The sequence below is a fragment of the Panthera pardus genome, unplaced genomic scaffold (genome assembly GCF_024362965.1).
Source record: "Panthera pardus isolate Hobbes unplaced genomic scaffold, ASM2436296v1 HiC_scaffold_10, whole genome shotgun sequence".
NCBI lineage: Eukaryota > Metazoa > Chordata > Mammalia > Carnivora > Felidae > Panthera > Panthera pardus.
Window position 1 is genome coordinate 18,385,926 of NW_026526655.1, and position 136,175 is coordinate 18,522,100.

Consider the following 136,175-nt stretch of genomic DNA (forward strand, 5'->3'; position numbering starts at 1 on the left):
CCCAGCCATCGGGCTTGGGCTGTGATCTGAGAATCCCAGGGAGGCTGAAGCTGAGGTGGAGCAGAATTCAATGCCCAATGTGTTTGTATAGCATGATGCTGTTCTCATCCATTGTCACCATTTCATTCTCACGGTCTCCTTCATAGGATGCCCATCTAACAGATAAGAACACTGAGGCAAAGAGGTTTCATACCTGTCTCTGGACCCAGAGTCTCTTTCATTTGTTCAACAAATATGTATTGAGCATCCACTCTGAGATAGGTCTGGAGCTAGACACTGGGGGTGTGACAGTAAATGAAACAGACAGGTCCCTCCTCCCCCTCTCCCCAGCAACTTACAGTCCAGTGAAGAGGCAGAAATAAACAAGTAGGGGCACCTGGATGGCTCGGTCGGTTAAGCATCCAACTTTTGGTTTTGGCTCAGGTCATGATCTCACAGTTTCATGAGTTCAGACCCCAGATCAGGCTCTGTGCTGACAGCGCAGAGCCTGCTTGGGATTCTTCCTCTCCTTCTCTCTCTGCCCCTCCCCCACTCACGTGGTCTCTGTCTCTCTCAAAAATAAATAAAAAATAAACTTAAAAAATAAACAAGTAAACGAAGGAACAAGTCATTATAAATTGTGGTAAGTGTTGTGAGGAAAGTGAAGCGGTGAAACGCATCTCTGAAAGGGTGGTGTTTATACCGAAACAAAGAGACGACCATAAGGGCGGCAGAGGAGGAAACAGTCTGTGAGAAGAGCTCAGGGGTTCACAAACGGAGGGGAAGCTGGTGTGGCTGGAACACCGAGAGGAAGAGGAGAGAAGGAAATAGATTGGATAGGAAGATGGGACTAGGTCATGCACACCTTATAGGCGGTTCAGCAGTTCATCTAAAGCGTAGGAGAGCCATGGAAGAGGGGTAAGCAATGGAGAAACATCCTTCAATTTCTATTTTAGAAAGCTCCTCCGGGTGCTTATAAAAGAGATTATCGGGAGGCAAGAGTGGAACAACACATATTCAAACATATATTTATTGAGCACCTGCAAGTGACTGTGCCAGACCCTCTTCTAGGCTTCTGGAACACACCATAATCTATCAGTTACCCCAAGCAACCAGATGAGATGCAATCTCAGTAGCAGGTAGGAGATGATGGTGGTTTGGACAATGGTGGTGGCATGGAGCAATGACAGAAAGGCAGAATGGGAGAACAGTTGTGGCTAATGTTAATTGAGTACTTACTATGTGCCAGTCCGGTCATACTTCTAAATGCTTCACGGGATATTAAACTAATTAATCCTTCTAGGAAGACTGTGAGCTAGATACTATTATCACCTTCCTCTTAGAGATGAACTAGAGCCCAGAGAAGTTAAAGGGCTACTGCCCATACTTGGATTTGACCCTAGGCGATCTTACTCCAGCACACCACCTTACGAAGTACCCACGTAGGGGACCCTACTTCTCAAGAACTATGCCCAGGTGCTGGTTACAGATTTGCAATTACACAGGATTTCCAGCACCCCCTGCCCCCTCCCCACATCTTTAACACTTGGAGACAAGGAGATGGAGGTTGTGCTTCTGGGGAGGGGGGGGAGGATGGGAGGATGGGAGGATGGGAGGATGGGAGGATGGGAGTGTCCAGAAGAGATTCTAGAGGAAGGGTCAAGTATATTCAGCTATTCAACTGTGTTTTTTTTGTTTGTTTGTTTGTTTGTTTGTTTTTAGTGTTTTTTTAATAACTTTTTTTAAGTTCTTTATTTTTGAGAGAAATTGGTAGTGGGGGAGGGGCACAGAGAGAGGGAAAGAGAGAAAATCCCAAGCAGGCTCCACACTGTCAGTGCAGAGCCTGATATGGGGCTCAAATCCACAAGCCATGGGACCCTGACCTGAGCTGAACTCAGTGCCCAACCTACTGAGCCACCCAGGCACCCCAAGGGAAATCAGGTCTTCATTTTAGGAAGGATCCTTTGTAGGTGATGAATTAGTTTTCTCTTCCTGCTTTCTTTTTTTTTAAATACGAAATTTATTGTCACATTGGTTTCCATACAACACCCAGTGCTCATCCCAGCAGGTGCCCTCCTCAATGCCCATCACCCACTTTCCCCTCCCTCCCACCTCCCATCAACCCTCAGTTTATTCTCAGTTTTTAAGAGTCTCTTATGATTTGGCTCCCTTCCTCTCTTTTTTTTTCCCTTCCCCTCCCTCATGGTCTTCTGTTAAGTTTCTCAGGATCCACATAAGAGTGAAAACATGTGGTATCTGTCTTTCTCTGTATGACTTATTTCACTTAGCACAACACTCTCCAGTTCCATCCACATTGCTACAAAAGGCCAGATTTAATTCTTTCTCCTTGCCAAGTAGTATTCCATTGTGTATATAAACCACAATTTCTTTATCCATTCATCAGTGGATGGACATTTAGGCTCTTTCCATAATTTGGCTATTGTTGAAAGTGCTGCTATGAACATTGGGGTACAAGTGCCCCTATGCATCAGCACTCCTCTATCCCTTGGGTCAATTCCTAGCAGTGCTATTGCTGGATCACAGGGTAGATCTGTTTTTAATTTTTTGAGGAACCTCCACACTGTTTTCCAGAGTGGCTGCACCAGTGTGCATTCCCACCAACAGTACAAGAGGGTTCCCATTTTCTCCACATCCTTGCCAGCATCTATAGTCTCCTGATTTGTTCATTTTGGCCACTCTGACTGGCGTGAGGTGGTATCTGAGTGTGGTTTTGATTTGTATTTCCCTGATGAGGAGTGACGTTGAGCATCTTTTCATGTGCCTATTGGCCATCTGGATGTCTTCCTTAGAGAAGTGTCTATTCAGGCCTATCTCAAGAAACAAGAAAAATCCCAAATACAAAATCCAACAGCACACCTAAAGGAAACAGATGCAGAACAGCAAAGACACCCCAAACCCAGCAGAAGAAGAGAAATAATAAAGATCAGAGCAGAAATAAACAATATGGAATCTAAAAAAACTGTAGAGCAGATCAATGAAAGCAAGAGTTGGTTTTTTGAAAAAATAAACAAAATTGATAAACCTCTAGCCAGGCTTCTCAAAAAGAAAAGGGAGATGACCCAACTAGATAAAATCATGAATGAAAATAGAATTATTACAATTAATCCCTCAAAAATACAAGCAATTATCAGGGAATACTATGAAAAATTATATGCCAACAAACTGGACAACCTGGAAGAAATGGACAAATTCCTAAGCACCCACACACTTCCCAAACTCAAACAGGAAGAAATAGAAAACTTGAACAAACCCATAACCAGCGAAGAAATTGAATCAGTTATCAAAGATCTCCCAACAAATAAGAGTCCAGGACCAGATGGCTTCCCTGGGGAATTCTACCAGACATTTAAAGCAGAGATAATACCTATCTTTCTCAAGCTGTTCCAAAAAATAGAAAGGGAAGGAAAACTTCCAGACTCATTCTATGAAGCCAGCATTACTTTGATTCCTAAACCAGACAGAGACCCAGCAAAAAAAGAGAACCAGAGGCCAATATCCCTGATGAATATGGATGCAAAAATTCTCAATAAGATACTAGCAAATCAAATTCAACAGCATATAAAAAGAATTATTCACCATGATCAAGTGGGATTCATTCCTGCGCTGCAAGGCTGGTTCAACATTCGCAAATCAATCAATGTGATACATCACATTAATAAAAGAAAAAAAAAAAGAAAAGAACCATATGATCCTGTCAATTGATGCAGAAAAGGCATTTGACAAAATTCAGCATTATTTCTGAATAAAAACCCTTGAGAAAGTCGGGACAGAAGGAACATACTTAAACATCATAAAAGCCATTTATGAGAAACCCACAGCTGATATCATTCTCAATGGGGAAAAACTGAGAGCTTTCCCCCGGAGATCAGGAACACGACAGGGATGTCCACTCTCACCACTATTGTTTAACATAGTGTTGGAAGTTCTAGCATCAGCAATCAGACAACAAAAGGAAATCAAAGGCATCAAAATTTGCAAAGCTGATGTCAAGCTTTCACTTTTTGCAGATGACATGATATTATACATGGAAAACCCGACAGACTCCACCAAAAGTCTGCTAGAACTGATACATGAATTCAGCAAAGTCATGGGATACAAAATCAATGTACAGAAATCAGTTGCATTCTTATACACTAATAATGAAGCAACAGAAAGACAAATGAAGAAACTGATCCCATTCATAAATGCACCCAGAATCATAAAATACCTAGGAATAAACCTAACCAAAGACATAAAAGATCTGTATGCCGAAAACTATAGAAAGCTTATGAAGGAAATTGAAGAAGATATAAAGAAATGGAAAAACATTCCATGCTCATGGAATGGAAGAATAAATATTGTTAAAATGTCAATACTACCCAAAGCTATCTACACATTCAATGCAATCCCAATCAAAATTGCACCAGCATTCTTCTTGAAACTAGAACAAGCAATCTTAAAATTCATATGGAACCACAAAAGGCCCCAAATAGCCAAAGTAATTTTGAAGAAGACCAAAGCAGGAGGCATCACAATCCCAGACTTTAGCCTCCACTACAAAGCTGTAATCATCAAGACAGCATGGTTTTGGCACAAAAACAGATACATAGACAAATGGGATAGAATAGAAACCCCAGAATTAGACCCACAAAAGTATTGCCAACTAATCTTTGACAAAGCAGGAAAGAATATCCAATGGAAAAAAGACAGTCTCTTTAACAAATGGTGCTGGGAGAACTGGACAGCAACATGCAGAAGAATGAAATTAGACCACTTTCTTACACCATTCACAAAAATAAACTCAAAATGGATAAAGGACCTGAATGCGAGACAGGAAACTATCAAAACCCTAGAGGAGAAAGCAGGAAAAAACCTCTCTGACCTCAGCCGCAGCAATTTCTTACTTGACACATCTCCAAAGGCAAGGGAATTAAAAGCAAAATTGAATTATTGGGACCTCATAAAGATAAAAAGCTTCTGCACTGCAAAGGAAACAATCAACAAAACTAACAGGCAACCAACGGGAAAAGATATTTGCAAATGACATATCCGACAAGGGCTAGTATCCAAAATCTATAAAGAGCTCACCAAACTCCACACCCGAAAAACAAATAATCCAGTGAAGAAATGGGCAGAAAACATGAATATTCAACTGTTAATAGCAGAACTCTGTCGCCAAGACGGGGAAGAGCGGGGGTTGGGGGCCTCGTCACCAGCCGCTGCCATTGGCCGAGCTGCCGGAGAGGGGCGCTCGCAGTTGTCGCTGGGGTCTGGCCTTGGCCGCGGCGGTTGGAGCGGTGGAGCCGGCGCGCCAGAGCAACCATGCAGCAGCGGGCGCGGCGGGCGCGGGGGGCCCGGGGACCTGCGGGGATGCGTCTGATGCTTTGCTTCCTGCTGTTGAGCAGCTGCCCTGGGGGCTGGGACGCCATTAGTCCCCACGGTCAGGAGGAAAGCTGGGGGAAGGTCTGGGAAGTGGGGGCTGCGGGAGCGGTTGGTGCACGAAGCAGGGCGAACCGTGTCGGGTGGGTAAAGTCAGCAAGCACGGGCGGGGACGGGGGGGGGGGGGGGGCGGTTAAAAATCGGAAGGTGGCGGTAGGACGGAAGAGAAGTGGGCCCCAGGGGAGATTAGGGGTGCAGCAGGAGGAATGGAGGTGACAGATCCCGGCCACGAAGCCACGGGAGGAAAAGCACGCGGAGGGCTAGGGTGGAGGTACCCAGCGCTGAGGGGTAGACGGAAGGAGCCTAGCCGCAGGCATCCAGTCTTGACCTCGGGATGAGGCCTGACTGGAGCCAGGTGCCTGGGCTTACCCTCCTCCCTGGGGAGGTAGGTTGGGGCGGGGGGGGGGGGGGGGGGGGGGGATCTGCGGGAGGATGCCTAGCCTTCCCCACAGCCGTGTGCCTCCCTCTCCACTTGTCCTCCGCGTCCTTGAACTTGGAGACCAATGCAGAGGGCTTCCCGCGGGCCTGGGGCTCTGCAAAGTGCTGGAAGGGCGCGGAGGGGAGTCAGGCCCTGTGCAGATGCCTGAACCCTTTCATCTCCTGGACTTCCCCCCGCTCCTACCCCATCTACCTGGACTGAGGAGGGGTCTGTATGGTAGAAAAGTTATTCCTCACATTGTGTAGCTGGGTATACTGTGGCTTTCAGGATAAGAACCTGGGATCCCAAGGCTTAACAGTCTGAACCCAGCCCCCAGGCTTTATACTTCCAAGGATTCTGGAAGTCTTTCCAGCTCTCCACCCAGGAAGCAAACTTCTTCCCCCATCCCTACGCTGTCCGCCTGTCTGTCCATTCAAGTTTTGTAGCCCTCTGAGGCTCTGCTCACCTGTCCATCCACAGGCTGTCTCTTTGCCCGAAGACTCTGCTCTTACCTGGAAGTCTGTGCCAAGGGTGAGTGAGACCCAGAGGGTAAAGAGGAAAAGGTGTGATGGAGGGAGAGCTGATAACTGGGAGGGATCTGAGCTTGATGGTGGAGAGGGTACTGCTCTTCTGCAACCAGGCCCTCTTGAAGGCTTTTGGCCAAGCTCCCTGCTAATGCCATTCTGTACCCTTAGAGGGACAGCCCCAGGTGGGCATGCAGCCACCCAGGTCCCGGCAAGGAGTCGTCAAGCTGGTCTTCCGATATTGGCAAGATGTGCTTCAGTGGCTCATGCCTCAAGGTGAGACCAGAAGAGCCGGAAGAGAGAGGCTGGGCTGTGGGATCCCCACCTTGACATTAAAAGCTCCTTCCACAGATTTCTCTGCCTGAACTTTTCTCTTCATCCTCACCTCTGGAGCCTCACCTGCTCAGACCCTGAGCAAGATGGGTGGTGGTCTCCCAGCCTTCGTGGGGAAGCTGTTGTCACTTGTCTTCTCTTTATTTTTAAAAAATATTTGTTATTTTTGAGAGAGAGCGTGCGCAAGTGGGGAGGTGGGGGTGGGGAGAGACAGAGGATCCGAAGTGGGCTCTGTGCTGACAGATGTCGGTGCATCGGGTCCTGCCCCGCCAATGTTGGGCTCGAACTCACAAACCAAACCGTAAGATCATGACCTGAGCCAAAGTCAGACACTCAACTGACTGAGCCACCCAGGCACCCCTTACTTACCTTCTTTAGAGGAGCACAGTAGAGGCAATGAGAAGTCCCGGGAAGAGTTCAACATCCATCTCCTTGGGACTAGCCCTATGCCCCCCTGCCCTGTGCTATCCGAGTGCTCAAGCCCAGGAATCATGGGGTCCCCAGTCAGAACCTCTCCCTCCCGTACACATATTCCAGATTTTGAACTGGGGGAGTAGACAGCTCAGAGTGTATGGCAAATAGAAGCATGACAGATGGGGGTGCAGAATGGGAGGGGAAACGTTTCTGATCCTCCTTGAAAGCAGGGTTTCATGATTGCAGGGTTCAGAAGGGAGATCTGCTTGGAGTTCGAATCACTGCTATTAATGATCATAGCGTATGATGTGCAAGCAATGCCTTAGAGTTTTAGAAACACTGCGTATGTCCTCCACTTCCATTTGGTCCTCATAACAGCACGATTGTTAAATTCACATTTGGCTACTTATCGCTCACCAAGCACTGTGCTAAGAAACTTACATGGATTACCTCCTGTAATTCTCTCAACAATGGTTCATCATTTCATGGATGAGAAAACTGAAGCTCGGCCAATTTAATTAAGTTCCCAGTTAATTAAGTTAAGTTAAGGGTCATAGAACCAGTAAGAGCAGGGATTCCAGTGCCGAGGTGGGCAGAAGGCAAAGCCCTGTACCCCAGACCGTCTCTGGATCCCTCCAGTGCCCCGTGGCCCTTACGTACTTTATGGAAAGCAGAAATTCCAGTTGCTCTCTGGTTTCTGGGGTAGGCCAATCCAACTGTCCCAAATGTCAACTCACGCTCCTCCCTTTCTTTCTGCAGGACTGTTCTGGAAGGATGATGTCACTCAAGATGTAAAGACCCAGAAGATGGAGCACATGCCCAGGCTCCACGCCTCAGAGACCTACATGAGGGATGGGTAGACAGCCTTTCCCACCAAAACCACCATGCTGAGGTGTGTGAGGCCTGTGGTCTGTCCACACTGCACGTGTCTGGTAGACAGAGCAACTGGGAAGGGAAGGAGTGTCAGGGATGCCAGTAGGAGCTGTCAGAAGTCCAGTGAGTAGAATGAAGAGAGCGCCTGTCTGGTTTCAGCCAGAAGCAATCCCATGATACCTTGGTGATGTCCACAAAGGGAGGGAATTGGGACGCATGGCTACTATGTGTTATCCCTGGCTTGGTCTTCGCCTTCTAGAGACAGGTGCAAAGGGAAACTCTAATTGTTGTTCCCTAAGGTGAGAGTCCCTCGGGGATTTTGAAATTCTTCATTTGGATATCATCTCTTTTCCTCTGGGCCTTTTCGCCATTTTCTCTTCACCCTTGACTCCTGTTTTCCTTCCCCTCAGAGCCCAGTGACCAAGGTGAACAAGGAACAATGCTTGAACTCTAGAATGGTTTTGGAGGTCCTGAACCAAGCAAGAGATGACCAACCACAGCAAGGCCCCACTGCAGGTGAGGGCCTGCCCTTGTCCAGGAACGCTGAGCCCACCAAGGGCCTGTTTACAGAGGGTGACAGGGTGAAGGAGGGGATAGACATTGGTTGATAGGGAATGATTTCACTGAGACTGATGGAGAACCTTCTGGAAGAGAGGGCCTGGAGGATGGAAAAGAACAGAGCCAGCCCAATCTTCACCCTGCCACTGCCCAGCCGTGACCTTGGACACATTACCTAGGCTCTTCAAGTCCCTTCTTCCACATCTGTAAAATGGGAATGGTAATAAAGACGACCCTTCTGGTGTTGCTGTGTGGATCAAAGACAATATATGAAAAATGCCAGCGGTTGCTGGATTGAGGGGAAATTCTCCCTTTGCCCACTGGAGGGCGCCCCCACTTTCTCTCTCACAGACAGCTTTTCACCGATTTCAGCAACTAGGGATTGCAAGGGGCTGGGGGCCTGCAGTGGACTCTTGCTTTGTAAGATCAAGCACAGTCACAGAGCTTGAAGGGCCTGCACAAATCTACTTGAGAGGTTTCACAACTTAAAATATATATATGGGCTCCCCGGTTTTCTAAGAAAATCTTGCGTATGACATTACTCTAAATCCTCACCTTGCCCATCCATCCATAGCCGTATATCTGTATACATTTCTCCCTCTCTCTCTCTTTCGGTATACACACACACACACACACACACACACACACATTTATACATACACATATAAACATAGATATGAAGATCCTTAAATGGGAGAGGAGTACCCAGAACGCCTCACATTCAGCCTCCCCCTTGCTCTTCTCAGTGGTGTGGAGGAAGTCACCTGGGAAGGTTCTCAGGCATCCCCTTGGACCCTTGAGCTCTCTGGAGCCCAGGTAGAAAACTGCCCACCTCTTAGTTATCCATCCATCTTTACAGCTGAGAAACTGAGTGGGCAGGCATAGAGCAGGGCCAGACCAGGTCCCCCCACTAACCTTCCCCCACTGCAGCCCCACACTTCCTCTCCGGGGCCCCCATAGAGATTGGGCTGCTTGACACATGAGACTTCTCCACACTGAGGATAGCCTGAGGAGGTGACATTAGAACTTTGACCTAAAAGATATCCTGGAAGCAGCCGGGGGAAGATCTGGAGGAAGAATCCCCAAGGCAGAGAGAATTACAAATACAACTGCCCTCAGGTGAGATTGCAGGGCTCCTTAGGAGAACAAACAGAAAGGCTTATGGCAGCAGAATAGGCCCAGGACTACTCAGGTCTATAGACGGGTTTGGGTTTTGTTCAAAGTGTAGTGGGAAATCATCAGCAAGAGAAAGGCGATATGATTAACATTCTATAAAGACATAGTGACGCTGCTGGAAAATGGATTATAAAATGGACAAGAGTAGAACCAAGTAGAACTGTCTGGGGCTACTGAGTTGTCCAGGTGGGATCTGGTGGTACCTTAGACGAAGATCGGGGCAGCGTTGCTGGGAACCTCTTAGCTGGACTCCATCCAGAGGCAGCCTGCACCTCAGAAGTGCTCTAGCCTTTTACCCCTTTCAAAAAAAACTGGTCCCCATCTCTGTCACCATGGCAGCCAGGCCTCCTTAGCTTGGATTGGTTGCTGGACCACATCACTGGTCCTGTGACTGACCCTGTGATGGGGACTGGTTGCCATGGTTCTATCAAGTGTGCAAACAAGGAACTGCCATTCTCCTTCAGGCTCAGGGGACCAACCAGCCCTGTGTCTAATGGAAAATCCCTTGAAGGAGATAGAATTAGAGATAGGGACCAGGGAAAGGCCTGTAGTCTGACAGTGCCTGAGTCCCTTGTCTCAAGGCTTATTCACATTAAGACTGCTATGGAGACTTGCTCTGAATTTGGTGGGGAGGGATGGGGACGGAAGTCAGTATATTCATTAAAAATTCCTTGTTTCTTCCCATTTTAGGATGTCTTTGAGCTATTCCCTAGTCTGAGTCACAAGTCACAACCTTGCAGCTGATTAAGACCTGAGGGGGAAACTTCCATCCCCCACACCTTCCTGGTGCTCTCAAGAAGGGCAATTTCAGGGGGCACCTGGGCGGCTCAGTCGGTTAAGCCCCTGACTCTTGATTTCAGCTCAGGCCATGATCTCATGGTTCGTGGGTTTGAGCCCCATGTGGGGCTCTGTGCTGACAGTGTGGAGCCTGCTTGGGATTCTCTCTCTCCCTTTCTCTCTGCCCCTGCCCTGCTCATGCTGTCTCTCTCTCTCAAAATAAATAAACTTAAAAAAAAAAAAAAAAAAAAAAAAAGAAGGGGCACCTGGATGGCTCAGTTGGTTAAGCATCTGACTTCGGCTCAGGTCATAATCTCACGGTTTGTGAGTTCAAGCCCTGCATTGGGCTCTCTGCTGACAGCTCAGAGCCTGGAGCCTGCTTCAGATTCTGTGTCTCCCTTTCTCTCTGCCCCTCCCCTGCTCATGCTCAGTCTCTCTCTCTCTCTCTCTAAAAAATAAATAAAAACATTTAAAAATAAAATAAAATAAAAAATAAAAAAAAGAAGAAGAAGAAGAAGGGCATTTTCAGGCTGACCCAAATTTGGATCTGGATCATTAAAGCTGATTTTCAAGCAAACTCTTCCTACAGACTTGTCTGGAGGCAGGATGGGGAGGGTTTGGACCTGACAGGAGTCTCCGAGGTGAGAGAGCTAGGATCGGAACACAGGAAAAGTTGGGGTGTGGGGTTCAGAGAACACAGCCCTGGTTGCACCCAGTGCATGGGTTCTGATGCCTTCCTCCCCCTACGGATTACTTCTAAGGCAGATGGACTCAGAGCTGGAGGATCAGCCATCCCCACCCGCAGCCTTCAAATGTATCTTCTTGGTGTATCAAATGTATCTTCAAATGTATCTTCAAATGTATCTTCCATTCATGGAAGGAAAATCTTCCTTCCAGACCTTGGGTCTGCAAGGCCTGGGACCTTGGTCTGCCTTTGAGGTTCATGGCACCATCTGAGCATTGGGGTCCCCTACAGAGCAGTTACACCAGCCCCAAACCCAAGAACCCACACAGAATTCTGTGACTAAATGCTTTGCACATTTAACGCTCTGATACTCTGTGGTCACTTTGCCCTGGGGAGAGGGGGACCAGCCACCGTCGCTCAATCCAACCGAACTCCAGACATCTCATGCCTCAAGCTTTGTATTTCTCACAGCGCCTAGCTCATTTGATCCTCACAAATGGGAACACAGGGGAAGGTGCCAATCCTACTGTCTTAGTGTGTTCAGGCTGCTGTAACAAAATACTGTAAACTGTGTGGTTTATCAACAACAGAAATTCATTTCTCACAGTTTTAATTTTTTAAATGTTTAAATTTAATTTTTTTAATGTTTATAAATAATGTAATAAATGAATTTTCTTTCTTTCTTTCTTTCTTTCTTTCTTTCTTTCTTTCTTTCTTTCTTTCTTTCTTTCTTTTCCTTAAGCCCTTGAGGGTTAAGTTTTCAAAAATACCTCTGGAATGTTAGGTATTTCTTAGCCTCCATATTGTGTGCATCCTTTCCATCCTTATTTGGGGTTATTGAAACACTTTCCAGTATTCTATTTTAATGTAACAATTGTGTTTTTTATTATCTTTCTGTACTTTTTAAGTGATTGCTCTGGGGATCTGAGTATATACATTTAACTTGTCTCTCTCTCTCTCTCTCTCATCATAGCAGAGAGCCCGATGAAAGGCTCAAACTCATTAAGCATGAGATCATGACCTGAGCCAAAGTTGGATGCTCAACCGACTGAGCCATCCAGGTGCCCCTCTCACAGTTCTAGAGGCTGGGAAGCCAATGAGGTGCTGGCAGAATCGGTGTCTGGTGAAGACCTGCTTCCTGGTTCACAGACAATGTCTTTCACTGTGTACTCACATGGTGGAAGAGGGACAGATCTGTCTGGGATTTCTTTTATAAGGGTACTAATCCCATTCATGAGAGGTCCATCCTTAAGACCTAATCACTTCACAAAGGCCCCACTTCCAAATACTTTCTTATCACCTTGAGGGTTAGGATTTCAACATATTAATTTTGGGGGCACACAAACATTCAGACCATTGGATCTGCTTACTTACAGAACCCAGGGAAACTAAGACACCCTCCTCTGGCAATACAGGCTTACTCATGCTTCCAATGCATGTCCTATCCCCTGCATCTGTGCATCTAAGGATATAACTAAACATAATACTCAACATATTTATCTATGCCTAGGTTTTTTTTACTTTATTTATTTATTTTGAGGGTGAAAGAGAGAGAACATGATCAGGGGAGGGGCTGAGAGAGAGAAAGAGAGAGAATGCCAAGTAGGCTGCATGCTGTTAGCACAAAGCCCGATGCAGGGCTCGAACCCACAAACTCTGAGATCATGACCTGAGCTGAAGTCAGATGCTTAACCAACTGAGATAGCCAGGCACCCCTATACCTAGTTTTTATTAGCTAGATTGACCCCTACCACCTACCCTACTTTTCCTCATCATACATTCACTGTGTCTGGCCACCACAATTCATGGTTCCTGCCTCAAGGCAACTGAAGCTTAGGGAAGTAAGACATACATATAACATATTCATGCAATAGATATTTATTGAACACCTGTGTAGCACACCATGCAGATGCCCTGCGTCATATCCCCTGCCCCATCTCTGAGTTCATCTGTGAACTGCAGGTAGACAGTATCTATACAAGCTGACAGCTTCTCACCTCAAGCTGACACTCTACTTCTTGTCCTGTGGGTATTCTGGAATGCTAGAGAAACTTGCCTACCTGTGCTCAAGACAACTCTGAGATGTCTGGGAATTAACACTCCCAGAGGCAGTTAAGGATTGAGTTTAGTAGATATATATTCCTGCAGATCCATCCCTGGTGGGGTAAATCTGAGACAAGTTCTACACAGATCCTCAGGGGTCCCCAACAGGGTTCATTCCCAGTTGCCCATTGTGATGGTTAATTTTATGTGTCCATTTGACTGGCAAAGGGGTTCTTAGATAGATGGTAAAACATTATATCTGAGTGCGTCTATGAGGATGTCTCTGAAAGAGAACAGCATTTGAATTAGTAGATTGAGCAAAGAAGATGTCCTCATTAACACGGGTGGGCATCATCCAATCTATGGAGGACCCAAACAGAACAAAAAGGTGGAGGGAGGATGACTCTGCTCTCTGCTTGAGCTGGGACATATGTCTTCTCCTGCCCCTGGACATCAGGACTCAGATTGGAACTCATATCATCAGCTCACCTGGTTCTCAAGTCTTGGGACTCAAACTAAATTACACCACCAGCTTTCCTGGTTCTCTGCTTGCAGACAGCAAACCATGGGATTTCTCAGCCTCCATAATTGTGTGCATTCTTTCCTTCCTTATTTGGGGTTATTGAAACACTTTTCAATATTCTATTTTAATTTAGCAATTGTATTTTTCATTATCTTTCTATACTTTTCAAGTGGTTGCTCTAAGGATCTGAGTATACACATTTAACTTTTCACAGTCTGCTTATGATCTTACCATTTTGAGCCAAATGCAGAGATCTTACTAGCATATGTTCCTTCCCTCTCTGGCTTTTATGTTGCAGCTGTCGATTAGAATCAGTTACATCCACATACATTTGAAACTCTATCAGACACTGTTAATAACTTTTGCTTTGAACCATCAAACATATTGCAAGTAATTCAAAAGGAGAAGAATATATTTACCCAGATAGTTCCCATTTTGATTACTGTCTCCATTCTTGATGTTCTGGATTTCCTTCTGAAATCATTTCCTTTTTATCTGAAGAATTTCCTTTAGCAATTCTTTAGAGCAGGTCTGCTGGCTACAAATTAGTTTTTCTCCATCTTTGTTTCACCTTCGTTCCTGAAGTATATTTTGCTTGGTATAGAATACTGGGTTGACAGCTCTTTTCTTTCACTACTTTTAATTTTTTTTTTCAACGTTTTTTTTTATTTATTTATTTATTTTTGGGACAGAGAGAGACAGAGCATGAACGGGGGAGGGGCAGAGAGAGAGGGAGACACAGAATCGGAAACAGGCTCCAGGCTCCGAGCCATCAGCCCAGAGCCCGACGCGGGGCTCGAACTCACGGACCGCGAGATCGTGACCTGGCTGAAGTCAGACGCTTAACCAATTGCGCCACCCAGGCGCCCCTCTTTCACTACTTTTAAAATGTCATTCCATTTCCTTCTGTCCCCCATAGATCATAATGAAAAATCCACAATCATTTGGATTATTGTTCTCCTATAAGTGATGAGTTGTTTTTCTCTGGCTTTTTTCCAGATTTTGTCTTTGTTTTTAGTTTTTAGAAGTTTGATTATGATGTGTCAAGGCATGGATTTTTTCAAGCTTATCTTGTTTGTGTAAACAAACTCCAGTTCATCTGCCTGATGCAGGTAAAGGCCAATCACTGAGACATCAAGTTTGTAGCAAGGAAAGGGTTTATTCAAGAGGCAGCCAAATTAAGAGATGAAAGGGCATACTCAAATTTGCCTCCTCAGAGGGGAAGGACCAGGGATTTAAAAAAAATTTTTTTTTATGTTTTTAAATTTTATTTTTGACAGAGAGAGAGACAGAGTGTGAGTATGGGAGGGGCAGAGAGAGAGGAAGACACGAATCCGAAGCAGACCCCAGGATCTGAGCTGTCAGCACATAGCCTGATGTGGGGCTCAAACTCACAGACTGCAAGACCATGACCCGAGCTGAAGTCAGACGTTTGACCAACTGAGCCACTCAGGTGCCCCAAGGGTCAGGGATTTTTAAAGGCAAGTGGAAAGGGGTCTGGGTAAAGGAGAGAAAGGCTTCATGACTCAAAAATAAAGGAAGTTAGAGAATATTGTACAAAGTGAAATAAGTCAGTCAGAGAAAGATAAATACCATATGATTTAACTCATATATGGAACTTAAGAAACAAAACAGTTGAACATTGGGGGGGGGGGAAGACAGAGGCAAACCAGAAAACAGAGTTTTAACTATAGTGAATAAACTGTGGGTCACTGGAGGGGAGGTGGCAGGGGGGATGGTTTAAATAGACGATGGGGATTAAAGAGGACACTTGCAATGAGCACTGGGTGTTGTATGTAAGTGATGAGTCACTAAATCCTACACCTTAAACTAATATTCATTGTATGTTAACTAGCTGGGATTTAAATAAAAACTTGGAAAAGAAAAATAATAAAGGAAGTTACTAAGTACGAGACAATTAATTTCATTTTGCTCTCTCATTTCAAAGAGGTGGCCGCTAATCCTGACTGGCTCTGGCCAGCTTCTTGGTTAAACCTTGAGTCTTTGCAAAACTAAATCAACACTTGGTTATCATGGTGTCAGAATATCCTTGTATCATCTTATAGAACCATGGTGGTGGACAGCATTCTGAGAACAAGCAGATTTGGGCTAAAAAGTTGCAGCTGTGCTTATCTGCCCCATTAACCCCTTGGTTACTGGTTTCATTTGAAGTTCACTGAACTTATTGGATCTGTAGGTTTGTGGCTTATGACAAACTTGGGAAGTTTTCAGCCATTATTTCTTCAAATATTTTTAATTTACTACCCTTCTCCTTCTGGGACTCCAATGACATGAATGTTAGACTTTTAGTATTGTCCCACAGGTCGCTGAGGCTCTGTTTACTTTTTTCTCCAATGTTTTTGTCTCTGTTGTTCTGATTGGATCACTTCTATTGGTCCATCTTCAAGTTAACAGATACTTTCTTCTGTATTCCTATTCTGTTATTGAGCCCATCCAGCAAGTTTTTATTTTGGTTATTGGATATTTTTGGTTCTAAAATAGCACATTAGAGGAACAAACAGAACAGCTAGTGGTAAGAAATGCAGTTGGAGAAGTAGACCCAAAACTGACCATTTGGGGCTTTTCAGCTAGTAGTAAAGAGTCTAGATCTTATACAAAGGGCAAAAGACGGTCTCCTGGGTGGCTCAGTTGGTTAAGCGTTGAACTCTTGATTTCAGCTGAGGTCATAATCTCACAGTTTATGGGATTGAGTCTCAAGCTGGGTTCTGCGCTGAAGGCAGACTCGGCCTTCAGGGATTCTCTTTCTCCCTGTCCCTCTGCCTCCTCCCCTTCCTGCCACCACAAATAAATAAATAAACTTAAAAAAAAAAAACAACAAAGGACAGAAGAAAATCACTAGGGATTTTAAGGAAATGAATAGAATGATGTGATGTACAATTTTAAAAGACCACCCTACTACTGCTGGATAACGTATTGATAGAGGACAAGAGTGGAAAAGACAGGCCTGTTAAGAAGTATTGTTTTTGTCCAGGAGGACACTGGTAGCTTGGACTGGGCATTGCATAGAGCTGAGTATCTCTAGCTGGCCATGTACTCTACCCAGAGACAGCCTGAACTTCAGGCAGAATCCAGACCCTTATGGTCTCCAAGGAAACAGCTCCGGCCTCCTGTCACCATGGTAACCATGCTTCATCTGCCTGGATTGGTCGCTGTGGTGACATCAGCAGCCCTAAATGACTAATCCCCACAATGAGAACTGGTTGCCATGGTGCTAAAGTATGCATAAAAGAATCTGCCGCTCTTCTCCAAGTCAGGGTCTTTGAGTAACTCTAAAGCTATGGGGAAATGAGGGGAGGGAAGAGAAGATCAGATACTGGACCCAAGGGGAGGCCAGCTGTCAGGCAGTTGCTAAGTCACCATGCCTTAGGACTTGCCCAAATCAGGACTACTATTAGAGCTTATTATTTATTGGGAGGGGGGAGATGTTTTATGCTGTAGATGGGGGAGTCCTCCAGCATATATCCACACAAATTGCAAATCCCATGTTTCCTTCCACTTTAGAGCTTTTTAAACTTCTTCCTCCTCTGAGCAAAACTTTGTAGCTGATTAAGGTATCCCCATCCCTACACCCTGCATTGGCATCTAGAAGGGCAGGTCTAGGACAACCCGTTTTGGGATTTTTAAAGTGCGTTTTCATCAAAACTTTTCTGTGGGCTCCAACAAGAGCCTCTGAAGGAAAATATGGAGAGCCAGAATAGAGAAGATATTCGTGGTGGGGGTGGCGGCCTGGCTTTGGTTCCTTTCTCCTTCTAGTCATCATTCATAACATGACTGCAAGGTAGAGTAGAACCACAGCTGAACTGCAGTCATTCCTCACCCACCCACCACCCTTTCTGGTGGTTATTTTCCCCTTGGGAAAGGAACTTCCTCCTTTGAACTCCAGGTCCAATAGGCTGGAGAACCTGCTTTGTTTTCTGAGGTTACTACTCCCAGCATTAAGGCCCCCTCCAATTTCCCTGGTAGTTTGAAATCTTAGAAGGGAGAAAAGCTGAGTGACCTCTGTTCAACCCACCCAAAGACCAGTATGTTCTGTTTTCCTACAGCATTATATTTCTCAAAGCAGATTCATACTCATTTGCTCTTAGGCCTCAAATTATTTCTGTAAATAGTTTTCAAATATCATGTATAACCCAAGTCCATGATAACCACATAAACTTCCAGCTCCTGGTATGACAAAATAGTTTGTGTTAGTCTCTAACATTGAACATATGTACTCGAGACGAAATATAAAAATAAGCATTTGAAAGCATGGAGACCAACCAAAAGCAAGAAAAACTAGAGGGAATATAATCTTTGAAAAAAACAGAGTCCACAGGTGAGTCCCACATTTAACAGGCTTTCCTCCTAAGGACACTTCATGTTTCCCTACAGCACATAGGGAAATAGAGCATGGGCAGGAAAGTGGCAGTCTGACGGGCCTCTGAAACACAGGCTGGAACACAGAAATGACAGAGCAGCTGGAAACGAGGAAGAAATCTGGGAACTGAGTGAGCTACAGAGAGGTGAACCCCAAAATCCACATACAAATTTCCTTCAAATAGTTAACTACCTTTTAAATGGTACATGTTCAAGAAGAGATTTCAAGGAATCTAGTGGAAAAGTCAAATATCTGAGCAGGGATTTTGGAAGCTGCCACAGTGTGTTAAGGAGACCAAACGTGGGGTTCAGGACCCATGAAATTAGAAGGTCTTGGTAAACGCCCTGGGGTTTTCAGTAAAATCCCAAAAGGACCAAATTCTAGGTGTAAGCACAATGTCACAGCACTAAAGGATACAGCCTAGGATTAAGAACAGAACTAAAATGCTCCCGCCTTAACTAGGCTTCTCATAGTTCATGAGTTCAAGCCACACTTCAGGCTCTGTGCTGACAGTGCAGAGCCTGCTTGGGTTTCTCTCTCCCTTTCTCTCTGCCCCTCCCCTGCGCACTCTCTTTCTCTCTCTCTCAAAATAAATAAATAAACTTTAAAAAACAATACAATATAAAGATGAATAGCTAAAAAGTCAATAAAGTTGAATACTAAAAATTACTTGATTATTCCAAAAGAAAGGAGAGGAGAAACAATGGAAAATGGGTAAGACAAATAAAAAACAAATAACAAGGTAGCAGAACTAATCCCAAACATATCAATAATTACATTAAATGTAAGGAACTATTAAACAATCCAATCAAAAGGTGGAGATTGCCAGTCTGGATTTACAAACACAACAAAACAAAACAGAATCAAACTATATCTTGTTTATAAGACATATACTTTAAATATAATGACAGGGGAACCTCGGTGGCTCAGTCAGTTGGACGACAGACTTCGGCTCAGGTCATGATCTCATGGTTTGCGAGTTCAAGCCCGGCATCAGACTCTGTGCTGACAACACACAGCTGTCGCAGCTGTGACAGCTCTGTCTCCCTCTCTCTGCCCCTCCCCTGCTCACATTCTGTCTCTCTCTCTCTCTCTCTCTTCCTCAAAAATATGTGAACATTAAAAAAAATTAATAAAAAAATAAAGAAAATATAAATAAAGAAAAAAAAACTAAAAAGTCCCTAATTGCAACATCCTTCCAAATGATCCATGGGTCTAAGAAGTTACAAGAAAAATTAGAAAATATTAACCACTTGATAATTAAAACACAAAAAAGTCATGCTTAGAGGGAAATGTGTAGCTGTACATGCATTTACTGTGAAGAAGAAAACATGTGGGGCACCTGGGTGGCTCAGTCGGTTGAGCGTGCGACTTCCGCTCAGGTCATGATCTCCTGGTTCATGAGTTCGAGCCCCGCCGCTGGCCACTGTGCTGACAGCTGAGAGCCTGGAACCCCGCTTCAAATTCTGTGTCTCGCTCCCTCTCTCTGCCCTTCCCCTGCTCATGCTCTGTCTCTCTCTGTCTCAAAAATAAATAAAACATTTTTAAAAATTAAAAAAAAAGAAAACATGTAAATCAATGATAAACTATCAACTCAGGAAGTTCGAAAAATAAAGGAAATGAGACCCAAAGAAAATAAAGGGAAATAATATGTGATAACTTAAATGTCATGGACAAATTTCTTGAAAAATTTAAGTTTCCAAAACAGACATGAAAAGAAATAGGGTATCTTGAATAGTTGAAGAAATTAAATTGTAATAAAACTTTCTCACAAAGAAACTCTGAGCCCAAATGCTTGAAGAAGTAATATCAATCATGTACAAAGCCTTTCACAGAATAGCAAAAGAGGAAATGCTTTCTGACTGACTCGATGAACCAAATGTTGTGAAGAAAACAGGAGAAAAATCTCGGTAGGTTTGGGTTGTGAAACATTTTTAAGAAACAGAAAGCATTTGCCATAAAAAGATAAAATTGATAAATTGTACTTCCTCAAAATGAAAATATTTTGTTCTTCAAAAGACACAGTAAGAAAATTAAAATGAAATGTTCAGAGTTGGAGAAAATATTCACAAACCATTTATCTGATAAATGAGTTGTATCTAGAAGTACCAGAGAACTGTGAGTATTAGGGAATTATAAACACGTCTAGTTGTTATGTTCTTATCCAATTGCTGCTATAACAAATCACTTCAAACTTAGTGGCTTAAAACTACACAAATTTGTGAAACTCACTGTCTGGAAGTCAGAAGTCTAAAATCAAGATGTCAGCAGGGCTGTGTTCCTTCGGGAGTCTTAAAGGAAGAATCCATTTTCCTGCCTTTTTCAGCTTCTAGAGGCTGTTTGCATTCCTTGGCTTGTGGCTTCTTCCTGACATCTATCCAAACCTCTTCCAATGTCACATCTCCCACTACTGACTCTCCTCTCTTACAAAGACTCTTGTAATTATACAGGGCACACCTGGAAAATCCAAAGATAATCTCATCTGAGGTTAATCACCTTCTAAGGTTAATCACACTGCAAAGTCCCTTTTACCATATAACATTCACAGGCTCCAAGAGACTCTGACATGGACATATTTAGGGACCATTATTTAGCCTACCACAGATGTCTGGTATTGTGGTTATATAGGAAACTGGGGATGAGTTAGGATGGTTCTGGGGGCGGTAAAAAAACAAAAACAAAAACAAAAACAAAAAAAAACAAGGGGAGGAGTTGGCTACGCGTCCGCAGGGGACAGGGTCCGCCCGCGATTGGCCAAGCTGCCAAGGGAGGGTTGTGCAGATCCAACCCTCGCTGCAAGTGGGAAGCTACAGTCCAGTTTAGCCCCTCCTGCTGCTGTCTCTACTTTCTCTGCAACTTAGGAGGGGAGTGAACGCGCTGATCCCGGGAGAATGCAGCACCTACTGTGGTCTAGGGGTTCTGGGGGGCTTCCGCTACTCCTCTGCTTCGTGCTGCTGAACAGCCGCCCAGGGGGCTGCAGCGACATTAGTGGCCACGGTCAGGAGGAAACCTGGGGGAGGGGGTGGGGAAGGGCAGGCCAGAGAGCGATCCTGAGAGAAGTGGGTCGGGGGCCTCAAGGTTAGGAACTTAGGAGGAAAAGTATGAGTATGTGTCTGAGAACGTGAAAAGAGACAAATGTGGGAGCGTCTCGTAGAAAGAGACGCAGCCCTGGGGTGGGGCTCCGCATGTGGGATCTGGACCTAAGAGAAGCGAACTCAGGGAAGATTGTGAAGGAGAACGGGAAAATAAGTGGGCAGAGGGAAGTAAGCCCCGCCTATGCCGGTACAGGAGAAGACGCACCGAGGGACCAAGGAAGAGAGATGCCAGGAGCTGAGGGATAGGCAGGATCTCTGGACAATAGGAGCAGGGACCCACGGGTACGGGCGTCCTGACTCCAGAGGGAAAGCTGAGCCGAGAAACGAGCCAGGGATTCATCATAAGCCCTCAGAGCCTGGCGTCTGCGATCTAATTTCTGATAAGAAGGAGAAGGCTAAGCTGGGTAAAAGAGAATGGAGGGGAAAAGGCCCATCCTTCTTCCTCTCCCTCCACTCAGCGCCCTCGGGGGAGACCAGCGCTGACTCACGTCTGAGCAGCCAGAGACTGACTGCGCAGACTCGAGGATTCCAGTGCCAAGAGCGTGGGGAAGAGGGCGCAAACTCCTAGTCTGACGCCAACTTTCCTCGCCGGATTCTTGGATTTAGAGGCCAATGCGGAGGACTCGTGAAGAACTGTGGGAGGAGGCCTGGTGGCGGTTGACTGGAGGAGTGTGTGTGTGTGCTGGTGGAGGGGCGGGGGGCGGCGGGGGGGACGTTCTTGTAGGGATGCCTCGCCCTCTTTGCCGCTCAGACGCCTCTTCCTAGCCAGGTTTCGGCCACCCCCTCAGCACCACGGACAGCGCCAGGTGCTTTGTGCGTTCTGGCAGAGGGTGTCCAGGTCACCAGTTTTCCTATCAGTCCTGGGATCAATGCCTCAGACAATGATCTCCCCTTCCAGAAGAAGTTCTTATCTTTCTCAGTAGGCTGCTGGAGGTTCTACTCCTTCCTAAAGGCAGGGAATTGGTATGGGGATCCATTTGATTCCAGAGGACAATTCCTTTTTAATGCCTGTCCGTAATGACTCATGGTAATTCCATTACATAAAAAAAAATGGACTTTGCCAACTCTACCCCGTCTACCCGGAATAATGAAAGTGTTATAGCATTAGGGATTGTTCTCCCCCACACCCTGTCCTTCTCCTATGCAGTTAGACAAACTGGTTTTCTGGACAAGGATCCAGACACACAAATCCTGTACTTACCAATACTTCCTTCCTCTAAGGATTCCAGGCCTCCGTTCTAATCCCCTCCAGGATTTCAGGCCTTCTTTGAGATGCAGCTCACCTGCTTCCCATGCCCCACTTATCACCTGATTATCCATTCCAGGTGTGTAGCTTTCTGAGCGTCTTCTTAGTTCATCCTCCACAGGCTGCTTTGCTTGCAAGCTCTTACCTGGAAAATGGCATCAAGGGAGAATGAGGTGCAGGTGCTGAAGAACAGGGCAGGTGGTGATGGGGGGGGAGGGAAAAATGAAAAGAAGGAGGATTTGTAAGGAAGAAGGGTCTGGTGAGAGGAACAGAGACCAGGGAACCCAGGGGTGATAGTGAAAGACAGCTGCTTTTCTTCAACTGGGATTTAAAAAGCTTCTGGCCAAGCTCTCTTGCTGATTCCACCATTCTGCCCTTAGATGGTCACGGCCAAGTGGGAGTGGGGCAGCTCTGGCCCCTCCAAGGATTTGTCTCTATAGTCTTCCAGCACTTGCAAGTTGTACTCCAGCAGATTGTGCCCCTAAGTGAGTACAGGCTGGGAAGAGAGGCTGGAGCCTGATCAGAAAATTGGGGTGGGTGAGTGAGGGGCTGTTTGATCTGTGGATGGGCTTTCTTTGTCAGATTTCTCTACTTGAAACTTTCCTGTCATGCTCACCTCATGGAGAAGGGGGTATGACTGCAATGGGGGTGGATAGGTGGACTGTTTGACCTTGATCACCCTGGAAGAACCCAGCAGAGGCTTCTAGAAGAAGCCAGCATCCAACTCCTTCTGATGAGCTCCAACCCATAGTGCTATCTGAGTTTTTCCATAGCCAGGAATCCTTAAGTTCTCAGCCAGAACACACACACACCCTCAGCCTCTGAGTAGGAAGCAGAGCAAATGGATGACTAGTAGAGAGGAGGAATGAAATGGAGTGGAAAGTCCCTTGGAGACAGATGGCTGATGCTTCCTTAGAGCAGAATTTAATGAATGGGGGAGGGTCAGATAGGAAATCTACCTTGAATTCATATGATTGGTACTACTGCTGATGTCTAATATGCGTGTAATGCCTTAGAGCAGCTGTTCTCAAAGTGCATCCCAGGACCAGGAGCATCAGCACCACCAAAGAACTTGTTAGAAATGCTAATTCTTGAGCTTCACCCCAGATCTACTGAATCAAGAACTCTGGGGGTGGGAAACAGTAATTTGTGTTTTAACAAGGAAGTTCCGATGCACACTAAAGTTTGGGAATCGCTTCCTAAGAGTTTTCTAAGCACTCTTTACATCCCTAATCTCTTTTAATCCTCACAATAGCATCAAATGAACCAGCAAACAGAATATAATCCTAGTTGAAAATTTATTGCACACCAGGCACTATGCTAAGCAACTTTTTTTTTTCTAAATTTAATGTTTATTTATTTTTGAGAGAGAGAGACATAGCACAAGCAGGGGAGGGGCAGAGACAGAGGGAGACACAGAATCCAAAGCAGGCTTCAGGCTCCGAGCTGTCAGTGTCCCAGGTGTCAATTCACCACATCCTTTCACCCTGCAGGTTTGTTCTGGAAGGATGACATCACCCAGGGTGTGATGACCCAGAAGATGGGGCACATCAGCAGATTCTACCCCCAAGATCCATGTCTGAGGCATGGATAGGCAACCTTTCCCACCAAAACCACTGGGATAAGGTATGAAAGGCCTATGGTTGATCCACACATCTAACAGACAGACAGCAGGGAGAGAACAGATATTAAAACTGCAGGTAAGAGCTGCTGGCAGGACTATGAGAATGATCTGGATGTTTTGTCTAGGCTCCACAAAAAACAGCTCCATTAGCCATTAGTGATATCTGCAAAGGGAGAGATGGATGTTAGCAGGCCTACCTCCCATCTGTCATCCCTGTCTCTTCTAGGGGCAAGCAAAAGGAGAAACTTTGACTCCTATTCCCCAAGGTAAGACTTATGTGTCTTCTCAAGCATTTTAAATCCCTGACTTTGGATCCTGCCCTTTCCCTTCTGGAGCCCTGTCATCCTTTTCTGCCTTCTTCTTGATTTCTGGCTTCCCCCCTCCCAGAGCCCAATGGCCAAAGTGAACAGGGATCAATGTTTTACCTCTGAAGTGGATCTGAAGACCCTGAAACGAGAGGTGACCAACCCTGTCAAGGTAAGGGATTGACTTTTTCTCAGGAGTTTGGAATCACCAAGAACCTGTTGAAATGAGGGAGGCAGCTATGAAGGGAATGAATATTGAGGTGTGAACAGATAAGCTGAAGGTCTTTTCTTTCCCAATCGAAAGGTACCCCCACCCTCCTTCTCTCTCACAGAAACACCTGGGGGTATCAGTATGAGAGGTTGGGAGGGCAGATGTGGAAGCCTCTAAAGAAGAAATTATCTATAGGTTGTGCATAGGCATTGAGTCTAAAATAGGCATTGAGGGGCACCTGGGTGTCTCAGTCAGTTAAGGGCCTGAATTTGACTCAGGTCATGATCTCGTAGTTCATTAAATTCAAGCCCCATGTAGGGCTCACTGCTGTCACAACAGAGCCTGCTTCAGATCAATCCTCTGTCTCTCTGTGTCTCTCTGTGCCCCTCCCTCACTGTGCTCTCACTCTTTCTCTCTCTTTCTCATCTCTCAAAATAAACATTAAAAAACAAAATAAAATAAGCATTGAAAATTGCAAAGTTTATTGCCAAGTTTATCTGTCTATCTATCTATCTATCTATTTATAGTGAGTTCTATGCCCAATGCAGAGCTCAAATTCATGAACCTGAGATCAAGAGTCGCATGCTCTATTGACTAAGCCAGCCAGGCACCCCTAAAATTACCAAATTAAAAACAATTAAAAAGTCCTTTTTTTCTCTCCGTATACTCCTTTGCATACAGCAAGGGATAGCAAGGCTCCTTTGGATAAATGGGAGAGGTAGTCCAGAGGCCTTCACATTCAGCACTCCTTCCCCTCCTTGCTCTACCCTGTGGCCTGGGCAAGTCACCTGGGCAAGGCTCTGGGTTATCTCTTTGAGATGCTTAAACTCTTCAGAATCCAGATTAAAAACACCCATCTAGCACTCCCATCTATCTTTATAGATAAGACATTGGGGCCCAGGCTGGTCAAGGGATTTACTCACAGCTACATAGTAGGTTCATGGCAAAGCCAAGACTGGACCCAGGGCTCCTGATTCCCAGACATTTCACAGGGGCACATCCCTTGCCCTTCCTCTCAGGGACTGCAGTGAGAATTGGGCTGTTCCCAACGTCCAACTCCTCCACATTAACAAAAGTCTTCTTTTTTTTTTTTTTTTTTTTTTGGACTAAGACCTAAATTACAAGAAGGTGGCAGCCAGAGGAAGGTATAAAGGATGGTCATCCCAGGCAGAGAGCAGTGACAAATGTCCTGAAGCAAGTATACCATTCAGGTTAAAGGAACAGGTGGAAAAGTCAGTGGCAGAAGATTAGGTTGGAGAAGTAAGCCCAGGACTGGCCATATAGGGACTCATGGATTTTATTTTAAGTGTAGTGGCAAGTTAACTGGGAAGTTTTAAGGAAGCCCTAAACAATCATAATGTGATACATGATTTCAAAAGGCCACTCTTGTGATGTTGGGGTATAGGCTGTGAGAAGAGCAAGCATAGAAACTGAGAGCCTGCAAGAAGCCTGCACCACAGGGAGCTTCCAGCCCTGCATGCTCTCCTAGGAAACCAGTCCCCACTCCATCAGAGAGCAGCTGGTCTTCCTAAGTCTGGATTGGTTGTTAGGTCAAGGCATCCAGAGCTAGGTGACAGATCCACTTTCAAAGGATGGTTGCCATGGTGTTTCTGTAAATGCAAACAAGGTGCTGCCATTCTTCTCCAGCCCAGAGCCCCAGGGAAAAGCATGGGAGAGCTGGAGAACTCTTTGTGGGAGCCAGAAGGACAGACAATGGGTGGGCTGAGTCATTGTAGCTTACTCAAATCAGGCTGTTATTGAAGCATTTTGTGAGGGAAAGTAGGTGAGCAAGAGGCCACCTTCCCACATACTGATTCCAATCCTTTGTTTCTTCTTGTTTTAGGACTTCTTTGAGCCACCCCCCACTGTGGGCCACAACCTTGTTGCTGATTGAGACCTCATATGAAGCCTCTCTGCCCCAGTGCCCTCTGCCCTCCAGAGGGGCAGTTCTAGGATGACCCAAATCTGGATCATTAAAGTGGACTTTTGTGCAAACTCTTTCTGTGATTTGTCTTGAGGTAGGGGGGGTGGGGTCTGGACACGGCCAGAGCCTCTGAAGTGGAAGAGTAGGGGTGGACCAGAACAAGAGTGCAGTGAAAAAGAGCACAGCTCCTTGGTGCTGGTGGAATGCTGTCTTGTCTTCCCTCCAATGACCATTCCTGAAGTGGAGAAAGTGGAGGTGGGACCACAGCTGGAATGCAGCCTTCCCCACCCACGCCTGCCTGCACTGTGTGGTCTAGTTGCATACCCTTCCATGTCAGACAGGCCTGGACCCTGCTGTTTTATGAGGGTCTCCATCTCCAGCATTACCACTCCTGCCAGCCATCTCCCAATCACCCTGTTCCCAAGAATCAACAGAGAAGTGCTATAACCAAAGTGTGCACACGTTAAACATTTTGATGGCTCCTGCCAGTTTCCTCCTGACACCTGAAAATCTTAAAAGGGAGTGGGTAATCTGACCAACTAGGTTCAGCCCAACTGAACACCAGAATATCCTATTTGCAGAGCTTTATGCTTCTCAAATATTCTCACACTCACTGGATACTCACAAGTGTAAACAAGTGGGCAGGTATCAGTATTTGATTTCTCTAAGTATATGTGTGCATATACTAATAATCATATGGCAATAAACATAAGTTTATATACTTTATTGGATATGTTATACTTCAATAATAAAAAACAATAACTAGGAGCCTCTCAAAGTAAAAAATGTAAAAAGTGAATAGGAGAAAAGATGTTTCTGAAATGGATGATTTGCTCTCCCTGCTATCAATACTTAGTATGAAGAAGCTATAGTAATTAAGGAAGTGTGGTGTTGATGTGAGGATATACAGGTAGATCTATGAAACAAAGTGCCCAGAAATAGGTCCACAACAATGCGGATACTCTATAATAAAGGTGGCCCTGCAGACAGAAGGTAATATTTTCAATAAATAGTTCAGAAACAATGGAGTACCCTTGCAAGAAAAATTCACCTTTGTCACTTTAACTTAAAATGTACACACAAATAGAATCCAGGTGTATTATAGGTCAATGTGAACAATTAAATGATGAAACTTATTCTATACTTAAAGCCATTTGGTGGTTTTATTTCACTTCTCTGAACTTCTATTCTGCAAAACTTTGTAGATAAAGCATTTAGAGGATAGCACAAGAATAACTTCATGTCCTGATAGTTGGAAATGACTTCTTAAGGAGGAAACAAAAGTGCAATAAATAAAGGAAAAGATGGTACATTTGATATATTAAATTAAGAATATCTACAAACTTGGGGCACCTGGGCGGCTCAGTTAAGCGTCCAACTTCGGCTCAGGTCATGATCTCATGGTCTGTGAGTTTGAGCCTGCGTTGGGCTCTGTGCTGACAGCTCAGAGCCTGGAGCCAGCTTCAGATTCTGTGTCTCCCTCTCTCTCTGACCCTCCCCCATTCCTTCTCTCTCAAAAACAAACAAAAAGAATATCTATAAACTCTTTGAGCTCAAGAAAGACCGTTTTAGGATATACTATTATCTCTGTCATGTGAATGCCAACTTCTCCCAGCTGTCTTCTCTGATAAGAATGGAAAAGGATGAATTTCCTAAGTCAGTGTTGTCTGGTAGAAATATAATTTATAATTATATACGCAATTTAAATTTTTCAAAAAAAAAAACTAAAAATATAATTTTATAGTAGTCACACGTTTTAAAAAGTAAAGAAGAAACAAGGCAAGTCTGTTCTCTTTAAAAGTGTGGCTCGGAGAGATATTTTTTACTTGATGGCCCACAGAAAATCACACTGGTCTATAATTTGTTGTTGTTGTTTTGCCTTTTAAATAGGCCTTTATTATAAATTTAAAATCTAGAGAAGCTCTTTTTTTCCCCTACCCAATGAGTTCACAAATGCAGACATTGGAGCAAGTTCTTCATTTAAAGATATCGTTTATGAATTGGTAAAAGATGATACCCTTGGGCACTAGTGCAGCTTCTAATAGGCAGTGCAATCCACAGACAGTCACCGTGCCAAGGCCAATAAGGTTACCTCACCATCTAGAATTTATAGTTTAATTCCTACCCTTAACAGGGAAGGATAAAATTTATGTGGTCCAAAAGGGGAAAACTATACCCAAAAGATAGTCGTGGATGAGTCTCCACATTTTCCATTCAAGGTGATATTGACTTTTCCTGTCCCACTAGCCCTTGGGATGTTTCCCCATATGTAGTACTATTATTCTTTATCTCATTCTGCACCAAAGTGAATTAAAATCTTCTTTGATTATAGCATGATATTGGGAGGTAACCAGTGATATTTAAATATGTTGGCTTGTAAGTGATTGAACTTTCAGTGAGAATACTCCATGGGCACTCTTCAGTTTTGATTCCACAAGAAGAGACTAGGTAAAGAAACTCAAAAAAGTCCAACAGCCCTCCAGTTGTAGGACAGCCAGTTCCCAGATATATTTCATAATGCTGGGGTTTCTGGTAATGCAAATAAGAATTTTGTTTAATTCTGACCTGAAGCCAGTGCTCATTACAGGTTACAAACACATCCTCAAAACCACAAATCAACACAAAAAGCATGAGGAGCCCTCCGGACAATCCAACATGTCAGAGGAAACAGGAAATCACACTGGTCCATTATTTTGATGATATTGTGGCAACTGAATATGATGAGCAGAAGGTAGCATGAACCCTAGATGTCATAAGACACATGCATGGAAGAAGGACCTCAAGAAAGCTCAGAGTCCTGCCACATTAATGAAGTTTCTAGGGTCCAATTGTCTGTGGCATGTCGAGATGCCCTCTCTAAAGTGAGACACTTGCAATAAAAAAGAGACAATACTCTTTGTGGAAGAATGGGCCTCTTTGGCATTTGAGGCAACAGAAAACACATTTCAACTCTAACCCATGAGGCTTTCGTATGGCCTGAAACAAGGGAACATTCTGCAGGAATTCCGAGTGGCAATGCAAGTAGTCCTTTCACTTGATAATTATGACCAGTGGCCTCAGGAGCAACGGAAGTGTCTGTAGTAGACGGAGACATCACGTGAATCTTATGGCAAGCCCCAGTAAGATTATTATAATGTAGATCCCTAGGATTTTAAAGGAAAGCTGTGCCCTTTTAGGCCATCAGCTATTCTCCATTTGAAAAGCAGCTTAGTTTCTTACCAGGCCCTGGAATACTGAACACCAGGCCATGGGACAACCAGTAATTATGCATTGGGTATTATCTGATCCAGTAAACCATAAAATTGGAGGTTCATCACAGCGTTTTACTGTTAAATAGAAATGGTGTATACATGACTGGGCCCAAGAAGATATGGATTAAACAAGTTACATGAAAAGATAGCCCAGATTCCTTGCTTCACTTATTACAGCCTTCTGGGGAATTCTCTATGACTGCCTAATAGAGTGGGGGGAAAGCACAGAGACAATTTATACATGTTTGCACAAAATGCAGTCAACAGTTAGAAATGGAAGGATGCTACATTACAGCACAATTCAGAAGTGTCTGTGAATTACATTGGTGAAGAGCAATCCTTTCTGTGGGAAGTTTTGTTGGTAGATCTGGTGGTCCACTCAGAATTGAAGAGGAAAAAAATTGAAGTATTCGTCTATACTGATAACAGTATTCATGAATAACAGGTTGGTTGGCTGATCTGGGATTTGAATAGAACAAGATATGAAAATCTGTGACCAGAAAGTCTGAGAGGGTTCACTTGGGAGGAACAGTGTGAAGACAGTCGTGGTTTCCTGTGTAAATAATCATGAGAAGAAGTAGACTGTAGGAAAGATTGTCAGTAATGAGGTTATGAAATGACCAATTCTGTGGATAACATTCATCCTCTTTCCCCAGGCCCCCTGGTGCTTTCTTAATGGGTCCACATATCAATGGATGTGGGGCAGGAAATGCATGGGCTTACCAACATGAATTTCCCTCCTCCTGAATGGTACGGTTACAGCCCACCTGAATACCAATTTGCTTACAGCAAAGGATAATGTTGAGCTCCCAAAATGGCACACCTGGTGACAGATTTTTATTTTGAACCTCTTTCACCATGAAAAAAGGCAGTGAGGAACACCTGGGTGGCTTAGTTGGTTGAGCATTCAACTCTTGATTTCAGCTCAGGTCATGATCCCAGGATCATGAAGTATGCTTAAGATTCTCTCTCTCTCTCTCTCTCTCTCTCTCTCTCTCCCTCTCTCCCTCTCTCCCTCTGTCCCTCTCCCCCACTCATACTCTCTTTCTGTCAAGAAGAAAGAAAGAAAGAAAGAAAGAAAGAAAGAAAGAAAGAAAGAAGAAAAAACAGAAGGAAGGAGGAAGGAAGGAAGGAAGGAAGGAAGGAAGGAAGGAAGGAAGGAAGGAAAAAGAGGGGTGCCTGGGTGGCTCAGTCGGTTAAGTGTCCAACTCTTGATTTCAGCTCAGGTCATGATCTCGTGGTTCGTAGATTCAAGCCCCACATCAGGCTCTGAGCTGACAGAGAGGAGCCTGCTTAGGATGCTCTCTCTCCCTCTCTCTCTCTGCTCCTTCTCTTTCCCCTCCCCTGTTTGCACTCTCTCTCTCTCTCTCTCTCTCTCTCTCTCTCTCTCCCCCTCTCTCTCTCTTTCTTAAAAATAAACAAATAAACAGTTTTTAAAAAGAAAAAGGAAAAATGGCAGTGAATTATATTCTGGATATGGATTTGCCCTTTCTGTCCTCAATACTTCTGATAATGTTCACTCACCATTAGTGAACTTATGGAATGATTGTTTTATCCATCCCCAAGAGTTTTGGGACTAAGGAGTAAAGGTCAGAGTGGCCCCCTCACTATTATACCTCAAAATATCTGAAGGAACCTGTGCTTCCCATCTCCTGAATAATGAGTTTTCAGGTCCTAGTGCCCAAGAGAGGAATGTTTTCCCATAGTCATAGTCATAGTCATAGTCATAGTCATAGTCATAGTTGAACTGGAAGCTGAGACTACCACTCAGTCACTTTGGGTTCCTCATGCCACTGAACCAATAGACAGATATGGGTATCACTATATTAGCCACAGTGATTGACTCCAATCACTGTCTGGCTGTGAGTTGACAAAGGTCTACATTTCTTTACCTGTCCATACCTTTATAGGTAGTTCTTTTATTAAACTCTTCAGATTTACTTTGACTGAGTGTACCATAGTTTCTGGACAAGTTCAAAGCATTAGACTGTACACACGTGAAGAGAAAATTAATAAACTGGACTGTAGTTCAAAAGAAAATATCCAGAATGAAGTATAGACAAAAGAATGGAAGATACAAAAGATATGGTAGAACCATAAAAGATACTACATGACAGTCTAACATACATTGACTTGGAGTTCCAGAAGGAAGGGAACAAGGAAATGGGGTAGAATCAATTTTTAAGATGACAATGTCGGGGTGCCTGGGTGGCTCAGTTGGTTGAGTGTCCGACTTCAGCTCAGGTCATGATCTCACAGTCCATGAGTTCGAGCCCCACATCAGGCTCTGTGCTGACAGCTCGGAGCCTGGAGCCTGCTTCGGATTCTGTGTCTCCCCCTCTCTCTGCCCCTCCCCTGCTCATGCTCTGTCTGTCTCTGCCTCAAAAATAAATAAAAACATTTAAAAAATTTTTTAAGATGATAATGTCTGAGAATGCCTCAAAATTGATGAAAGACATCAAGCCATGTATTCAAGAAACTGAATCTCAGGGTGAATAAATGGAAAGAAATGTCTCTCAAATCACAACGTATTAAAACTGTTGACAATCAAAGATGGGTTACCTCTAAAAGAGTAACAATTATACTTCAGATGATTTCTCAAAAAGAGAGAGGGGGAGGGAGAGAGAGAAAAGGGGATCAAGTGAGCTGATACTTAAAGTTTGCTGCTAGGATATACTCTCTACCTTCACCCTATTTTCTGTCTCAGGAGGTTAACCTGTATGTACTATTTCAATGAGCTCCCTTTTCCCCTGGATTCTGGTTAGGACAATGGGAATACTAGGAGAGATCAGAGGGAGGGAATGAGGAGAGAGAATAAAAGTTCTTTTTCCCCAGCTTCCTGCCTGTGAGGTTGTTACAGGCTGTCCATTCCCCCTGGCACATACGTGCAACAGGAAACATGTACAATGGTATATACACAGTCACACTATTCATGATAACCCAAGACTGGGGATAATCCAAAATCTATGTATATTTACTTTTCTTTATACTTTCATGACCCAACCATGCATTCTTAGGTTAAAATTGTAAATGAAAGCAAAGAAACATGGTCAAAAAGAGAATGAATAATGGCTACCTTTGGAAGAGTAATGACTGGGAAACACAAGGTTTTTAGGGTGCTAGAAATGTTCTATTTCTTGACTTGGGTTACATGGGTGTTCATTTTGTGATAATTTGTTAAGTTGTTCATTTTGGCTTTATGTATTTTTCTGTTTGTTTTATTTCACAATTTACAAAATTTTTAAAAAGGAAATAAATGAGTGAAGTGATAAAGATGGCAGGAGGAATTGTGGAAGGTGAGGAGAATTCCCCGAGTATATTTTATTATATAGTTTTGATTGCTGAAAAATGTAAATATTTTACATATTCAAAAACTAAAATTATATATAAAGTAAAAAAAAAACCCTAAAATTGAAAACAAACTGAAACAAACCAAATTGTATATCAAATTGGTAAAAATGACTACACAAAGAACTATTTCAAGTGACTTTAGGAAGCAGTATTTTGATGGTATACCCCGAGGGGTTATAATCCAAGGACAAAATAAACTACCACACATCTTAGATGTCCTTATAGTTTTATTAGTTGAGTAATGTTTATATTATTATTTGTAAATTATTGTATGTATATTGTAAAGATTACACATATAAGTGATTATATTAATGCTATAAGAAACCAAAGTTTTCAGTGTGAGAATAAAGAGATACCAGTACAAAATCAAGAGTGCAATAAAAATCACAGTTAAATTTTAATTGGTTGGGGTGCCTGGGTGGCTCAGTCAGTTGTGCACCTGACTCTGGATTTTGGCTTAGGTCATGATCCCAGGGTCGTTAGATGAAGTCCTGCATCAGGCTCCTTGATTAGTGTGGAGCCTCCTTGAGATTCTCGCTCTCTTCTCTCTCTCTCTCTCTCTCTCTCAAATAAAAAACTTTTTAAATTGGAAATATCAGTATGTGTGACTGTGGGTTTGTGTGTGCATGTATCTTAATATTCTAGCTCTGTGCACTGAAAGGGCCTAAAAGCAATATCACTTCAGTTTCCATTATCACCCTTTTTTTCAATGTTTATTTATTTTTGAGAGAGAGAGAGACAGAGTGCAAGCAGGGGAGGGGCAGAGAGAGAGATAGAGACACAAAATCCAAGCAGGCTCCAAGCTCTGAGCTATCAGCACAAACCATTAGATCATGACCTGAGCTGAAGTTGGACTCTTAACGGACTGAGCCACCCAGGCACTCCTCCATTATCACCCTGGAAACCCAGATCGTGGGGGAGCCTGGGTGGCTCCCAGGCTCCAGCCACCCCGTGTGGCTCAGTCGGTTATGCGTCTAACTCTTGATTTCGGCTCCAGGTCATGATCTCTCGGTCGTGATATTGAGCCCGGAATCCATGCCCAGCATGGAGCTTGGTTGAGATTCTCTCTATCCTTCTCTCTCTTTGCCCCTCTCCTGCTCTCTAAATAAATAAATAAATAAATAAATAAATAAATAAATAAAAACATTAAAAAATACCCAGCCAGATTGTGGTCTCTAAAATCGGTCCTTATTAAAAGCTACCAAGTATCTTTGGAAGAATGGCTGCTTTCACGTCTAGGGCAGGGAATAAAAAACATGAACTTGGCACATCTTGGAATGATAGAAAGTAAGAGAACTTTCAGTTATTAGTGGGATGTTTCAAAAAGACACCAAACCAGTTTAAAGGAGCTTTCATTTACTTATTCTGGGGCAATTTGAATATAAAAAAAGAATGATTACTGCAATTGATTGATGCTCATTGACTATATGAAAACCCATACTTCCCATAGTAATGCTCAAACAAGAAAAGTCATTAGGATGTTTCTTAAAAATTTATTTGTCACTGTCGAAGGTAGCTACTATACCCAAAATTCATTATGCTCCAAATTGGTAAACCAAAAAAATAAGAATGTATGCTACATTTCCAGCTGGAATTGTATTTCCGGTTGGAATTGTATTTCAGGGTAGGGGCGCCCAGGTGGCCCAGTTGGTTAAGTCATAGACTCCTGGTTTTGGCTCAGATCATGATCTCATGGTTCCTGATCTCCAGCCCCTGCATTGGGCTCTATGCTGACAGCATAGACAGAGGGATTCTCTCTCCCTCTCTCTCTGCCCCTTTCCTGCTCCCACCCTCTCTCTCAAAATAAGTTAAAAATGTTTAAAAAATTAACCTGATCCAATCAAGACATTAGATATAACTTCTAGTTTACAGTAAATGCAGGGGATACACAGGATAGATACAGGGCAAATACAGGGAGATCTATCATGAGGAAACAATCAGACAAATACAGAAGGCGGGGAGTTGTAAATAAAAACTAACCGGGTCTATCCAACAAGACATAGTCAAAAATGGGGGAGGGGCGTGTCTGTGTTCATTTAAAGAGAATTAAGAGACAAACCAAATGCAATGGTGGTCTTTGACTCCTATTTTGAACAAAACAGATGGAAAAAGGCATTTTTTGGAAACAATTTGAATTTTTGAATATAAACTGAGCATTAAATGATATTAGAGAATTACTGTAAATTCTGTTAGATGTCATAAAGGCATTTGGATTATGTGGGAAATACCCTTATGTCCTGGAGATACATAATGAGATATTTATAAGGGAAATATGATGTCTATCATTGACTCTTAAATACTAAAAAGAAACACATCTGGCAAAACAGCAGTCACTGTTAAGTCTAGATGATGTGTATATTGAGTATTTACTATGCACCACTATCTTTTCTTGTATTTTGGAAAATTTTCCCTGAAAAGTAAGAGAATAAAGTGATCCAATCTGAACTTTAGAAAGCTCACTCCCTACCTTATTGGGCGAGAAGAGTGAAAACAAGAGACTAGTTAGTTGATTACAATAATATTAGTGATGAAAAAGCACCGTGACTTAGATAAAGTAGTGAGTAGGGAGGAAAGGAGTAGATAGGAGATATATTTTGCAGTTAGAGAAAGAAAGAAAGGAAGAAAGGAGAAAGAAAGGGGAGTCAGGGCTAATAACTAAAGAGAATATGCGTCATGCGTTTAGTATATGCCAGTGCAGTCCTTGTTCTAAGTGACCCACATGCGTTAACTCGTGTAATCCTCACAACCACCTTGCGAGGTAAGAATTATTGGCACCTCTTTTTTTACACGTCAGGAAACTTGGGCGCAGAGAGGTTAAGCAGCTTGCCCAAAGTTATACTCGCAGTAGGTGGCATTGCTAGAACCGGAATCCAGGCACACACATATAACCATCCCTGCTGTTAAGGATACCAGTACCATTAATTGAGACGCGTAACAGTACCTATTCTACTCACTTTTATGCTCATTTTAGGATTTATACTAACCGACTCACATGTATTTCCTGGTCCCCACCTAACTTAACCTTTTTCTCCAACCCTGGGACTGGGTGATAGAGGCGGTAGTCCTTGGGGAGAAGCAAAGGTCAAAAGGGGGTGGTGCCAAGTGGGAATTCTAGTGAAGCACCTACTATTTGGCAGAGGAGACGTGGGGCGGGTCGGCACCCCTCTAAGGCAGAGCTCTTACGCCACGCCTGACGCAAGTAAGCGTAAGAGCCGGGGGTGGAGATGTCGTCACCACCCGCCCAGGGTTGGCGGAGTTGCCGCGAGAGGGGCGTCTAGACCCCGCCTCGTAGGTGGGTGGGGAGTGGCAGGCCCCGCCTCGGCCCCTCTGGCTGGCTCCGGCCGGCGTTGCTGCGGTTGTGGCAGGGGAGCGAGTGCGCCGAGCCCCGAAGGATGCGGCGCCCGCGGCGGCCTGGGGGTCCCGGGGGATCCGGGGGTCTCCGGGTGCTCGTCTGCCTCCTGCTGCTGAGCAGCCGCCCGGGAGGCTGCAGCGCCATTAGTGCCCACGGTCAGGAGGAAATGGGGGGGGGGGGGGGAGGAGGGCGGGGGAAGTATGGTGCCGGGAGCAAAACTCGGTGGGGGGTGGGGAGAAGGTAGGAAGCTCAGGTAGAATGTGTGATGTCTGGAGTAGGGTAGGGGGAAGCACTGTGAGATGGGGAAGATGAGAGGGCGACTGAGAGGAAAGGGGCGTAGGCCTGGAGGTGGGGCTGGGAATACGGGGGCGGGACCTAAGAGAAACAGACTCCGGGAAAGATTGCGGGTTTGGGAGGAGGAATGGGGGTGCATATGGACAGAAGGATTTAGAGACGGGCTACAAGACCACGAGAGAAGCAAGTCGCGCCGAGGCGCCAAAGAAGTGGTGACTGGCGCTCAGGGATTGGGGGTAGGGGATAGGGGTGGGAAGAGGCAGCGCTGATGTCCGGGCGGTAGGAATCAGGGTCAAGAGCATCGGGATCCCAGCTCCCAGAAGAGGATCAGACCCAAGGAGGGACCAGGGTTTCTCTTTAAGCCCAGAGAGGCAGATTGCTGCGATCGAATCTCCAATAAGAGGAAGACAGCTAGGGGAGGCGGCAAAAGAGGGTGAAGGGAGAGGGGTCCTTTCCTGTCCCCCTCCCCACAGCCAGGCTGATGCTGACTCACATCTGAGCGGACAGAGACAGTCAGCGCTGACTCATGGGCCGGGGGAGGGTGGGGTGGTGGGGCGCGTGGGGGAAGGGGCGCAGCCTCACTGACGCCCTCCTTCCCCACCTGGTTTGGAGGCCAATACAGGGTACTTCCTGTGGCACTGTGGGTTGGTAGGGTGGCAAATGAAGTCTAGAACGGTGGAGGGGTCAGGTCTGTGGAGATTCCTGACCCTAGCTCCCCTCCCTCCCCCATAACTGCTTCCAGGCTAGCCCTCGGCAGCCTCAGGCTCAGATCTTCAGCACCGTGGACAGAGCCAGCGGCTCTGGGGCCGCTGACCTCAGGAACAGTGTGGGGAGCATTGCCCTAGAGACACCCCACCCTTACCCTTTTCCCACACGGAGGGAAGGTGTGCTAGGGTTTCCATCACTTCTGAGTCCCAACTTATCATAGTTAGGATGCTTGGGGAGATTTGGGGAGGAAAGTCCCTTCTCAGAATTTGGCCAAAAATGTCCTCGTAGTAATTCTATGAGAGTAGAAGTATATGATCCTCTACTACCCCCATGCACCTGGAAGTCTTCTCCCCATCACCCAGTTAAGCAAACTGAGGTTTTTAGGGAAACTATCCAGGCTCTCAGATCCTTAAAATCCAAAGTCAGATCCTGTGCTTCCTTCTGTTAAGAATTCTAGGCCTCTTCCCTACTCTCCTCCCAGCTTCAATCCTTTCTTTGAATGAAAGAATGGACCCCATCTCCTTCCCCCTTTCCCAGCCTGTTCATCCTCTGACCATTCTATGTGTGTGGATGTCTGAGCAGCTCACCTTTCCCCCCACAGGCTGTCTGTTTGACCGCAGACTCTGCTCTCACCTTGAAGTCTGTATTCAGGGTGAGTGAGGCTCAGGCATAGGATTTACAAGATGGGGAACACAACAAGAAAGAAGTGTGGGGGAGGTCGGGGGGGTGGGAAGTGGTACTAGTCCTGGGGAGAAGTGGGAAGGGCCTGAAGGAGCAGGGTTCTGAAGCCAAGAGAGGAGATGGAGAGGATAGTGCCCATTTGCAACCTGGACTTTAGAAAGCCTCTTGTCCAAGCCCCCTACTGACACCACTTTTGTGCTCTTAGATGGCTTGTTTGGACAATGCCAGGTGGGAGTGGGGCAAGCCCGGCCCCTTTTGCAAGTCACCTCCCCAGTTCTTCAGCGCTTACAAAGTGTGCTCCGACAGCTCATGTCCCAAGGTGAGGTCTAGCTGCATTGAAAGAGAGGCCTTGGAAACTTGGTTGTATAGGATGGGGAAGTGAGCGTGCACCTGACTCAAGGGTTTCTCTTTATGAAACATTCTTTTCACACCTACTTCTGGAGCCTCACCTTCCCAGACCTTGCTAGAGAAGGGGGCAAGACAGGAGTGGGAGGTGGAGCCATAGAGATGGGCTGTCCACACTCAGACTCTTTGGAAGAGTCTAGAGGAGGCTTCTAGAAGGAGCCACTGGAAGAGACCAGCATCCGTCTCCCTAGGGCCAGCGCACTTCCTGGAACTGAGTGCTCCAGAACCATGAATCCTGGAGTGCTTGGCCAGATCACTCCACTCATAAAATTCACTCGTTCAACAACTATTTATTGAGGATTTACTATATAAGCTTAGTTTTAGGTGCTTGGGATGTATCAGGGAATAAAACAGACAAAGATCTGTGTGTATTGGGGCTTACATTTTGGAATTTAGGGAGGGAATGCAATATATAAATTAGAAAACATATAGTATGTTTTAAGGTGATAAGTGACAAATATTACAAATATTACAAATATTACAAATATTTGTATTTACAAATATTACAGCATGATAAAGAGGTCAGAAATGGTCGAGTAGGAAGCTTCAGTATCAACCTGGGTAGTCAAGGTAGACTTTTTTGAGACTATGAAATTTGAACAAAGACATCAAGGCAGTGGAGGTGTTTTCCAGAAGGTTATCTGGAGGCAGTGTTTCAAGCTGATCAAACAGCTAGAACAAAAGCCTTTACTAAAGCAGGAGCATGAGTTTGAGGAACATCATGGAGAACACCTTTATGGTGTGGCTATAGAGGAGTGATAGGGAAAGTGGAAGGTGCAGTCAGATAGGTATTGGGGGAAGAGATGCAGATCATTGTAGGGCCTTATAAGAAAACTGTTGTCTTTAAGTAAAAGAGGAACCCATCACAAGGTTTTGAGCCTAGAGGTGCATAATCTCACGTCTACCTTAAAAGGGCCATGCCTGCTGTTGTTGAGAATAGACTGAAGGGAGTCTAGGGTAGAAGCAGGGAGATCATTAAAAGCTACCACAGTGACTCATGTAAGAGATGAATGTTGCATGGACCAGGTGGTTGCAGGGAGGAATTTAAGATGTTCTTTCAAGGGGCACCTGGGTGGCTCAGTCAGTTAATCATCTGACTCTTAATTTCGGCTCAGGTCATGATCCCAGGGTTGCGGGCTCAAGCCCCATGTCAGGCTCTGTGCTGAGTGCGGGGCCTGCTAAGGATTCTCTCTCTCACTCTCACTCTCTCTCTGTCTCTCTAAAATAAATAAAAAATGAAAAAAAAGACGTTCATTCAAGTACAGTGGGAAGTTGAGAGTATGAGGTTGGATTTTGAAATATGGAGTATTCCGGAGTGGAGATATAAATTGCAATTAAACCCATGATGTAGATGAGATAAGCAAAGGCTTTAGTGTATATGAAGAAGAGGCCTAGAGAATTATAATATTAAGAGGACCAGGACAAGGAGAGGAACCAACAAAGGAGACGGAGAAAGGGGAACCAATGAGGTAGGAGGAAAAACAAGAATGTCTCGTGTTCTAGAAGCCAAGTGGAAGTGTATTGCAGAGGAAGGAGCCATCAGTGGTATCAAATAATGATGATAGATGAAATGGGATGAGATCTGAGAACTGGCCACTGGCTTTAGATATGCAGAAGTCACTGGCGATTTTGATGAAAATAGTTTTGGTAGAATAGGTGGGAATAAAATCCTGAATAGAGTGGATTCAAAGGGAATGAGAGGAAAAGAATTGGATACAGCCAGCACAGATAACATTTTCAAGGAATCTTGCTGCAAAGAAAAGGAAAGAAATGGAGTGAGAGCTGGAGAGGAATGTGGGGTCATGCAGTAACTTTTTAAGTTGAAAGGAGCTCCATCATGTTTGTAGGCTAAAGAGAATAATTCAGTAGAGAGCAGAGAAAAATGATCATATAGGAAATAGGGGGAAATTGCAGAGAAGATGTTCTTGAGTAGATAGTAGGGGATGAAATCTAGTGCCTAACTTGGAGGGATTGGCCCTAAATAGGATGAGCTATCTAATGTTCATAGGCAAGAAGGCAAGTATCGATGCTAGTAGATCCTAGAATATGAGTTAAGAGCAGACTATTAATTCAGAAGCAAGGAAGAAGGAATGGGAGTAGAGAGTGGGAGATTATTCCTTTAGAATAGGTGACTGACCTTTCCTGAGAGCAGTTTCATGAAAGGCAAGAGTCAGACAGGAGATCTGCGTCAGCACAAGATAATTGATGGTGGTGGTGGAGGCGGGGGTGGTGGTGAAGGTTTAAAACGTGTGCAGTGCTTTGGAGTTTTCTGAGCACTTTCATTTCCCTGATTGCACTTGATCTTCACAACAGCCCCATGAAGTATGTCTTTTTCCCACCTTACAAATAAAGAAAAGCAAGGTTCAGGGTCAACAAAAATAAGAATAGGAGTGATAATGATGGCAATAATAAGAGAAGCTGTTTAAACTTCACAACGTGACAGGTACAGTTCATACCATTTTACATTAGGTTATTTTAATTATCACAGTCTTAGGAGGTATAAACCCCCATTTTACAGAAGAGAGAATTGAGGCTCAGACAGGTTCAGCAATTTGCCCCAAGTCACACAATGAGTAAGTGGCAAACTTAGTTTCACTGGAGGCAGTCTGACTCCCAAATCTGTACCGGAGACTGGGAAGAGGGCAGCTCAGATCAGCCACCAAGTCTCTGGAGCACCTCCACTGCCCCTCTGCTCTACCAAACTCAGTACACTGCTGGGTAGGGAGTGCGGGTTTGATTTTCACCGTTACTGGGCCCTCGGACTGTCCCGAGCCAACCTCACCCTATCCTGTCCCCTGGCAGGATTGTCCTGGCACGATGACCTCACCCAGTATGTGATCTCCCAGGAGATGGAGCGCATCCCCAGGCTTCGCCCCCCAGAGCCCCGTCCAAGGGACAGGTAGGCATCTTTTCTCAACAGCTCGAGCACAGAAAGGCTGGTGGGCCTGTGGTCTTCCTAATGGACAGAGGGAAGTGGCCACCAACGTCAGCAGCCTAAGGCACAAGTAAAAGAGGTTCAGGAGTGGTCATCTGGCGTGTTCACATGCTTAGTAGGAGCTGAGCTCATCCCCGGGGATCCAGCAAAACAGCAAAAAAATATTTTTGAAAACTTGGACATTTCATAATTTAAAAGAAGCATCAAAGGGTCGGCATGGGACAAATACGAGTTTTGTCGTACTGAAGTTGTTTAATGTTCCATTTCATTGCTATGTGGAATGATATGTGGAAAGATCATCATCTTTTTGTGGTTAGGGCCTATGAAAGCATTGTTCAGACCCTGCAAAGCAGAGGAAAGTAAATGAGGGTCGTGGGGCTCAAGTGATGATACCAGGAGAAAAAAGGCAGAGTGGGGTGGGAGGGTAGAGTCGAGGGGCACAGTACTGAGTGTTTGAAGGCCAGGTGTGGGCATATGAATATAGGGGAAACGAGGCAAACTGTAGCCCCAGTTTATCTAGAGAGGTACCTGGCTGGCTTCCCCTGTACCCGTTCTCTCCTTTTCCATCCCCTGCCTCACTCTTCCCTAACCTCTGCCGCTGTGTTTCGGGGACCCAGGCATGCTTACCCGGGAGGCAATGATCTATACCCAGGCTTGGCCCTCTGGTCCTTCCCCATGCTACTGTCTCTTTCCCTGAGACTACTTCATTTTTTTTTAAGAGGTCAGGTTTACTGTAGACTGCTGAGCCTGTCTGGTCCCACCATCTCTGTGTCCTGTATGCTCTGTACACTCTTGCCCCGTGCAACCAACACACACACATACACTTTGCTTTCTTCCCCAGATCTGGCTTGGTGCCCAGGAGACCTGGTTCTGCTGGGGAGCTGCTTTTACAGGGCATCCCTACTGGCTCCACCCCTGCTGCCCAGCACCGGCTTCCTCAACCTCCAGTGGGTGGCAGTGGTGGGGGGGTGGGCTCTCCACTGTCCTCTCTGCAGGCTGAACTGCTGCCCCCCCCTCTTGGAGCATCTGCTGCTACCCCCGCAGGCCCCCCACCCTGCCCTGAGCTATGAACCTGCCCTGCTGCAGCCCTACCTGTTTCATCAGGTGAGCTTTAAACACCGGCCCCACCCCAACACCTATCCCCGAGCCCTGACATCTGCTCTCACCTGGATCTCTGATTTCCCCACAGTTTGGCTCCCGCGATGGCTCTCGGGGCTCAGAGAGCTCACCCGGGATGGTCAGTGTCGGCCCCATACCCAAGGCCGAACCTTCTGCCCTCTTCAGCAGAACTGCCTCCAAGGGCATGTTTGGGGCTCACTCTGACCACTCCTACGGGGACCCTCCAGGGCCTTCACCTGGTCAGCTTTTCCAGGAATCAGGGCTTTTCTACCTGGCCCAGGAGCTGCCAGTGCCCAGCAGGGCCAGGGCACCGAGGCTGCCAGAGCAAGGGGGCAGCAGCCGGCCAAAGGATTCTTCAGAGGGCTATGAGGAAGAAGGGCTAGAAGGTCACAGGGAGAAGCTTCCTTCTCCAGCAGAGCAGCCAGGTAATGGAGTTCTCAGCATCCATTCCCCTCCTGTGGAGCTGCATTCGGGGTCTCCTTCCTAACTATCCATGCATTCATTAATCTGCCCTTAAAGTCATTCATACATTTAATTAATGTCCACTGACAACCTAATCTCTGCCAGGCACTAGGTGGGCAGTGGGGATACTGTAGGGGGTGGAGCTGACATAACTCCTTCAGCTGGAGAGTCACGATGTCCATAGTGGGCCTGAAGTCTGGTCTTGGCCCTAGGAAGGCCTTTCCCCCCAAAGTGTGGACAAGGGCTGGAAGGTGGAGGGCATCAGTTTCCTGGTGTTTGAAAAGAAGCTCTTAAATGTGCTAGTACCCTCCCCCACCCCCAACACATCCCACAAGTTCATGTCACCACCACCCTCTCGCCATAAGCTCTGCGTCTTGCTCCCAGCAGATGTGACTCTGCAGAGACTGGCATCTGTGCTGGCGGGCTATGGGGTGGAGCTGCGTCAGCTGACCCCTGAGCAGCTCTCCAGCCTCTCAACCCTGCTGCAGCTGCTGCCCAAGGGCTCAGGACGAAATCTGGGTGAGTGTCCAGGCAGAGAAACTAGCAACTACCAGCTCCATGATGGCGTCTTGCCCCCATCTCTCAAGACCACATGGAGCAGCCTAGAGGGGAAGGGTCAGGGTCAGGGTCAGGGAAGGGAGTTCTTTTGAGACACAAGCACAGGGTCATTGCCTGCCAAGAGCAGGAAGCAAGGGAGTGGGGTGGTAAGCTGAGTTAGAGCAGGAAAGAACTGCAGGGTGGGAGTAATGGAAGAAGCCAACAGGGGGTATGAGCAGGGATCACTAGGCACCAAGGAAGGTGGGTGGATGATAACAGCCTCTAAGGAAGGGAGAGGCCAATGCAAAGGTGAAGCCAATAATTGATGGGTAGGGGGAGGACTGAATAAAGAATAGTTTTGAGAGGTGCAGCCAATAACACAGGGAGAAGCTGAGAAAACAATTATAAGGTAGAAGCGAACAGGCTTGAGGCCACGCTTAGGATCAGACCAAAGACAGGGCTGGGTCACTGACTGAGGGAAAAGAGGCCACAGCAGGCTCGGGGCCCCTGGCCCTCTCTCCTGCCCATGTTGTGTGGACCTTGGCCTTGGCCTTGACCCTTTGCCCAAAGTCTTGTTTTTCCTGTCTCTACAGGAGGGGCTGTAAATGTCGGAGCTGACAACAAGAAAGTGAGTTTGTGGCACCTCCCTGGCCCACAGAGCCCCTGCCAGCAAACCCCCTTGTCAAAATCTAAACTTCAGCATCGGGACCCAAATCTGTGTCCTCCACACCTCTTCATTTGGGGCGGCGGGGAGCAGGGGGGGACCCAGGCCCAGGGACTGCAAGTCATTGCCTAAGATCTCACTTTCGGTTGATGGCAGAGCTGGGTCTAGAAACTGGAATTCTCGACTCGCTGCTTTTTTTCACTGTAGTCATTTCAGGCCCTGCTCTGAGGATCCCTAGGCGAAGGGGGAGTTGCAAGCATGCATGCTCCTAGCCCCCCTGTAGCCTGAAGAGCTCTCTCTTTTTCACATGTTGGACTTCTGCGATTTTGTGGCTACACAGAAGTCTAAAACCTATCACCAGCCTGTTCACCTCTCTCCTAACGCCACCTTCCCTCACTCCAGAGGCTCTCCCCACTCCAGCCCCATCTTGCAGACCATTACTGACCACGCTGCACTCATTCAATCCTTTATTCATCCATTCATCCACCTGAGTCACTTTTCTGGGTAACCTCTCTGTGCCCAGTGTTGCCCTGGGCCCTGGGGGGTAGAAAGAAACAAGTCCAGAGGTCCTCTTTAGGGACCTCAGAGTTGGGATGTGGACCCCCATTCCCCTATCCCCTCTACTGTCCAGAGATCATACCTCTATCCTCTCTCTTTTTTTTTAATGCTTATTTGTTTTTGAGGGAGAAAGAGAGGGGTGGGCAGAGAGAGAGGGGGGACAGAGGATCTTAAACGGGCTCTGTGCTGACAGCAGAGAGCCTGATGCAGGGCTTGAACTCACAAACTGTGAGATCATGACCTGAGCCAAAGTCAGACGCTTGACCGACTGAGCCACCCAGGTGCCCCTCTATCCTCTCTTCTAAACAGACAGTGGAAGAGCAGGTGCAGGGTGGACACACAGTGGAGCCTCCGCCCCCCACACCCTCCCTTCCTGGATACCCCACTGCCAGCCCCACTTCCAGTAAAGCCCAGCAGGTGCTGATCTCTGGATCCTCTGAGCCCCCCAAAGCTATTGGCCACCCTGCCACACCGGTCCTGCTGGAGAAGAAAAGTTCCCTGGGCCAGAGCCAGCCCACAGTGGTGAGGCCGCCCTCAGCTCAGCCATCAGCAGAGGAGTACGGCTACATTGTCACTGACCAGAAGTAAGGGCTTCAGCCTGGGGAAGATTTCTAGTCTACCCTCCCGGAGGGGGAGGGGGTGGGTTGGCCTGCCTGGATGGAAACAGAGAGCAGAAATCCAGATGTGAACTGGATGGGGGTTGGAGTGGGGAGTGAGCTGCTCTGCATCCTTGGAGGTGGTTTGTTTCAAGGAAGTAGCTAAAAGGATCCCCGCTTTCCTTTCTCTGCTCGCTCCCTGCCTCCAGGCCCCTGAGTCTGGCTGCAGGAGTGAAGCTGCTGGAGATCCTAGCTGAGCATGTTCACGTGTCCTCGGGCAGCTTCATCAACATCAGGTGGGGCTGGTATCTGGTATCTAGAAGGTAGCTTGAGGGGAGAGGTGGCTGGTGGGACTCAGGGAAGGAAGGGAAGACGAAGTCTTGGTGAGTGGCCAAGGCAGGCACCCCCGCCACACACACACACACACACACACACACACACACACACACACACTGGATGCTGGCCTCCTCCAGCATTTCTTGGGCCTCAAACATCCCTATAGGGCATCTCTGTTCAGCCTCAGCTTCCTTTTCTCATGGGGAGAGGGCCAGAGTTGGCCTCTCTGTTACAGTCTGGGGTCTGTGGTGGGTGAGGCAGTAATATAGCTCCTGTTTGGCAGTGTGGTGGGACCGGCCCTCACCTTCCGCATCCGACATAATGAACAGAACCTGTCTTTGGCTGATGTTACCCAGCAAGCTGGTAAATACTGCCTGGTCCCAGCCCCAGCCCTAGTAGGACATTCCTAGGCCTGTGGCTGATGCCCCCACCTTGAAATATTTCCAGCGCACACAGGCCCTGCCTGCCACCTAGCATAGCATGACAGGGGGTGGGGACCACATGTGGCTGGAGAGAGTCTGACCTACATCTTCCCTGCAGGGCTGGTGAAATCAGAACTGGAAGCACAGACAGGGCTCCAGATCTTGCAGACAGGAGTGGGACAGGTATGAGAACTGAAGAATCAGCTGACACCCCAGAGGGCTGACGTTGCCCGCAAGAGATGGGGGCAAACTTGGCAGGAGAACCAGAGCTGAAACTCCTGTACCTGGCTGGCCCGCTGGCTTTGCCAAAGCAGCCCTCCCCCTTGCAGTTTCCTTTCTGGCCAGCAGATGGCCCCAGTGGCGGCTCTTCCCGCGACCCCCAGCCCCTATTGCTGGACCAGCCTTCCATACTCCTGCTTGGAGTAACGACCTGAGATGTCCATAGCCTTCTGGAACAAAATCTCTATAAATTTTAAGGGAAGATCCTATGCATAAAGGACATTAAATTCAAATATAATTATAAAACATATAATTTATAGATTTTAATTATAGTTAATATTTTGAGAGAGAGTGTGAGCAGAGGAGGGGCAGAGAGAGAGGGAGAGAGAATCCCAAGCAGGCTCCACACTGTCAGCACTGAGCCCAACACTGGGCTCGATCTCACAATCCATGAGATCACGACCTGAGTTGAAATCAAGAGTCAGACGCTTAACCAACTGAGCCACCCAAGCACCCCTAAACTCAAAATAGATTTCTATTCTGCATCCAACACTGATGCCTCCCATTCTACTATTCGATTCCAAGCTGTGTCTCCAAACTTCTCTACATCCATTGTTTAAATGCAAAAACTCCTGGGGTGGGGGGTGGGGGTCATCCAGTAAGTTTCAGGCAGTGCAGTGTGGTTGAGCTGGTCTGATGGGGACTGAGAAGGAGGACCTGGGGTCTATTTGAAACCTTCTGCCTGTGCCACCATGCCCTGCCCTCTCAGCTTTGCCCCAGGGGACACCCTAGCAGGGAGTGTGGCAGGGGAGGACAGGGTTGAGAAACGGCTTCTACCTCTCCCCTGCCGCCACTTCCCTTGATTCTAGCCTTGTTCCCACAGAGGGAGGAGGCGGCCGCAGTCCTTCCCCGGCCGGCCCACAGCACCTCTCCCATGCGCTCCGTGCTACTCACTCTGGTGGCCCTGGCGGGTGTGGCCGGGCTGCTGGTGGCTCTGGCAGTGGCTTTGTGTGTGCGGCAGCATGCACGGCAGCGGGACAAGGAGCGCCTGGCAGCCCTGGGGCCCGAGGGAGCCCACGGTGACACTACCTTTGAGTACCAGGTGTGCAGCCCCAAAAGCTGGTTGATGACAGGGAAATGGAAGGGGCTTGGGAGTCTGGGTCGCACATGGGGTGAGGGTGGGGTGTTGGATGGGGAGTGAGCACACATCCTTGGGAATATCCAGGCAGGGGCTACAGAAGCCCAAGCTGGGTATTGTGGGGGCATTTCGAACGGATGGGAATTGGGAGAAGGTTCCTAAAGTTCTTCCCAATGCAACAATTCTGGGGTTCTGGGATTCCCCTCTAATATCTGAAGTTCTCACAGGCACCCCCCAAACAGAACACCCTTGTAAAGGATGAGGTCCAGGGCAGAAAAGCCTACCCCACAGGAGAAGGATTTCCTATAAAATCAATCAAGGATAAGCCTAGAATTGAACCCAGGACTCTGCTGAAAAGGGTTCAAGGGGCCTGGGACCCTGCCTGATTTTTCTTCTGCAGGACCTGTGCCGCCAGCACATGGCCACAAAGTCCCTGTTCAACCGGGCGGAGGGCCCGCCGGAACCTTCTCGCGTGAGCAGCGTATCCTCCCAGTTTAGTGATGCGGCCCAGGCCAGCCCCAGCTCCCACAGCAGCACGCCATCCTGGTGCGAGGAACCCGCCCAGGCCAACATGGACATCTCCACAGGGCACATGATTCTGGTCAGGACTGGGCCCGGGCCCAGAGCCGGTGAAGGGACAGGATGGTGGGAGAGGCAGGGCTGAGGGTGTGGGCCAGAGCCAGGCTGTGCTATCCCCGTAGGCGTACATGGAGGACCATCTGCGGAACCGGGACCGCTTGGCCAAGGAGTGGCAGGCCCTGTGTGCCTACCAGGCAGAGCCCAACACCTGTGCCACCGCCCAGGGGGAGGGAAACATCAAAAAGAACCGCCACCCTGACTTTCTGCCCTGTGAGTCCTGCTGGCCAGCCTGGCCCAGCCCTCTCTCTGCTGGGAACTCTGGAGGGCTTGGGGGAGGGGCTGGCCGCCTGGCTCAGGTCAAGTGGCAGAGGGACCGGCACCCCAATGACCGAAGGGCACCTGAGGTGAGACGTGGGGTCTGTGCAGATGATCACGCTCGCATCAAGCTGAAGGTGGAGAGCAGCCCTTCTCGGAGTGATTACATCAACGCCAGCCCCATTGTAAGTGGCCCCAGCTCCAGCCCCCTCCTCTGCCCCGTTTTTATCCTGCCTGCATGAACTCCATTACCTTCTGGTCACCATCCACCCCACCTGAGGCCCTGGAATTGTGAGGCCGGGTATCCTGGCATGGAAATGGGGGTTTCTCAAGCTCACCCACATCCTGGCCTGCTCCCTTGGACCAAGCCTCTCCCCAGGAGCATGTCCCATTCTGGCTCATGATGTATCTTCCCTGCCCCAGATTGAGCACGACCCTCGAATGCCAGCCTACATAGCCACACAGGGCCCGCTGTCCCATACCATCGCAGACTTCTGGCAGGTAAGTTCTTGGAAGGAGGGCTTCTCCAGGGACCAGTGGCCTTTGAGGGCAGCTGGGGCCAGCCGGGGCCCAGAGACGTTAGAGTGGAGTCTCTGTCCCTAGATGGTGTGGGAGAGTGGCTGCACTGTCATCGTCATGCTGACCCCACTGGTGGAGGATGCTGTCAAGCAGTGTGACCGCTACTGGCCAGATGAGGGGTCCTCCCTCTACCACGTATATGAGGTCAGCAAGGCCCCTATAGCCAGGGGACAGTGGGAATGGAGAGAGTGGGTGGAGAACCAGTCATACATGTATGAACGTATATGCATATAAACATCCATATGCACACACACACATTCACACATACATGTACATCTACACGTATGTGTCCAGTCTAGGGCCAGAAAGCATTTATAGGGACCGAAGGTGAAAGGTACAGAAACGAACCCATAAAGCCACCAAAACTGAGGTAAGCAACTAAGAGTCAAGAGTATATGAGACAGGGAAGATAAAACCAAAGACCAACATTAAGACCTACTTTAATTGAGCCTCACTTAGCTCTGAGTTTCCTGGAAGCCAAAGCCAAGAAAGAAATACCATCAGTCACATAGGTTGCCCATAGAAGGCAGACACAAACTTTTTCCTTAGGAGAGAGGTGAGGTAGGGGGGGAACTGGGTAGAGGCAAAGCCAGGCGAGGAAAGAGGAACAGGTTCCTGGCACATGGAAGGTGCCCCTCCTGTAAAACAAGAGTCACTAAGAGCACACTAGAAGCTTCTCATCACCAGGTGAGCCCTGAACCCAGAGAGTAGGTATTCCATCATCAGATGAGCACTCGGCAGTCTTTTCTAAACTTTTTAAAAATTGCTGTTGCTCATGGTTAAAGAGAAAGAATAAAACTATAGAAGTCCATCAAGCTTTGTGGTGTGTGTAGCACAGACACTTTGCTAGACTCTGTGAGGAAGAGGAAGGAGAAGCTCTGACCTCAAGAAGCCCGCAATAGTTGTGTCTAGGTGGAAAAACCACCGGTTGTCCTGAGGGGCAGATAAGAGACGCAGACGACTAGGGGGCTTGGGGACAGCTGGGACAGTTGGAGCAGGCAGTCGGGTAAGCTTCTTGGAGGATTTAGAATTTGAACCGGCCTGGGAAGCCGGGAGGATTTGGAGGGGCCCTGCCGTGCTCAGGCCTGGGTTCCCTCGCGGGCAGGTGAACCTGGTGTCGGAGCACATCTGGTGCGAGGACTTCCTGGTGCGCAGTTTCTACCTGAAGAACGTGCAGACCCAGGAGACGCGCACGCTCACGCAGTTCCACTTCCTCAGCTGGCCGGCAGAGGGCACTCCGGCGTCCACCCGGCCGCTGCTGGACTTCCGCAGGTGAGCGTCCTGAGCCTGCGCGGAGGCGCGGCCCCAAGAGAGGCTCGGAGGAGCCGGCGAGAGAGCCCTCCGCACGGCAGCAAGGGGTTGGGGGGGGGGGGGGGGGGCGGGGGAGGGGCGCTCTAGCCTGACCTGGAGCCTCCGCCTCTGACCTCCAGCCGCCGCCATCCAGACCCCCCAACCCGGACTGATGCTCTGTCTGTGCACATCCCTCCACCCCTGTGGTCCTGCTCCGTTTCTGCTCGCTCTCGTTCTGCTGGCTGTGTCCCCCTCGCCCCTTTCTCTCCCTACCTCCCCAGGTCTGGCTCCTTCTCCATTACCCCCCCGCCCCTCCCCCCAGATTCACCTTAGTCCAAGCTCCCTCCCTCTCGCCCTCTCTCCCTCTACTTGGTGCCCGCCTCCTTGCCTCTCCTGTGCTGCTCTTTCAGAGCTCCAGCACATTCCGTGTGTCCCCTCTCCTCTCCTCTCTCACTCCCTCCTGCCCATCTCCCCTTCTTTATCACTTGCTGTTTCTTTGCTTCTGTTTTTCTTTCTCCCCATCTCTCTTTCCTTCTTTTCCTTTCTCTGTCTCCTCACTCTGCCTCTCCCCTCATCTCTTGGTCTCTCTCCCTGGCTGAGTGTGTCCCACTTTTTTATCTCCACATCTCTCTCCCTGCACCTCTCCCCTGTTCTGTCCTCCGTTCCCTTTCTCCACCTCCCTGCCATCTCTCTCTCACCCTCCCTCTGTCTGTCTCCCCACTCTGTCCTTCTTCCCCCCTCCTCCTCTGTCTCTCTCCCTCTCACGGCTGCCAGTGTCATTTTTGTGATCTGCAGCTAGTATTCGCTCTCCAGTTGCATAGTCACAAAAGTGATCATTGGCAGGTGTGGCCGCTGCATGGACAGGACAATCCGATCAGGACTTGTGGGCCCAGGGGCCCCCTGAAGGCTGCTGGGAGAGCTGGGGGCTGGCGGAGGGGGGGGGGGGTTGACTCAGAGGAGACAAACACCATCAAAGGCCTTGCAGAGGATCTCCGGATTCCTGGGGACTCCGTGGAGCCGGTGGGGGCTGGGACAGGAAGCTAACTAGGGGACTTACCCAGTTCTGACAACAAAACCACCACCAGGCCAGTCCTCCAGCATCCAGTCAGTCTTCCACTCCCCAGACAGGTGGCTGAGGAAGGAGTCTGTTGCCCCTAGTGGGGCCTCGCCCACACTGCTGCCCTCCTCCCACCCCCCCCCCACCCCCCCCCCCACCCCCACCCCCGCCTTGTGGTCTGCAGGTGCTGAGCAGGGGTGGGAAGCTGAGGATAGTTTCTGAGCCTCAGGATAATGGTTTCTACCTGGGCTCCCTGATGCCTGAGGCACAGGTGTCTCAAAAGCAGTGCCAGGGGTAATAGAGCTATTTCCTGTTTTCCTCATTTAAAAACTCCTTATGTGCATGGACCGTTTTTTTAAGACTGCACAGGTAAGTTACAAGGTTACATTTCTTTGCTTCAGGCCAGAATTATGTAAACTCAGTTGGCATTAGACAGCCAGAACAAATTGCTGCTTAATCAGTATGGTTCAGTGAAGGTCCACCAGAGGAAAGGCAAAATATATTTTTTTGAAGTGCTAAAAGTGACCCTGAGCAAGTTCCTTGATCTCCCTGTTTCCTTACCTGTGAAATGAGGATGATGACCCATACTTAGGGAGTTGTTACACGAGTCAATGGGATAAAGTCTGTAAAAAAATCTACGTGCCTGGCATACAGCGAGGGCTCGATTAATTCTAGATGCAATTCATGGTCATTCTTATTAAATGATTGGGAACTACTTCGGCAACTTCTGTTCAACCCCAGCTCTCTAACACATGAGCCAATTTGCTAGAAAACCATATGGACTCCTGTAAAACCATTCGAAGTCACCTGGCCCTTACAAGCCTGGGGGAATCAGATGGGAAGGCCATTAAGTTCCAAGTTTCCCCTGAAACAATCTAATAACCCCTAAGGAGATCCTCCCTAGCCCTGGCCCGTTGGGGGTATCAGGCTTCTGCAGGTGACTCTCAAAGCAGAAAAGTCATAAGGGACAAGGGCAGGTTAGCCTGGACCACTGAGGAAGGGACAAACCCCCTGTTCCCTCCTGAGAGAGCAGCAATCAGGGTAGCAGAAAAGAGTCTGGGGTCCAAGTGGACCCCAAGTCTAAATACGACCCAACCACAAAACACCTGTGCTGAGATGAGGCTGATTCAGGGAGACAGACAGCAACATAATGTTCAGAGCTGAGAAGTGATCCTCCCCTGGCCAAAAGAGCTTTGTGCCTAGGTCTGCCTGACCTCACTGCTAGTAAGGACTCCAAGGAGCCTGAGTGGAGAGGGGAACAACCTGGACAGTGGTAAAGGAGGGGCAGAGCAGGAATGTGACAAGATTGCCACCCTTGAAGTCACCAGAAAGCCTGTTCTCCCTGGACTTCTGGCAGAGGTCACTATTAATATGTATTATCATTAACGGTACTGCACTTATCGAGCACCTACTGTATGTCAAACCTTACACTTAATTCTGTACACGAATTATCTCATGTAATCACGGTGAGAAATCTAAGAAGGTTACTATTATTATCGCCCTCGTTTCGCAGGTAAGAAACCTGAGGCTCAAAGAGGTTAAATTAGTTGTTGTTCCAGGGGCACAGCGTGGGCACCTAGCTCATGAAGTGACAGGGCAAGCCCAGTGCCACCCACACCATCTCTGGTTCTTTGCCTCCAGCCCTGACTCATTTCTCCAGCCCTCTTCCCTCCTCTGCCCTGGGCATGTGGGGAGAAAAGGAAGAAAGAGAGGCCCACAGGTGGGTGCTGGTACCCCTCACCCTCACACCCATTTCTTGTTGCAGGAAAGTGAACAAGTGCTACCGGGGCCGCTCCTGCCCCATCATTGTGCACTGCAGGTGCGTGAAGAGGGGCTGTGGGCAGAGGTGGGGAGGAAAGGGGACAGGACAGCCCAGGCCAGAGGGCTCTGAGGTGGGGGCACTCATGATTCCTGCCCTCTCTCTGTCCCCGGGTACATCTCCTATGCATGCTGCCTGCCTTGATGCTGGCAAACTAAAGCCCATGGGCCAAGTTCAACATACCATCTGTTTGTTTTTTTTTTTTTTTTTTTAGTTTTATGTATGTGTGTATGTATGTATTTGGAGGGGGAGGGGCAGAGAGAGAGAGAGAGAGAGAGAGAGAGAGAGAGAGAGAATCGCAAGCAGGCTCTGCGCTGTCAGCACAGATCCCGATGCGGGGCTTGATCTCATGAACCATGAGATCATGACCTGAGCCAAAACCAAGAGTTGGACACTTAACTGACTGAGCCACCCAGATGTCCCACTATCTGTGTGTGTGTATGTGTGTGTGTGTTTTAATGGCCCATGAGCTAACTATGGTGTTCACATTTTTAAATGGTTGAAGGAAAAAAAAAAAAAAAAAAGGAATGTATGACAGAGACTGTACTTGGCCCACAAAGGACAACGTGTACCCTCTGGCCATTGACACAAAAAGTTTGCTGAACGAAAGCCTGGCCAGAGGCTGGAAGGGGCGGTCCCTTCCCCTCCTGCTGCCTTCACCTTAAGACTGAGCCGGGAATCTCCTCTTAGGTTGGCCCACTACCCAAATGACACCCCATGGGTCACAGGCTCCCCACTCAAGTCCCAGTTCCCAGGGCCAAGGGGCTATGACTACTGCCTCCTTAGCTCACTTATGCCCTCCTCGAGCCAACCCTAATGGCTCCACCAGTGTCTTCGCCACCTTAAGCCTCCCGTCTCCTCTGCCCCTTCCCCTTTTCTGCCGGGTCCTGAGCTGAGCCTGTCATCCTCTCCTGTTTCAGCGACGGTGCAGGGAGGACTGGCACTTACATCCTCATTGACATGGTACTGAACCGCATGGCAAAAGGTGAGGACCTTTCCCATGGTACCTGCAGTCCAGCCCCTGATCAGACTTTCCAGAACCCAGGCTCACAGGAGCTCTAGGAGGGACAGGTTGTTACACCCCCAGGCTTTGCCCAATCCTCCAAGCCTCCCGACCCAGGATGCTCCAGGCATTCTGGGTCCTATCCTCCTCTGGACAACCTCCTCTCCGACCTCCAGGAGTAAAGGAGATTGACATCGCTGCCACCCTGGAGCATGTCCGTGACCAACGGCCCGGCCTCGTCCGCTCTAAGGTGACTGTTCCTCTTTGCCTTGACCGTAGCTGCCAGCCTTCCCCAGGAGGAATCCCCCTTCTCCCAAGTGACCTCCCCAACACCCCCTCCCAAAAGCGCCCCTGGTGCACAAGCAGAGGTCGGTGCTCCCCGTCACCATCCTCCCACTGCCCTTCCCCAGGACCAGTTTGAATTTGCTCTGACTGCTGTGGCGGAGGAGGTGAACGCCATCCTCAAGGCGCTGCCCCAGTGAGACCCCTGGGGCCCCTCAGGGAGCAACCAGCCTCTGCTCCCTCTTTGCCTATGTGAGCATCCATCTGTGTACCCACTCCTCACTCCCCAGCCCCACGACCTTGGTCCCTCTTGGGGATGGCCAGCCATCCAAGAGGAGTGTCAGGAAGGGGGAGTGGGAGGGGGCGGGCCCACCCAGCCTCTCACACGTCAGAGCCCAGATGTCCCATGGGGGGAGCTGGCAGACAGCCAGGAGCCGAGGAGAGTCATGGGCAGCAATTCCACCCAGAGTCTTCTCCTGCCTGAGTTCCCTGGCCCCATCTCCTGGAAGCTCCCACTATGTCTGTGTGGACAGAACCGGGCGAAGGGCCGCCACCCCCAGCCCTTCCTGCTTTCCCAGCCCCTGCTGCCTGCTCCCCTACCTCTGTGACGCCCCTGCTCTGGCCTCCGCCCTCCCTGCTTCCCTCAGGCCTCCTCCCCCGCCCTCCTGCCACGTGCCACTCAACTCTCTCCCTCTGGCACAAGAGAACATTTCTAGAAAAATCTACTTTTGTATCAACGTGAAATAAAGTTAGTGTGTCGTGTGTGCAGCTGCAACCTGGACTCCTACGCTTTTCCGGAGGCTCTGCTTCCAGACTCCGGCTCCGGCCTCAGTGGGGAGCTGGGCCCTGCTGCATTTCGCAGGAGATGCAGATAGTGATGGGTGAGCCAGGCTGCAGAGCCTGGTTCTCAAGCCCTGAATGGTGGCCAGGAAGGAAGCAGTTCTCTGTGCTGTGCTTCCCATGTGGCTGGCAGCCTCTCTCCAAGGCGCTCACATACGCCAGCTTGTTGAATCTTCAATCACTAGCCCTGAAGGAAACTCTCCCAAGGAAATGCAAATTATATATAGTGGAGTTTGCAGTCGAACCCGGGCATGCTTAACCTCTTTACTGCCTCTCTTAATTCTAGAACAGCTACTTTGTTCCCTTCAGCCTCAGGAAGATGTACGTCGTGCAGGACTGAGGTTAGGACTGGGCGAGGTGGTACGGGCAAAGTGCCAGCACAACTTAAGCAAAAGTAGCTGAACTCTGGATAGCAGCTTGTAGACCAGGCTTATGAGACATCACTACAGGCATTCACCTGGGGGCAGGGAGCACTTTCTCCCTTTCTCCACCCGCCCCCAACCCTTCTCTCTGTACGTTCCAGAGGACCCCTCACCTGCATGTCAGGAGGCATCCTTGGACGAAGGTGGTGGACATAGAAATGAGGCAAAAAGAGCCTTGGGCCTGGAGCTACTTGGGAATTAAGGCCTCTTAACCTTGCCAAAGCTGTCTCCCCTCACAGGAAAAACAGGGGCGTATATCTGCCCTGCACAGTGAGCAAAGGGACCAGCAGGCAGACCGAAGCGCCCCCTACACCTCACCTGTGCTCTGCTGAGGCTCAACTCCAGTCTCAAAGACTAGATAGAAATGGGCAAAACAGCTATTGGTCAAACTTCCAGCAGATTCGCTCTTTTGAGATAGGGGTTTTAAATTCCTCCTTCAGGGCAGGTGGCTTCCTTGCTTTGAGGAAAATACAGCATAAGCCCTTTGGCAACTGAACATGAAGCAATGCACTTTTCCTGAGATGAGAGAGGGTCGCTGGGGAGCCACACTGCTCTGCTTGACAAGGGAAAGCTGCTTGTGCCATGGCTGGAAGGGCATCACCGAAGTTGTCTGGGGAGGAGGGAGGCGGAGATCCCTGGCTTTGTCCTCCCTAGGCCCTGATGAGTTTGGGGGGCCTGGACTCTGGGTGAGGTGGACTTGGGCCACTCCATGTGGGAAAGGCAGGCCTTTGAGACTGGCCACCGGCCTTGAGGTAAGGGAACCCGGCAGGGCTCAGTCTATGGGCCTCAGGAGTGTGTTATTGCAAGTTATCACGACGTGTTTCGCTACTTTCTGCCATCCACATACTTGCAGCTATAGCTTAGTCTGGTCCTGGCTGTGCTGCAGCACATTGGGTGGCAGGTCCCTGCTAAGGGGAAGCAACAGCTGCCTGGGGAAAGCCACTTACAGGGCCACAAGTGCAAGGGCAGAAGAATGTGAGCATTTCTGGAGATTTGACAGTGTACGGGGGAAGGGCAGCCTGGTCAAAGAGGGACTTCTGCTGTCAGCTAGGAAGGCTTGTGACCTCTAGGTGTTCGGGCAATGGGGCGGGTTGGTGGGGGGAGGGGGGGCGGCATGTTACCCTCTGGTCCCTAGGGTCCCTTTGGGGCCACCCTGGAAAGGAAGAACACAGGAACACAGCACAGCACTGAGCTCTCAAAACAGCTTTATTGACTTCCAGTGTTTCTCCCTCTGTCTGAGCTCAGCCCAGCTGGCTTTGATAGGTCTCTGAGATACAATGTCACAGGGTTAGCACTCTGGCTCCACCGCTCCCCTCCCTGGCCCCTGGGCTCCCCAGGCAGGGAGGAGGAGAGGCAGCTCGTTTGTGTTGGGAGAAAAAGGATGGGCAGCAGGGTCAGAGGCCAAAGAAGCCATACAAGCAGCAACATGCCCAGAGCGCCACACACACCAATCCTGGCCATGCGTGTGCGTGCACACACACACACACACACACACTCACTCACACTCCTTCCCTTCCAAGCTCTCTGCCTGCCCACACCCATCTATCAGCCTTCTGGGGTCATGGCCCGCTTGTCGATCCTACCCGGGCTTGGGGCTTATTCCTTGGAACCCAGGACTGCCCACAGGGAAAGAGCCTCTTCCAGATGCCGCAGCGCTTTGATTTGTACGCTGTAAGCCCGGTGCCAGCAAGAGGTGTCAGGGGAACCGAAGCTTGGTCCATTACCCCTTCATCCACATTCCTGCCACCCCGGCCAGAGTCAAATCAGATGACAAGATCTCCCCATCTCACAGCAAGTGACAAGCCGACCTGGGCTAGAACTACATGTCCCAAGATGCACAGCTCCACAACCACGCACCGCTTCCCCCAGATGATCTGTCAGAAATGAGGCAGGGTGCATTGCATTCTGGGACTTGTAGTCCCCCAAAGACAGCACCAAACACCCAGGGAAGAGTTCACAGGCTAAGACTATGGATGCCTCCCCACCCGGCCCCCCACCCACCACCCAGGCCCAGCTCTACGCTCAGCATGGGCGAGAGAGAGGAATGGAGGGTCCCCTCCTAGTGCACAGGGGAGGGCGCTGTCCTGTTGGAACTGTGCAGCAGCTCTGGATCCGGGACATCCAGCTCAGAACACATCTGAAGAGAGAGCGGGGGCGGGGTGACAGGAGAGATGGTGAGCAGCAAGCCGTGGAGGATGGGGCCAAGCATGCAAACCTGGGCTAGCCCTGTGGCTCCTCCCTGAGCCCTGATGCATGGTGAAGCAGGACGGGGCACAGTCCCCTCCTAGGCCTCCCTCCTGGGGCACCCTGGCCTTATCCCACCTCTCCAGGGATAGCGGCCTCACCTCTGCCTAGTCCCGAGGCCCTGGGGCAGGCTGAGGCAGCAAGAGGAAGGGAGGAGGAGTGGGCTCCAGTTCCGATTCTGGACGAGAGGCTCCCGCCCCACCCAGCTAGCCTCCCCAGAAGACCTTATGGCCCTACCGGCCACAGCATCTTCCTGGTCACACTGAGGCTTTCTTGGGGAAGGAAGAAGGGAGTCCTAGCCAGATGGCATGAAAGCAAGCGATGCGGCCCGCGGGGAAGTGCAGAGAGAAGAGAGCGAGGGAGGAGCAGCAGCACCAGAAGGGAAGCAACAGAGACGTCAGAGCTCAACGCTGCACAGAAACCAGGGTGGGGTGTCTGCAGCTGGACAGGGAGCACAGGAAGACTCCCCGGTGTAGCTGCCGACTCCGGCTCAGAGAACCCCAGGCCAAGTCCTCCTTCCTTGAAGTCATCAGCAACACAGGTGGCAGAAGACCTGGGCACAAGAGGCCCGACCCACACCACTAATGCCCTTTAGAAACTCCCCATCTAGTAGGAATAAGTGCATCCTGGCTCCTGGGAGGCCCTCCCACTGCCCGGAGGCCCCCCCACCCTGGGCTGTGCCAGGGACCTATCAGCTGTAGGCTGAGCGGAGCAAATCCCGAGTCCACCCCGCAGTGCGGGTGGACGTGGGAGGGAGACCTGCGGGGGGAGCACGCAGTTGGAGAAGGGCTCCGGCAACCCAGGCCGTGCCCCTCTGCTCCCAACAGGGAGCAGGACCCCTGGTGGCCCCGAATCAGGACGGTCTGGGCCTGGTGATCAGAGGATGAGGCAGCGAGAGGCCTTCTCCTCCGGGGACGGGCTGGGTTTGGTCGCGTCCCCCCTGGCAGCCTCAGGAGCCCCCCCCATGCCGGGATCTTGGTCCTGAGCCTTGGGCCGCCCCTGCCGTCGACGCTGCGCCCCCCGCCCACCTGCCGGTTTCTTCCCAGCTGCCTCCATCTCTGACAGGCTGTAGGCCATGGCGAGCTGCAGATCTTCATCATCCTCAGAGAGGTCGCTGTCAGAGGGGCGGGAGACAGGGGTCTGCCGGACCTGTGTGCCCCCGGACCTGGAGGTGACAGACTGTTGCTGCTCACGCCGGCTCAGCTCCAAGCCCAGTGCCAGGTCGTCTGGGACACCTGCAGGAATCACAGCCGCTTGCGACCCAGGCCAGAGGAACCCTGCCAGGCTGCCTCAGGCAGCAGCAACTCTGACCACTTCCAGCCCCTCCTATGGAACCGGCCCGCATGCGTTTTGGCACTTAGCATGGTGATCATGCGCACCGGCAGGTACTCAGCTCCAACAGGTCCGAACAGTCTCCTTGCCCGGGGCCAGTTACTCAACCTCCCTAAACCTCCCTTTCCTCATCTATAAAATGGAAATGATGACACTGTCTGCATTGTCAAATCGTTCAGATGACTAAATAAGACAGCCCTTGAAGCATACTTAGCACACGGGGCTCGCAGAGCTATGGAAGCGGAGCTGTGGTGACCAACCCATTCCTGTGGGAAGAGTTCCACCCCAGGAATCCTGCGTTCTGAGTGTCACGCCTGGCTTTACCCCTTACTAGGTAGGACAAAGCCTGGGGCTTGGGGCTATTTGGGAGTCAGGGTCATTGAACCATGCTGAGGTTCAGTCTCCTTCCATGAAAAATAGGGTGAAAACAAAACAAAACAAAATAAAGAAAAGTAGGGCGAGTACCAATAGCCCTGCTTTCCCCCTGGCTGTTTCAACAGAGGTCATGTTATGTGCACAAGTCCTTTCAAAATTGTCAAACGTTGGGGCGCCTGGGTGGCTCAGTCGGTTAAGTGTCCAACTTCGGCTCGGGTCATGATCAAATGGTTCATGGGTTCAGGCTCCACACTGGGCTCTGCACGGACAGTGTGGAGCCTGTTTGGGATTCTCTCTCTCCCTCTCTTTCTGTCCCTGCCCCACTTGCTCTCTCTAAATAAATAAGTAAATAAACAAATACATAAATAACTTTAAAAACATGCTGGGATGCCTGGGTGGCTCGGTCGGTTAAGTGTCCAACTTCCACTCAGGTCGTGGTCTCACAGTTCGTGAGCTTGAGCCCCGCATCAGGCTCTCTGCTGTCAGTGCAGAGCCTGCTTCAGATCCTCTATCCGCTTGCCTCTCTCTCTCTGTCTCTCTCTGTCTCTCTCTCTGTCTCTCTCAAAAATAAATAAACATTTTTAAAAAATAGTCAAATGTTCTACAAACACCACGCGCCCACTAACGACGATGGTCATTAGCTGGCCCTCTGAGACTCCTCGGTTCCCTGCCCCAGCCCCTTTCCCAGGACCCCCCTCTCTGATTCTGCCAGTCTGGAATGTGGCCGCCATTCCTTCCCTGCCCCAAAGGAGTTTGGAGAGGAGCAGTTTGGGAAGGGGGATCTGGGGCCTGGGGCTGGGGCTGGGGCTGGGGCTTCCTGCCAGGGACTGGGTGGCGGAGCCGCTCCTCACCATTGATTGTGACTGACTTCAGCTGCCCGTCTTCTTCCACTTCCACCCGTTCCTGCCCGTTCTCCATGATTCTGTGAGAGACGGCCCAGTTCGGTCAGCAAGCGTGCACGAATCCCGCAGGTGCCTTCCACACCCTGGGATGCCACAGTGGACAGGACAGACTCTGCCCACAAGAAGCTGACATTCTAGTTGTATGCCGCCCCCCTCCACCCCTCACCCCCTCACCCCTATGCCCAGTATGGTCCCAAGGGAGCCCTCACCTGCGTGTCGTGATGCGGTGTCCTTGGACAAAGGTGGTAGACGTAGAAACAGAGCGAAAAGCACCAGCCCCAGGACTGAAGGAGAAAGATGAGGAGGAGAAATCTGGTATGGAGACAAAGGAGGAGGCGGAGAGGTTGTCAGAGGGAGGACGGAGCTGGCATGCCGCAGTCACCATGGGCCAGAAGCCTTTGTGGGGTCTCCCCGCAGAACTGACAGAAGGCAGGGCTCCAGACACGCAGGAGAGAGGCTTGAGCCTCTCTCTCACACATGAGCTGGGAGCTGGGATGAGGGGTTCCAGGGCCCAGAGCTTGCAAAACAGGGAAGGGAAAGCACTTACCGGAGTGCCCAGGGAAGGAGGAAGAGAAGGTGAAGAAGGGGCCCGAGTGTCGGGAACCCCGGCTCTGAAGCTCTGAGAAGGGGCCCAGGTCATCTGCAACGAGCAAGCAGATTACTAATCGGCAAAGAGACTTGTCCCCCAAATTGTGTGAACCCTGTCAGTCTAGAAATGTAACCTGATAAGCCTTTCTGATCGTTTTTCTTTTTTGATTGGACTTGTTTACAAATTAAATTTCTTTTTAATATCATATATGGAAAAGACCCCTGGCAAATTCTGTCCACAGTAAAAAATAAAGGAAGGAAGGAGGGACGGGAAAGCGGAAGGGGGGACAGCCAGTTCCTTCCGTATAGGCAGGTAAGCATGGTGTGAAGTCGGGCAGACCTGGCTATGAGTCCTGGCTGTCCCCTTTGCTGTGTGACTCCAAGCAAGTTATCTGAAAGTACCTTTGTTTTCTTAGCTGTAAGTGGAGAGAAAATGATCCAACTCACAGGGTTCATGTTAATCATTCAAAAAATGGTATCTGTTGTTTGTGATGTCATTATTATTGTCACATGGTGCTTTGAGTCTTGCTTTCACGGTTGCTATTGTGCAAGCCTAACAATGTATTATTGTTACTATCATTTAATAAGGCGAGTCTCTGTGGGTTCAGGCCTGTGTAAGGTTCTGTCCCAGCTGTCACTGGATCCACCCCCACAAAATCTTCTGTCTGCGGAATTCTGCTTCCCCTTCAGCCTCCTGCCTCAGGGCCTCCCGGCTGATGGACGACAGGCCTAGAGCAGGAGCCGGGCCGGTAAGAGGCCTCCCGAGCCCACTCACCAAAGAGCTCCGCAAAAGGGTCTCCGCTCCCGAAGAACTCCCGGAAGACCTCCTCGGGGCTGCGGAAGGTGAAGGTGAAGCCGGGCCCACCACCACCAGGTTCCGCTCGAGATGGGCCAGTTCCTGGAGGAGAGGCAAGATGGGGAGGGGGCTCAGGGCAAGCATCTCACCCTGAGCCAAGGGACCCCACTGAAGGCATGACCAGGGGCCTCAAGAGACCATCCACTGCAATAACCTGCCCTCCCTCTCTCTTCCATGAGCCGCGTTCATCCCTCCCCACCCCCACTCCACCTACCTGCCCCAGTCAGCCCTTCCCGGCCATAACGGTCGTAGATCTCCCGCTTATGCTCTGGAAAAAGAGACCAGATCATTTCTCCCTCCCTCTGGGATGATGGCCTCCCCTTCCAGACTGGGACCCTGTGAGGTCTGCCCAGTGACTGACGCTAAGGACGCAGCAGGGCACACAGGGGACGCGGGCTATAGGTTTTAGCAATGCCTGCTCTTCACACAGTGGCTCCTTCTCATCTGTAAAATGGACACAATAACAGCACCCACCTCACAGGGTCATTGCAAGGATTAAATAAGATAATCCACATAAACTGCTTAGCACAGTGCCTGATAACTCAGTAAGTGTTCAATAAATGCTAGCTAATAATTACTACTGTTGGTATTAATCAGGGCTTAGCCTAAATGTCACCTCCTCAGAGAGACCTTCTGTGACCACTGTAACAAAAAATGGTGCCCATTAATCCCTATCAACATCACCCTGCTACTTTCCTTCAGAATACTCTTGTCTGTGTACTTCCTTGGTTAATGTCGGTCTTCTGGACCAAAATGGAATAAACCCATCAGGACGAGAACAGTGTCTGCTCGTCCTCCATGGTCCCCCAGTACCCAGCAAGGACCCAGCACCATAAACACTCAATGAATATTTTTTGAATGAAGAAATAAATAAAAGACAGACCTGGATTCATATTCCAGCTCTGTGTGACCTGGCGTAAATTACTTCACCTCTCTCAGCCTCAGTTTCCTTGCCTGTAGAGTGGGGGTGATAGATCCTGCCTCACAGGATGGCTATGAGGACTCCTGGAGATCACACCCACCGGTGCTTGGCACAAAGGAGGTTCGGCACACGTAGGTTACCTGCCCTGCTCCCTTCCCTTTGTCAAGACCCATCCTGCAGCTATCAGACCCTGGGGAGCACACACTGAGCACAGGGCATCAGGGAAAGAATAAAAGGGTGCTTTGAACGTAGCAGGTGCTCACTTGAATTGAAGCAAAAAAGAAAAAAGTCCCCGAGTCCCCACAGGGAGGTGGCGGGGGGACACTTAGATGCCAGGTTGGAAAAGGCACAGAGGAGACAGGAGGTGGCAGCATGGCTTTGGGAAGCAGCAGGATGGGGCGTGAAATGGGGGTGCCCTGCCCCTGGCCCTTACTGTCTGACAGCACTTCATATGCCTCGGCCACCTCCTTGAACTTCCTCTCAGCAAATTCTTTATTATCCGGGTTCTTGTCTGGGTGCCACTGTAGAGCCTTCTTCCGATACCTGCAGGAAGTGGTTTCAGAGGGGTGGGTCAGAGGACAAAAGCAAGCACTTCCCACCATGGAACAGAACGGCCCATTTCGCCCATTAGTCCGCCACGGTCCTTTCCCCACTCAGATAGTGTCCACCCCGGCAGCCCGGGGCCGCCTCTGCTGCCACGTTTTAAGGAGTCCCTCTCTCTCTCCCTCCCCTCTGCAGCCAGTGCTAGGGGCTGTAGTAGCAGCAGATGATCATGTAAGCCTGAGAAAGCCCCAGTCCTAACCCCTCCCTGGAGCGCACTAGGGCTGCAGAAGTTAGAAATATGTGTTGCCATGGAGGGTAAGAGCCCCTCCTGGTCACAGGGCTTGGACCTGTGAATCCTGCAGGTATCCTGACAAAGCCGACCCCCAGGGGCCGGGACTGGGGTAGGAGGGAGGGGGGAGGCGGGATCCACTGGAGAGGGCCCGACAATGCAGCTCCCAGCAGAACTTCTTGCTAAGGGCTTTCCCCTACTCTTCCAGGGGTCTTCTTCCTCACTATAGAGGGAACCCTCCCCCAATCCTTTCTAAGGCCCTAGCTCTCTCGCGGCAAGGCTCCTGAAGGACCCCATGGCGGTGTTGGGGTTTGGGGGGGGCGGCGGTGAGAGACTTTCTGATGCGCAGCGGAGGCACTTACGCCTTCTTGATGTCATCAGCGGACGCACTTCGCGGCACGTCTAGGATATCGTAGTAGGATGCCATGGCAACTCGTCAGTAGTCAGATGGGCCTCTCCTCCTCGGGGCTGCAGGAGAGGAGGAGGAGTCAGGCAGAAAGAACCGAGGGCCCCTCCCTGGGGCTGGAGACCCCCCGAGGGAGCGGGAACAGCTCCCAGCCGGGAAGCGGAGCCCACTGGGTTCTGCTCGGGGCCGGTGACGAGGCTCCCTCGGGCTGCCTTATCGGCCCCCCGCAGGCCGGTGCCACGGGCTATCTCGGCGCCCAGGCCCCGGGAGCCCTATCGCAGCCCCCTGACTCCAGCAGCCCGGACCGGGGCCTCCCAGCCTGACCCGGGGCCCCCCGCCCGCACCTCCTCCGCCGGGAGTCCCTGGCCTCCTGCAGCGCCCCGCCCCTGCCCCCCGCCGGAACCGTCTGGCACCGGCCGCCGGGCTCGCGGCTGCTGCGTAGGACGCGCCCGGCCCAGCTGTGCGCGCAAGCATGCGTCAGCGGCTCGGAAACTACTAGAGACCCAGAGGAGGCCGGCTCGGCCTGTCACCCAGGGGGCGGGGAGGCGGGGGGCTGCTGCAGGGGCTGCCGGGAGATGGGGGCGGAGCCGGCTATTTTGGGCTTGCACCCGGTCGACGTCATCCCTGGACCGGACCCGGGAGACGGACGGCCGGCTGCATCCAGGCGTGACGCACTCTTCGGCAAACAAGCTACCCGGCCCGTGGTCCCTCTGTCGCTTTCCTATAAACAGGCTCGATGATCGAAGGCTACTCACCACCTCAAGGACTCACAGACTCCCCCTCTGGGCCTGAATCCTCCCCCTCCTCCCGCCCCAGGTCCTGAAAACAGGCTGCCCCACCTACTTCTCTGAGTAGGTCAGACCTGCCTGTCAGCATCTCGTGACATCCTTCATCACACTCGTCAGAGATACAAGTCAGCACTTACTTGTTTGATTTTTTGATTGACATTTCACCTCCCCCACTAGCATGTAAATTCCACGGGACAGAAATTGTGTCTTTTTTTGCACTAGAGTACGGGAGCAGTAGTGGGGTTCAAAAATATTCTTTGCATAGTTAAATAACGAACAGATTGGAATCTCTTGTTGACAGTTTTGACACATTTGGGGGAGTTGGGGTTAAAAGGTAAAAGGAAAACAAATTTTTTTTAAAAAAGGAAAAGGAAATTCTGCAGGCTCAAAATTTGTTTTTTGTTTTTTGGGGTTTTTTTGTTTTTTGTTTTTTTGGTTTTGTTTTTGGCTTTGTTTTGTTTTGTTTTGTTTTTTTCTCCTAGAGTGATCTCATGTAGACCTTGTCAATGATTCCTGGGTTGAGGACTCACTGGAGAGTTAGAGAACTTTCCAGAATTGGCTGCTACTTGATATCCAGGCCAATGCACAAGTGTTAACTGAACATCTTCTACATAGTAGATGCGGCCAGGCTGTAAAAAGAAGAATATGGCCCAATACCTGGCTTCACAGAGCTCCAACATGATGAGATAACCAGCCCAGCAATAAAGCCCACCAGGAAACCTCAAGGTCTTAAAAACAGACAGAGCTGGGTTTGCAACCTGGCACTTTTGTGTGGCTTGGCAAAACCTCTGAGGACTCAGATTTTCCTACCTGAGTACAGGTAACGCCTAGGGCTGTTTGTTAGTCAGATGAGGTGTGGTGCATAGTATCCCTAGGTCTTAGTACATATCCTCTCTGGCATCATGATTGGCCCAAGCAGTAAGGCTTATGTGAGTTCAGAAGAGTGTTTTCGGCTGGATGACCTAGAAATGCTTCACTGAAGAGAAAGGCTTGAGCCAGACATGAGAGAAGGTGGTGTGCATTTGTCTGCTTTCCCTGGCTGCCCACAGTCTGACCCTTCTGCCTGCATTTGGGAAAGTCCCATTGTTGTAGGCCTGGATGGGAGGCAGGCCACCACCTGTCACAAAGCCCTGACACTTGCTCTCCCAGACTTCTCGGCTCCAAGGGTACAAGCAAAAGACATAAGCCCTGCCAATTGAAAGCTCCAACTGGGACTTTGAATGTGGAGCAAGTCACAGAGAGGCAGGGGCAGTTGAGAATTCATTTCCGTAGTGATTGTGACAGCGGAGTCAGCAGCGGCCTCTAGTGTCTGGAGGAGGAAATGTCAGTCTCAGTGCCTGGGTGAGAGGGAGCCTCGCTGCAGCCCCTGTTCTGTAGGGAACAGGGGTCTTTTAGGCAGGCTGTCCTGTGCCATGACCTTGACTATGGTGCTAGCTGCTCAGCTTCCCTTGGTGCCTACCTGTTTGTGGAGTCTCATCTGGAAGCCCTAGTATTAACTTTGTGTGCTACCCAGCATCTCTCCATTTTATGTTTGTGGGAGGGAAGCAGGGAGGAGTCTTTTTTCTTGTTTTTAATTTGCCAGAGCTAATTTCTGCTGTTTACAAGGAGAGCCCTGACTGACCTTAGTTAGTATAGGTGGAAGGAATCACTCCAAAATCTTCCATCCAAATCTTTCTTCTTACTTCTCTTATCTCAGCAGACATTTGTCTAGCACCTACTGCATATGTGATATTATATTAAGAATTAGGAATACAAAGGGGTTTGAGCTGCCGTCCTTATACTCGAGATAAAAATCCAGTTGGGACATTGACAAATGGTAGCTGAGGGAAATTATGTTGAACACATCTAGCAAACAAAGGGTTAATTTCCTTTGTTCACAGAGAAAAGACAATGCAGTTTTTTAAATGGGCAAAAGGCACAGATAAGACAGATCACAGAAGAGAAAATATTGACTTTTAAACATATGAAAAGGTGCTCAATCTCATTCATAACAAGAGAATTATAAAGGAAAGCTGCAATAAAATACTTTGTTTCACTTATCAGATGATTGACAAAGGTCAAAAAGTTGTACATTGTATGGGCAAGGCTGTGGGCATAGGCATGCAAGTACAATGGTAGTGGGAGAGCAATATAGCACATATCAGAGTTAAAGGTGAATAGCTTTTGACCCAGCAATTCTGATTCTAAGAACTTATGGTTGTACATATGTGCAAAGAAGTATGTACAAGAGTTCCAGCATTTGTTTCCAAATCAAAGGACTGGAAACAACCTAAATGCTCATTCATAGCAGACTGGTTAAATAAGCAACGGTGGGGCACCTGGGTGGCTCAGCCGGTTAGGTGTCCGACTTTGGCTCAGGTTATGATCTCATGGTTCACGGGTTCAAGCCCCGCGTCGGGCTCTGTGCTGACAGCTCAGAGCCTGGAGCCTGCTTCGGATTCTGTGTCTCCCTCTCTCTCTGCCCCTCCCCCTGCTTTCACTCTGTCTCTCCCTCTGTCTCAAAAATAAATAAACATTAAAAATAATAATAATAAAAATAAACAGTGGTACACTATACAGTGAATACTATGTTGTTACCAAAAAGAGTGAGGCATATCTGTATGTACTGAAATGGACCATCTTCCAGGTTTTTTGTTAAATGAAAAAACAAGGGTAAAACAAAGCGTGTCTAAGTGTGCGTACATTAGTCCCCCTTGTCCACGGTTTCACTTTCTGTGGTTTCAGTTACCCACGGTCAACTGCAGTCTGGAAGCAGATGATCCTCCTGATACATCATCAGAAGTCAAAATTAGCCTAACACTACATTATAATGTCTACGCTATTCACCTCACTTTATCTCATCCTGTAGGCATTTTATCACCTCACATCATCACAAGGAGGCTACGTACAAGATATTTTGAAAGAGACCATATTCACATAACTTTCATTAGAGTATATTGTTATACGTGTTTTATTTTATTATTATTTTTGATCTCTTACTGTGCCTAATTTCTAAATTAAACTTTATCATAGGGATGCATCTAGAGCAAAAGACATAATATATATGGGGTCTGGTACTATCCATGGTTTCAGGCATCCGTTGGGGTCTTAAGCATGTCCCCCATGGATAAAGGGGGGCTACTATATACACATTAATAGGGGTGACTGGGTGGCTCAATCCGTTGAGTGTCCGACTTTGGCTAAGTCATGACCTCATGGTTCCTGGGCTCAAGCCTTGCATAGGACTCTGTGCTGACAGCTCGGAGCCTGGAGCCTGCTTCAGATTCTGTGTCTCCCTCTCCCTCTGCCCTCCCCCACTCACTCTGACTCTCTCTCTCAAAAATAAATAAACATGAAAAACTATATATATATATATATATATATATATATATATATATATATGTAGATGTCTCTGGAAGGAAACACTAACAAAAAAGTTAATAGCGGAGGCTGTCAAGAGGGAAACAAAAGAAGAGGACTTATTTCCACTTAGAGACTTATTCTTGCTGTTTGTTTGGTTTATTATTATTTTTTTAATGTTTATTCTTGAGGGAGAGAGAGAGAGAGACAGAGCACGAGCAGGGGAGGGGCCACCCAGGTGCCCCTATTGTTGCTGTTTGTAAATCTTTTTTGAACCTTTTCAATTTAGAAGCATGTTCACATAATAACCGTTCAAATATACACATATTTTTTTTTAATCTAGGAGAAGTAGGATATTGGCAAGAAGCTGGGTGCCACCATACAAGGCAGTCCATGCCAAGTGCCAGATGAGTGATAGAGACAGACAGTAGGTGCTGGGAGAATCTAGAGAAGGGGGAGCTTCCCAGGGCTGGCTGGTTCTGGGTGACCGTGACCTAAGCTGGAAGGAATGGCAACACAGAGACAAGCAGGGGGAGGTGGTGGCGTTCCAAAAGGAGGGGATGGTGAGAAAGCAGCTTTGGAGGCAGGCATATTCCTGACACACCAGAGATGAAGGAATAAATGCATTGGGTGGAATTCAAGTTGGGAATCTGTCTTTGTGTCTGCCTGCAGGAGGTAATTGCACCCTGCCTTTAGAAGCATCAGGGATGAAAGCATTCCCTGTACTGAGGGAGTCCCCAGGAGCCTGGGTGGCGCTCCCAGCTGCCCCATGGAGGTCTGGGTTGCCACCTCCCTGCACCCACGCCCAGTCCAACCTAGGCCTGCCAGTGCCTGCCAGCAGAGTTACTAGCTGGGAGGCCTTGCAGGGTTTGAGAGGAGACAGCCACACAGCTGCCCAGGGCGGGCAGGCTGCTACAGCAGACAAGAGGGGCGCCTGGCCCCTTCTCTGGATGCCCAGCAATCCTGGCTGGTGAACACCTCACATCCTTCTGGCCTCTCCCAAGCCCTCACCTCACACCCTACGAAATGTTGGAAGCAGGAGCCCTTTCCAGATGGCATTGACAGCCTCCAAACCTGGCTCCGAAGTTGCTTCTGCCCTTGTTCAGCCCCAGAAGCTGTGTCTCTGCCACCCCCCTCCATGCCCTCCACCACAGCGCCTGGGCAAGGGAGTATCAAGCGTCACCCCCTCCTTGCCTTTGAGGTGCCTGAGTCACTGTCTGGGCATTAGAGGCCTGGCAGGCCCAGAAGAGGTGGCTTCTGGGGAGGTGCCTGGAACTCCTGTGGAGAGGAGCAGGGAGGGCACCCGAGGAAGGAGAGGACAGCAGCATAAGCTTCTGTCCAGGCTGACCTGGATTTGAATCCCAACTCCTCCATTTACAGCTGAGTACCCTCGGGCAGGTCCCATAACCTCTCTGAGCCTTAGTCTCCACATCTGTAAGACAGGCATTCACTTAGCAAGTCAATTCAACACATATGTCACCTAATATGTCCACCCAGAAATATTCTGGGTGCTGAGAATAGAACAAGCCTTGTTCTCATGAAGCGTCCAGTCCAGTGTATATAACTGTATTTACCTCAGTATTAAACAAGGTGATATGGGTACGGGGCCTGGTACATGGTAGGTGCTCGATAAATGACAAATGTTTCTTGGGATTTGAAGGGCTCCCGAAATAACCCCTCTTCTCTTCCCAGGTTTGAAACCAGCTGAGAGAAGGAAAGACACGGGAGTCAGGTAGAGATTTGAAGTCAGCCCTTTGAGGGAAAAAAGTGGACTTAAAGAAAAAGAAAAAGAAAGTGGATTTGAGGGTATAGCTGAGCTACTCAGCCAAAATGGGCTTCTAAATGCTCCCACTGAATTAAATTACTCCCACCACGACTAACACACACACACACACACACACACACACACCTTTAGGCCTCTTTCTTCCCAGGACAGAGCTGCCCCTATATGCTTAAATCCTCAGAGAGGAATTGAGAATACATGCTCTCCCTGGGCAAATCATCGTAAAATGGAAGGAAAACACTGCTGCCCTGGGCATGCCCCTTGGCTTCTCTAAACTCCTCCCCACCCTGTTGCTTTCACTCCATCCTCCACTCACTACAGAGTAGTCATCGGGACAAGAGTGACAAGGACAGGTGAGGGGTGCCAGGAGTCACTCCATTTTAATCCACCACAGGCCCTGAATGCTGGACCTGGGGTGGGTATAGGCATGGTTTGCCTGTTTTCTCTGAAACGCACTTCCCCCACCTTCCCCGGCCCTCCTCTGTACCTCACAGGCTGCACCCCCTTGGACCCAGGCCCCCTTGCCAACTAGCTCCTGTCTAGTTTCAGACAGGGGGAGATTTCTAGCCAGAAATTGAGGGCGGGAGGAAGGAAAAGCCAGGGTATTTCTCCCCCTCTCTCTAAATCAGGGGGCACCCCAGGCAGTGATTGTGTCTCCTCCATGGCTCTGGTCCAGATGTCCCTCCCTCCTTGGTCCCTCCTGCCACCTCTGGGCAGCCCTGCCGTGGCTCTAGCTCCCACCTGGCATCCCAGCTCCAAGGCTCTGACACCATCATCTCATCCCTTGGCTCCTCCAGCCCTAGGATTGCTAGCAGTTTCCTGGGGCTACTGATCTTTCAGTTGCCTTCCCAGCATCCAATCCTGGGAAAGGGAGGCTGCAGGAAGGACAGAGCTGAGGCCAACGCTAAGCAGTGAATCTCTTGGGGGTGGGGGTGGGGATGGGGGGTGGGGATTGCCCTAGTTTCAATCCCTCCAATGGTTCAATCATTCCTCTAGCCCAGCAGAGGCTACAGAAAATCCATATATAAAGATTTTACAGCCAGCCATCTGGTTGGAAGTGCGGGCTTGCCCAGCACGAGGCATGGGATTGAAATAAAGGTCACTTGTCATTATCAAAAAGTGGTGAGTATTGACGGAGATTACAGGGAGGTCAGCCCCCCCGCCCCCCGCCAACACACACACACACACACACACACACACACACACACAATCATTTCCCCACTGTTGCTGCCACCATGCCACTGTTCGTCCCTAATGCCACCTTCTGGATCTTCTGGACCCAAACCTCCTGCCTGAAAGAGACAAACCTTCAATCTGCAGGGAGGCCTAGTGAGCCCCAGCTGTGTCAGACTCCTCCAAGTCACCACTTCGGACCCTCCTGGTCTCACCAGGCTCTGGTTGCAGCCCTGTGTGCCTGGGACCAACTTCAATTACCTCCTGACCAGGGTTTCCCTGGTGACGCTACAGACCAAGTGTGTGCAACCTCACAAGTGCAGGGGAGTTCATGCCTGATGGGGTGGAGGCTTGACCAATGGAGGAAGGGAGCAGGTGCATGAATTTCCCCATCCACACCCCCTCTCCTGCCCCCCCCACCCACCCAAGGAATGATTCTGAGATGCCATTTATTCGGCTGCATCTTCTCTAGGATGAATTCTGCCTCCTTCTCTGCTTTACTCTCCTTGGCCCCCAATCTGCTTCCTGGAATTGCCTCTTTAATAAAATCTGGAACCAGGTCTGCTTTCTGGGGAACCCAGGCAGAGATCCCAGCCTTCTTACCTCTCTCTTTTTTCCCCGAGAGAAAAAAGACCCTCGTGCGACAGTAAGCCCACGGTCCTTTAATTACGGCAGACACACAGGAATCCCCTAATATTCATGCCCCTCCTCTTCCCCTCCCTCCCCTTCCACACTATCATGCCCACCTCCTCGTAATCCTTCTCCAGGGCAGCCATATCCTCCCGGGCCTCAGAGAACTCCCCCTCCTCCATGCCCTCGCCCACGTACCAGTGCACAAAGGCCCTCTTGGCATACATCAGGTCGAACTTGTGGTCCAGGCGGGCCCAGGCCTCGGCGATGGCGGTCGTGTTGCTCAGCATGCACACGGCGCGCTGCACCTTGGCCAGGTCACCCCCGGGCACCACGGTGGGTGGCTGGTAGTTGATACCAACCTTGAAGCCCGTGGGGCACCAGTCCACGAACTGAATGCTGCGCTTGGTCTTGATGGCGGCGATGGCGGCGTTGACGTCCTTGGGCACCACGTCTCCGCGGTACAGCAGGCAGCAGGCCATGTACTTGCCGTGACGGGGATCGCACTTCACCATCTGGTTGGCAGGCTCGAAGCAGGCATTGGTGATCTCTGCCACGGACAGCTGCTCGTGGTAGGCCTTCTCTGCAGAGATGACCGGCGCATAGGTGGCCAGGGGGAAGTGGATGCGAGGGTAGGGCACCAGGTTGGTCTGGAACTCCGTCAGGTCCACGTTGAGGGCCCCGTCGAAGCGCAGGGAAGCCGTGATGGACGAGACGATCTGGCTGATGAGCCGGTTGAGGTTGGTGTAGGTGGGGCGCTCGATGTCCAGGTTGCGGCGGCAGATGTCATAGATGGCCTCGTTGTCCACCATGAAGGCACAGTCCGAGTGCTCCAGGGTGGTGTGGGTGGTCAGGATGGAGTTGTAGGGCTCCACCACGGCCGTGGACACCTGGGGGGCGGGGTAGATGGAGAACTCCAGCTTGGATTTCTTGCCGTAGTCAACCGAGAGCCGCTCCATCAGGAGTGAGGTGAAGCCCGAGCCGGTGCCCCCTCCGAAGCTGTGGAACACCAGGAAGCCCTGAAGTCCTGTGCACTGGTCAGACTGAAAGGACAAGGGGAAGAGAAATGTGGGCCAGGAAGCTGATGGAAAGGAAAGAGCCAAGTCATTGCCGTTTCAAATTCCCCCCCAAAATGCATTAAATCCTTGGAAGATTTTTCCAAATGCGCAAAATAGATCCTCATAGGGAGGGCCCCCTCTCTCTCTTGCTCTTCTTTCTTTCTACAACCTCCCAAGGTGCCCGCACACAGCTCTCTTGAATCTCATGACATAGTCACTTTTGTGATCGTAACTTGCCAACCCCGCCCAGCTTCATACCTGTTTACCCCTGACTTAATTTCACATGTTTCTGGAGGGCTTCCTTACTGAGATCAATAATCTAGGAACCCGATCCCCATCCTCTGTGGAGGCCAAAGTCATTCTCAGAGCCTTGGGCCAAGATTATTTGGATCCCTGTTTTTCACAGGGCCTTCTGCCCACATCCCTGCCATACAAGGTGATATTCTGGGAATGCCCGTGGACCTCCATAGCTTGGCCAGGCAGCCCGTGGACATGTTTGCCTTTGGTGGCCACTCTGCCCAGCCTGGACCAGTTGCCATAGGAGGTAAAGAGGACATCTGGCTTTAGTCTGGAGCCTACACCCTGTTTCCCCTGATCAGAGTGGAATGCCCCTCCTCACTGGTCCTGATCCTGCATCTTTAAAACTCATGGAGGAAGCTCTCTCAAGGGCTGAAGCTCCTCTTCCTGTCTGGTGTTCAGATCCCTTCACTACAGAAATCCAGCCCTAAGCCCTTCACTCACTGGCTTCCGAATTCGGTCCGGTACCAGGTCAATGAGCTCTTTTCCAGTGGTGTTAGTGACCTCGGGCATAGCTATTGGCAGCGTCTTCCTTGCAGGTGATGAGCTTCTCTGGATGGAAGAGCTGGCGGTATGTGCCCATCTGAACCTTGTCTGTAATGGGCAGAGTTTTAGACACCCCTCCTTCCCTTGCAGCCTGGCTCCCCAAAGTTCCCAGAAGGGGCCGGGTCACTAGGCCCCAAGGCCTACCCTAGAGGAGCCCCATTCAGGCTGCTGCTATTGCCCTTGACTTTTAGTATTCCTCAATAAAAAGGAAAGGGATGTGAGGGATGTGGAGCGACCTTGAGACTCTGGAGCTGAGTGGCAGCAGATCTGTAGTTTAATTGGCTGCTGCAGCTGGGAACTACAAATTCTAGTGCTCCAGTTTTGGAGGACTCGCTGTGGTACCCAGGACAAGGTGACATATGTGGCAGGGACTGATCATCACTCACCAATCACACTGGGCTCCAGATCCACGAACACTTCCCTGGGGCACGTGCTTTCCAGCCCCAGTTTCACTAAAGAAGGCGTTGAAGGAGTCAGCCCCTCCACCGATGGTCTTGTCACTGGGCGTCTGCCCATCTGGTTGGATCCCATGCTCCAGGCAGTAGAGCTCCCAGCAGGCATTGCCAATCTGCACGCCAGCCTGCCCCCACATGGACTGAAATGCACTCACGCTGAACGGGCAAAGGGCAGAGAACACTCTTAGCAGAGAGAAACCTGCCATGCCTGGATACAGTTCCCACCTGCAATCCTTTCTTGAGTGGTTCTCTGGCTGAGAACAAAGGTTCCTGGACTCTGCTCTCCTTGCCCCACCTCCCGTGTCTAAGCCTTTACTGATGGCTTTGAGGATCAACAGGCTCAGGGGGCTGGGGGCCAAAACCCACAAAGGAAGCAGATGTGGGCAGTTCCAAGATTATATAGTCTTTCTTGCTCAGTGACTAAGCATCGTGAGGAGTGTTGAGGGGGGTCAGATGAGTCTGGCAGAGCATGATAGTCAATCCACCCATGCTCAGAAAGAAATTAAGGACCCTTGGTGAGAGAAACAAGATCAGAGGTTTCAGGGATCAGAGGCCAGGGGGAGGTGTTGAAAGCAGGAAGAACTCTAGAATCGTGTTACAGCTAGAAAGGCCAGCAAGGAAGGGAAAAGTGGTCCTGAAACGGAAGGGGGTGTGCTGTCCTTTCCTCTCTTGGGTGTGCACAGTTCTGGAGTGGAGTGGGGCTGGGGAAAAGGTCTTTCCCACATGACTCTAGGCTGGTGGTCAAAGAACTCTTGGCCCCCAAAGCAGGACTGGGATAAAGTGCTTGGTCCCGGAAATCCAAAAGGTCACTGCCCTTCCTGGGGAGCCTCATGAGAATCAAGAGGGTTTGACCCTCTCACTCCATCAAACATTTGAGCCTCTAGTATGTTCCTGACGCTGGGCTGACACTGGAGACGCATGGCATCTAATACACTGGCCCTCAGTAGCCCACTGTCCAGGGAAGGGAGAGTTTCACACACTAACAGATATATAACAGTGTGGCAGGTGGGATACCAGAGTATGCCTTCATGCTCTGCTTGAGAAGTAATTACCACAGGCCTTAAAAACAAAATGAGGGGGTGCCTGGGTGGCTCAGTCGGTTAGGCGGCCGACTTTGGCTCAGGTCATGATCTTGCGGTCCGTGAGTTCGAGCCCCGCATCGGGCTCTGTGCTGACGGCTCGGAGCCTGGAGCCTGTTTCAGATTCTGTGTCTCCCTCTCTCTGACCCTCCCCCGTTCATGCTCTGTCTCTCTCTGTAAAAAAAAAAAAAAACAAACCAAAATGAGCACATCCATCAGATTCACCGAAGCTTTAAGGCCGAACCATGTGGAGGATGTGGAGAAATGGGAACCCTTAAACTGTTGGTAGAAGCCTAACGTGCCACATCTCTTTTGGAGAAAAATTTGGCAATATCTAGGAAAGCGGATGATGCTCTTGCTCTAGAGAAATTCTCACACAGGTTAACAAAAACAGGTACGAGAACAATCACGGCACCACAGCAACAGAGGCCAATTAAATGTCCTTCCACAGCAGAAAATGGATAAAGAATGATTCAGAAGTGAAAATGGATGAACTACCAGAAAGAATCTTATCAAAAAATTTCTTACCGGAAAAGAAAAGCAGGGTAAGGAAGAATCATACAAGCGGATACTATTGATAAAAACCTTTAATGCGTAAAACAATACCGTGCATCATTTACAGATAAATGTACACTTTGCTGTATATTCTCGTAGTGTGTGTGTATTACAAAAATAAAGAAAGCAAGGGAAATATTAACACTAAATTTGGAATAATGGTTCTCTCTCTTAGAAGAGGGAGGTGAATGCAGTTTGGAGAGAGATTCTATTTCTTAGGCCGGGTTACAGGTATTTATTATTTTTTCTGCCTTCCTGAGTATCTGGAATATTTCATAATTTTTAAGGAGGATGCTTTATCCATAAATTTAATACTTTTCTGACTTTTAAAAAATTCATTTTTGAGAGAGAGAGAGACAGCGTGAGCAGGGGAGGGGCAGAGAGAGAGGGAGACACGGAATCTGAAGCAGACTCCAGGCGCTGAGCTGTCAGCACAGAGCCTGACGCAGGGCTCGAATTCACAAACTATGAGATCATGACCTGAGCCGAAGTCGGACATTTAACCGACGGAGCCACCCAGGTGCCCGTTCTCTGACTTTTTAAATATGATTTAACTTTTGATGATTTTTAAGATGACTGGGATTAATCCAAACATCATCACTACTTCTCTACCTGCCTTGAGCAAGAATCTTCACCTCTCTGTGGGTGTCCCCCTATCTCATGAATTGGGACAGTAATAAGAGCCCCCTCCTAGAATTACTATGGGGATTAAATGAAAGAATGCATACAAGTTGCTGGCTCATTTCATGACACATACGGGGGGGGGGGCGGGCACCATACATGTTGGGTCCCCTACCAACTCCCACCCTCCAGTCCCTGCTGTCTAGTAAGAGAACGTAATGAATTAAGCTGGGATGTAGGGATTTAGGGACACAGGACTCACAGAAATCCGCACATCCAGGAGGGGGTGCTGACAGGGTTTACCAATTCCCTGGCAAGGCCAGGACCGGCTGCTGCAACTTTGAGCCTGCCCAGGCTCTGTCTACAAAGTCAGACACCATCTTGGCTCCCTTGACTGCTGGCCCACGCAAAGCAACTCTGACCTTTACTTGAGATGCTGGGAACGACGCCCCTTACTGTGGGGCAACAGGTTTGGGACAAAAAACTCAATCCCTGGAATCCCATAGACTTTGTGTCAAACCCCCTTCCCTCTATGAGCTCAGACAAGTTGCTTCTCTTCAGCTGCTCTAAGCCCTTTCCTTGAATGTAAAAATAGTACGACCTCTTACCCGGCAGCCTTTTCATTATGTCATTTAGTCCCCCTACGCTAAGCATTAATTATGTGCCAGGCACTGTGCTAAGCGCTCAACATACACTATCTCATTTAATTTGCACAACAACTGCTGTAGGTAGGTACTATCTTTATGCCATTTTGCACATAAGGAAACTGACTCTCGGGGAGGTTAAGCGACTAGCTCTAGGTCATGAGCAAAACCCCTAACATTCAGAGTGGGGACAGTTTCGTTCCAACCATGCTCTTAACTGTTCTTCTACCCTTCCTGCTGGGGACCCTGGCAAAAGATATCAAAGAAGCCCCATGTACAGCCAGCTCTCCGTAAGTGGGAGCACCCTCCCTTTCCCCCCTCCTCCTCACTCTCTCTACTGAAATGAGGGGTCAGGTCAGATGCATCAGATGAACAGGGCCATGAGGATGTGTCCCAAGAGCTGCGAGGTGGGATTAGAGGCCAACAGTGAATCTGCTGTGATGCTTCAGGTTTCTGGAAAAGTGCCTACACTTTCTGCTCCAGTCTTGCTTACCCCACACTCCCTACCCCTAAATTTGGAGCCCCGCAGCAGCCCAGCTCCTGAATAGAGGCTTAGAGACATGTCCTCCACCCTTCATGTGCTCTCACATACCGACACACCTGGGGGACCACACTCACATCTGGAAGTCTCTTTCCCTCTCTCCATCTCACCTGCCCCCACACTGTGGCCAGGCAAACCTGGCCTCACCAAGGGAACCTCACATCACCCACCTGGGTCCACTAGGACCCTCACTTGCATGCCCAGCCCCCTACCCCTGCTCACCATGCTGCCTGGCTGGGGGCTGGCTAGGGTTGTCTGTCTGTCTGCTGCTTGATGGGAAGCAGATGTGGGTCTGTGAGAGATCCACTGCCAGACCCACCGGCTTCTTTATGGTCTCTGGTCGGCTCTCAGGGGGTATGTTACAAACGGCCCCAGGAGGGCAGGTCCGTTGACTTGGTTACCAAGCGCTGGGCATGGGCTCAAACAGGGCAGCAAGGTGAGGGGGTGAGCAGAGGAGGGGTTCAGCTGGTCACCCCACACAGGTACCCAGGCCCCCGGGTACACAGTGTCTGCTGCTCAGTCACACAATCCCATTTCCTGGTGGCTCAGCTGGCTGGCACAGGTGGGAGAGGATTCGGAAATCAACCCCCCTGAGCTCTAGCAGCACTGCCACCCCTGGGGTGGGTGAAGGCAGGAAGTGGAATGTGGGTGGGGCTAAAAAGAGTGCACTGAACCAGAAATAATGAGTCCTAGGGCCAGAGATCAAGCCTCAGGGCCTTCTGGTGGAAACTTGGAATGTTTTAGGACAGAGGGAAGGAGAGCTCAGTCTTAGGGCCATCTCTAGCATTTAACATCTTCTTCCGCCTCAGTTTTCCCATCTGTAGAATGGGGAGAGGTAGTGTTGTAAGGATGAAACAAGACAAACTTTCTTAAGTGCTTAGTCTAGAAATGCTGTTGTTCTCCCCAGGGAAAGCAAAAGGAGGAAGGAGCAGGGGCTCAGGGCTACTTGTCAGGCTCTCTCCCTATTCCAGACAAGTTGCTGCAGGCCTTGCCTGGCCTCATTCCCCCCCCCCCCCCCCCCCCCCCGCCCTCCGCTGGAGTCTCCCTGTGGCCTCAGGCAGAACTTACGAAATACACATGCTAATCTCTCACCTTTGTATGCTGCTTTGTGGCTCTTAAGGTAGCTTCACCCCTTATCTCCTTTGAGTCCCTCCACAGCTCTATGAGGTAAGGGAGGTGGGGCCCCCATTCCCCTGATGAAGAAAAGGAAATGGAAGCCTCTTCCCTCTTGCCCAAGGTCACATGGGGGTTATTAGTGGTGGAATTAAAACTCATCTGTGACTCAGGCTCAGTGCTTCTTCCCTTTCCACAAGGCAGAGTTTTCACTGTCCCTCATCCCCCTCCTGTGTCTTTATTGCCTTCCTTTCCATCTTAAGTTCCACAGTCAGTCAGGAGCACTCCCTTACCTCCCCCAGCTTCAGCATCCTCGTTGGACTAAACCACAACCCTGGTTCTTCACCAACTCTGTGCCTGTACTGACCCAGCTAAACAGCGGCTGCAGAAAAACCCAGAACCAGACTTCAAACGTATGACCACTAACCTCAAATGGACTCTAATGCTGCCTGGAAACCACACTGTGTCTCTGCAGTCATTCTTTCAATTAGCAACCATGGCCAAGAATAGGAATGCCAGATTTCGCGAATTAAAGAATTTTATCTTGCAACTTTATCCACGAAGCAGTTGCCAGTGTGAAATTTCAGTCACTGTGGCAAACGGTGGGGGAGTTATTTTGAGGTGGGGGCTTTTTCAGAGTCCTTCTCACCACCGTATGCCAGGGAGTGACACAATATCAAGATAGCTAACTCTGGTTTTGGCTGTGGACTGCAGTCTTCTCTCTGCCACCTGGAATTAAGAGGCCAAGATCCCCAGAAAGAAGACGCAGCCAGCCAACACTGCAAATGTAAGCAAGCTCTGCCTACTCTGGGTTGATCCATGAAGCCATAGACCTCAGGAATTATTATCCAGAAGGAGGGATTTGGGGCCCAGAGGGCCCACTGGGCCCCAAATTCTCTTGTCGAACACTTCAGCTTCCCAACTGGCTTTCAAAGTCGGGCATCTCAAGAGTCAACATAAGTGTCACCAACTCTGGAAAGAAAACTGTCCTAAAGGTAGGCCGGGGAAAAGGGTCTTAGGTACAACAGACTGAAGAGACTGAGATTTTTAATTATACTAATGTATCTGAGTTATAAAATGAGAAGCAATCCCTATCTTAATTTCTTCAACAAGTATTTAGGTTTTTAACTTAAGCATGTGGGTAGAAGACTTGAAAACCTAGGACAGAAGCAGGTTTGGCAGGGAGCAGGGTGAGGGTAGGACATCGAGAGTTCTACTTTGAATGTGTTCCGTTGGAGATGTCTAACAGGCTTTCAAGTGGTAATGTAAAAAAAATAAAATAAAATAAAACAAATAAGCACCTGAGTCTGAAATTCAACATAAGTTACGTTGGAGATGTCTAACAGGCTTTCAAGTGGTAATGTAAAAAATAAATAAATAAATAAATAAATAAATAAATAAATAAATAAATAAAATAAATAAGCACCTGAGTCTGAAATTCAGAGTCTGAAATGAATGTATAAATTTGAGAATTATCAGCTCATGGGTGGTATTTCTTTCTATTCTATTCTTTCTCTATGGTTTGGGAATGTATATACTCTAGTTCTATTCCTTTTTGAATAGCCTTAAAATGTTACAGTAACTTTTTATTAAGGACACTCAAATACACCTGAAAGTTGAGATAATATAATAAAAGCCCATATTCTCATCATCTACCTTCAATAATTGCTCCTTCAGGAAGAAAAACAAATGAAGAAAAGAGAGAGCCTGGGACTGAGCTGTGGGAAACACCTGTTAGGGGTAAGCCATCAGAGGCCATCAAGAAGGACAGGCCAGGGAAAAATCAGGAGAGGGGCATGTCACTGAAGCCAAGAAGAAAGTGCTTCAAGGAGAAAGGAAGGATCGACGGTCTCGAACGCTGGTGAGAGGCTGAGAAAGATGTAGAAACATGACCTTTGGCTTTGGTCTTGGAAGTTACTAGGGATTTTGGCAAGAACATCCCAGTAAAGCACGTGAACCAGTGGACAGTGAAAAGGAGAGAAGACATGGAGATATCCCCTTTGGAAAGATTGTGCTGTGGGCAGCCAATAGATGCTCCAGTGTGAAGAAAATGGAAGGATGTGCACTAAGGCTCAGTTCCATCTTTTCCAGATGGAATTGGCGGAGATATTTTAAACTTTGAGGACCTTGCTGCACTGCTCCAAGATGGAGTTGAGACTCTGGGAAGGGGTTAGAAAAGATGGACCTAACAATGGGCAGGGGAAGAGGAAGAGAGATCCAAAGAGAGAGTGGTCTGCTGGACACCTTTGTAGGGTAGATGGACAAAGCGGTGATTCAACTGGAAAAATGAAGTGCCTGGTATCATCTGTTGGATTCTGTACATGTATGTGAATGTCTAAGTTTTCAATCTAGTAATACGGATTATTACCTGTACACCCACCCAGACATTATGGTCCTAATTCAGGAGATACATACACACTCACAGTCATGTGCACATGTGCATGAACGTCTACACACACACACACACACACACACACACACACACAGAGTCAGAAGCAGAATCTATATTCCACTAACATGCCTTGGACATTTCTCCCAGCAGCCTTGTCTTCTCCATTTTCCCTGCCAGAAGGCCTACTCAGGGGTTGTAAACTCCTTGCTACAAGAGCCAGGATAACATAAATATGTTACAGTTGAGCATATGATGGTAAACGGTGGACTGGGTGATTTGAAGCAGCTTGCTGTCCATCCTAAGAAGGTGGCCACCGCCCAGCTCCATTTGTTGCCCTACTTGTTTCCTACTGCTGTTGTAACAAATTGCTACAAACTTAGTGGCTTAACATAATACAAATGTATTATCTTACAGTTCTGGAGATCAGAAGTCCAAAATAGGTCTTATGGGGATTGCAATATTGTGATTTATAAAAATATATATTTGGTTATTCAGATGACCAAAATATATTCCTCATATATGTTTGGTCTTTGTCTAGGATTCCTGACTCACAGCTCCTAAAACCCTTGGAATTTCTTAAGTGTTCAGAGGGATAAAGGTGTCTTTTGTTATGGTAATGAGATGACTTTGGGGAAAGCACCTAAGGTTGGGGGCTGGTTGCCAGGGATCCAACCACTTGTTAAAGAGCTGGAACTTTCAGTCCCCTTTCCACCTCCCCAGAGGGGAGAGGGGCTGGAGATTGAGTGCAAACACTAATGGTCAATGATTCCATCAACCATGCTTATGTAATGAAGCCTCCATACAAATCCAAAGGGATGGGGTTTGGAGAGCTTCCAGGTTGGTGAACACATGGAAGTCCTGGGAGAGTGGCACGCCTGGAAAAGGCATGGAAACTCCTGGTCTTTTCCCCATACCTTGCCTTATGCATCTCCTTCATTTGGCCATTCCTGATTTATATCCTTTTATAACAGACAAATGATACAGTAAGTGAAATGTCTCTCTGAACTCTGTTAGCCATTCTAGAAAATTAATTGAACCCAAGAGGAGCTCATGGAAACCTCTAATTTATAGCCAGTGGGTCAGAAGCCCAGCTAACAACAAGGGTGCTGGAGGTGCAGTCGTGTAGGACCAAACCCTCTACATGTAGAATCTGATGCTATCTCTGGGTAGATGGTGCCAGAATGAGTTGAATTCTTAAGGCACCCTGCTGGTGTCTGAGAATTGTTTGGTGCTGTATGGGGAAGCCCTCCCCATCCCCACCCCCACTGGAATTAATACCAGAACCTATTTAGGTATAAAAAGGTGTTGGCAGAGTTGCCCTCCTTCTAGAGATTCTAGAGGAGAATCTGTTCCTTGCTTTTTCCTTGTTCTACAGGCTGCCATATTCCTTGACTCATGGCTTCCTTCCATCTTGAAAGCCAACAATCACATCACTTTGACCTCTGATCCTGACCTCTCCTTCCCTGACTCTGACCCCCCTCTTCCACTTATAAAGAGCTTTGTGACAGGGCGTCTGGGTGGCTCAGTTGCTTAAGTGTCTGACTTCAGCTCAGGTCATGATGTCACAGTCTGTGAGTTCAAGCCCTGCACGGGGCTCTGTGCTGACAGCTCAGTTCTGGAGCCTGCCTCTGATTCTATCTCTCCCTCTCTCTCTGCCCCTCCCCCACTCATTCTCTGCCTCTCTCTGTCTCTCAAAAATGAATAAACATTAAAAAAAATTTTTTTAAGACCTTTGTGATTATATTGGGCCCACCCAGAAAATCTAGAATAATCTCAAGATCTTTACCTGAATCACATTTGCAGTTCTTTGCTACATAAGGTAATATAGTCACAGGTTCCAGGTATTACAATGTGGACATCTTTGGGGGACTATTATTCTGCCTATCTCAGTTGCTATATAGGAATGCAGGCCTGATACAGCCAGATCTTCCAATTCTTTTCAAGATAAGCTAGACATCTGGATTTTTATATGACTGTGCAGAAAGAGTTAACACAGCAGGTTGAGACTGCTCCTTAGAAAGGTCTGCTTGTGGGGCATCTGAGTGGCTCAGTGGGTTAAGCCTCCTACTCTCAATTTTGGCTCAGGTCATCAGGTCATGATTTCACTGTTCATGAGTTCGAGCCCTGCGTCAGCAAGGAGCCTGCTTGGGATTCTTGCTTTCCCTCTCTCTCTCTGTACACTCCCTGCCCCAGGAAGTAAGTAAGTAAGTAATAAACAAATAAGTAACTTGTAAACTTGGCTTTGGCTGGTGTCTGGAAACTTGGCTCTTTAGAGTGCTCCCAGTCGATGATGGTCTGATCAGGATGGTTCGCTGAGCCTAGACAGTGTGTAAAGAACATGGCTGATACTGAACAACTGCTTTCCTTCTAGGAGTCTGGAATTTTGGTACGTGCAAAGCAGAGGCGTCTCTGTGACCAGCCCTCACCATAAACCTTGATTGCTGAGTCTCTAACAGGCTTCCTTGGGCAGAAACACTGCAGGAAAATGTTGCTCCGTTTTCATCTTGGAGAAAGAACATGCTGCGTGAGCCCTCCTGGGAGGGAGAGGGTATAGGTTCCTTCAGATTCCACTTGTGTCTTTTCCCCTCCTAATCCAGCTGTGTAGCCTTCCTACATCACTGTCATTGGTTGACCTTAGCTGGGAGTACAACTTGATGTCCTGAGTCCTGTGAGTCCTTCTAGTAAATCTCCTGACATGGGGATGGTCTTGGGGATGCTCCAACACAAAGACAATTCCTGATTTTTCTCATATTCTAAATGCTACGAGGATTAACACCGTGAGGACCAGACAAAACAATTCTGAGAGGGAACTTGGCCTCCAGACTGCCAGTTTGAAACTTCTGGCTTCTTAAGAATTCTACCCTAGTTTCACTCCCATCTCTGAAGTGAAGCAACTCCTCTGACACACATTTAACAAATGCTTACCCCCATGACATCCTAGGAACCAGGGACACAAAGATGAATAAAGAAGATACAATCCTTACCTGGAATGAGTTTACAACCTGGAAGACAGACATGTACACGAATAACTGCAGCATGATATGCTATGCGCACTAAAGTAAATGAATAAGATGCTCTAAGAATCCAGATAGCCGTTTCCACTGCACTTTGCTGTGTATGTACACATCCCTAAATTCATCTGGTCGGTCCTCACGATCTGAAGTTGTTATCCCTGCTTCACAAAGGAAGAACCTGAACGTGAAGGTCAAAGAAGTTTAGGGTGTTGCCTAAGAGAGCTCAGGTCTTTCACAATACTCACTCTGCTGGGGTGGGGGTGCACAAGAGAAAAGGAGGGTCAGGGAAGGTCTGAAGGAGACCATACGTTCTGTAATCACCAAGGGTCTCCGTAGAGACAATGAGCCGGTTTCTCAAAGCAGCCTCACTATATCCCCTTGCCACTTTTCACTTTTATGAATGAGCCTTGGTGGCAAGTCTATCGGGAAAAGAGACCTGGTCATACTTCACTGTGTTCCCTTCCATGCTTTTCCTAAGTAAGGTGCCAATTAGCTATTTTGTAGGTAGGAAGTTGCCATTGCTAGTTTTTTATCCTACTGTGCTGTCCCGTCAGACAGCTCTGGCCCTAAGGAAACACTGTGGTAGGTGAGGCAGGTCAATCTCTTCCAAACGACTAGCCTGAGAGGCAGGTTCCTTCTGGACATTCCAATGGGCACAGGGGACATTTCCTGATGATTTCCCCAGTGAAGGGAGACAGCTAGAGAATGTATGGCATGTAAGGGAAAGCAGAAGTAGATCGAAAAGCCCATTCCCACAAGAAATGGAGATGGAATGGGGGAAGAAGGAATAGCTTCCGTGGAGGCCTCTGCCTGAGCGTTAAAGGCGTTAAGACGCAGGTCACAGATCCTGGCCATGGCCTAGGAACAGGAGAAGATGGGAAAGTCGAAATCAGGCACCATATCAAAATCTCCATTTTCTTTTTTCCTCTTCAGAGTCAACAAACATTTTGATTCCTCACAATAACGCCGTCAGCGCGGAATCAGCGTCTCCTTTTCGCCAATGAATACGCCAAGGACTCGGTGAGGTGAGGTCACCTGCCCAAGGTCACACAGGGCAGTCAGGACAGGAATCCACGTCCTGAAGGCTTCAGTCCAGAGCTCCGGCGGTTCTGGCCGCAGGGAAGCGGGCAGGTGGCGGTGGAGAGGGCTCACTAATAGTGACGGCGCTGATGACGGGGCCACAGACCGGAGGCCAGCCGGCCAGCCGCGGCAGATTCCTGGGGTCGGCCCTCGCAGGCAGGCTGCGGGGGTTGGCTCCGTGGGGTACTCTAAGGGATCCGCACCCTGGGGCTCAGGCTGTGCAGCTCTTGGTCCTCGGCCGCCCACGGACGTTGGCGAAGGCCAGCCGTCCAGGCCGAGGACCAGCAGGCCGTGTGCAGCTGCAAAGGGTTCCCCCGGGACTGGCCGGAGCCTCCGGGGAGGCGGGGCGGGGAGGGCACGGGCGAAGTCTGGCTGCAGCCACCTCGCAAGGACAGCCTGTACAGCACCCGGCCTAAGTCAGGACACCTGGGCGATGGGCGCCCGCATGACTCAGGTGCTGGCGAGATGCGCCCTGGCACCATGCCCTGCGTCCCTGCAGCGGAGATCCGGAGCCCAGAGTGTCGGCTCAAGACCTGGAGCGAAGGGTTAAAGCCCGGGTCGCCACTCCTAACCCTGGCGAGACAGGTGAGACCAAGACGGGGAAGGGGGAGGGGACCCTCCCTGGCCCCACCCCTCGAGGCCGCCTACCCTTCGGGGGCGTGGCCTCCGGGCCGCACAGCCCCAGTGGGTGAGCGCAGTGCGCGGGCCCCGCCCCCCGCCTATAAGAGCGGTGCGGCACTGCAGCTAGCGCAGTTCTCACCGAGACCCGTCACCCGGACTCTACGTGAGACCCACCGCCCGGACTCACCATGGTGAGTGCGGCCCCGCCGGGATCGCGCCAGTCCCCTTATTGCCCTTCTCCTCCTTGGGGGCCCCCCCTCCCGGGATGCTCCGGACCCTCCATCCGGCGTTCCGGGGCTCGAGGAGGTGCGAGGGTTTGTGCATTCCCCCACCCCCACTGTCTTGGTGACTTTGACCGAGTCGTGCTGTCCACTTTTGGAGGCTGGGGAAGAGGGGTGGAGTGGAGTGGAATTCTTCGCTAGCCGAGAGGCTGAGAGGAGCCCTTCTGGAAATCGCCTTCTGCTCCACCAAGCATTTGTGCCCTAACCCTCCTGGGGGGAGTCGCAGTCCCGCTCCCTGTCCTTTCCGCGGATGAGAGAGACCCCCTGGGCTGCCCTCCGCCCCTGGCCTCCCCCCACCGCGACCCCCGCTCCCCGGAACTGAGCGAACACGTGCTTAGCACAAGAAGGTGGTAGGGGGTCAGATTACTTGGTTCAGCATCCCCTTTTCCTCCGACTGTGTGTGCATCCCTCCTACCCACAGCCCTCCCCCCCCCCCCGTGACTCAGCACCCCGCTTCTGAGCCAGGAGGGGTGGCAGGAATGGGGTTCGGCCTCATGAGGCGAGTCGGCCCCTCTCCTGCCCGAGCCCAGTGAACGGACGGGCAGAGACAGCTGGCGCTGAGCGAGAGCGCGGGCCCAGGCCAGGTTGGGGGGAGGGGAAAGAGGTGTGTGTAGGGGGGTGGTATTTATAGTCCGGGAACGGGGGCCGAAATCCAATCTTCGCTTTCGGCTGGGATGTAACTGGAAAGAATCTAGAAGGGGAGCGATTGCGGGACCGGGGGTGCAGGATGGCGCTCACCCTGCGCAGGGCAAGGCGGGTTACCTCTGGGGCCTCACCGCAGGTTCCGCTTCCTTTTCTGGGTGTTTGGAAACCGTCACCCCGCCATTTCGGTGTTGGGAAGGGAGGCTGCGCGGGCCCTGCGCCGCACCACTTTGGCTCTTTAGGGGTTAATTTCAGACTGGCAGGGATGAGCCTAAGGCAGCCGGTGCCCCAGTGCCCACAACCCTTATTGCCCGCGCCTGCCATCTGCACCCTCTGCTATTTCCGTGAGGGCTGCGCGGTGGATGAAGGTGGTGAAGACACCCAGAGTGTGGGGGTGGAGGTGGGGAGAGGAGCCAGCTGGGATTGATCTCCAGAGCCGGATGGGATTTAAAGGTGTTGGAGAGGATACCCTGACGGTCAGTGTGGTCAGTTGATGCCAGACTCGAGGTCTGAGACACCTCTGCAGCCCACAGGAAAGAAAGGGGGAGAGGGTTATATGAAATCCTAGCTGCTCATCCTCAAAGAATTAGTCAAGTTGGGGGGCTTCTAGCTATAAACTCATGGCCCTGGAAAACCTGTCCTTTCTCAGGTTCTTGAGACAGGTAGCTTTGGGAGTATACATCTGAAAATGGCTGAAAAGTCGCTTGTCCTTGTCTCAGAGTCAAGTATCTGCCTGCTTTTCATGTGCACTTACCCTCTCTGTCCTCCCTGAGGGTCTTCTGAGTGTGGCGGGGTCATGTGGAGCCACAGCTCTTACTTGACAAGGTCCTCACAGGGAAGTAGACTGAAGGGATTGGTTTGCCCTACTGGGTGCCCCCAGTTGTTAAGTCCTATGTGGGGCAGCCTGGGCAGGCTGCCAGCCTCTTCCCACCTCTGCTCAGCCCCAGGCGTCCACTTTGGCCAACCGAAGCATCCTGGCTGGTAGGTGATAGGGTGGGAGAGAAGCTCATGAGGTGAGGGCTGTAGATGTGGGGCTTATGCTGTGTTCCCTCTCTTTATACCTCAGCGTGAATGCATCTCAGTTCATGTGGGGCAAGCAGGTGTCCAGATGGGCAATGCCTGTTGGGAGCTCTACTGCCTGGAACATGGGATTCAGCCTGATGGGCAGATGCCCAGTGATAAGACCATCGGTGGAGGGGACGACTCCTTTACCACCTTCTTCTGTGAAACCGGTGCTGGAAAGCATGTGCCACGGGCAGTGTTTGTGGATCTGGAGCCCACTGTGATTGGTGAGAGGAAGATGGGGTGGAATTGAGGGGAGCAGAGAGGGACTCTAAGCTTCTCTCTGGCGAGATGGTATCTAGACCTGGCTTTCCTGGCCCTGCAAACTCTTTGTGCCATCTTTGAAGCTGAAGAAGGCGGGCTGATTGCAGGCCAGGCTGGGTGGTGGGTGTGGGTTTCTCTCACAGGCTGGTATCACAGGCTTACAGAAGGATGAGCTTTTCCATACATCTGACCGCAGCTACCACGCTGGGGGAGGGAGGTCCTTGCTGAGCACAGCCTTGTGGTTTGTGCCCTAACGATGTGTTTGTGCCCTTCCAGATGAGATCCGAAATGGCCCATACCGGCAGCTCTTCCACCCAGAGCAGCTCATCACTGGGAAGGAGGATGCCGCCAACAACTATGCCCGTGGTCACTATACCATTGGCAAGGAGATCATTGACCCCGTACTGGACCGGATCCGCAAGCTGGTGAGAATTTGGGATGGAAGGGAGGGAGCTTTCAGACGATGCTAATGGTCAGGAACGTCTTTTTTCAGGATCCATTTCAGGGGGTCGTCTCTAATTGTATGTGTTCCAGAGCATGTTCCAGACTCTGGGTCTCTACCCTGACTCCTGAGAGATTTTAGGCTTTTGTGGAGCCAGAAGGTAGAGTTTCTCAGGCGCCTCGCCCACCTACATTGCTGTTTCTCTTTCCTGCCTTTCAGTCTGACCAGTGCACAGGACTTCAGGGCTTCCTGGTGTTCCACAGCTTCGGAGGGGGCACCGGCTCGGGCTTCACCTCACTCCTGATGGAGCGGCTCTCGGTTGACTACGGCAAGAAATCCAAGCTGGAGTTCTCCATCTACCCCGCCCCCCAGGTGTCCACGGCCGTGGTGGAGCCCTACAACTCCATCCTGACCACCCACACCACCCTGGAGCACTCGGACTGTGCCTTCATGGTGGACAACGAGGCCATCTATGACATCTGCCGCCGCAACCTGGACATCGAGCGCCCCACCTACACCAACCTCAACCGGCTCATCAGCCAGATCGTCTCGTCCATCACGGCTTCCCTGCGCTTCGACGGGGCCCTCAACGTGGACCTGACGGAGTTCCAGACCAACCTGGTGCCCTACCCTCGCATCCACTTCCCCCTGGCCACCTATGCGCCGGTCATCTCTGCAGAGAAGGCCTACCACGAGCAGCTGTCCGTGGCAGAGATCACCAATGCCTGCTTCGAGCCTGCCAACCAGATGGTGAAGTGCGATCCCCGTCACGGCAAGTACATGGCCTGCTGCCTGCTGTACCGCGGAGACGTGGTGCCCAAGGACGTCAACGCCGCCATCGCCGCCATCAAGACCAAGCGCAGCATTCAGTTCGTGGACTGGTGCCCCACGGGCTTCAAGGTTGGTATCAACTACCAGCCACCCACCGTGGTGCCCGGGGGTGACCTGGCCAAGGTGCAGCGCGCCGTGTGCATGCTGAGCAACACGACCGCCATCGCCGAGGCCTGGGCCCGCCTGGACCACAAGTTCGACCTGATGTATGCCAAGAGGGCCTTTGTGCACTGGTACGTGGGCGAGGGCATGGAGGAGGGGGAGTTCTCTGAGGCCCGGGAGGATATGGCTGCCCTGGAGAAGGATTACGAGGAGGTGGGCATCGACTCCTATGAGGACGAGGATGAGGGAGAAGAATAGAACAGCTGCCTGGAGCCCATTCACTATGTTTATTGCAAAATCCTTTCGAAATAAACAGTCTCCTTGCACGGTTTCTTGTCCCCTCTGTGAGTGCTTGAGCTTCTGCTGCCTTCCTCTCTGTGCTGCTGCCGCTGCCACTGCTTCACTGCTTCTGCTGCCGCCCTCATTCTTTGCTGCCCATGACCCCTTTCCCTTCCATGGCTGAAGGTGAGATCTGCCAAGGGGTCCTTGCCAGGCCCAGGAAACGTGACCTCAGGGACCTTGATGTAAGATCCCAGGGGCGCCCAGGAGAGTAGAGAGGAAAGGAGGACTGAATCCCGGACCTGTCTGTGCAGCCACAAGCTGTTGAAAAGATACGAGTTCTCACTTCCTTTCCAAGTAGAAGTTTAAATCCAGCAGTTTCTGTATTTGAGTTAGACTGCTACCCTATTCTTCCTGCTGCTTCTGCATTCACTGACTCTGGAAGCTTGGCCCAGGCACCTCTGTGCGTGATGAGGGCTTGGGAGCGGGGCCGGGCTGGCCCACAATTCCTGGGCATGGAGCCTAGTCATAAGCTTGGGGGATGGGAGGGGACAAGGGCGATCTCCTTGAGTTGTGTCACTGCACCTCCGAGCAGCTTTGCACAGCTGAGTGTCTCTCTTGCTGCATTGCTGGGGCCTAGGGCTGTGCCATTAAAAGTCAGGTCATCTCTTCTCTGTTTGTGCTCTCTTTCTGGCCTCAGCCTCTATGCTAGCTGGGGGGAGCCTCCTGCCAGGGCCCTGGAGAAAATTCCAGCATTGCTAATAGGCACCCCAGGACCCACATCGACGTCAGCACATGGGGGTGAGCATGGGGGGGGCGGGGAGGGAGAAAAGAAGCTTCAATCTCAGGAGCAGGAGATGCCAGCCCTGCCCTTGCCTTCCCCTCCCTGGTGATTCAGGGACGCAGTGCCCTTCCCTAGGGAACAGTTCAGCCTAGCAAAGGCAGGGCCCCTGTTTACTCAGCAGAGTAGACAGGAAGTGGCAGCTGGATACTGCCACACCAAGTGGCCTCATTAATCATTAACCATGTGTGAGCTAGAACCATCTGGGAGAAACTGTGGGCCACAAGGCTGCCACCTCCACTCCCCTTGCCCCCAGGCTGAGGCTGGGAGACCTGTTATGTTGTTGTCCCAAAGCTTCCTCAGGTGTCTCCACCCAGGAGCCCGTGCCTGGCAAACCGGCTGGGCTGCTTTGACTCAGCTACCCACTCCTGGGAATGAAGGAAAGAATTGAGTGTGCTTCTAGGGAGCCCTGGTCCCAGTTCTTAGCACAGAGGCCAGCTCAATCCAGAACAGCTTTAAGTGTTTGACCAAGGCAAGCTAGGAGAACTGCCCGCTCCTGGCTAGCCAGATGTAAGGTAAGGATACCTGCCTCCTCACATGGAATGACGAAGTCCCACCACCCTTCGCTACACGAGTGTCTCTTCCCAGTCTGTTCCCTTGGAAACGTCAACCAGACCTTGGGCCCCTGGCACCTCTTCTCACTCCAGGAACAATGAGACTAAGATCCACACCAAGCTACTTTCACTTTATTCTTCTATTTATACATTCTCTTGCTTCCAGATGTGGAGGCAGACCATGATGTAAGCTCAGTAGTCCTGCTCAGAACCTGTCTCGATTCTATCAGTTTCCCTTTCCCCATTCCCCAACTCTGTCCACCCCAACTCAGTCTGTCCCCCTGTTCAGTTGTTGCTCTTTGAGATAAGCGAGCAGAAGCAGAGACAGGAGACTGAGTTGACTGTCCCCACCCACCTGCCCCCAACTGCAAGACAGCAGTCCTGGAGAGAACACGTGGAGATTCTAATAAGGGGATGGGATCCTCCTTCCAAGGCCCGGGGGCCACCTCAACATGGCCACTGGTTTGTTCAGATTTGGGTGGTGTGCTGGCCCAAAGCCGGGGGTTGCAGTGCCTCCAGCTGACTGAGAAGGAGATGAATGGGAGGACGCTGCTGGGGGTCTACAGTCATCATGGAGGCCAAGAGCTGCCGCAGTGCTGAAGAATGCCTGTGGAAGGAGGCGGACAGGGTGACCAGACAGTCCTCATTCCCTGTGCGAAGGTTCCAACTCCACTAATGTTTGGGAGCAGTCTGAAATGTTTGGTGGCCCTTTTATTGCTTACCTGGGACTGTGCGGGATGCTTAGTTGGTTCTGCACGGCAAGGGCCACACTGTCACCCTTCTGGAACACCATGTCATATGGGCCCTCCCCAAACATCATGGCATATAGCACACAGCCTAGGGACTGAGCACAACTTGGTTATTCTTTGACAGGGGACCAATGGGGGGGATACCTCTCCTCTTAATTCTGTAGTGAAATGTGACTGCATAAGCTAAAAAGGTTATGCTGACCTCAGCCACATGACACCAAACCAGGGTCCAGAGAAATCACCAGGTAGCTGGAGGCTTCTGTACCCCTCGTTTAGCCACTGCCTTCAGGCCTGACACTTAGCTGTACTCACTCTGTTCAAAGAGCGGGATTATACCACTTCCTGAGCAACTGAGTACGGTGTCAGTGACAGCTCCCAGGAAGGAAGTCGAGGGGGATGGGGACACATGCAGTTCCTGGGGCCCCATGCACTCGAAAACAAAGACCTGCCTCTCTATTTCACGGCAGGTACAGAGTAGCATTCCTCTCCCCGCCATACTCCCGCCCACATGTTCCTCACCCAGACATCGGTCCGCTCATCGATGACACAGTGGCTCTGCACAGAGAAGAGCTCCGGGGCCCGGTAGGAGATGGTGCATCTCTGGGCTGCCCAGTCCTGGAACAGTGGCCCCACAACTCAAAAGTGGGGCACAGGTCATAGTCATGTGACCAAATTGGGGCACACACCGGAAGAAGTTGCGGATGGGGAACAGGAGGGCAAAGGAGCCGGACGCTCTGTTACCTGCAGGGCCAGAGCCTGGCGGGAGCCCTCCACATGGATGCAAGCTTGATTCATGGAGCCCAAGTCCATTAAAACCGGTTGCCCCTCATCTCCAAGCAAGATATTGGTAGGCTTCAGGTCCCTGTAGGGAAGTAGAAATGGCCCATGAGCATCCCTGGACAGGGAGGCTGGAATCCCTGAGGGCAAAAGAATCATGGGGATTGTTCCTTGGGAGGAGAGCAGAGACCTCTTGATCCTCTTGGTGAGGCTCTTCCTTTCTGCCCCGTAAATACGCACGGCCCTCCCACTGACCTGTGGGCATAACCTCTGGCATGAATGGCCTCAAGGCCTCTGCAGATACCGAGCAGCAGCTGAAGGATTTGATCTTCAGTCAAGAAGTTGCCTTTGTCCTTCAGCCTTTCTATCTCATTCCACAGCGTACCCCTCTGCAACACAAGTTTTCCCACAGTTGGAGATGTTTTCTGAGCCTCTGATCCCGGACCCTGATCCCTTCCCTGTGTCACAGCCTATCAACTCTTTCACTGCACGCACTATACACCTCACATTCCCACCTGGGTTCCTCTAAACCCCAAATCTGAAGTGGTCAAACCCAGGACATGGCATCTGCTTCCTAACATGCTTGACTACTCACACAGCCCTTGGTAGATGGCTTTGTTGCAAGCCCCTCCATTGCCAGGAGACTTTCTGACCTTGAAGAAGGGTAGCAGCAGCCAGGCTTCATGTTTGGTGCCCCGCTCTCTCAGACAATAAGCCACAAGGCGAAGGATGTTGGGGTGATGGAAGAGGCGATGCATGTCTGCTTCTCGTTGGGCCTCCTCCCGATCCTGCTGCTCGTGACACAGGATCCGCTTCAGGGCGTAGAAGTGTCCATCATGTAACCCTTCCACTAGGTCCACATAGCTGAACCCACTGTGGGCCAAAGGGGTCAGTGAAGGACCACGGTCATCTCCCATACTGCTAGGGATTCCCTGGAGGGAAGAGGTGGGGGGGGGGGTATCTTTCCCAGTTGGCAAAAACCCTCCCAAGATGTGGCTTCAAGAGGAGTGTGACAATTTTACACTTTGGGCTCAAGAGCAGGAACACAGTAATCTCTGAGGTGCTGTGATCATAAGGCAGTGCTCTGCACATGACAAACGCTCCATAAATATTAAATGAGTAACACTCAACATTTATCAAGTGCTGTGAACCAGTCACTGGGTGAGATGTTTTATATGCATTATCTCATTTAATTCTTACAACTCCATCAGTGACAAAAAAAAAAAAAAAAAAAAAATCATCTCCATTAAGCAGATGAAGAAACCATGGGTTTTCAAGGTCACACAAGGCGGATCCAGGAGGCCTGGCTCCAGAATCCACTGTTTTGACTACCGTGTCGCTAGGCTCTGACAGGTGAGCTAAAGGATATGTTAAGAGGATACTTCTATGCCCCTATCTTGTGCAGACTGCTGTCCTTCAATCGCCATAACGCTGGGGACTACTAGCTAAGTGATTGCCAAACACTCACCCCTCCCCCAGTTTCTGGATGAAGAGGTAGCGCTTATTGTCAATGATGACAGTTCCCCGAGAGCAGACACACAGCGCGTGGCCCATAGTGTCTCAGTCATCCTCCTCAAGGGCGGTCTGAGGCTGCCGAAGGCTTCGTCCAGGTTGAGTGGGCTCTTCCAGGGGATGCGCTGGGGGCCCAGCGGATCATGCTGGAAGGAAAAAAACGGCAGAGTCGTGGGTCAGGGACAATCCAGACGACCCTTGAAGTACCAGGAGAGCTGGGGCCCAGGTCCCTGAACGTAGAGAAAACGGGCCCTGGCGACGCCAACTCCAAGAAGGTTGGAGTCAGGTGCCTTAAAGCCTCCGGCCACACAGCGACTACCAGGCCGCTTCTTCCAACCCCAGCCCACCTTGGAGAGGCCCCCGCTCCCACGGCCATCGGGCCGCCACGGCAGGGCAGAGGGTAGTTCCGGGGGGTGCGAGGCCCCAGCCCACCTCCAGAAGGGCCCACCCCCGGCCTCGGCGCGCAGAGCCCGGGGAGAGTCAGCCCCGGATCCCCACTGACCTGGCTCGGGCTGGAGAGAGACGCGGGAGACCGGAAGAAGTGAGTACGTCATCATTCCGCGCCGGCGTAACGGCCCGCGGTAGCCTAGCAACCGCTGGGCGTATGGATGATGTGGGGGCCAGAAGCAGAGAGGCCGGGGGCGGGCTAAGCCTGGGGTAGGACGGGTCCCAGGACCCGGGTGAAGGTTCCACACCTGGCCTTCAGTAGTGGTCAAGACGCAGGCACTTACGCCAAAGGGGAGCAAAGCCGGGCTCGGCCCGAGGCCCCCAGGACTTCCATCTCCCAATGCCGGAGGTAGGAGGCTGACTACAGTCCAGCCGAGAGGGGCGGTTCTGGGGTGGGTGCTGGCGGCCTGGACCTCTACGTCTCTGATCAGTACAACCTTGGGGCTCTGGCCTGTATCCCACCACTCTAATTTCAGTGGTTAAGAGCTTAGGCTTTTGAACCAGACTAGGTTCTAAATCTTGTCTTAACAGCTTAGTTACTAGCTGTGTGTCCTCGGACGACTTACTTAACCTCTCAGAGCCTCGGTTTCCCTAAATGGTAACAAGGTATAATAGTACCCAAAGTTAAGTGCACGTACTGTGGGGCCAGAATGCCTAGTTCAAATCCCATCTCTGCTAAACTAGTTATGTGACCTTAAACAGGCTATTTAAATTTTCTCTCAATTTCTTCATCTGTAAAATGGAAATGAGAATTATCTACTGCCCGGAGTTTTTTGAAGATTAAATGAGATGTAAAGTGCTGAGCACAATATCTGACACACAGCCCTTAGTGTCAGTAAACAGAAATTACTATTATTTTTATCATCATTTTATTTATTTTATCCTGGTCCTTACATCCCAGGCTTGGGACTGTGAAGGCAGGAGTCATGAAAATTCACAAATCCCCAAGTCTTGGCCCCAAGTTGTCCTTGGCATCTCTCGCACAGGCAGGCAGGGATAAATTGGAGAGCAGTGCACATCCAAAGAAGACGGGATGGCCGAGATGGTCTCTTACTGAAACAGGGCCACCAGGAAAAAAGATCCCTCTTATAATCTGTTCCCCACTTTCACACCACTGGGAAGATCTGGTTTCTCTTGGTTCTGAACCTATTTTTGCCCCCCGGTTCTGACATTCATTCATCTAGATTTAACCTGCTATGTGCCGGGCCTTGTACTAGAAGCTGAGGATTCAAGGTGGACAAGGTACTCTTCCCCCTCAGGGAGCTCAGTTTAGTAGAACAGTGCTTCTCAATCTTGGATGTCTTTAGAATCGCCTGGGAATCTTGTTAAAGTACAAATTCTGATTCTGTAGGTCTGAGGTAGGACCTGAGACTCTGCATTTCTAACAAGCTCCCAGGTGACGCTGATGAAGCTGATTCAAGATGTAGAGGATTTTACAAACTAGTAGAGTAGCGGGTGGACAAGGCCAGGCTGATCGCCTGGCAACTAGAGGTGGTCTCCGCCCCCTTGCTCGCTGAGGTTCCCTCCCAGGAATCCGCCACGTGACAGTCGGACCGCCCTCTCTGACTAGAGGAGCCGTGTTAGCGCCATGGCTCCCAAGAAGCCGCCCTGCCTTCCTTCCCTGCTGTTGCCACTTCTGACGCTGCTGCTGCCCCAGGTAAAATGACAGGATTGAATCAGCAGGCTGGGTGCGGTGAAACGGGATCAGATCTAGCCCAGGAGAGAAAGAAAGTGAAAAGTAACGCAACAATGGTCAGGGCTAGTTCCATCTCCAATGCAGACACCGGTCCCCCTGCCAACTCGACCTCTGCTGAGCATAATCTCTCCCTTTGCAGGCAGACACTCGGTCGTTCATAGTGGACCGGGAAAATGACAGATTCCTCCTGGATGGGGCCCCATTCCGCTTCGTGTCCGGCAGCCTGCACTACTTTCGGGTACCACGGGTGCTTTGGGCAGACCGGCTCTTGAAGATGCGAATGAGTGGCCTCAACGCTGTACAGTTGTAAGAAGTGCTCAGGAGAGCCATGGAGGGTGGCTCCTACCACCCACTTAAGAAGGGTGTTGGGACAGATAGACTGGCTGGGTATGAGAGCTCCAGGGCTTCCAGGCCTAGGGTGGGAAAGGGTGGGCCAGGACCTCCTACCAATCGCTTCCTGGAGATTCCCTGCAAGGCCTGATCCCTTAGGACTCTCCAGCACCGCCCTGCCTCGGGCCCTGTTAACCTCTTTCTTTCTCAGTTATGTGCCCTGGAACTACCATGAGCCAGAGCCTGGGGTCTATAACTTTAATGGCAGCCGGGACCTCACTGCATTTCTGAATGAGGCATCTATAGCAGACCTGTTGGTCATACTCAGACCAGGACCTTACATCTGTGCAGAGTGGGAGATGGTGAGTTAGGAGAAGGGCCACTCGTGCTCTTCTTGGACTCCTCCCATCTGCCCACACTGCAGTGCTATACACAACATCCTCCCTTCTTACCTCCGCTACTTCACTCCCAAACAACAAAACCTGTTGTCTTTATGTTTGTCTCAGGGGGGTCTCCCAGCCTGGTTGCTTCAAAAGCCTGAAATCCAACTGAGAACCTCAGATCCAGGTGAGTTGAGACAAGATTTTTAGCACAAAAAAAAGCAAACAACAGCAACAAAACGGGTCGTTGGGTGCCCAAAACAGAAGAGACCATCCCCAAACTGGAGATCATCCATGCAGATATTTGAGTGTTTCCTTCATGCCCAACAAGATGCTAGAAACTGGGGAACCAGACAGACTCAGTCCCTGTGCAATGGAGCTTATGGTGAAAGAAACAGATTGTTAAAAAACCAAAACCTGTAAGATTATTGCAAGCTGTATAAATACTACACAAGAAAACAGACAAGGAATCGCGATTGTGAATAACAGAGAAGGCCTGTTGGGGCACCTGGGGGGCTCAGTCGGTTAAACTTCGACTTCAGCTCAGGTCATGATCTCACAGTTTGTGAGTTCAAGCCCAGTGTCAGGCTCTGTGCTGACAGTTCAGAGCCTGGAACCTGCTTCAGATTCTGTGTCTCTCTCTCTCTGCCCCTCCCCTGCTCATGCTCTTTCTCTCTCTCTCAAAAGTAAACATTAAAAAAAATTAAAAACCGGGAACACCTGTTTTTGGTAGGGAAGTCTGAAGTTCTGAAGGCTCTTCTGAAATGATGACATTTCACTTGACTCCAGGGAAGGGAAAGCTCTGGTCATATAAAGAGTGAGGTGAGAATGACCAGGTAGAAGAAACAGTATATTCAAATGCACAGAGATGGGAAAGAACGTGGCATGGTTGAGGCCAGCTTGGCTGGGGCATAGGGAGAGAGGAATGTGCTGTGAAATTGGAGATAGATAGGGAATGTTAATACAGGACCTTGTAGGCCATTGTAAGGGGTTTGCATTTTATCCTAAGCAGAGTAGAAAGCCACTGAAAGAGCTTAACGAGACATAAACCATTGAAAGAGCTTCTTAAAGAGACATATTGATTTGTTTTCAGATTACTTGAGCCTGAGTGTGGAGAATGGAGGGAGGGGAGCAAGGATAGAGGTGGAAAAACTAATTGGGAGACTCTGGCTGTAGTTGAGGAGGCAGGTGTTGGCTCCTGGACTCAGGTGACGGTGGCGGAGATGGGAAGAGGGCAGAATTGAGATACAAGTTGGGGATCAAAATCACCAGGACTGATTGATAGATTTTGTTGGGAAGGGGAAGAGTAGGGGCAGGGGGTAGGGTCCAGAAAGAAAGGAATCCAGCTTTCTGGCTAGTCAAGATGGCGGTGCCATTACTGACATAGGAAAGGTGGAAGAGACTAGGGGTGGCAAAGGACCACCTTTTTGGAGGAAAAGCAGTTCTTCTGATCATGTTAAATTTTTATCATATCACACTCAAGTGAGGATGTTAAGCCACGGGCTGCGTGAGTGTGGAGCTCACGGGGAGGTCTGAGCTAGAGATAAATTTAGGATTCACCAGTCTAAAGATGGCACTTAGATCCACAGATACTGGGCCATTGCCTGGGGAAAGAACATAGGGAGAGACAAGATAAGAACTCATGATCAACTCTGAAATGCCCACTATTTCAAGGAGTTTGGATTTTACTTCAGGTGTAAATAGGAATTCCATCATCAGAGCAAGGGAGTGATTTTATCTGATTTATATCTTTTAAAAAGATCACTCTGGGAGCACGAGTGGTTCAGTTGGTTAAGCTTCTGACTTCGGCTCAGAGTTCATGAGTTTGAGCCCCGTGTCGGGCTCTGTGCTAACAGCTCAGAGCCTGGAGCCTTCTTCAGGTTCTGTGTCTCCCTCTCTCTCTGCCCCTTCCCTGCTCATGCTCTCCCTCTCTCCCTCTCTCTCTCTCTCAAAAATAAACATTAAAAAAAAAAGGATCACTCTGGTAAAATTGCTTCGTATCTGCTGGGGACCTTCCAGGCACTTCACTTCATAGGGTGCTGAAGAGCTTTGCGCCCCTTCTAGCAATTCCTCTGACTTCAGCTGACTATGAAATGCATCTGAAATGGCAAAGTAGTGATGGGACACCAACATGCAATGTCCATTGTTCTCAAGAAAGCTAGCAACCTCTTCACTGCTGAATCCACGGTCCCTCTCTAGGCCTCCGTTCTTTGAAATGCATTCTTCTTTCAGCTTCCAAAATACCACCTTTATCTGGTCCCCCCCCTTTCCCCCACATCCCAGCCTTGCTGACCCTTCCTTCTTAGTCTCTTGCTGGTTCTTCTCCCTTTCTGTTTCCTCTAAATGCTGGGGTGTTTCAGGGTTCAGTCCTGGGATGCTTCTCTTTTCTATGTGTTTCCTTAGACAATCTCATCCATTCTCATGGCTTTTGATCCCATCTAATAGTTAATGACTCTGAAATATGTATCTCCAGTTCCAGGACTCTCCCTTGGCCTCTGAAAACATATATCTGGTTGCAGGTTTGGAGATCCAAGGCATAATGATACAATTAAGCTTCTGGTATGGCCTCTACAACGAGCTGTTCCTACCATCTCGCCTCAGTTCATAGCAACTCCATTTTCCAACTGACCAGGCTAAACACTATGGTATTTGTTACACCTTTTTCTCATATTCAACCTATCAGAAAGTCCTGCAAATATATTGAATATACTGACTTCAACTACTTTTCATCACCCCCACTGGTCCAAGCTGCCTCTCCCACCTGGACTACTTGAATAGGTTCCTTATTGCTTCCCCTTCTTTGCCCTCACCCCTTATAGTCTGTTCTCAATGCAAATAGAAGTTTAAACATATATCTCAGATCATGTCATTTCTCTACTTAAATCTCTCTAATAGGTTCTCATCTCATTCAGAATATGAACCATGGACTCCTTAAAATGGCCTATTAGGTCCTACCTAATTGGCCCAGTCACCTACCTGACATCTACTCTTTCCCTCATTGTTCACACTGGCTTCACTGGCTGTTTTTCAGACTCACCAGGCACATTCCTGCCTTGAGGCCTTTGCACTCGGTGCTCCCTCAGTCTTCCTGCAGAATCACCTTCTCCGTGATGCCTTCCCTGGGCTACGCTCTAAAATTTAAGCTCCCCTTCTTCCATATATATTTTTCTTCCTTCTTCCATATATATCCTTCTTCCATATATATTTTTTTGTTGTTGGCATTAACACATGATACATTTTAGCTATTTATTTATTGTCTGCCTTCCTCACTGGAAAGGAAATTCGACAAGGACAGAGATTTTGGTCTATTTTGTTGTCCTCTGTATCCCTAACACCTAGAGCATTGTTTGGTGTATAGTAAGCACCCGTAAATACTTGTTGGATGAGATTTAATATGCGCTTGGATTAAAGGAGGCGGTCAAACCTGGGCACCCTTTATACAGGAAACAAAATGTAAAGGGGTTCAGTGTCTTAATGCAAAAATATCCTCCAACACATCTTTTGTTGACTCCACCTTTGAGAGTCTGCTGTCTGCTAGGCATTGTCCCCAGCGATAGGATGCAGCAAATGAACCTGACAGACTAGGTTCCTGCTCACGGTGGGGGAGAGAGACGGTCGGGAAACAATTATAGAAGTAAATGCTTAATTATAATTTGTTACATGCTTGAAAAAGAAGTACGAGGTGATGTGAGAGTGTGTAACAGACATCTGCGCTCATCTGGGATAGCCGAAGTTTTCCTGAGGAAGCGAAATAAGTTAAGATCTTAAGCTCGCATTGGAGTTGGCTGGATAAAGGACGGTGGGGAGAAAGTGTCCGGCAGAGGGAAGTGAAGTGAAGACCCTGAGGGTGAATCAACAAAAATCACAAACAGGAGTTGAGGATGATACCTAAGGCGTGATACCTAATACAGCGATGTTTCAATTAATGACTCAAATCACTTGGATCGTCAGTTACATTAGGGTGCAGGTCAGAGAGTCTGCATTTCTGTGAATTCCCATGCTACTTCACAGCCCTCGCAAGTATACACTGATTACATAATAATAGCTCCATATGATGCATTTAACATTTTTCTTACGTTTAAAAACTAAATTTACAAGAAACACTGCTTCAGGGGTTCCTATGCCCAGATGTCCTTGCCATACAAGTACATAAGAGGGTTTCAGACTCACTGCTTCTCAGATTTATTTGCAGACAAGTGGGATGCCAACTGCAGCCCAGGGTTCAGGCATCACTGAAGTTGCTGGCATAGATACTAAGGGTGGGGGCTATGGAGGCGGTGGTGTCCTAATGAGCAGAGCACTGCTCCTTCCTTTAGACTTTCTTGCCGCAGTGGACTCCTGGTTCAAGGTCTTGCTGCCCAAGTTATATCCATGGCTCTACCACAATGGGGGCAACATCATTAGCATTCAGGTACAAGTGACTGGGTACAAATTGACTGGGTAAGGGGAAGGAGGAGCCAGGGGTCCTAACCCCCACCGCATGGCCAAGCTCCACTTTTCCTTTTCCTTGGCAGGTGGAGAACGAATATGGTAGCTACAAAGCCTGTGACTTCACCTACATGAGACACTTGGCTGGGCTCTTCCGTGCGCTATTAGGAGACAGGATCTTGCTCTTCACCACAGATGGGCCTGAAGGACTCAAATGTGGCTCCCTCCAGGGACTCTATACCACTGTAGATTTTGGCCCAGGTCTCCTGAGCAAGGGTTAGGAGTGGAGTCTGGGGAAGGGGCACCTCTTCTATGTTTATCGTTCACCTTTTGCCTCCTCTCTGCAGCTGACAACATGACCGAAATCTTTGCCCTGCTTCGGAAATATGAACCCCATGGGCCATTGGTGAGGAGCTGGAGGGGATGACAGTCAAAACAAGAGTCAGGGTTTGGAATGGGTCAAGCTCAGTTTCCCATTTCATTTATGGTATCTTCCACTTCACCTTCTAGGTGAACTCTGAATACTACACTGGCTGGCTGGATTACTGGGGCCAGAATCACTCCACACGATCCATTTCAGCTGTAACCAAAGGTCTAGAGGCCATGCTGAAGTTGGGAGCCAGCGTGAACATGTAACTGGAGACACGGGGGCCAACATGAAGCTGTAACTGGGTATTGGGGATGAAAATGAAGATTCAGTGGGTCAGCTTTTGCCTTTCCCCCACCTTCCCCCCCTCTTCAGGTACATGTTCCATGGAGGTACCAACTTCGGATACTGGAATGGTGAGTCCAGATGGTCCCTGGGGTAGAAGCAGGGACGTATCAAGGAATTAGATTATGAGGTCTAGAAGCTGGATATGGCCACCCCTGTCCCCTCTGATGGCAAACTTCTCAGCATGAATTTTGTTGCTTAGTGCCTATTATTTGAGAGATATTGAATTAATGAAATTGATTTGACCCCAGGTGCTGATGAGAAGGGACGCTTTCTTCCAATTACTACCAGCTATGACTATGATGCACCAATATCTGAAGCTGGGGACCCTACACCTAAGCTTTTTGCTCTTCGAAATGTCATCAGCAAGGTGCCCTACCACTTCATTGAGTGCCAAAGGCTTTTATTAATTTGGGGAAAGGGAGTACTTAAATTGTTTGTAATGGGATCCCATAAATCACTGGTTGTTGTCTGGGCCACATAGCCTCACAGAAGCATTTCCCACCCACCCAAATGGGAACTATTTGGGAAGATACACACAAGTGTGTGCAAAATTACAGGATCTTCATGACCCCATGAAGCCCTTCCCTGGACCCCAGGTTAAGATCCCTGTGCGGGGTTTTGGAATAGGGGTTGTGTGGTTTTCCTATGGCTCCTGAGAGAATTTGGGCTCAGTTCCAGGAAATTCCCTTGGGACCTTTACCTCCCCCCAGCCCTAAGATGATGCTCGGACCTTTGACCCTGCACCTGGTAAGCTCTTCCCCATCTTTTCTCTGATCCTACCTCTTTATTCTCTATAAATGGCCTAGCCTATCCTGCCCTCTATTCTGAAACTTCCCCTTTGTTCTAATACCTTTCCCTTTTTCTAATAGGATGGGTATCTGCTGTCTTTCCTGGACATCCTGTGTCCCCACGGGCCCATCCGTTCCATCTTGCCAATGACCTTTGAGGCTGTCAAACAGGTAAGGCATAATCCCACATCCAGTAGGAATGGCAACCTTCCTCAACAGCTGTAGCCAAAGGTTCTCTGAGCTGCACATCTTCCCCACAGTGTCCTCTCTTACCTCTCAGTTCATCTTAAGTGCTTAACTCTTCCACACCCAGGACCACGGCTTTATGTTGTACCGGACCTATCTGACCCATACTGTTTCTGAGCCAACACAATTGTGGGTGCCTAACAATGGAGTCCATGACCGTGCCTATGTGATGGTAGATGGGGTAAGAAACTTGTGAGCCCATCTCCTCTCTCCTTCCCAGCACCTTTAGCCTTAAGGTCCCCTTATCTACCTTTTCCCATTGTCTGCCCACATTTGCAGGGGGCCCAGGGATAAGCTGGGATGAGGAAGAATTTGGCTGAGGCTAAGGTTCCAGAATGGATGGGTAACTGACAGGCCACATTCTCTTTGCTCCCCAGATACAGGTGCTAACGTAGCTTCCTGTGTCATGGCCACGAGCTGGATGTGGAGCCCTTCCGCTCACAGGTCTTTTTATCCACAGGTGTTTCAGGGTGTCTTGGAACGAAACATGAAACACCAACTATTTTTGATAGGGAAAATGGGGGCCAAACTGGACATCCTGCTGGAGAACATGGGGAGGCTCAGTTTTGGGTCCAACAGCAGTGACTTCAAGGTGAGCTAGCTTTGCCCACCCCCTTCTCCTCCATGCTCTTACTGACCAAAGTCCCTTGGAAAGATAGGGGCCTAATGAAAGATAGACAAGAGCCATGTGCTTAGGAGTTAGGCAGCAAAGTAGTCACTTGTGGGGCTCTAGACATGGCCAACAGTTATATCCCAGGGCTTGATTAGGGACAGTTTGGCCTTAAGAGCTTAACAAATGATGAATTTTCATTTGTCTTCTTCACAGGGCCTATTAGAGCCACCAGTTCTGGGACAAACAGCCCTTACCCAGTGGCTGATGTTCCCTCTGAAAGTTGATAAGCTTGTAAAGTGGTGGTTTCCCCTCCCGTTGCTGAGAAGTTCACACCTGCAAGCTCCCTCTGGCCCCACCTTCTACTCCACAACATTTTCAATTTTAGGAGAAGGCGGGGACACTTTCCTCTTTCTACCTGGATGGACCAAGGTACTGCTGACAGTGGGGTTGGGGTCAAGGTGATGAGAGGAAAATCATGGAAGAAGGGGCAGCAGAAATTCCTGATTAGAAACCCCAAAGGGCATGATGCTACGCCCTTGATAGCTGACCCTTTATTTTCTTCTCTCTTTGCCAGGGCCAAGTCTGGATCAATGGGTTTAACTTGGGCCGGTACTGGACAAGGCAGGGGCCACAACAGACCCTCTATGTGCCAAGACCCCTGCTGTTTTCTAGGGGAGCCCTCAACAAAATCACATTGCTAGAGCTAGAAAACGTGCCTCCTGAGCCCCAAATCCAGTTTCTGGATAGGCCTATCCTCAATAGCACCTTGCATAAGACATACATCTATTCGCTCTCAGCTGATACACAAAGTCCCTCTGAACCAATGGAGTTAAGTGGGCACTGAAAGAAAGGTAACCCTTGGGCCTGGGACACGGAGTGGGTAGGATCCCTTGGTGCTGGCCCTGGTGACCACGTGGAACCAAAGGTCACAAGGCCCGAATGCGAGTACGAGTGCAGTTTCCTTGCCAAACTTTATTATGATTAAAGTTCCAGAGACGGTACCAGCTCCACACACCTCTGTGGCCCTGTCTTTGCCCTGGTTCCTGAGTGTCCTCCCTATTATTCCAAACACTCTGGTTTCATGGGAAAGAAGAAGCCTAAGGCTAGCATGAATGCACCCTCTCAAGGCCCAGAGTCAGCCCCAGGCGCAGCCCTAAGAGATCAGGAAGAGGGCTTTCCAGCCTGGCAGCGATGATCCCGGAGGCAGCGTGTGGAGCAGAAAGAGAAGTCGAGATAGTGAAAGGGAATGAGGCCTTGGAGGGATGTCCCACAACTCCAGCAGCGTCTGGACAAGAGGAACACAAAGGGCTCAACAGGTACCCCAGAAACTTTCCGATCCAAGCTCTCCCCATTCCCTCCTGCCATTTCTGGTTTGGCTCCAGAGGGTTCCCAGAACATCTCAAGTCCCCTCAACAGCCCGAGTTCTCTGCAAGCACTCATTCTGCGTGCCCCAACACAGCCCACCCATCACGCCTGCCCCTGCAGGCTGAGCACTTACTGAGCACTGACGGCTGCAGAGCCTGGGGCCTGAGGGGTGGGGGCTCCCAGCTGGGCAGCCAGCCTGCGCTCTGCAGCCAGGGCTCTCTGCGGGGAAGAGAAGTCTGGTTAAGGACAAGGCCCCAGTGGTGGATGGGATGCTCCAGAAGTGACAGCGGCACACTGGGAAGGGGTCGGACCTCTCAGGAGGTCTCAGCTGTGGAAGAGAGAACCACCGGCCTCACCTTCTCCCGATCGCTGAGGGCGGCAAAGCGCCGCCGCTCTTCTTGCTCCCGCGCCTCCTGCTCCCGCTGCTGCAGCTGCTGTTTTTCCCGTTGCCGCCGGGCAGCCTTCTGCTCCCTTTTCCGCAGAGCCTGCTGTGCCTCCATTTCTGGCGTCAGGGGCCCTGGCACCTGGAGAATTTCCAGGGAGGGGTAAGGTAAGACCCATACACGCTATCTTTGGGGAAACTAGAAGAAAGTGGAAAAGATCTAGCCAGAGTCTGTGATGGCTTCCTACTCTGCTGCTGCTTCTTTTCCAGCTCACCTGAGCCTTGCTGTAATCATAAGCATCTGGATTCTTCTCCATGAACCTTCGGAACTCATTACGTGTTGACTTGTCAGCTGCGACTGTATATGGCGGCCGGGCCCTCGAGTCCCTAGGTGCAAACCGCCCCCACAAAAAAAATGGGTTCAGCTCGCTTCCTACATCTCCCAACCTCACCCAGACAGATGAAGGGGATACTGTGAAGTAGCCAGTGCCACCATTAGCCTCCAGATGATCCTCTCTATACCCTAAAGGGCTCGGCTTGGGGACCCTTACTTACTGCACAGTAGGGTCAGCACCCGCCTCCAGCAGCAGGCGAACCACTGAGCCTCTCCCAGCTGCAGCTGCCGCATGCAGGAGCGTGAAGCCGCTGGAGCCCAAGGGGGCACTGAGCAGAGACAGAACTCCAGGGTCTATGGGGCCGGCAGCTAGCTGGAGTTTCAACATCCCAACGTCTCCGGCTCGGCAAGCAGCTAGAAGCATGTCCCAGAGCTCTGACTGATCGGGGGTCTTGGCCTCATCCAGAGAAGGCCCCACAGGGGCTGCCCGTCCCTGGGTGGACTGTGAGAAGGCCTCATCTTCTTGAGTTTGCTGGGGAAGAGCCTCCAGGTCTCGGCTTCTCTCCTTCTTATTCCTTTTCCTCCTCCTCCGCTTTGGCAATACCTCAAACTCCCGAAGATCCAGGGTCCCCACTGCCAACTCTACTAGCTCCAACTCCACCTGGAAGCTGTCCTCTCCCTCCGACCCTGAACCTGGGGACAAATATGACATGTTAGGTCCGTCCAAAGAGATATACAGAGGGTGGCAGTATGTGGGCTGGCCCAGATGCTATAAGTGTACATAAAAAGGTAATTCAGATGATCTTGAAATTAAATTAAGTATTTGTAGTTTGTCAGCCAAGACCAAGTAGAACATCAAAAGCTGAGTCTGTTAGTATCACATGCAGAAATGGAACTCTCAGCTCAGACAAGGACAGACCCAGCAGGAGCTATGCAGGAACAAGTGTCCTTAGACTCTCCCCTTGAGCAGCCTTAGGATGGTACATAACAGAATAGAGCATGGGAGCAGTGACAGCCACACAGACTAAGAGTCTGCAGCCGGGAAAGCAGGCCTTAGCTCCAAACCACACCATCCGGTAAGACAGGTCAATTATGTAAGGTTTATGCAACACAAGCATCTATTTCATGTACTATTTCGTGTTTTCTAAGTACTGAGGATACATCCATGAACAAAAGAGAACAGGAAATTTGGAAAGGTCACAAAACACGTCTCTGTAACTGCTACCACATACCCCTTATCATAATAGACTTATGTGTGTGTATAACGGTGTGTGTGTGTTGTGTAAGGGCTCATCTATAAAGAAGGAAGTGGGGCGCCTGGGTGGCTCAGTCGGTTAAGCATCCGACTCTTGATATCAGCTCAGGTCTTGATCTCAGGGTGGTGAGTTCAAGCCCTGCATCGGGCTCTGTACTGGGCATGGAGCCTACTTAAAAAAAAAAAAAGAAGGAAGTGACAGTAGGAGATCTGACTGCATTTCCAGGATAGACACCCAGATAGAGATTGGACAGTTGCCAGATGGTGCTCAAACCCTGTTTGGGAGACTCCTCGTTCTGCCCAAGTGCCTCATTTTCATCACTGGAGACCTTTCTTTCTGCCTCGATAGCCTTCTTCTCTCTCATGGTCTTCCAGTGTGTCCGAGGTGAGTCCAACCTGACTGTCTCCCGGGGGTCTTCTTCTGCCATAAAACAAAAGATGTTACTCAAGTTTAGTTGAGGAGAAGCCATTCCAGGTTTCTCTCAATGAAGATGCTGTCTGGATGTACAAATGAGAACCAAAGCTTGGGCTGGAAAGTACAGGAAGATCTAGGGAGTCTGGGGATCTAGAAAAAAGGCTCACCGTGGACATGCAAAGTGGTCAGCTTATGGAGCACACGCTGTAGCTCCCGGAAGGTGGGTCTGCGGGTAGCGAGGGGGATATCCCAAAGCCGGGGATCCTCCCGTTGCAGGGGTGCGCCAGGGCCTCCGAAGAACAAGGACCGGCCAGAGCGGGGGGCACGTAGCAGTATTGTCCCAGCCTCCCCCAGTGCTTTAGCCCAGCCCGGCCCTGCCAGCAGGTCACGAACATCCTAGAAAAAAGAGTAAGTCAGGCCAGTGTATCTTCACTTGCTGTTTTCAAATCTCCAACCAAAAAATGGCCCACAGATGACGTGTAAGGGATGGGAAATAGAAGGTAACATAGGGGAAGGAAGAATGAGAAGGCTGAGGTTCTTGGGGATCCATCCCTAGTCTACCTTCGCCTACTCAGAAATAACGAAGACTGGGAGGATACGGGAGTCCCACCCCCACTGGAGTATCTGCCAAGTTGAGAGGAGTAAACAGTAGATTAGCGGACCACCAGATCTGGGACGCCTAACTCACCTTATATAACGTGGCTTCATTATAGCGCCTCAGGTTGGCTCCGGCAGAACGAGAAGCCGCACCCCGGGCATCCCGAACTCCCTGGGCCGTGCCCCGCTTGGCCCGCACCGTGTAGCGGTGAAAGGTCTTGTGTGTCACCACGTCTCTTCTGTAGACAACACGGACTCAGTACTGGAAACTAGCCCGTACTCCCAGGCTAACCGGGTCCATTCCATCCTTACACCCACACAGCACCCTCTCACCCTTGAAAAATGGCACCAGCAAAGTGCCCAGCCGCAGCCATGAGCACCACACAGCATCTGGGACCTCCGTTTTGCAGGTTCTGTAGCAGCAGTTCTGGTTCTTCTGGGGACACCTGGATGACAGAGGGACAGCACAAACCTATCTGTTGCATTCACTGAGAGTAAGAAACTAAGTGCCAGGGCTAAGTGTTTCACCTGCACTATCTCATTTCATATAACCATCCTGAGGCTTGTTTCCATTTTACAAGTCAGGAAATTTGAAGCTTGTAGAGGTAGTCAAGATCAAGTGGCAGAATGACAATTCAAACCTAGATTGGTCTGTTTCCAAACTTAACTCCATTACACCCGACCCCAGATTCAGGCCAATTCAATCCAAGACTGTGCTGTCAATTGTGACCCCACATGCAACAGGAAGAAAGAGAAAGAAGTAAGAAATGGACTGGGTTCAGGGGAAATCTAGGCTGAGTGTCCAAAAGGCTGCAGTTGACCACACAACCTGCGCTGCCACTTGCCTGGTGAGGGCCCAGGACACAGCGGTAGGCATCAAGGAACTGGCCCCGGGCATTCTGGAAAAGAACCCGATGGGGGCGGAGGCCTTGGGCTCTGCTGGGCTTCTCATACTCTGCCCTCTCCTCATCCAGAATCTGCAAGCCCTCTTCACTGGCTGAGTCTGAGTCTTCTGATCCTGAGATGCTGGAAAGATCTCCTGAAAACATGAGGTGCACAGGTTTGGCGTTCCATCTTTGACCTTTCCACAGGCTCCTAAACTAGAGCCTTCCTCCACCCCCACGTCCTACTCAACACAGGTCTACCAGCCATCACCTGTGGAACTCTGCTTTTCAAAGTCCAGGGCAGACAGGAGAGGCTTGTCCTTGAGACGTTGCTTTAGGTTAAACCGATGCCAGTCAAGCTTATAATGTTCCCTCTGGTAGGAAGCAAAGGGGGAGGCTGAATGTGGAAATATGCCCCCCTCTGGCCCTTTATGGTACCCATCACCAGTAACAGAACTCCAGGAAGTGTGTTGGATAACACCAACAGCCTTACTCAAAACGTGAACCTTTATTAAAGATAAATCATACGTCTACCTCTCCTCACCCACCATTATACTTTTGCTTCCACCATTTACCTCCGCACCTGGCCTTACCTGTTCCTGGTGGTTGTGGAAGGTCTGGTCACAAGTTGAACAAAATAACTTTTCTGAAATATCAAGCAGACCCTGGAGTTTTCTTTCTGGGCTTGCGCTCTCCCCTGAACCTAAATAAGGGGAGGGTAATTAGAGGTGGAAAGGGAGCCCAAATCTGCACCTGGAATCACATTCACTGTCTAATATACAAAGGGGGATACAAAAGAAAAGGATGACATCTTTTCCTCCAAAGAATTTATAATCTAGTAATAATGAAATAAATGGCACAGTAATCACCTTATACAATGTTTCTGAAAAAATGTATGTAAGGTGAATATATATCAAACACTAAATTAACTAAAGGGATTATCTAGAGGAATCCTGTAGAAAATAATTTTTGGCAACATTAAAATCATGTTTGCAAAAACCACTTCTCAGATGCCCTTTAAATAGATTAACGTTTCCAATTACAGTCCGGTTTTTAAAAAACATGCTCAAGAAAAAAAGCCAAAGACAAACTAATGTTGTAAAAAAAAAAAAAAAAAAAAAAGTTTTACATTGGGGCGCCTGGGTGGCTCAGTCAGTTAAAATTTGACTCCTGATTTTGGCTCAGGTCATGATCTCATGGTTGGTGAGTTCCAGCCCTGCCTTGGGCTCTATGCTTCCAGCCCCACCTCTGCTTGGGGGTCTTTGTCTCCCAATCTCTCTGCCCTTCCCCCATTCACTCTCTCTCTCAAAAATAAACATTTAAAAAATTTTTGTTCTATATTCAACAAGAACGAGTAATTTAATTGGGATCCAGTTAAATTTGAACTCTAGGAATTCTGAAGTGATTTTGCAGGCAGTGCTTGTAAACGTGACCTGATACAAACAATGGCAAGAGGTTGGTTTGGAGACAATCCAGGCGTCTGTGTTGGAAACAACCCAGAGATTGAGTGAATCTAAGATAAATTTTATCCATAGAAAGACGTCAACAAGGGCTCTTAAACTGGGGAATATCAATAAGAACGTGCTCCCTGGAGGAGCAATAAGCTCTAAAGAGCGTGTCACGTACCTCATGGATCCTCCCCAAACCTTCCCAGATACCTGGACAGGAAGTCCGCAGAGCTTGGGCCAGAGCCTCCCCAGAAGGGTGGCTCACCAAGTTCAGGCCCTGAAGGACCGGAGCATCCGCGTTGAGGTCAAACAGGGAGACCAACGTAGGAACCTGGGCTGCAGCTGAAACTGGCGACATAGCTGAGCAGAAATTATTTAGGAGCGGCTCTTGGAGCAGAAAGCGGGGAACAGAAACAGAGCTCCCCAGAGAGAGAGAGATCCTACCGCCCCGTCTCCTGCCTACCTGACTTGGTCTCCCCAACGCCGCAAGGCACTTCGGGCCTCACTCTGGTACCAGCAGTCCGCTCTGCAGGTTAATACGTGACCCCAACCCGTTTTCTCAAACCCCCAGTCCCGGACCACACAGAGTGAAAGGGGAGCATGCAGCTCCCAAATCGAGTCCAAAAGAGCTACAATCCCTAATCGACCGCTCCTCGTTACCCGTGCGATGAACTCCAGCAATGACTAAACCGCGTGTACTCGCCCCCGCCCTCAGCAGCTGCACCAAAGGTCCTGGGAACCGAGCCGCATGTTCGTCTTCAATTCCAAGCCCGGATTTCTGCAACATCACAACAATCTCGTCACTACGGAGCAGCGAAGGGGACAAATGGCGTCGCCCGCAACTCAGCCCCGCCCCACATAGGGCGCACTATTGGTCCTTGTACTGTCCAAGACCCACCTCGATCCTTTAGTCCCGCCTGCGAAGCCGAGAATTGGCCGTCATATCTCCGCCCCCCACGCTCATTGGTCAGATTGGCTGCGGGTGACAGTGAGTGACAGGCGCCGGGCCTAGAGCTCTGGGTCCGGACGAGCCCAGCGGAGCCGACCGAGCCCCTGGAATCACTCGGGTCACGGTTCCTGAAGTGAAACGCGAGATCGGTTACTGGAATCTCGGGGCCCGGGTTGGGCCTGACCGAGGGTGCCTGCGGAGCCCTAAGTGAGCTCATAGCGGGTAACGGGGGGAAGGGGCTCCGCGGGCGGGGCGGAGGCGCGCAGCCGGAATGTTTTGATGGCGGGGGCGCGCGGACGGGGGCGCGCGCGGGCGGCGGGGCCGCGCGCGAGGTTGTCCGCTGTTGGGAGCCGAGCCCTTGGCCTGGCGCCGGGCGACCCTGGGGCGCACTGGGCTCGGGTCTTGGCGGCTGGGTGTGGGGAGGCAACCCAGCCCACGGGGGCGATCTGCTGTCGGACTGGCTCGATTCTTCCAACATCCGCAGGAACCTCTGAGCCCAGGCCCGGCCAGCCGGGGCTCCATGACCCTGGGTCCACACTGACCTGGTCAGTGGTGAGTTCCCTGAGGGCTTGGTCAGCTCCTTCTGACCCAGGGCTCTCACTAACCCAGGGAATCCCACTGGGGCCAGGCTGGGCCGTGTTCCAGGGCCCCAGGGTCTGCACCGACTGGGTGAGTGCCATCTAAACATGCCTGGCTCCAGGGACCTAGGGAACCCACACTTTGCCCAGGATCTGTGTCTACAGTGACCCAGTCAGGATTTCCCCTCCAGGAACTATGCCTGTCTGCTGGACCTTTGCTGCTAGGGAACCAGGGGAAGGGGGTGATCAGAAAGGTCTTGTTCAGAAAGACCCTGTTCTTGGGTTTTGGATTTGGGGCTTTGAGGACCCTGAGAGGCCTATAGAATATTCTGAGCCCGAGGTGGGGCGATGGAAAAACAGTCCGGAGGGGCTGCCTGACCTCAGGTCTGTACTGATCCAGTCTTTACAGGTTCAACAAGCCACTTCTTGGGATGAGTTGGATGAGTGGCCCTGTATAGTACAACCAGAGGAAGGGCACATAGCCGTAGTGCCTCTTCCCCACTGCAGCCTCCCTGCCCCATGCTTGGCCTCCTCTTAGTTGAGGGTGGGTGGGCAGGGGGGTTGGGTTTCTTTCTGTCCCCAATCCCCACTCTCTGGGGCCTGACACCTTCTCCTCCAGCAGCTGCAGAGCCAGGGCATCAAGGGCTGGAGTGGAGCAGATGCTGTCCATGGAGCTGGTAGGGCCATGTGCTTATCTCAACCTTTGTTTACAAAATGCTTCCAAACTTCTAGTCTCTTGGGAGACCCGGGTTTCTCCTGGAGGGCAGAGGGAAGTCCCCTTATCTCCACTGAATAGAAGATGAAACAGCCCCTGCCCTCCAGCAAAGGGGCAGAGCCTGGCTTCAGACCGGCAAGACCTCAGTAGACACTCAGTAGAGGCTCTGGGAATGACTGACCTCCCAGGCCCTGAGCTTGCTGCTCTCCTTTGGTAGCAACTCCACTGCCTTTGAGCCAAGAAGACTGGTAGTGGAGACCAAGCCCAAGGATTCTTTCTCACTCTTTCTGGCCTACTAGGCAGGACAGGAGACAAGCAGCACCAAAGTCTGAACCTGGATCTCTTTTCATTACCGGCAGGTGGACAAAGTGGACAGGGGGCGGTGGTGATGGCGCAGTTTGACACCGAATACCAGCGCCTTGAGGCCTCCTACAGTGATTCACCCCCTGGGGAGGAGGACCTATTGGTGCACGTCCCTGAGGGGAGTAAATGTGAGTGCTTGGACACAACAAGGGCGCCAGGGCAGGGGGAGAGAGTTGGTGGAGGAACACGGAGGGAACAAGGGGCTCATGTTCCTTCGGGGCTCTGACATCTCTGCTCCTATGCCCACAGCACCTTGGCACCACATCGAAAACCTTGACCTCTTCTTCTCTCGAATATCCTTTGTGTCTCTGTGTTGGAGCTCTGGGAACTTTATCCCCTCCCTAAGCCAGGCCCCTCTTGGGCAGTTGGGGTGGGTCTGATTCTAGTCTCTGGAAGGGAGGTGGAAGTTTTCTTAACACTGAAAGAGGCTGAGGAAATAACGATTGTTATAGATAATGATACCCCAGGTTTACCAAGAACTACGTGCCTTTCACTTTGTGGTGTCAGTTTATAAGGAACCTCTTTAAAGGTGATCTTTCTTTTTGATGGGACGCTAATAACTATAATAATATCTTTTGACTTATTCTGTGTCAGCTCTGTGTTAAATACTTTATGCATATTGTTTCATATCTAATAATTCTATGAGACAGGTGCTATAAGACAGGTGCTATTATCTATGGGACAGGTACCACTGCAGACAAAAGTTTAGAGAGGGTAAGTAATTTTGGCCAAAGTCACACAGCTTGAAAGTCATGGAGCCAGGAGTTAAGTTCAGGTATGTGACACCAAAGTCTGTGCTCTTAACTGCTGTCTCTATCAACCACATTTTTCTTGACAATTCTACGTTTATAATCTACACCAGAAGAATGGCTTCACTTGCATGCTCATCGGGGAGATCTTTGAGCTCATGTAAGTCTAAGAAGGGATGGTGATGTGGTGAAGGACTACATGTCAGTCTTTCCTTGAGCTCAGCCCTGGCCATTCCTGCCAAGGCGGTTCAGTCCTAGGCTCAAAACTCTGCAGACTCTCAGAATTCAGGGACTGGGTGTGGCACCAAAATTTCCAATCTCATTTTTTTTTTTTAATCTCCCCTATAAGGAATGCTTTCCAAGTCCTATCTCTTCCATGAAGAGAACTCAGACTTGATCATTTCATTAGAGCTCCAATGGAATGGGCATAGTTCAGTCTGGAGGTCTTAGAGATGGCTTTAGAAGGCAAAGAGCTTTCTAAAAGGGAGGAGCCATATGGTTTTGCCAAAGGGAATGGGATTGGGAAACCTTCCTTCAATAAGAAAAGACTGTAAACCCCCTAAGGGCTTCTAAATACTATCTCAAAAGGAAATCAGGGATTGGGAAGAAGAAACCACAATCAGAAGATCTTTGAGAGTCTAGTAAGTGGTGGCAGAGATTACTACTGGTGAGAAAAGCTGGCTGATTGTGTGATGCCCTGAGGCTAAAAGGAAAAAGTAGTAGCTGGTTTGGGTCTTAGAAGGTCCCTGGGGCTGGGCAGTAAGGAGAGCCCCCTGGGAGTTCTCCAGCGCCTGCGCCTGCGTGTCCCTAGAGGCTGTAGTCTATAATCTCCTTCTGCTGCTTCCAGACTCTTCTCTTTCCCCACACTGTTTCACTGGTGCTTTTCTGACTCCTGGACTGTGGCCCCTCTTCCCAACTCCCCAGGCAGTTCCTCTTTGTGGTTGCCTTCACCACCTTCCTGGTTAGCTGTGTGGATTATGACATCCTATTTGCCAACAAGATGGTGAACCATAGTCTTCACCCTACCGAGCCTGTCAAGGTCACTCTGCCAGATGCCTTTTTGCCTGCCCAGGTCTGTAGTGCAAGGTAAGGGCTGCAGAGTTCTGCTAACAGGTGGGGAATGGAATGGAATGTGAGGTAGTCACACATCCCCTAGAACACAGACTCGGCCTCGCCACATCCTTCAGGATAGCATCGTGTCTCCCAAGACTCCGCAAGGGCCACCCCTCCTTCCTTCCTTTTTCCTCCCCACTAGGATTCAGGAAAATGGCTCCCTTATCACCATCCTGGTCATCGCTGCTGTATTCTGGATCCATCGGCTTATCAAGTTCATCTATAACATTTGCTGCTACTGGGAGATCCACTCCTTCTACCTGCATGCTCTGCGTATCCCCATGGTGAGACTGGGAAGTTGAGCGGTTAGCACCACAGCCCAAGATGCCTTCTGTGGCTAGGGAAGCGTGGGGTGTATTCCTGGGCCTCGGGCATCCTCATCCGTCACTGGTAGGTCAGGGAGTGTCTGCTTAAAGGCTCCGCGCGGCTAAGCACAGGACCTCACAGCTAATGCGGGGAAGGAGTCGGGGCAAAAGCCCACCTTCCCTGCCTTGTCTCTCTCCCACCCGACAGTCTGCCCTTCCATACTGCACATGGCAGGAAGTGCAGGCCCGAATCGTGCAGACCCAGAAAGAGCACCAGATCTGCATCCACAAGCGTGAGCTGACCGAGCTGGACATCTACCACCGCATCCTCCGTTTCCAGAACTACATGGTCGCGCTGGTTAACAAATCCCTCCTGCCTCTGCGCTTCCGCCTGCCCGGCCTGGGGGAGGCCGTCTTCTTCACCCGTGGCCTCAAGTACAACTTCGAGCTGATCCTCTTCTGGGGACCCGGCTCTCTGTTTCTCAATGAATGGAGCCTCAAGGCTGAGTACAAACGTGGGGGGCAACGGCTAGAGCTGGCCCAGCGCCTCAGCAACCGCATCCTGTGGATCGGCATCGCCAACTTCCTGCTGTGCCCCCTTATCCTCATCTGGCAGATCCTGTACGCCTTCTTCAGCTACGCCGAGGTGCTGAAGCGGGAGCCCGGGGCCCTGGGAGCACGTTGCTGGTCACTCTACGGCCGCTGCTACCTCCGCCACTTCAACGAGTTGGAGCACGAGCTGCAGTCCCGCCTCAACCGAGGCTACAAGCCCGCCTCCAAGTACATGAATTGCTTCTTGTCACCTCTGCTGACGCTGCTGGCCAAGAACGGCGCCTTCTTCGCTGGCTCCATCCTGGCCGTGCTTATTGCCCTCACCATCTACGACGAAGATGTGCTGGCTGTGGAACACGTCCTCACCACCGTCACACTCCTGGGGGTCACCGTGACCGTGTGCAGGTGGGCCAGGGGCAGCAGGCGGGAGCAAGCAGGCTAGCGTTCCTGGGAAAGGCTTGCCTCTCACGGGGACCCTGATGCCCCTAGGTCCTTTATTCCGGACCAGCACATGGTGTTCTGCCCTGAGCAGCTGCTCCGCGTGATCCTCGCTCACATCCACTACATGCCTGACCACTGGCAGGGTAATGCCCACCGCTCGCAGACCCGGGACGAGTTTGCCCAGCTCTTCCAGTACAAGGCAGTGAGTGGAGTTGGAGTTAGGGCCTGCTAGAGACTGGCTAATAGCTCGGTGGTAAGGGCTGGGATCCCTCCTCCTCTCTTATGATCTGGGTCCCCTCCCTTTTAGGTGTTCATCTTGGAGGAATTACTGAGCCCCATTGTCACACCCCTGATCCTCATCTTCTGCCTGCGTCCACGGGCCCTGGAGATTATAGACTTCTTCCGCAATTTCACCGTAGAGGTCGTTGGTGTTGGAGATACCTGCTCCTTTGCTCAGATGGATGTTCGCCAGCATGGGCATCCCCAGGTACCGGGAGAGGACGGGCAGGTGGCCAGAGGCAATGCCGGCATTGTCTTTGGGCAAACTGAGCCAACGAATCACCACAAAAAGGCAGCCCTGCCTCTGGGCAGCCACGTGCCAGGGTGCACACTGCTTGGTAAACCGGAGCTAGGGCTGGATTTTAGTCTTAAACTTGCACTTTTGGCCACGTTCCCTTGAGAAAGGCACAAACCGAGCAACTAGTCCAGCACGTGACTACTCCTGGGGTGGGGCACCGGGGCCCCTGGACAAGATACAGCAGCGCGTTGTGGTCCGTCCTCCAGGGGCACAGCCTCCCCTCTAGCAGGAAAGGTACAAAAAGGGTTCCCGTCAGAGGACAGTCCTGCTCACTGTAGCCTCCCTTGTGCAGTGGCTGTCCGGTGGGCAGACAGAGGCCTCAGTGTACCAGCAAGCTGAGGATGGGAAGACAGAGTTGTCCCTCATGCACTTTGCCATCACCAACCCTGGCTGGCAGCCACCACGTGAGAGCACGGCCTTCCTCGGCTTCCTCAAAGAGCAGGTTCAGCGGGACGGAGCAGCGGCTGGCCTTGCCCAAGGGGGTCTGCTCCCTGAAAATGCTCTCTTTACGTCCATCCAGTCCTTACAATCTGAGTCTGAGGTGTGTTCCTGGGGCCTGGGCGGTGACGGGCAGCGTGTGCTCCAGGTGCTGGGAGTTGAGGACTGGACGTGGGGTGGAAGGGCCTACCTACCCTATCGGTTTCCTTCTGTCTGTTACGTCTATTCCACTGAGTCCTGACACCCAGGATACTGGGGGACCCCGCAGCCTCCCTCCTGCCCTGGGAAGTCTACCCACCCGTTTTCTTTCACAGCCACTGAGCCTTATTGCAAATGTGGTAGCCGGCTCCTCCTGCCGGGGCCCCCCACTGCCCAGAGACCTTCAAGGCTCCAGGCACAGGGCTGAGGTCGCCTCTGCCCTGCGCTCCTTCTCCCCTCTGCACCCGGGTCAGGTCCCCACGGGCCGAGCCGCCAGCACCATGACAGGCTCTGGGTGAGTAGAGGTGGGCCGCGATGGGAGGACTTGGGAATAGACCCCAGCAACTTCTGTGGGTCAGAAATGTTGACGGCTGCTGTCTGTCTGTGCTGGGAGGGACAGGGTGGATGCCAGGACAGCCAGCTCCGGGAGCAGCGTGTGGGAAGGACAGCTGCAGAGCCTGGTGCTGTCGGAATACGCGTCCACCGAGATGAGCCTGCATGCCCTCTATATGCACCAGGTGAGTGGGCAGGAAGGGGCCGAGCCACGGGATCCAGGTGGCCGCTGAAAAAGAGAGGGTTTGGGGTGTGGAAAAGCAAGACCTGGGCTCAGAACCCTTCTCTGCCTTTTACCCACTCTGTAATCTCCATTCCCGCATATACCCTTTTACTATCCTTTTTAGCCAAGCTTACTTTCATCCAGCGCCTTTACCCGTTTGTTTCCCTTGCCAAGAATCCACTTCCCTGAGATATGCGTATGGTTCCCCCGTTGTCTTTATTCACATATCTGTTCTTACCTCCTCTGTGAGACCATCTCTGGCCACCCTGACTAAAAGCCTCCCTTGGCCACCCTCCTAAATCTTCCTGCTCTGTTTTTCTCCATAGCTTCTATCTGACATATTGTATTTTTCCCCCCTCTTTATTTTATTGTCTATAACCCCCCCCCATCCCCCAGTATATAAGCCATACAGGGCTGGGATTTTTGTCTATTTTGTTCACCGCTGTAGTCCCAGCACCTAAAAAAGTGCCTGGCACTTAGATGCGCAACCAATCTGTTCTTGACTTACATGACTACACAAAGCGAGGATCATTACAGCTCTTACATTACACACAGATTTGTTCCAGGGACCTGCAGAGAATTTAACCTGTAAGATGTCATATGTGTGTTAACATGATGGTTACTCTGGGTTAGTGATTCTGGGTGAGGTGGTAAAAATGGGAACTGGGGGATACCATGGTGGGGGGCAGCTGTTTCAGACATCCTGTCCCCAACTAATGAGCCCCCCCACTTTTCAGCTCCACAAGCAGCAGGCCCAGGCCGAACCTGAGCGGCACGTGTGGCACCGCCGGGAGAGCGATGAGAGTGGGGAGAGTGCCCCTGAAGAGGGGGGAGAGGGCTCCCGGGCCCCCCAGCCTATCCCCCGCTCTGCCAGCTATCCCTGTGCTACACCCCGGCCTGGAGCACCTGAGACCACCGCCCTGCAGGGGGGCTTCCAGAGGCGTTACGGGGGCATCACAGGTATCCAATGGCGGTTAGGGAGGACACAGAGCCTTGGGGGAAGGGTGGCTCTTTCCGAAGCCTCTTGGGGAGGAAAGAGGTCAGAGCAATCAGGCCCAAAGAGACTAACCCTCATCTCCACCCCGCATAGAACCTTTCTCCACATTTCTGTTTGGGTTAATTCTAAGGGTATGTTTACTTTTGTCTCTAGATCCTGGCACAGTACCCCGGGCTCCCTCTCACTTCTCTCGGCTGCCCCTTGGAGGGTGGGCTGAAGATGGACAGTCAGCATCAAGGCACCCAGAGCCTGTGCCCGAGGAGGGCTCGGAGGACGAGCTTCCCCCACAGGTGCACAAGGTAAGGGCTCCAGGACCCGAGAACAACTACCAGAAGTAGTAACTTCCAGGCTGAGGTCCAAGTCCCATGTGAGAGAAGGCAGCCCTCTCGTACAGAGATGCTGCTTCTCCCCTCCAACATACACTCCCGTTTTCTTCCCTCACCTACTCTGAAATCAATTTCTGAAGGAATCAAGCTTTCCTTTTCCTTTATCTCCAGGCTTTATTTGGGTCAGCAGCTAGCTAAAGACTATATCCATTACTAACCCTTTTCTCTCCACAGGTGTAGGCAAGGCTGAGGAAGGTCCCTATGTCCCAGGATGGAGGCCACTGTTGCCCTTCCATCCCATCCTCCCGCCATGGAGGGCTTCTCTGAGTGTCGCCCAGCTCCACGTGTGTGGTGTTTGTGTGTCCGTGCCCGGCCAAGGGAGGTGCCAACGCTGGGCTTGCCACAGCCCCAGGAGAGAAACTGGGGGCCTAGGAACCAAGGCACACAGGACTCTAGCCTCATTCCCAGGACCCCCCCCCCCCCCCTTGGCTCAGAGTGTGGTGCTAGAAACTGGTCCCCAGCCCAGCCCCAGTACTGCCACCTTCGCACCTGCCCCTGCAAGTCTCCAGAGGACTGCCCATCACAGAAGCTGCCAAGCAGGGAGCACCTGTGCCAACTGTGGAGTGGGGAGGTTGGGTCTGGACCCTCAACGTCTGCAGCCTCCCTCCCTCCACCCTGAACAGATGAGCAGCTCAGGCTGTGGCCCTTACCTCACTCCCACTTCTCTCCCAGTGCTGCAGCCTGCTCACTTCTCTCCTGCTTCCCGCACATTACTGGCGTGTATGCCGCTTGCTCCCGTTCTGTTCGCTTGCTCCCGTTCAGTTCAGCTTTTGCTTTGCACTGGTGTGGAGGCCCTAGCTCCCAGCTATCTTTTGACACTAAGAAGGAAGGTTTCTAAATTGCAGGAGCAGGATAGAAATTATTTGCTGCCCTCTCCCACTTTTAGGATGGGCCCCTGGGAGACTGAGGCCATCCTGGCCCCCATTGCTGCTTATTGTACCCCTTACCGCCTGCACTTGGGACGGACTGGGCTGGAGTGTGCCCTTGGCTGTCTACCTCCCAGCAAGAGAGCTCTGGCCTGTCTCCCGCTGACCCCTAGAGGGGGATGGAGGCGCGACAGGAGGCCTTCGCCCTAGGCTTTGAGCTGCCGCGTTGCATGCTGGGATTCAGCTCCTACTCTCCGCCCCGCGCCTCGCCCAGGTCTGGTCCGCTGCGGGTGTGGTGAACCGCGCTGCCTGAGCTCGCAGCGGAAGGAGTAGGAACTGTGTACAGCTTGATAACCCTTAATAAAAAAAAAAAAGGGACTTTGACCAGGTCTTGGCCTGTTTTCTCGCGCGGCTAGGATTCTGAGAACGAGTGGGTTGCGTCTGATTCCCCAGGTGGCTGGGGCCCTATAGGAAAGTGGGCCTATGCCGTCACTCAGCTAAACCGAGCCAGCGTGCTAGCAAAAGGTCCATTTCCTAGCCATGGTTCCGTGGAGGTCAAGGTCTCCCGCTGTACCTGCGGTCAGATTTCGCGCCCTGCGCACGTGACCAGCCCGACTCCGCCCCTGTATTTTGCCTTTCCCGCGTGCACCTTAACTCCCGGCCCCTTCAGGGAGCTTGGCCAATGGGGACCCTAGGTAGGGGCTGAGGCCGCCCCCCGGTGGGCAGGGCTGCTGCGCCAGAGCCGCTCCAGTCAGATGCTCAACATTCCTTTGGGCCCGGACTTGGCAGGAGGGTCCTGCCTGGGCTGCGAGCGAGGGGCGGACGGACTGCCGAAGACGGCGTACGTGCCCTGCGTGAGTGCGTGTCGGCCGCGCGTGCGCGAAGAGAGTGGGTAGTGTGGCCGGACCCACGTGTGTCCCTGCCCGAGAGGCCCGCGGCTTGGCGCCCCTTGTCTCCATGACCCGAGACACCCTGGCATTCGCGTCCCGCCCTGAGCAGCCGGTCCCGTTCTCCCTTCCCGCAGTCCCCGCAGCCTCGGCCGGCGGCCACGCATTACCATGGTGACTGTGGGCAATTACTGCGAGGCCGAAGGGCCCGTGGGTCCGGCCTGGGAGAAGGGTGGCCTTAGTCCCTGCTTCTTCTTCACGGTTGTGCCCTCGATACTGATGGCCCTGGGGGCTCTGGCCTTGGTGCTAGCCCTTACCTGCAAGCGTCGGGAGTGGCCAGCTGGCTCCCGTGAGATGTCTTGGAGCGCCGGCCCCCTTGTCCTTCCTTATGGGCTGCAGCTACTTCTGGCTACACTCCAGGTGGCGCTGCCCCTAGCTACCCTGGTTGGCCGGGTGGGCACTACTGGGGGAGCCCCGCTGCCAGGCTACCTACTGCTGGCTTCCATATTTGGGACTCTGGCCAGCGCCTGTGGCCTGGGGCTGCTCGTGGTGGAACGCAATCAGGCCTGGCAAAGGCTAGCAATGGGCATCTGGATCGAGTTCAGGCACAGCTTGGGTCTCCTGCTCCTCTGGACTGTGGCGTTTGCAGCTGAGAACTTGGCCCTTGTGTCTTGGAACAGCCCACAGTGGTGGTGGGCAAGGGCAGACTTGAGCCAGAAGGTAAGGGACTTTGTGGGGAATGGAGAATCATGAGTGGCAAGGGCTGGGGAGAAAGACAGAATGTCTAGTCACACTGGCTCCACACTTTGGGATGCCTCTAAGAGAAAAAGGAGGAGGCCTGCTTGGCAGGTTGCTGATAGCCAGCTGGTGGGGTGTGTCTGTGCTGAGTCACTCTACATTTTTTTAAAGCCTGTTTGATGCTGGGCCCCTGAGCTGGGTGTGTGCCCTGCCCCATTCCCTAGCCCTGTTCTAAGTGGTAACAATGGCATTTTGGCCTTCCTTGATGCTCTCCCTACGCGTTTCATTCTAGGTCCAATTTAGCCTATGGGTGCTGCGGTATGTGGTCTCTGGAGGGCTTTTTATCCTGGGACTCTGGGCCCCTGGACTTCGTCCCCAGTCCTACGCCTTGAAGGTTAATGAAGAAGATCAAGATGTAGAGAGGTCCCAGGTACACCTGAATTTCTGAACCTTAGAGCCTGTCTTAATTTCATTGCCTGTCATCCTTTTTTGCCACCATAATAATTCTTTCTCAAATCTCAGTTTATGCCACAAGAGGCTTTCTGACCTCATCAGGAATCATTTGGGGTCTAAGATAACTGGAAGCTGCAGTCCCATACATTTTCCCTAGAGGGGTTTGGCTAGGGCACTTCCTTTTTTTTTTTTTTTTTTTTTTTTTTTTATTAATGTTGACTTATTTATTTTGAGAGAGTGTGTGTGCAAATGGGGAAGGAGCAGAGAGAGAGAGAGAGAGAGAGAGAGAGAGAGAGAATCCTAAGCAGGCTCCAGGCTCTGTGCTGTGAGTACAGAGCCCAATGTGGGGTTTGATCTTATGAACTGTGAGATCATGACCTGAGCCGAAATCAAGAATCTAGTCACTTAACCGACTGAGCCACTCAGGTGCCTCTAGGGCACTTCTCTCTGACTTCTGAGCTCTCCTCCCCTATGTGTTTTACATTCCTAGGTTCAGTCAACAGAGGAAGCACCAGGCTCTACCTGGCGAGACCTTGGCAGGAAGCTCCGCCTACTGAGTGGCTACCTGTGGCCTCGAGGGAGTCCAGCTCTGCAGCTTGTTGTGCTCATCTGCCTGGGACTCATGGGATTGGAACGGGGGCTGAACGTATTGGTCCCCATCTTCTACAGGAACATAGGTGAGGGGGGAAGGAGTGCCAGCTCAGCTCTTTCTGGTCCTTTATTCGGCCTGGTGAGGGGTGGGGGCCCAAACCTAGGAAGGTGGGACAGTGTTAGGAGCTGGATAATCAGAAAGAGGCTGTGGCTGGTGCCCGGATCGGTTTCTTCTGAAGAGTGTCCTGGGGGCCATAAGTGGCCTCTGACTTATTTTCTCCACCATAGTGAACTTGTTGACTGAGAAGGCGCCTTGGAGTTCCCTGGCCTGGACTGTTATCACCTATGTCTTCCTCAAGTTCCTCCAGGGCGGTGGCACTGGCAGCACAGGTATGAGGGATTCTGCTATCCCCCTGGCTGGTATTGGTCCCTCCCTGCCTTCCTCCCCCAAGCATCCCTCCCCTGGCCCCTTGGGGTTCTCAGACTTTTCATGTCTGGGTACTGGGCCGATGTCATTTGGCCCCTAAGCTCTACTGAGGCCTCCCCTGGCTCCCCCCAGGCTTTGTGAGCAACTTGCGCACGTTCCTGTGGATCCGGGTACAGCAGTTCACATCGCGGCAGGTGCAGCTGCACCTCTTCTCCCACCTGCATGAGCTCTCGCTGCGCTGGCACCTGGGGCGCCGAACGGGGGAAGTGCTGCGGATTGTAGACCGGGGCACGTCCAGCGTCACAGGGCTGCTCAGGTGCCAGGCCAGTGGAAATGGAGTGTGGGAGGGTGGGGCTGGAGACACAGGAATGAAGGGGCTGTCCAGAGAAAGCACCCAGCTTCAGCTGCCTCTCCATCCTTTTTTTTTTTTTTTAACTTCAAGATTAGCATGCACCTGCTCTCATAATAAGACAAATAAAATGGAGCAAATATCTTATGTGATATCTTATAAATTTTACTTCTCCAAAGGTTCCCACTCCATCTGGTATGTTGAGTTCTGCTTTTTACGTGTTCACATGTATACGTGGAGACTCACAGCACTAATATGATATTGGGGAGGGTTCTCATAAAACAAGCAGTATCATGGCATAGGTGTCATTCTTAGAGTTGCTTTATTAATAAGACATTAGGGAGATATATTCTTACTATGCATGAAGCTCCCTCTCATTCATTCTAATTGACACGGCATTCTGTGCTTGGGGCAGGTACAGTTTACTTAGCCACCCACCTCTTGAGGGTTAGTTAGCTTGATTCTGGTCTGTTGCTATTGAAAAACAAAACACTAGGGTGCCTGGGTGGCTCGGTTGGTTGAGCATCTGACGTTGCTCGGGTCATGATAACTTGGTTCGCGAGTTTGAGCCCCACGTCAGGCTTTGCACGGATAGTGCGAAGCCTGCTTTGAATTCTCTGTCTCCCTCTCCTCTGCCCCATCCCAACTCATGCACAAATGTGCGCGCGTGCACTCTCTCTCTCTCTCTCTCTCTGTCTCGAAGATAAATAAACGTTTAAAAGAAAAAGAAAACACCACGCTGAAATTCCTGGAGGCAGAGTTGCTGGCTCTAAGCCCCTAAACCTTTCTTTGTCGCTTGACTTGCCCTCCTAGCTACCTGGTATTCAACGTCCTCCCCACCCTGGCTGACATCACCATTGGCATCATCTACTTCAGCATGTTCTTCAACGCCTGGTTTGGCCTCATTGTGTTCCTGTGCATGAGTCTTTACCTCAGTGAGTGCTGCTTGGTGAAGGCGTCTCCCGGAACTATGCCAGGGACTCCCTTGGGCATGAGTCCCGCCCCCACTCAGGTGGCCCACCACGGGAGGTTGTAGATTAGTGGACTTGAATAAGCTCCTGCTGCTCCCCAACATGATGGGTTGGCCTCCTCCTCTGCCAGGGGAACCTCAGCTCAGCCTGGATGGAGGGCCAGGGAAGGGCATCCTGGTCACATTAGGGGCCTGCTGTGGGTACAGGGCAAGGAGAAACCTCATTTGTGTAACCAGATGCAGCTTGGCTTCACTTGGCCACCAACGAAGCATTTTCACACGCAAGGCTTTGCACAGGCTGCAAAGGTGTCTCTGTCACAGCCCCTTCCCTCAGGGAGCTTAGTGCTCTTTCCCTTTGGGAATCTGGGTCCCTGGCCTGTAGTACAGGGTTCACGTGTATGTGGCAGATAGCAGACATCCTCTTGTGGTCTCTGGTTTGGGGTGATGTCTTGATCGCTTCTCCCTCCTCCTCCTGTCCCTCGCAGTCCTGACCATTGTGGTCACTGAGTGGAGAACAAAGTTTCGACGTGCTATGAACCTCCAGGAAAATGCCACCCGGGCACGAGCCGTGGACTCTTTACTAAACTTTGAGACGGTAATGAAGGCCTCGGTGGCAGTAGCGTGAGGCACAGTGGCTGGTGGAGCAGCGTGTCTGGGACCGGCAGGGCTGCTAGGAGCTGGGGGGGGGTGGGGTGCTGTTTAAAATGAGGAAGGGGGGATTGGGGACCTGGAGGAAATAATCCAGGTGTAAATGCTGCAGCCACGTCTTACAACCGTGGTTTGAATTCATCAGGTGAAGTATTATAACGCGGAAGGTTACGAAGTGGACCGCTACCGAGAGGCCATTATCAACTATCAGGTGAGGATGCTAGTTTGAGGCCTGCCGAGAGCAATGGCCTAGCCTCGCGGAATTGCCAGGGCCAAGAGGAGTACGGTTCTGGCTGAAAATTTGAGGTTGAAGATGCCTGGCCAGGTTTGGATTTGGTGAGAGTGTATATGTGACATCCTCCCCCACCCCGCTAACCCCTGCCCCGTATTATTGCCCCAGGATTTGGAGTGGAAGTCAAATGCTTCACTGGTTTTACTAAATCAGACCCAGAATCTGGTGATTGGACTTGGGCTCCTTGCTGGCTCCCTGCTTTGTGCATACTTTGTCAGTGAGCAGAAGCTACAGGTCAGAGAATTGTGCTGGGGACAGGGCAGAGGGCCTATGTCTGGGCTCCCAGGTTCCTGGGTGGGAAGCGGGAAGGTGACAGCCTGAAGGCCTTCTGTGACTCTGCACTTCTCTGTGGATCTTCACAAGGTTGGGGACTTTGTGCTGTTTGGCACCTACATCATCCAGCTGTACATGCCCCTCAACTGGTTTGGCACCTACTACAGGTAACTGATCTCCCACCCTCGCCTGTTGAGGATGCACAGTTCTTTCCCCAACTCCTCAGAGGAGCCCCAGCCAGCACTGTTTTTGCAGGATGATCCAGACAAACTTCATCGACATGGAGAACATGTTCGACCTGCTGAAAGAGAAGACAGAAGTGAGTGAAGCGGGGGGGGGGGGGGGGGGGGGGGGAGTGGGAGCCCACACGGTGCTCCTGGTGTCTGGAGAGTACCAGACCTGTAATGGCAACATGCCTGGGTCCCACTCTCCCAGGTGAAGGACCTTCCTGGAGCAGGGCCCCTGCGTTTCCAGAAGGGCCAGATAGAATTTGAGAATGTGCACTTCAGCTATACCAGTGGGTGAGCCCCCCTTTTGCCATCTCACAGCCCCCTTTCCCACTGTCCATATGCAATCTTGCCCCCATTCCCCACCCTCCCCATCCCCACCCCCACCCCATCCCTGCTTCTCAGCCCACCACTGCCTGGAAAGAGAGCCTGAGCAGGGGAGGGGCAGGGCCCGGTAGCAGCTCTGCTGATGGAAGGGGGCACTGGGAGTACAGCAGGCCTGCTGACCATGCCCACCCTTCCTTGCAGGCGAGAAACCCTGCAGGATGTGTCCTTCACTGTCATGCCTGGACAGACACTGGCCCTGGTGAGAGGAGACCCAGCCCCTTGGCCCAGACTCCTTGAGTTTCCCTATTGCAGTGCTCATGGAAATTTGTGACCCAGGCTGTGGAGTCAGAATCCTGTCACAGTGGGCCACAGGATTGAATGTAGCAGCCTCCACGGACATTGGTGGCTTCTTGGAGAGCAAGCCTTAAAAGCCAGTGGGCCTGAAAATATTTTCCGTCTGTTTCCAATGCAACAGGTGGGCCCATCTGGAGCAGGGAAGAGCACAGTATTGCGCCTGCTGTTCCGCTTCTATGACCTCAGCTCTGGCTGCATCCGAATAGATGGGCAGGACATTTCCCAGGTAAGGTTGCTCGGGAGGAGTTTGTGACTTAGGGGCCTGTGTGTGAAAGAATAGCGTTCTGTGAAGTGCTGGCCACTCTCCAGGGAGAGAAGGAGATGTCACCCCTGCAGAAAGCTGCAGCAAGAGACCTCAGCCTTCTTGGCATTCTGTGGCCTATCCAAGTAAAGTAGTCATGAGCGTAAAAAGCGTATTTTCTCTTTGTAGACAGGGAAACAGACTCGGGAAGGTCGAGTGATTTGCCCCCACAGCTAGAATTATTTGGGGGGCTGGTGACAGGGTTCCTGTACCTCATCCCATGTGCTTCCCTCCAGTCCATCCTATCTCCCGGGCCTGGGGCAGTCTCACAGGCTGAGGCATATGGTCTCTTGGCCCAGGTGACCCAGATCTCCCTCCGGTCTCACATTGGAGTCGTGCCCCAGGACACCGTCCTCTTCAATGACAGTCGCCAACAATATCCGCTATGGCTGCATCACAGCCGGGGACGAGGAGGTGGTGGCTGCTGCTCAGGCCGCGGGCATCCATGACACCATCCTGGCTTTCCCTGAAGGTGAACTTCCCTGCAGAGTCCGTGCCCTGCCTGATTGAGTCCTGCTGTCCCCACCCCCCCCCCCCCCCCCCCCCCCGACCTCTGTTCCATCCCTTCCTGCCCGTCTGGTCACAGAAACCAAGTTTATTATGTGTGACTAGAGGGAGGTGGGCGATATTCACAGGATACGAGACACAGGTGGGCGAGCGGGGACTGAAGCTGAGTGGTGGGGAGAAGCAGCGTGTGGCCATTGCTCGTACCATTCTCAAGGCTCCAGACATCATTCTGCTGGATGAGGTGAGAACCCTGGGCAGCCCAGTCTCCTCCTTCCTCCTTTGCCTGTGGCCAGGCCATTCCTGGTGGGCAGTTTTCCCTCACGGATAGATATCATGAATCCTGGCTTCATAAAAACACCTTACGGTTCTCAAGTGCAGACAGATTCTTTTTGATTCCCGAGGCCTCCCTCAGCTAGCAGCTGGCATCCTCCTTCCATGGGGATTTGGGGTGGCAGGGGCAGGTTTACACAGATCCTCTCTGTAGGCAACATCGGCGCTGGATACGTCTAATGAGAGGGCCATCCAGGCTTCTCTGGCCAAAGTCTGTGCCAACCGCACCACGATCGTAGTAGCACACAGGTACAGGACCGGGGCAGCAGGCAGCGGGGGGCCCACTCGTGTTGTGTGGTGCATAACCCAGTTCTGATTTCTCAGGCTCTCAACTGTGGTTGATGCCGACCAGATCCTCGTCTTCAAGGATGGCTGCATTGTGGAGAGAGGACGGTAAGGAACACAGCAGGATGAATGAGGCAGGGCCTCTGAATTGGGGGCCCCAGGAAAAGGTGAAATCCCAGGAGTTTCTGGAAGGGATCTCCCTTGCCAATCGCACTCATCTCTGTGGGCTGCTGGTGAGGACTCTTGGGGTTGAACTGATAGCTGGGACCTACACTTTCCACTTTGCCCCAGGCACGAGGCTCTGTTGTCCCGAGGTGGGGTGTATGCGGAGATGTGGCAGCTGCAGCAGCGGGGACAGGAAGAAGTCTCTGAAGACACCAAATCCCAGACTGAGACACAGTGACAAGAGTTGTGGCCACTTCCCTCCAAGAGGAAAACTCAGAAGGGAATGAGATGTATTCCTTTTCCCAGTATATTTCATGCTGGGGTTGGGGTATGGTGCTAGCTATAGTGAGAGCAAAGAACCTTTCAGAAAAGCACTTTTTGGGGAAATAAAAGTGTGGACTATGCCAGGATCCTTGTGACTTTGATGTGGGGTACTGCCGTGGGCCTCTACACTTAAGTCAGGGGAGCATTCTTGACAGGACCCCCCTGGTTTCGGTTGTAGAGGAGAAAGAAACACAGCACTTGGAGGTCTTATTGACTGCCAAGATCCTTTATTCTTTGCAGGCCCCTCCTTGTCCCCTCGGCATGAGGCAGCCCCAGTGTAAGGGGGATTACATGATGCAGGGAGCTGAACGGGGCCTGGCCGGCATCCCCCGAGGCCCAGCCGCCGGATGGTTCTAGCCGCTCTCTCCTATGCAGCTGGAGAGGCCAGCAGGGCCTTCTGTGGGCTGGGCTCCACAGCTGTTCCTCCTGACGCTCCCTGGAGGGGGCCTCCGTTTCTTCTCCTTCTCCTCAGTCTTCCAGGCTGCTCCCAGCCTCCTCTCCCTCTGTACCCTAGAGGTGTGAGGGCCACAGTCCTCCTCAGCCGAGCCTCCCTCCCCAAGCCCAAGGCCCTAGCACAGGCTGCAGTTGGACGGCTTCAAGGTGCGACTTTGCGCCTGGAGCAAGGAAGGGGGAAGGAAGGGAAGGAAGACAGGGTGCGACGTCAAGGAAATGAGGGACAGTCCTCACTTCAGAGCCCAGCGTGGGCTAGAGTCACACCAAAAGCAAAAGGATAACCACCATTCCACACTCTCTACCACTTGAAGAAAGCCCCCCAAACTCCCAACGCAGGACCTCAACTCCCCCCACCCAGTCCTCATACCTGCTGCCGTTGGTATTCTGCCTCACTTGCTGATAGTGCTTGTGCTAAAGCTAAGTCTTCTTCCTCCTGAGAACTGAGAGGGAGGAACAGCTTAAACTAGATGACAATAATATCTGAAACATGAATGTCTTATCTGTTAGGCATCACCGTGCTAAGCACTTCTGAGTATTATCTCAATCTCCACACAACCCTATAAGTAGGTAGGTATTAGTACTGTTCCATTTTAGAGGAAACTAAGAACTTTATAACCTTATAGGTTAAAAGAACTTGTCAGAGATCATATAGTTAATAAGCTTCATTTTGAGCCCAAGTGCCTAACCATCATCCTACATGGGGTTGGAGTGGTCCCACGTACCTCCCTCCAATCTGAGCTTTTGCCCGCATCCCATCGTCTTTCACCAGAGTAGGTACCTTGGGACCTGGGGTTTGGTCTCTGCCAGGGACAGTTCTAGGGCTCGTTGCAGAGCCTCATCCTCACTCTGTAAAAAGGAGAAAGACCAGTTGCCTTGGACTTTATTCTCCGTGTGGGTTTCCTTCTGTCCATCCAACCTCCACCCAACTCACCAAGCCATTCTGCAGAGCAATCACTGGAGGGGCTGTCCGGGATGGAGACTGGGTTGTGGCTCTATGGCAGACATTCAAGAGGCTGAGGTCAGAGATGCAAAGGGGAAAAAGGGAGAGGAGAAACAGGCAGGCCTACCTGCTGGGAGAGGTAGATGAAGGCAATGTCCGACTCGGGCTGGGGATGGTGCTTGTAGAAGAAGCTTGTGCTCTGGAGATGGCAGCAAGTCTGTAGAGAAGAGACACTCTTGGCATGCTTCCAAGGATAGCTTGCAGGCTCCTCCCAGGCCTTACCCAGGAAGTCAGGAGGGGAGTTCCTCCAAACAGTCTAGAAAAATAGGCACTTGAAAATGAAGCTAAAAGACTCCCCTAGCCAAAGGCAACAGGTTTGAAGCTCCCCAACTTGTAATGAAAGAGGCTGAGTAAGTTCCAAAAGGATGGGGAGATCCTAAAGGCACAAGTACTGGACTTGGTTGCAATTACCCTGCCCGGCTGGTTGGGTGACCCTCCCCAGAGCAATCATGGTCCAGTGGGTGACGGTGCTTGATGCAGAAGTTTCGGCCACAGCGTTCACAGGTCAGTTTCATCATTTCTCGCTGCCGGCAGCCAGAGCGTTCACACTTATTGGTGAAGATCTGAGGTGGAGTGGGAAGGTTTGCCTCTGCTGAGACTCTGACCCCCACTTCTCGAACCCCATCATAACAGCTGTTCCAGTTTGCAAGCATCCATGGTCCCAGCTAGGTCATGGCTAACCCCTCCAATGCTTACCTTACGTTTTTGCTGTGCTGGATCTGAGCGACAGTCTCGGTCAATATGCTCCCCCACAGCACGGTCAGGGGGCTCCCCTCTGGCCACAGGTACAGGCACATTACAGAGTGGGCATACAGGTACCTGGATATCCTAGAGTTAAGGAGCAGGGTTCAGTCTGTGGCCCGCTCCCAGTCCAACCAAATATCAGGTCCTGAAACAGCCTCCCTGAAAGAACCTGGATATGCCCCCTATAACGCACAAGGAAACAATGTTTGCACCGCTGAGCCTCAAAGCAATAAAGCAGAGGAAAAGAGAGGCAGAGGGATTCCGGAGATGCTGCATGCTTTCTCCACCCGCCCCCTCTCACCCTCAGACCGCCCCCTCACCTTTTGGTAAGCAGACCCACAGTGATGCTGGGCGTAGGCCACATGGTCTGCGCAGAAGATGCCCGAGCAGGCGTCGCACTTCAGCGGCAGAAAATCTGCAAGAAGTGGGTCGGATTGCAGGCCCAGCGGGACCTCGACGTCGTTCCCACTCACTCAAGCCTTCCACTCGGTAAGGAAAAACGGCCACCGGGTTTGCAGCAAACTATACCCGTTCCTAGGCTCCATCTCCTTAGCCACGCCCCCTTAGCCACCCACCCCAACTTCGATCCCCGCCCTCCTCTGACACTTCCAGCCCCGGAGCCCACCCTTCGCCCCACCTTCAGCTCCAAGCCCCGCGGGCCCGGCCCCGCCCCCCGCGCGCTCCGCCCCTCACCCAAGCGCTGACAGCTCGGCTCGGAACAGTGAGCCCCGAGGTCCGGAAACTCCATCGCCGGACCGGGCGGGGCCGGCTGGCCGAAGAAGCGGCGCTGATCGTGTCTAGGGCTCCCGCGCCGGGTCCAGGCCACGACCCCGCACTCTGGGGGGGCTCCCAGCTCCGCCCTTTCCTCTCCCCCGCCCAGCCCGAGTTACCGGAGCCTGAGCCCTTCCCGACCAGCGGGGTCCCACTCCTCCCTCGGCGCGCGCGGGCGCACTGACGTCATCGCGCAGGGCGGGCACGTCCCGCGCAGTCTCGGGGCGGCGGGAGGAACGCCCTTGCAGAGGAGAGCCCAGCCCTTCCCTGCTGGGTGAGGCGAGGGCGTGGCCGCGCGCGGCGCGCCGGCTTTGCTCCCAGAAGAGCGAAAGGACCGGCGAGGACGAGGGTAGATATCTTGGGGAAGGCGGGCTGGGGTAGCTTGGGGTCTTTTACAGTTGGGTCCCTTGCCCGCTTCTCGCTCTCACACTTTCCCCCTCGCCCTTTCGTCCGCTGCCACGGCTGCACTTCCTGTCCACGAGCTGAAGATTCCCATATTTCCTCGAAGTGCAGAATTTTCTCCGGATCTGTGGATCCTTCCTCCAGGTTTAGCTCTGATGCCCTTTCCGTAAGACTTCCCTGACCCTCCCCAGTACCTGCTCTGTGATCTCCCTGGTTCTGTGCTAGCACCCACATCACCTTATTGTAATCAGCGGGTCACACAGGCGCACATAAATGTACTGGGAAATCAGGGACCACGTCTCCCTAGTTCTGGGTCCCTAGCACCCAGCGCAGTGCCTAGAATTGTGTGGTTTTGTTTATGTGGGTTTGATAGTATTTCAAAAATTGTTTTTAGAAGTAAAGTCGTTTTGCTGTAAGAATGAAGTAAGTTGTGTCAGGCTGTCATGGTCTCCTCTGTTCTGACAGGTAGGAACTCAGCCCCTCAGCTGCTGAGGCGCCCCTGGGAGCTTATTAATAAAAACATATGGGCGCCTGGGGGGCTCAGTCGGTTAAGCATCCGACTCTTGATTTCGGCTCAGGTTATGATCTCACGGGTTGGTGAGATCAAGCCCCGAGTCAAGCTCTGTGCTGACAGTGCAGAGTCTGCTTGGGATTCTCTTTCTCTCTTTCTCTCTCTCTCTCCCCCTTCCCCTCTGCTCCTACCCAGCTCACTCTCTCTGAAAATAAAAATAAAATAAACTTAAAAAAAAAAAAAGCTTAATAGGGGCGCCTGGGTGGCTCAGGCAGTTAAGCGTCCGACTTAGCTCAGGTCATGATCTCGCAGTTTGTGAGCTCAAGCCCCACATTGGGCTCTGTGCTGACAGCTCTGAGCCTGGAGCCTGCTTCGGATTCTGTGTCTCCCTCTCTCTCCCTGCCCCTCCCCTGCTCGTAGTCTGTCTCTCTTTCAGAAATAAATAAACATTAAAAAATATTTTTAAAAATGAAATAAAAAATTTAAAAAGCTTAATCAAAACATATGAAGAAGCAACTGGATGATATATGCAAAGACATGTCATACAGGGCAAATATATACATTTCAGGAACCCCCAGTCTGGGGTGGACAAGTATCTTTTTAAGTCAAAACCTGAAGGATGAGTGCATGATAGCTAAGTGAAGGCTAAGGGAGAGAGGAGTAGAGTGGAAGGAGATGGTATTCCAGGCAGAGGAATCAGCAGGGACAAAGACCCGGAGATAAGAGAGGGAACGAGGTCTTTACATCAACTTTAAAAAAGCTTGGGGCATCTGGATCTTAGGGTATAAAAAGCAATCTGGAGGGGAAGCTGGAGAGCTAGCAGGGGTCATATTAGCTCAGATAGTGGAGGCCACAGTAGTATTGAGAACTTCAGCATAAATATAACAAGAGACTACAGATAGCTTTAAGTAGGGGAGGAACATGATCAGGTTTGTATTTGGGGAAGATCACCCTGGCTTCAGAGTGGAGAACAGATCAGAGGAGCTAGGAGATCGGAAGAAGGGAGACCAGATAGGATACCAGCTGCTACAATCCAAGCAAGAGATGATGATGGCTTGAACTGGAGTGGGGGCAGTGTTTAGAATTAGAGTTCAGTAAGGAGTTTAGGTATGAGATAGATATTTTAAAATAAGTAAATTATCTGGGGTGCATGGGTGGCTTAGTTAAGTGTCCAACTTCGGCTCAGGTCATGAGCTTAAGGTTCATAGGTTTGAGCCCCGCGTTGGGCTCAGTGCTTATAGTGTGGAGCCTGCGTGGAATACTCTCCCTTTCCTTCTCTTTGCTCCTCCCCTACTCGCACATGTGCATAGTCTTTCTCTTTCTCTCAAAAAAATAAAAGTAACTTTCCAATATATCACTGAAAGGATAAAATGAAAGGGGGGAATTCTATTTTCCCAGAGCAATTATGAAGTACTTAGAAAAAAACATTTTAAGAAAAATCCCAACCTTATCTGCAGGAAACACCTTGACTTACCTCTATGCAAAAGCTCAGCCAAATGGGGTTAGTGTATGGGGTACACTTTGGCCATTCCTTCAGGGAAATTCTGGCTGCTGCTTCCCTCAACCCACCCTCACACCCTGGGGTGGCTCAGGACAACCATGTTTCTGCCCTCCCAGCGATGATTGGTCTGGGGGTAATCATCTGACACATACTAGGTATCTAGGCTTGTGTTGCCCCAAAAGCATAGCCTGAGATAAGGATCTGGGTGCAGGTGGTTCATGTGGGAGGTAATCCCAGCCAAAGTAGGAGACGGAGACAAGGAAGGAAAGAAAACCAATAGAGAATGTTATTGAGGGGCACCTGGGTGACTCAGTCGGTTGAGCATCCAACTTTGGCTCAGGTCATGATCTGGCGGTCTGTGAGTTCGAGCCCCGTGTTGGGCTCTGGTGACAGCTCAGAGCCTGGAGGTTGCTTCAGATTCTGTCCTGTCTCCCTCTCTTTCTCTGCCCCTCCCCCACTCTCTGTCTCTCTGTCTCTGAAAAATGAATAAATGTGAAAAAAAAAAAAGGAATGTTACTGAGGGGTGCCTGGGTGGCTCAGTGACTCATGATCTCACGGTTCATGGGTTAAAGACCCACGTCAGACTCTGCACTGGCAGTACGGAGCCTGCTTTGGATTCTCTCTCCTCTCTCTCTGCCCCTCCCCTACTCACACACAGTCTCTCTCTCAAAAATAAATAAACATTAAAAAGAAAAAGAATGTTATCGAGCTGATTACCACTGTGGTAATAGGAGCTCAGTTCCATTGGGATATAGAATGCACCTCAGAATTGTCTTTCTAAAGGACAGAGGCTGGGCGGACTCCTGTCTGCCGTAAGTTGGGGATTGTTGCTGGGGGTGATAACTCTCCCACACTCACTTGGTACAGCCAATCTGCACCTGTGTGTGAGCTGACTGAGCTATGGAGGCTTTGCCCTGGGGGCAGAAATGGTGAGGCTGGGTTTTGAGGTGGGAAGCCAGTAAGGCTTATAGGAACTGTCCCCAGCAGTAGCTGAAGTCATAGATGGACCAAGCAAATGTGGCCCGGGGCACCAGGAGCATCTGCTGTATTTGGCTATACGGCCAATCAGATTCTTTCCCAAGAATTTGGAATTGAGGCTGAGAGAATCAGTATTCATAATATATAAGCTATAGGATGGCCATCTGCCATAGTACCATACTGTCATACTGACTGGGGGACGGGAGAGGAGATTGCTATCTGCAGTCCTCTGTTATCTGCAGTGGGACACAGTGAGCTCCATAAAAAGAGGTTAATCTTGTGGCTCACACATTTGGGCTTAAGTCATATCATGACCTAAGTCTTTTGCCTCCTCCCAAAGTCTACACCCCGATGAAACTATGGCTAACTGCTATTATTTCTTTGAGTTCATTTTGTCTGTTTTAAGATAGTTAGGAGTCATCCCAGTAGATTCAGGGTATTTCTCAAGGCTTTGTCAGAATCTCTGATCACAACCTGATGTCAGGCTGATGACATTGTGGAGGCTCTTGATGCAGGTGTGCATGTGAGGGCCCTCTGCCATGGGGGTCCAGCTTTTGACGTAGGTCCCTAAGAAAGAACAGTTGTTGAAGAACCTGCCATTTGTGAACTCCAGAACTCCGTATCTGTGAAATCCACCATCAGTTCCGTTAGATTTAAACTTACGAAATTGCTAATATTTGACTATTTTTTTTAACTTAAAATGTTTCCATATGATTTAATCTAATCTAAGCAGCATATATCATGGGCAAGAATTGTGTTTCTCTGACCTTCTATCTAATCCTCAGCCTGCTGGGATTTTGACCCCAGACATGAAAGCAAACAGTTACTGTCTGAGAGTATGGTTTAAAGTCCACACACCTTAAAAACAGATGTGTCCAATGTCTATTTTCCTCTGCCCTTCAAGCTTCTGCCATTTGCTACTAATAATACATAGGAAGAAAGTATTAGATAGGATTCAGGCAAAGCTGCCATAACAGAGACTCAAAAACAGTGGCACAAA

General features: G+C 50.4%; 12 protein-coding genes and 2 pseudogenes across 29 annotated transcripts; 7 read left to right on the forward strand and 7 right to left on the reverse strand.

Moving 5' to 3' along the window:
- The first annotated feature begins 5,217 nt into the window (after positions 1–5,217).
- LOC109265025 (receptor-type tyrosine-protein phosphatase-like N) lies at positions 5,218–8,782 on the forward strand. Its single transcript, XM_019445869.2, has 5 exons — positions 5,218–5,419; positions 6,317–6,367; positions 6,532–6,636; positions 7,867–7,999; positions 8,391–8,782. Exons 1-4 carry the CDS (start codon positions 5,302–5,304, stop codon positions 7,965–7,967), a joined length of 375 nt encoding a protein of 124 aa, XP_019301414.1. The 5' UTR covers positions 5,218–5,301; the 3' UTR covers positions 7,968–7,999; positions 8,391–8,782.
- Positions 8,783–17,530: 8,748 nt separating this feature from the next.
- RESP18 (regulated endocrine specific protein 18) lies at positions 17,531–26,596 on the forward strand. The gene is given in 6 exon segments (XM_053901736.1): positions 17,531–17,541; positions 20,921–21,117; positions 22,842–22,946; positions 23,955–24,087; positions 24,475–24,562; positions 26,445–26,596. Coding segments are annotated over 6 exon segments (585 nt in total). The 3' UTR covers positions 26,496–26,596.
- Positions 26,597–28,652: 2,056 nt separating this feature from the next.
- On the reverse strand, positions 28,653–29,796 carry OOSP4A (oocyte secreted protein family member 4A). The gene is given in 2 exon segments (XM_053901740.1): positions 28,653–29,164; positions 29,745–29,796. Coding segments are annotated over 2 exon segments (564 nt in total).
- Positions 29,797–36,374: 6,578 nt separating this feature from the next.
- PTPRN (protein tyrosine phosphatase receptor type N) lies at positions 36,375–54,839 on the forward strand. Its single transcript, XM_019445874.2, is given in 24 exon segments — positions 36,375–36,634; positions 38,083–38,133; positions 38,368–38,481; positions 41,370–41,466; positions 42,344–42,509; positions 42,511–42,606; positions 42,692–43,046; positions 43,471–43,602; positions 44,214–44,248; positions 45,152–45,426; positions 45,648–45,734; positions 46,058–46,137; positions 46,315–46,379; positions 47,299–47,517; positions 47,954–48,154; positions 48,255–48,402; positions 48,559–48,632; positions 48,871–48,948; positions 49,051–49,170; positions 50,132–50,298; positions 53,139–53,192; positions 54,113–54,177; positions 54,372–54,445; positions 54,606–54,839. Coding segments are annotated over 24 exon segments (2,940 nt in total). The 5' UTR covers positions 36,375–36,519; the 3' UTR covers positions 54,678–54,839.
- A 2,088-nt stretch (positions 54,840–56,927) lies between these two features.
- DNAJB2 (DnaJ heat shock protein family (Hsp40) member B2) lies at positions 56,928–64,973 on the reverse strand. 3 transcript variants are annotated; one of them, XR_008422940.1, is made up of 10 exons: positions 64,952–64,973; positions 64,153–64,258; positions 63,392–63,501; positions 62,251–62,304; positions 61,956–62,078; positions 61,140–61,232; positions 60,802–60,904; positions 60,542–60,612; positions 58,085–59,218; positions 56,928–57,876 (listed from the first exon to the last, which is right to left on the reverse strand). XR_008422940.1 is itself a non-coding variant. In XM_053904615.1 (10 exons), the coding sequence occupies exons 2-10, from the start codon at positions 64,215–64,217 to the stop codon at positions 57,866–57,868; spliced, it is 837 nt and encodes a 278-aa protein (XP_053760590.1). In that variant the 5' UTR covers positions 64,218–64,258; positions 64,541–64,714; the 3' UTR covers positions 56,928–57,865. The 3 variants fall into 3 exon arrangements, 1 of the variants encoding a protein (XP_053760590.1); XR_008422939.1 differs by lacking the exon at positions 64,952–64,973 and adding an exon at positions 64,541–64,721; XM_053904615.1 differs by lacking the exon at positions 64,952–64,973 and adding an exon at positions 64,541–64,714 and having other exon boundaries at positions 59,012–59,218.
- Positions 64,974–71,969: 6,996 nt separating this feature from the next.
- Positions 71,970–72,971, reverse strand: LOC109264731 (tubulin alpha-1D chain-like; annotated as a pseudogene).
- A 377-nt stretch (positions 72,972–73,348) lies between these two features.
- On the reverse strand, positions 73,349–76,900 carry LOC109264732 (tubulin alpha-1 chain-like; annotated as a pseudogene).
- A 9,083-nt stretch (positions 76,901–85,983) lies between these two features.
- On the forward strand, positions 85,984–89,880 carry LOC109265033 (tubulin alpha-4A chain). The gene is made up of 4 exons (XM_019445895.2): positions 85,984–86,116; positions 87,915–88,137; positions 88,451–88,599; positions 88,836–89,880. Exons 1-4 carry the CDS (start codon positions 86,114–86,116, stop codon positions 89,805–89,807), a joined length of 1,347 nt encoding a protein of 448 aa, XP_019301440.1. The 5' UTR covers positions 85,984–86,113; the 3' UTR covers positions 89,808–89,880.
- A 1,453-nt stretch (positions 89,881–91,333) lies between these two features.
- Positions 91,334–94,843, reverse strand: STK16 (serine/threonine kinase 16). 3 transcript variants are annotated; one of them, XM_019445897.2, is made up of 8 exons: positions 94,764–94,843; positions 94,218–94,407; positions 93,403–93,622; positions 93,005–93,138; positions 92,714–92,834; positions 92,492–92,587; positions 91,946–92,067; positions 91,334–91,830 (listed from the first exon to the last, which is right to left on the reverse strand). In XM_019445897.2, exons 2-8 carry the CDS (start codon positions 94,301–94,303, stop codon positions 91,692–91,694), a joined length of 918 nt encoding a protein of 305 aa, XP_019301442.2. In that variant the 5' UTR covers positions 94,304–94,407; positions 94,764–94,843; the 3' UTR covers positions 91,334–91,691. The 3 variants fall into 3 exon arrangements, with proteins under 3 accessions (XP_019301442.2, XP_019301443.2, XP_019301441.2); XM_019445898.2 differs by lacking the exon at positions 94,764–94,843 and adding an exon at positions 94,694–94,754; XM_019445896.2 differs by lacking the exon at positions 94,764–94,843 and adding an exon at positions 94,609–94,724.
- Positions 94,844–94,873: 30 nt separating this feature from the next.
- Positions 94,874–104,916, forward strand: GLB1L (galactosidase beta 1 like). 7 transcript variants are annotated; one of them, XM_019445887.2, is made up of 17 exons: positions 94,874–95,057; positions 96,060–96,365; positions 96,544–96,710; positions 96,946–97,096; positions 97,241–97,301; positions 101,431–101,525; positions 101,629–101,803; positions 101,890–101,948; positions 102,053–102,174; positions 102,285–102,325; positions 102,506–102,624; positions 102,930–103,004; positions 103,127–103,216; positions 103,359–103,472; positions 103,752–103,883; positions 104,118–104,333; positions 104,479–104,916. In XM_019445887.2, the coding sequence occupies exons 2-17, from the start codon at positions 96,297–96,299 to the stop codon at positions 104,746–104,748; spliced, it is 1,956 nt and encodes a 651-aa protein (XP_019301432.1). In that variant the 5' UTR covers positions 94,874–95,057; positions 96,060–96,296; the 3' UTR covers positions 104,749–104,916. The 7 variants fall into 7 exon arrangements, with proteins under 7 accessions (XP_019301432.1, XP_019301433.1, XP_019301435.1 ...); XM_019445888.2 differs by having other exon boundaries at positions 96,098–96,365; XM_019445890.2 differs by having other exon boundaries at positions 96,227–96,365.
- On the reverse strand, positions 104,857–111,380 carry ANKZF1 (ankyrin repeat and zinc finger peptidyl tRNA hydrolase 1). Its single transcript, XM_019445883.2, has 14 exons — positions 111,245–111,380; positions 110,795–110,944; positions 109,730–109,839; positions 109,408–109,510; positions 109,098–109,291; positions 108,586–108,698; positions 108,344–108,491; positions 107,823–108,051; positions 107,515–107,661; positions 106,207–106,678; positions 105,927–106,038; positions 105,626–105,793; positions 105,403–105,488; positions 104,857–105,189 (listed from the first exon to the last, which is right to left on the reverse strand). The coding sequence occupies exons 1-14, from the start codon at positions 111,369–111,371 to the stop codon at positions 105,066–105,068; spliced, it is 2,283 nt and encodes a 760-aa protein (XP_019301428.2). The 5' UTR covers positions 111,372–111,380; the 3' UTR covers positions 104,857–105,065.
- Positions 111,381–111,575: 195 nt separating this feature from the next.
- Positions 111,576–120,751, forward strand: ATG9A (autophagy related 9A). 7 transcript variants are annotated; one of them, XM_019445878.2, is made up of 16 exons: positions 111,576–111,755; positions 112,731–112,788; positions 113,186–113,317; positions 113,439–113,482; positions 114,034–114,098; positions 114,863–115,024; positions 115,194–115,335; positions 115,565–116,313; positions 116,398–116,551; positions 116,657–116,836; positions 117,219–117,467; positions 117,679–117,857; positions 117,963–118,080; positions 118,856–119,078; positions 119,269–119,414; positions 119,676–120,751. In XM_019445878.2, the coding sequence occupies exons 3-16, from the start codon at positions 113,215–113,217 to the stop codon at positions 119,679–119,681; spliced, it is 2,520 nt and encodes an 839-aa protein (XP_019301423.1). In that variant the 5' UTR covers positions 111,576–111,755; positions 112,731–112,788; positions 113,186–113,214; the 3' UTR covers positions 119,682–120,751. The 7 variants fall into 7 exon arrangements, with proteins under 7 accessions (XP_019301423.1, XP_019301420.1, XP_019301421.1 ...); XM_019445875.2 differs by having other exon boundaries at positions 111,576–111,740; XM_019445876.2 differs by having other exon boundaries at positions 111,576–111,740; positions 112,734–112,788.
- Positions 120,752–121,033: 282 nt separating this feature from the next.
- ABCB6 (ATP binding cassette subfamily B member 6 (Langereis blood group)) lies at positions 121,034–128,901 on the forward strand. The gene is given in 20 exon segments (XM_053904631.1): positions 121,034–121,974; positions 122,285–122,422; positions 122,936–123,122; positions 123,325–123,426; positions 123,596–123,779; positions 124,626–124,747; positions 125,268–125,377; positions 125,576–125,641; positions 125,831–125,956; positions 126,086–126,162; positions 126,251–126,314; positions 126,431–126,516; positions 126,751–126,808; positions 127,025–127,129; positions 127,504–127,568; positions 127,570–127,676; positions 127,840–127,952; positions 128,196–128,290; positions 128,366–128,434; positions 128,618–128,901. Coding segments are annotated over 20 exon segments (2,535 nt in total). The 5' UTR covers positions 121,034–121,425; the 3' UTR covers positions 128,730–128,901.
- A 119-nt stretch (positions 128,902–129,020) lies between these two features.
- On the reverse strand, positions 129,021–131,962 carry ZFAND2B (zinc finger AN1-type containing 2B). Of its 2 annotated transcripts, none has more exons than XM_053904669.1 (9): positions 131,706–131,962; positions 131,333–131,427; positions 130,965–131,096; positions 130,680–130,831; positions 130,336–130,425; positions 130,200–130,260; positions 130,047–130,114; positions 129,636–129,708; positions 129,021–129,325 (listed from the first exon to the last, which is right to left on the reverse strand). In XM_053904669.1, the coding sequence occupies exons 1-9, from the start codon at positions 131,758–131,760 to the stop codon at positions 129,284–129,286; spliced, it is 768 nt and encodes a 255-aa protein (XP_053760644.1). In that variant the 5' UTR covers positions 131,761–131,962; the 3' UTR covers positions 129,021–129,283. The 2 variants fall into 2 exon arrangements, with proteins under 2 accessions (XP_053760644.1, XP_019301446.1); XM_019445901.2 differs by having other exon boundaries at positions 129,021–129,429.
- Positions 131,963–136,175: the final 4,213 nt, after the last annotated feature.

Bases quoted from the DNA above. Each gene is read 5' to 3' on its own strand.
- DNAJB2 (XM_053904615.1), bottom strand. From the start codon at position 64,217: ATGGCATCCTACTACGATATCCTAGACGTGCCGCGAAGTGCGTCCGCT. The intron at 62,079-62,250 runs GTAGGTGGAGTG...CCTCTCCTCCAG, and splicing joins GGAAGGGCTGACTGGGGCAG to GAACTGGCCCATCTCGAGCG. The intron at 60,905-61,139 runs GTAAGTGCTTTC...TCTCCATACCAG, and splicing joins CTCCTTCCCTGGGCACTCCG to ATTTCTCCTCCTCATCTTTC.
- GLB1L (XM_019445887.2), top strand. From the start codon at position 96,297: ATGGCTCCCAAGAAGCCGCCCTGCCTTCCTTCCCTGCTGTTGCCACTT. The intron at 97,097-97,240 runs GTGAGTTAGGAG...TGTTTGTCTCAG, and splicing joins TCTGTGCAGAGTGGGAGATG to GGGGGTCTCCCAGCCTGGTT. The intron at 104,334-104,478 runs GTACTGCTGACA...TCTCTTTGCCAG, and splicing joins TTCTACCTGGATGGACCAAG to GGCCAAGTCTGGATCAATGG.
- LOC109265025 (XM_019445869.2), top strand. From the start codon at position 5,302: ATGCAGCAGCGGGCGCGGCGGGCGCGGGGGGCCCGGGGACCTGCGGGG. The intron at 6,368-6,531 runs GTGAGTGAGACC...CTGTACCCTTAG, and splicing joins CCTGGAAGTCTGTGCCAAGG to AGGGACAGCCCCAGGTGGGC. The intron at 6,637-7,866 runs GTGAGACCAGAA...TTCTTTCTGCAG, and splicing joins TCAGTGGCTCATGCCTCAAG to GACTGTTCTGGAAGGATGAT.
- ANKZF1 (XM_019445883.2), bottom strand. From the start codon at position 111,371: ATGTTGCAGAAATCCGGGCTTGGAATTGAAGACGAACATGCGGCTCGG. The intron at 108,699-109,097 runs GCAAGTGGCAGC...TCTGTCATCCAG, and splicing joins GTGTCCTGGGCCCTCACCAG to GTGTCCCCAGAAGAACCAGA. The intron at 108,492-108,585 runs GTGAGAGGGTGC...TGTTGTCTACAG, and splicing joins GCTGGTGCCATTTTTCAAGG to AAGAGACGTGGTGACACACA.
- LOC109265033 (XM_019445895.2), top strand. The intron at 88,138-88,450 runs GTGAGAGGAAGA...GTGCCCTTCCAG, and splicing joins TCTGGAGCCCACTGTGATTG to ATGAGATCCGAAATGGCCCA. The intron at 88,600-88,835 runs GTGAGAATTTGG...CCTGCCTTTCAG, and splicing joins TGGACCGGATCCGCAAGCTG to TCTGACCAGTGCACAGGACT.
- ZFAND2B (XM_019445901.2), bottom strand. From the start codon at position 131,760: ATGGAGTTTCCGGACCTCGGGGCTCACTGTTCCGAGCCGAGCTGTCAG. The intron at 131,428-131,705 runs GTGAGGGGCGGA...CACTTCTTGCAG, and splicing joins GCCGAGCTGTCAGCGCTTGG to ATTTTCTGCCGCTGAAGTGC. The intron at 130,832-130,964 runs GTAAGCATTGGA...ACTCCACCTCAG, and splicing joins CAGCACAGCAAAAACGTAAG to ATCTTCACCAATAAGTGTGA.
- STK16 (XM_019445897.2), bottom strand. From the start codon at position 94,303: ATGGGCCACGCGCTGTGTGTCTGCTCTCGGGGAACTGTCATCATTGAC. The intron at 92,588-92,713 runs GTAACAGAGCGT...CCACTGTTCCAG, and splicing joins GCCAGGCTCTGGCCCTGCAG to GACTGGGCAGCCCAGAGATG. The intron at 91,831-91,945 runs GTAAGCAATAAA...CTCCTTCCACAG, and splicing joins AGCATCCCGCACAGTCCCAG to GCATTCTTCAGCACTGCGGC.
- ATG9A (XM_019445878.2), top strand. From the start codon at position 113,215: ATGGCGCAGTTTGACACCGAATACCAGCGCCTTGAGGCCTCCTACAGT. The intron at 115,025-115,193 runs GTAAGGGCTGCA...CCTCCCCACTAG, and splicing joins GCCCAGGTCTGTAGTGCAAG to GATTCAGGAAAATGGCTCCC. The intron at 116,314-116,397 runs GTGGGCCAGGGG...TGATGCCCCTAG, and splicing joins GTCACCGTGACCGTGTGCAG to GTCCTTTATTCCGGACCAGC.